The sequence below is a fragment of the Aquarana catesbeiana genome, linkage group LG01, assembly GCF_042186555.1.
Source record: "Aquarana catesbeiana isolate 2022-GZ linkage group LG01, ASM4218655v1, whole genome shotgun sequence".
Taxonomy (NCBI): domain Eukaryota; kingdom Metazoa; phylum Chordata; class Amphibia; order Anura; family Ranidae; genus Aquarana; species Aquarana catesbeiana.
The window spans coordinates 350,879,384-351,023,562 of NC_133324.1; the positions used below are offsets into that span (position 1 = coordinate 350,879,384).

Sequence of the window (144,179 nt, forward strand, 5' to 3'; positions counted from 1 at the left end):
AAATATACTTTATGTACATTTTAATTCTTTCAGTTAGTTCAGTGTCTTGGGTGTGGATATTCCAAGGGAGTATACAGTGGGGGTTTTTTCATATGTTTTTGATAAACTTGCACAAAAGATCAGATTTTTGTGCCGAATCAGAACATGCATATCAACTTATAAAAAAAAAAAAAAAAAAAAACATAAAAATGATAAAAGTCCTTTCTTAGAATTGTTATCCTTACTTCACAAATTCATCACCCCTAATAATTAGCTTTCCCTTTGGGATCTCTTTTATCAAGGCACATTATCTTGATACTGAGTAAACTCCCAAAGGTCTTCAGAATGTTGTCAGATCTATAATGTTTTCAACTGGCTATACACTGATCAGCCATAACATTATGATGACTCACCTAATATTGAGTAAGTCCCCCCTTTTGCCATCAAAACAGCCCCTTTTGCTACCAAAACAGTCCTGCCCCATTAGACCTCTGAAGGTTTGCTGTGGTATCTGGCACCGAGCTGTCAGTAGCAGATCCTTTACGTCCCGTAAGTTGCAAGGTGGGGCCTCCATGGATCGGACTTGTTTTTCCAGCACATCCCATAGATGGGTTGAGAGCTGGAGAATTTAGAGGCCATGTCAACACTTCAAACTCATTGTTGTGTTCCTCAAGCCATTCTTGAACCATTTTTTCATGGTGGCAGGACTCATTACCCTGCTAAAAGAGGCAACTACCATCAGGGAATAAGGTTTTCATAAAGGGGCGTAACAATGTTTAGGAAGGTGGTATATGTCAAAGTAACATTGGCAGGACCAAAGTTTCCCAGCAAAACATTGCCCAAAGCATTACATTGCCTCCACTGTCTTGCCTTCGTCCCATACTGCAGCCTGGTGCCATCTCTTCCCCAGGATAGCAATGCACATGCATTCGGCCATCCACATGATGTGAAAGAAAACATGATTCATTATACTAGACCACCTCCTTACAATGCTCCATAGTCCAGTTCTTATGCTCATGTGCCCATTGTAGGTGCTTTTGGCTTGGACATGAGTCAGCATAGACATTCTGACCAGTCTGCAGCTACGCAGCCCCATACACATCAAACTGTGATGCCCATTTTTTCTGCCTTCAACATATCAACTTCTTGGACAACGAGTTTACTTTCTGACTAATCTACCCCACCAATTTTCAGATGTCATTGTAATGAGATAATCAATGTTATTCACTTTATTTTTCAGTAAACTTAAAATATGTGTAAACCTTACCTTGTAAAACAACCCATTACGTTTAAACATAAATGAAAGGCAAAATATTTGTGTTTAGATATAAACAAATTATAAAAACTTTTGTTTCCTTTTGGATCTCAGTTCTCAGTTACATAAGGGGCTTAGAGAGCTGGGGGTGGAGAAACAGCAGCACACTGATATTCCCAGTAAATGGCTGTGTAGCGGGGGGGGGGTCAGAATAAGTTTTGGCCATTGGAGGACAGGCAGTCTGTGCTCCCAGCACAGCCAGAAAACTGACCATGCTGGGATGGATGTGCTCTCATGCCTAGGGTGGTCAGTATCAAATGGGAAAGCAGGATCACCAAGTATTTCACACACAGAAAGCAATACAAAGAGAGCAGGATACTTTTTTAACACAAGTAAATGATACAACTGACACATATCAGGAATATGAAACGTTGGGGTAACATATTCTTTATTGTTATGGCTGATAGGTGTATGTTCTACAATAATGGCAGATTAATGAAGTACAACTGTTCTTTCATCCATGCTCCAAAAATGATCCAGATTTTCAAATGTAAACAGGGCAAGAGAGACTCAATAACATATCAACACATGTATTATAACTTTTATTAAAAATAGTTAAAAATAAAAAGAACACTCACATACTTGCTGAAAAGCATTTTATAACAGCACTTGTACACATCTATACTGCCAGGATGCTATCTGGAACAGAGGTGTGCATGGCCAAGACACACGTTGGGAACTTCTTCCAGCACCCAGTGCTGGCACGCACTTTTGTGCAGAAATGCGCTCACGTCCTAATCCAGCACTGGGGCCAAATGCCCAATGTAAGGGAAAGAGTAATTGCCGGATGATCTTTAGCTAATCTGTGATTCTTGTTTCTGTGTATCCCAATCCTATGTTTACTCTGACTACCCCTGCTACTGACTTGGCCTTCCCCTGGACTTCCCTTTGCCTGACTCCTGAAGGACTTAGTTTTCTTTGTTTCCATTGATCTACAGTACCATATATGACCCTCCTGACCTCTCTGACTATACTACTCACTTGTGTATGACGCCAGTCTGGCTCCAGACAACGTTTCTCTCACCTGCATCCTATTGCTCATCAGTGCATGACCTTGGCTTGGTTTTTGATCAACACCGCTACCTTCCAGACCTTCCCTATGGGTCCTGTCCTGCATTATCCTACCGCGGGTGTCATCAATTTGGCAGCTGCAGACTCCTGTGTCTAGTGATGACATTACTATAGACTATCAACATTGCTGGACAGTGTTTTCTCACCCAAAGTATGAGATTAGTCATAGAGGTTGAGTGAAATACGTCAAAGGAAGAGCAGAGACTGGCAGTGATCTGCATTAATTTTAATAACTACTCTTGGGAAAAAAGCCACTGACGAGCAATGTGTGGCTTACCTTGAGGGGATGAAGTCTATAAGATGAAGTGCATAGGAGAAGGTAAAAGCAATGTAAAATATCTTATCAATATGCGTTAATGTGTTAGAAACCTTGTTTCTATGTATAAACTGTATTTAAATACATACATAGGGGCGGCCATACTTGCTCATTGCATACACAGACTCAAAGTTTTGCTGCCCATACAGTAGTTTTGCTATAGGAATACTTCCACTAATGAAGACTTGACATGCAGGCACAGAGAGACTCCTGAGAGACAAAGCTGAATTAGACAATAATTAAAACACTTTACGTAGCCTGCAGTATCACCAACTCCAGTGTGCAAAGTCACTAGTCCAAACACTTCCCTATATATTTCCACCAATAGGCCATCGTCAGGAGCTGAAACCCGTAAGGAGGGGTTTTGTACTAGTGATGTTGCATGCTGAAATAGGTGATACTGCTGGTTTATGTGAGCTGAGTCTTGTGTTTTAAAAGGTGATTTATTTTTGTATGAATTATTTTAATAAAATGAATAATTTGCACAATCTGGAGCTTTTCTTCCCTTCCTTTTATGCTGGTAATGATGAGGAAGAGGTTCTTTGAGTGCCAAAGCACTGGAAAAAAGTCAAATTGCTTTAGCATCATCATAGAGGGCAGTATTTTCAATATGAAGCTAAAGTCAGTATTTTCAATATTATTTTTTTTTTTTACATACATTTTTATTAGATTTATAGAAAGTAATACAAAGCCATGAAAGGCTACAGAGTAAACAGTGGCATTCAGAATGCAAATATGTATACAGAATATTGAGTATCAAGGATATTTGTATTAATCATTTCAAATGCATAACTAAATACTGCCTTAGTCATCATATTAAGAACTGTAAAGCTGTTAAAGTAAACAAGCGCTTCAAATCTTTAAAGATCTATGATTGTAGTAACCATTAATTTTAAATATTATTTTACCCAAAGTGTAGTTGAGGCTTGGAATAGACTTCCAACAGCGAGCCAATCAACAGTAAGTGGATTCAGACATGCTTGGGACAAATAGATTTATACTAAGACAAAAAAGTAAAAAAATATTAATGAAAAAAAATAAATTAAAAAAAAAAAAAACATGGGGCAGACTTGACAGACCACTTGGTCTTTTTTAGGTAATCACTCTTCTATGTTTCTATGGATACCAGCAAGCATTGCTGACAGATTGTGGGAGAGAAAGCAATTGGATGAGTTTGGAAAATCCTCGAGATAAGTAATAAGATAAGCAATAATATAACTGCCTCCCAGATACCCCTGTTGACATGCATAATCTGATGTTTAGGAGGAAAATTGGGAAAAACTATCAGCGGAGGGTTGAACCATGCCAACCCCTCTGACCATCCTCCTGATGTCCATGGTCATCTTTACAAAGCCCTTAAATGTATCTATATTTGTATCAACATAATGATATTACTAGATAATGGCATACAATTATTATTATTATACAGGATTTATATAGCGCCAACAGTTTGCGCAGCGCTTTACAAAATGAGGGCAGACAGTATACTTACAATACAAATCAATACAGGAGGGATCAGAGGGCCCTGCTCATTAGAGCTTACAATCTAGAAGGGAGGGTCAAGTGGAAACAAAAGGTAATAACTGTGGGGGATGAGCTGATGGAAAAAATGAAAATACAGTTGTTAGGTGTGGGTAGGGTAGGCTTCTCTGAAGAGAAGGGTTTTCAGGGATCGTCTAAAAGCTAATAGAGTAGGAGATAAGCGGACAGATTGGGGTAGGGCATTCCATAGGATTGGAGAGGCTTTGGAAAAGTCCTGGAGGCGAGCGTGGGAGGAGGTGATGAGGGAGCTAGAGAGCAGGAGGTCTTGAGAGGAACGAAGAGAACGAGTAGGTTGGTATTTAGAGACTAAGCTAGTGATGTAGCTGGGGGCGAAATTGTAGATGGCTTTGTACGTAGTTGTTAGAATTTTGAACTTAACTCTTTGGCCGAGCGGAAGCCAGTGGAGGGATTGACAGAGAGGAGTGGCAGACACAGAGCGATTGGTAAGGTGGATGAGTCTGGCAGCGGCATTCATGATGGATTGAAGAGGTGATAGACTATGTAGTGGTAAGCCAATGAGAAGGGAGTTGCAGTAGTCGAGGCGAGAGATGACCAGCGAGTGAATTAAGAGCTTTGTTGTGTCATTGGTTAGAAAGGGGTGTATTTTGGAGATGTTGCGGAGGTTGAGGTGGCAGGATTTGGACAGTGATTGGATGTGTTGCTTGAAGGAGAGTTCAGAGTCTAGGACTACACCTAGAACCTTGGTATGTGGGGATGGGCTTATAGTTGTGCCATCGATTTTGATAGAGAGATCAGGGGAAGGGGCATATGGGGGAGGAAAAATTATAAGTTCAGTTTTTGATAGATTGAGTTTGAGGAAGTGGTGTGACATCCAGACTGATATATCTGATAGTAAATTAGTGATACGTGAGGAGACAGAGGGAGTGAGCTGAGGGGTAGAGAAATAGATTTGGGTGTCGTCAGCGTAAAGGTGGTATTGGAAGCCATGTGAGGCTATCAGTTGACCCAGGAAGGCGGTGTAGATTGAAAATAGGAGAGGTCCAAGAACAGAACCCTGAGGGACCCCAACAGAGAAAGGAAGAGGAGAGGAGGAAGTAGAGTTGTAAGAAACGCTTAAGGTGCGGTTGGATAAGTAGGAAGAGAACCAGCGAAGTGTACAGTCATGGAGACCAAAGGCGTGTGGTTTTTTGAGGAGGAGGGGGTGGTCAACCGTATCAAAGGCAGCAGAGAGGTCCAGGAGTAGGAGTACAGAATAGTGTTGATTGGTTTTGGCCGTTAGTAGATCGTTTGTTAGTTTTAGGAGAGCAGTTTCTGTGGAGTGTTGAGGAAGAAATCCAGACTGAAGGGGATCAAGAAGGTTATTATCAGCGAGGTGGACGCTCAGTCGGTTGTAGACCAGAGGTTCAAGGAGTTTGGATAAGAAGGGGAGCAAGGAGATGGGGTGTAGGTTGTTAAGATTGGATGGGTCCAGTGAGGGCTTTTTAAGTATGGATCTGACAAGTGCATGTTTTAGAGAATTGGGGAAGATGCCAGAAGAGAGGGAGAGATTGAAGATGTGGGTTAGAGAGTGTAGCATAGGGCCAGAGGGTGAACGTAGCATTTGTGAGGGAACAGGATCCAGAGGGCAGGTGGTAAGGTGGACATTAGCAAGTAGTTTAGCAACTTCGTCTGTAGTGGTGGGGTTGAAAGAGGGAACTAATGATTGTGCCTGTGGGCATGAAGTGTAAAGCGTGGAGGGTATCGGAACAGTAGAGATCTCCACGCGAATTGTATCAATCTTCTGTTTGAAGTGATTGGCGATCTCCTGGGCAGTGAGTGAGTTGGCGGGTGGAGGCGGTGGAGGACGAAGTAGAGAGTTGAAGGTGGAGAAGAGTTGAGGGGGACGGGATGATAAGTTGCTAATGAGAGTGGTAAAATAGGTCTGCTTGGCAGAGAGGAGGCTGGAATTATATTTTTGGAGGGCAGATTTATATTGGTTGAAATCTCTCTGAGACTTAGTCTTACGCCAAAGGTGCTCAAGAGCACGACTACATTTTTTCAGACTTCTAGTATCATCTGTTTGCCAAGGTTGAAGGGGTTGGGGCTTGATTCTGTGTGTAGTGAGGGGGGCAAGTGAGTCCAGTGAGCTTAGAAGTGAAGCGTTGTAGACAGAAGTGGCTAGGTTGGTGCAGGATAGGGGTGAGATTTTGTCATAGAGGTTGTCAATAGCAGAATAGAGAAGAGAAGGGTTGAGATGACGTAGGTTTCTGCGAGTAACTTTTAAGGCAGTTGGAGGGAGAGGAGGTGAAGGAAAGGGAGAGAGTGAAAAAAAAAAAAACGCTCAAAAACGCTAACGCGGAAAAACGCTCAAAAACGCTCAAAAACACTCAAAAACGCTATTGCAAAAACGCTGAAAAAAGCTGAAAAAAGTTAAAAAAATTCACTGCAAAGATACTGGTGTTTTCATAACGTTTTTTTAACAGCCTGTGTGCATGAGGGCTAATAAGGTGGTGATCAGAGAGAGGCAATGGATAGTTAGAGAGGTTGCATGGAGTGCAAAGGTGAGAGAAAACAAGGTCAAGGATATTGCCTTCTGAGTGAGTAGGAGCATGTATCCACTGCTTCAGGTCAAAGGAGGATGTTAGGCTGAGAAGTTTGGAAGTGGCAGGAGTGTTATGCCGCGTACACACGGTCGGACTTTTCATCTACAAAAGTCCAACGGACGCCGACGGACTAAAGCTGGCTGGTAATCCGATCGTGTGTGGGCTTCTCCGGACTTTCAGCAGACTTTTTCAGCCTCAAATCCGACGGACTTTAGATTTGAAACATGCTTCAAATCTTTACGTCGTAACTACGACGGACCCCGAAATCCGCTCGTCTGTGTGCTAGTCCGACGGACAAAAACCCATGCTAGGGCAGCTATTGGCTACTGGCTATGAACTTCCTTATTTTAGTCCGGTGTACGTCATCACGTACGAATCCGTCGGACTTTTGTGTGGTCGTGTGTAGGCAAGTCCGTTCGTTAGAAAGTCTGCTGCAAGTCCGCCGAAAGTCCGCCGGAAGTCCGCCGGAAGTCTGTCGGACAGGCTGTCGGACTTTTGTAGACGAAAAGTCCGACCGTGTGTACGCGGCATAAGTATTAATAGGGATGTTGAAGTCCCAGTGAATGATTGCGGGGATTTCAGAAGAAAGAAAGTAGGGTAGCCAGGCAGAGAAGTCATCAAGAAAGGTTGATACTGGTCCAGGGGACCTGTAGATCATGGAGTATTAATCAGGTCAGTATAGGTCTGTATCTATAAGAATAGATAATTAAGTTATGAAAAAAGTTCAGCAACCAATATTAACCAGAATTTATTTTTCACAAAATCTTTCTATAAAAACATTAAATCTGATACATTTTCTCTCGTCTAGTGCATGTTTAACACCACTATTTCTTTTTGCACGGCTTTGCTGAACAAGCCCATATGTATTTTTAGCAAGCTAGCATTGTGTAAGTTTAAGAGACAGGCTGGCAGTTGCTGTGCACGTTATTTTATAGCAAAGAGGATTTAATTGGTGCATTTCAAGAATTCGGCAGAGTATGGGTTAATCAATTCTTCCTAGCCCTGGGGATCAGAAAGATACTTAATGGCATGTCACACTTGCTCTGTCTCACATGTCCCCCACATCTCCCCACCACAATTCCTACACAATGACGTGAGACCCTCAATTGTTCTCTTGATGTGTGGAGGGGTGTGGCTGGCAGACAATGGAGCCCAAATCTGGATGGGGGGGACAGGGAAAAGAACAGGTGAATATATATAAATCCATGCATGTGCACACTGAGACATGTAAACAGTGCTTTCTTCATTATCTGTTCCTGCTTGCTCACTGTTCCCAGGTGAGTACTGATAGGACTTGTTCTGTGTTACACTAATTATCTGTCATAGGTAAGGCATGCCATTGCACATGCAGTAGAATATATCACTGTTCCTGCATTTTTTTTTTTTTTATTGTTATTCAGAATTTATTCAGCATCACCAATTTGCACAGTGCTTTATAATATAAAGGGAGACAGTACAGTTACAATACATTTCAAAGCAGTAGGGTAGGAGGGCCCTGTGTATGCCCCACTTGTCTTCAATTGTATTGTAACTGTACTGTCTCCCTTTATTTTAACTTGTATTCTTGCAGGATGCCACTTTTCTAGATTACGGCATATTCATTCACTAGTCATGAGCACATTGAAGAAGACCTAGCTTATATTAAAAACAGAAACAGCATAACAACAAATTGTATCCTATGTTTCTTTTTTCGGGTCCAATTAAGAGGTTCTATGCTAGATTGTGATTTGTCGCTATGAGCAGGTGTATTGTTTTCATAAATTGGTACTACAGTAAAACCTTGGATTGCGAGCATAATTCGTTCCGGAAACATGCTTGTAATCCAAAGCACTTGTATATCAAAGCGAATTTCCCCATAGGAAATAATGGAAACTCAGATGATTCGTTCCACAACCATTTATTTTTAGGTCTTTCAATTTATAGTCCATATAAAACAATTCTAGCAATGTCTAGCAAAATCCAGCAGGATCTACAGAGTATAAAAGAGAAGAGAGGTGCCTCTAAGTGTAGCAATATGGTTACATTTAATGAAGGAGGATGGTCTATGTGGTCTATATTTACCTCAGATGCCTGCATACTTAGATGTGCCTGTTTATATGATCAACCATGTGCGTTGCTATAGTGTACCTTGATTAAATGAAACCATATTGCTACACTTAGAGGCGCCTCTCTTCTCTTTTATACTCAGTTGTGACATGACACTACTTGTATATCAAGGCATCACTTGTTTATCAAGTCAAAGTTTATTTAAAATTTGTGCTTGTCTTGCAAAACACTCTCAAGCCAAGTTACTCTCAAACCAAGGTTTTACTTTATAACATAAAATGTACTTTATGGAACCATATCACAATATGTGAAAGGTATTTAGGTATTTAAACAAATTATTAATTGGACATTGCCAATCAATCCAATACACACTAGCAAATCTAATGTTAATGTAGAAACATTTAAAATAGAACTTATTATAATAATATGATCTCATTGATGGTGTTTTTTGTTCGGACAAATCCATTTTTTTTTCAATGGCCAATGGTCTGTATTAGCATATTTTCTGTCGACACATATTTTGGTTTAATATGTTCAAGTTTACCTTTACAGTTACCCTGTCTAGATATAACACGCTGAGCATTGCTAACAAATTTGCAGTTTACATTTTGTTCATTTAGATATAGTAATTGGGGTGTGGATTGTATTCCTATAAAATGTGTTTTCTTGTCAACCACAAAAACTAAAAAAGTAGCCCTGTCAGTCCCGTACAAACACCTAAGTGAAAGTTTCTTGCTATAGCAGAAATGTTATACTTATCTTTCTGACAGCCTATGTCTCTCTAGCTTTCCTGCACTGCAGCTTCTGTTGGACTCTCCAATATTCAACAATTTTCGAGAGTGTCCAATGACGATGATCTCCCTTCTACATGCTGTGGTTCCATCCTACAACCCCTACATCACTATAGGACACATCAGTAATATATGGGTAGCAGGATAGAACCACGGCATGCTGTGGACAACACGGACATTGGACACTTCCAGAACTGTGGATAGTTAAAGAGTCAGACGAATTTTTGTATGTGACTGGGTTGCTTTAAAGTTGAACACCAGGCAGATATAAAAAAATATAATTATGTATGTATGAAATATGAAATTATTTGATGCGCTTTAAATACTGTCAGAGTAAAACTACAGTTTTTAAACCTTTTTAGCTTATTGATATTCCACTACACAGCAGGACACAGAGTGGTGGAGGGACAATCAGCAGCGTAGACCAATCAGAATACAGAATGATGCTCACTGTCCAATCAGCTAGCTGATAGTCGGGATGTGACAAAGTTCTACTGCTTACATCAGTCTTTTTTAACCAGGGTGCCCTGGCCTCCTGGGGTGCCTTTAAGTACCTTCAGGGGTGCCTTGGCAAAATGCCTAAAAAAATGCCCAAAAATTGCATATAAGCCGTTTAGTTACACAAAGCCACAGGTTTTCATTGTCCACCATTACAACCATTCAGTTGCCGGTGTCTTGCCGAGAAAGATTGTCAGCTCTACACGGCACCTGCGCACTACATTCTGCCCTAAGTCCACGTTTAAGCCCCACCATCCAAGTGAACATAGAGTTAGAATATTAATATGCCGAGTGAGGGGCCTGCTACAAACTGTTTTTCCTTCAATAGTCTTGGCACGCAGGCGCCGTGTACAGCTGACTCAGGTGTTCAGCTTCGGCTCTTTTCGTTGGCTCCCTTGTTGTTCCTACTTCGCAAGTGCTGCGCCTAGGCAGTAGAGGGGGGTCATTATCCACCGAGGGGAACTTTCTCGGCAGAACACCGGCATCCTAACAACCAATGATGTCATCGGTTGATAAGGAGGACATCAGGCGCCTAGACAGCATCCTTTGCACCTGTCAGCACTGGGGGCACATTGGCACATGAGTGGGGGAGAAAAACTTAGGGAAAATAGAAAAATTGGACTACTAGTCAGTACCAACGTGCAAAGGTGTATTTGCCTTGGAAAAATAAATTATTTGTAATGTTGGGTGTCTTATGTGCGTGGATGTTTCTTCTCTATGTAAAACTTTTAGTTTCATTTTTTTACACTTTAGAATGGGGTGCCTCGAAATTGTGCAGAATTTAAAAGGGTGCCCTGACTGAAAAAAGGTTGAGAAGCACTGGCTTATATGACAACTATAGCACAGAAAAAGACCACAATGTTCAACAAAATGACAATGTTAGAGAATGAGAGAGTCACCCGTCCTCAGGAAGGATGTACTGGAAATGGAGCCAGTACAAAGAAGGGCAACAAAGCTAATAAAGGGTCTGGAGGATCTTAGTTATGAGGAAAGGTTGCGAACACTGAACTTATTCTCTCTGGAGAAGAGACGCTTGAGAGGGGATATGATTTCAATTTACAAATACCGTACTGGTGACCCCACAATAGGGATAAAACTTTTTCGCAGAAGAGAGTTTAACAAGACTCGTGGCCACTCATTAAAATTAGAAGAAAAGAGGTTTAACCTACGTAGAGGGTTCTTTACTGTAAGAGCTGCAAGGATGTGGAATTCCCTTCCACAGGCGGTGGTCTCAGCGGGGAGCATTGATAGCTTCAAGAAACTATTAGATAAGCACCTGAATGACCGCAACATACAGGGATATACAATGTAATACTGACACATAATCACACACATAGGTTGGACTTGATGGACTTGTGTCTTTTTTCAACCTCACCTACTATGTAACTATGTAACTATGTAAGAGAATACAGCACTGCTTAAGGGGCTTAAATAGTCACCTTTTATTATTTAGTTTTCATTCTGCTCTCACTGTCTTATAAGACTGCAGGGCCCCTGACTCTCTGTCTGGACAGTGCTGATTGGCCCAGTGCTGATCACATGCACTCTCCCATGAAGAAAAAAAACTCTCTAGCAAAACACACCAAACTGAGCATGTGCAGCTTGTCCCCTAATATCCAGAGATGAGTTGGAGACACTGGAAGAAGGTGAGGACGGGATGAGACATGATCAAACACCCTTTTTTACACAATGCAGAGGATTAACCCCTTAGGTTCCAAAGTGAGTATAACAAGAATGCTTTACTGCATATACAGAGTGATTTTACTGTTGTGGGTTTAGTAACTCTTTAAGTTTTCCTGTAAAACCAACACCACACAAAACTGATATTTCAGTTTTCTGTGCATGATGATAAGTTGAATCACATGCTGGCTCCTTATATTTATGAAGGATACTACTGGTGAGATATCCCACATCCAAATTCAAAGTTCTGCCCAACGGTTGAAGCCAAAATAATGGGGATTAACTAAAGAATATTCTGTAAGGTAGGTTAAGCAACTGAGAAAGAGAGTGACATCTTTATTATATTATTATGGGAGGGGACAGAGATATGAACCATGGTACTTACATCTTACCTGTGGTGTCTCTAAGACATACTGTATAAGAAGTCGGCCAATAATTCTGCCAAGAAATGTTCACCTAAAATGAAATAATATTTTTTATTTTGTTAGCTCTTGATAAAGCAATACATTAATTAAATGTTGTCATTTTTGTATTATGCAAATTTTTGATTTCTTAATTTTTCTTTTGTTGTAGCACAACCATGGGTGATGCTGTAATGGCAGAGTTTGGGGCAGCTGCCTCCTATCTGAGAAAGTCAGACAAAGAGCGCCTGGAGGCCCAGACCCGTCCTTTTGATATGAAGAAGGATATATTTGTCCCTGATGATAAAGAGGAATATGTGAAAGCCAAACTCACCAGTCGTGAAGGGGACAAAATTACAGCAGAGACAGAACATGGCAAGGTGAGAACAATATTAGAGTTTTACCTGAATGAATTAAATGTTTTTGCCATATGAAACATTTTTCCAACATGTCTTTATTCTAGAATGTCACTGTGAAAGACAGCCTAGTGATGCAGCAGAACCCACCCAAGTTTGATAAAATTGAAGACATGGCCATGCTGACCTTTCTGAATGAACCAGCTGTGCTGTACAACCTCAAAGAGCGTTATGCATCCTGGATGATCTATGTGAGTGCCAACTGCTTGAGACTAGGCCCTACATTACAAATAGTAGACATTTTGGCTATATATTTCTCTTTTAGCTGTTACTGAACATCTGAGTTCCCTCTCTAGATCTTGAAAATATTTCTAACCTCTCATCCCCTGATATTTGTTGTATATAGGTCTATCCTCTGCTTTCATTACATTGTACGCTAATGTTATTTTATCATTATTGTGTATCCGGTGAAACTCACAATACGATCTACTAATGAGAATAGAATGCTGTACTTAGCCGTGTACCAAAAAAATATGTACACGGATTATTTTTTTTGTCCTTCCAGACTTACTCAGGACTGTTCTGTGTGACGGTGAACCCCTACAAGTGGCTCCCTGTGTACAATGCAGAGGTTGTGGGTGCTTACCGTGGGAAGAAGAGAAGTGAAGCTCCACCTCATATTTTCTCCATCTCTGACAACGCCTATCAATACATGCTGACAGGTCAGGTACCATAGTGCAGTGTGACTAGGGGCTGGCATACCTGAAAACTTTTGTAAATCAGTGTACCTACGAATAGGGGTGGGACTAGGGGCAGATTTGGGAGAGGGGTAATAGTGAGCCCCTAATAGCAGGCCCAAACAGTGCCAATGAGTATGGCACAGTGCAGCAGATGAATGAGTTGTGCACATACTGCCTCACAGTAAAATATGGGGCTAACATTGGAGGAGGAAGAAATGCACCAGCACCAATGTGGAGAAAAAAAATGCTCCTATGCCAGTGTTGTCAATGGAAGTGAGCACCCCCCCTCCTGGACCATACCAGGCCACATGTCCTCAACATGGGAGGGTGGGTGCTTTGGGGCAGAAGGGCTCTGCACCCCCTCCACCCCAAAGCACCTTGTGAGAAGAGCCTTTTCCCAACGACCCTGGGCCATGGTTGTGGGGGTCTGCGGGTGGGGGAAACATCGGAATCTGGAAGCCCTCTTTAACAAGGGGGCCCTTAGATCCCACCCCCATGTAAATGAGTATGGAGTACATTATACCCCTACCCATTCACGAAAAAAGGGGCAAAAATAAAAACAGTACATGGGTTTTTGACAAAGTCCTTCATTAAAAATAGCTCCAAGGTGCCTCATTCTCCAGTGGTCTTCTCCCTCCTCCAGTTCCTCTCCCTCCGCTGCTGATGTCTTCTCCCTCCTCTGGTTCTTCTCCCTCCACTGCCGATGTCTTCTTCCTCTGGTTCTTCTCCCTCTGCTGTTGATGTCTTCTTCCTCCAGTTCTTCTGCTGGTTCTTCTCCCATCGCTAGCTCTTGCAGTTGTGCCAGCCCCGCTCTCTGCTGGTTCTTTTTTAGACCCCCACAATCACCACCCAGGGTTGTCGGGAAGAAGCCCTTGTCCCCATCAACATCGAGACAAGGTGCTTTGGGGTGGAGGCGCAGAGCCCCCCTGCCCCAAAGCATCCCAAACCCATGTTGAGTGCATGTGGCCTGGTATGGTCCAGGAGGGGGGGCGCAAGATCGTACCCCCTCTTTCCTGACCTGCCGGGCTGCATGCTCGGATAAGGGTCTGGTATGGATTTTGGGGGGACCCCATTTTTTTTTTTAAATTTTTGGCGTGGGGTTTCCCTATAAGATCCTCAGAGCGCAAGTTGCATGCCACAAGTCTGATCAGTTAAGACGATGACCCGACTTGGATGCGACTTACATTGAAATCAATGGGCTAAAATTGTGCCCAAGCTAGACCAAAGTAGTGCAGGGAGCATTTTCAGTCGGACCAACACAAGTCGGACCAACACAAGTCGGACCAGTTAGAACGGCTCTCATAGGGAACCATTCATTTTGACATTTCATGCAACTTGTGCTCTGAGAGTCGGAGCGCATTTTGGACCAGTGTGAACCGACCCTGAGAGAGTGCTCCAAATCTCAGCTTGTTACCTGTATAGAAGTCACCTGGGAGCCAGAAATCTTGCTGATTGATAGGGGATCAAATACTAATTTCACTCATTAAAATGCAAATCAATTTACAACTTTTTTGAAATGCGTTTTTCTGGATATTTTTGTTGTTATTTTGTCTCACTGTTAAAATAAACCTACCATTAAAATTATAGACTGATCATTTCTTTGTCAGTGGCCAAACGTACAAAATCAGCAGGGGATCAAATACTTTTTTCCCTCACTGTATTTATAAGTGATCATATTCCATCTGTTCCCTCTGTTCTCAGCTGCATAAGAACTGGGGAGGGAGGAGGAGAAGCAACAGCACACTGAGCTTCCCAGTGAATGGCTGTGCAGCAGAGGCGTACCAGGACAAGTCTGATCATTGGAGAAGAGCGCACTGAGTTCCCAGCATAGCTAGAAAACTGACCACGATGTGTTCTCCTGCTAAGTGTGGTCGGTTTTTAATAGGAAAGCAGAGGGACTGGCAGGAACACCAGGGATTTCGCATAAAAGAAGCAAGTACATGGTACAGCAGGCAGTAGCCCAGTGGGGAGGTTTCCCTCATCCACCTGTGTGGAAGGAGAAATCGGTTACATTTTTTTCCTTCAGCCTGCTTTAGGCCAGCTTTAGGACCAATGTTTTGATCTAGCGATTGCTATGTTCTTTAAATTTCAGTGTAAGTGATACATACTAGACATGTGCAATTTGTTTCATTATTAATCAAAATTTGCACAACATTTTCATTATTCGGAGATTGGGATGTATCCGAATTTCCGAATCACACGAGTAATAAATAAAAATAAACAAAATAAAATATAATAAAATGTAATAACGTAACAAAATATTGAATTATCTGAATCTGAATGTGAAAATGAAAGTGAATTTGAAAATGAATTTGAAATGGAAACTTATTGCAATCAATACAGTAAGGTATAAAGGTGAAATAAGATGATGATTCCCGAATTTCTGAATCACACGAGTAATAAATAAAAATAAACAATATAAAATATAATAAAATGTAATAACGTAACAAAATATTGAATTATCTGAATCTGAATGTGAAAATGAAAGTGAATTTGAAAATGAATTTGAATTTGAAATGGAAACTTATTGCAATTAATACAGTAAGGTATAAAGGTGAAATAAGATGATGATTCCTACATAGGCTGCTTTGTAGAATAGAATAGAAAAAAGTAGAATAGAACAGAATAGAATGAAATAGAATTGAAAGGAATAGAATAGAAAATAAAATTGAATACAATAGAAAAAGATAGAATAAAATAGAAAAAAAAAATGAATAGAATAAAACAGAACAGAATAGAATAAAAATCAAATAATAAAATAGAATAGAAAATAATAGAAAAAGAATAGAATAGAATAAATAATAGAATTGAATAGAAAATAAAAGAATAGAATATAAAAGAATTGAAGAGACTAAAACAGAATAGGATAGAAAATAAAAGAATAGAAAAGAATAGAATAGAAAATAAAAGAATAGAATAGAATAAATAAATTCAAAAAATAGAATAGATCAGAATAGAATAGAAAAAAATAGAATGAATATAGCTGTCTTCCAAAATTCAGATTGATTAGAATAGATTATAAAATAAAAGAATAAGCAGAATAATATAGAATAGAATAAAAAAAATAGAATAGAATAAAATAGAACAAATATAGATTTGAAATTAAATAGATATGAATCGATTCGACTAAAATAGAATATAAAATAATAGAATAGAATAAAACAGAATAGAATAAAAAAAAGAATAGAACAGAATAGGATAGAAAATTAAAGAAAGGAAATGAAAAAAAATGAATATATTAGAATAGAAAAGAATAGAATAAAATAAAATGAATATAGCCGTCTTCTAAAATTTGAATAGGTTTGAAAACAAATATACTAACCGTATCTGCATATATGAAACAAATCCGAATATATGAAACAAATTCTGAAAACAAATCATTCTAACATAATTAGTATGACAAAATGAATTAATTAACTTAACAAACAAATCCAAAATGAAACAAACTAATTTTTCCGCACTAATACATGCTCCACACTTCCACACGCAGTATAAAACACTATTTTCTATGGTAAGGATTTATTTTTTCAAATCAATAGATCTGTCACCCGCATACAGTGGAGAGTTTGTGCTATAGGCTAAAGTAGTCTTTGATGGAATACATTTGGTTTAATAAAAAACAGCACCTTGTGTTACAAAGTTGTAAAATATATTGTATAGTATAAGGTTATTAAAGTCTTCTTTTTACCTTTGTTAAAAAAAAATATATATATATTATATTTTTCCCATTAGTAACACAATTTTTTTTTCTTTTACAGACAGGGAGAATCAATCTATCCTTATCACGTATGTACTCTACGAAAGTTTCCTTCTTTCAGTTTGTGGCTGCTATGTTTTATGTAACCCTAATTCCCCATTCTTCTCTTTCTGAGGTTAGTGGAGAATCTGGTGCTGGAAAGACTGTAAATACCAAACGTGTCATCCAGTATTTTGCTGTCATCGCTGCTATCGGTGACCGAAAAAAGGATACTGGTCCCTCAGGCAAGGTAAGCCTGAATTAACCACTTCAGCTCTGGAAGGTTTTACCCCCCGTCATGACCTGGCCATTTGTTGCTATTTGGCACTGCGCTACCTTAACTGACAATTGCGCAATACCGTATCCAAATGAAATTTATATAATTTTTTTTCACACAAATAGAGCTTTCTTTTAGTGGTATTTGATCACCACTGGGTTTTTTATTTTTTATTATATAAACAAAAAAAAGGCTGTTAAAAAGAATTTTTTTTTTACTTTCTGCTATAAAACATATCCCATAAAAAATACAAAATCAAATCTCTTTATACATTTTGGCTAAAATGTATTCGTATACATGTCTTTGGTAAAAAAAAATCCCAATAAGTGTATATTAATTGGTTCGTGGGAAAGTTAAAACATCTACAAACTATGATATACCGTATTTATCGGCGTATAACACGCACAGGCGTATAACACGCACATTCATTTTAAGAGGGAAGTTTCAGGAAAAAAACTTAAATTTTAAATAAGGAACTTTGAAGTAAAATAAGGGTCAGTGCCCATCTGCAGCCTCACCATTGCCATCAATGCAGCCTGATCAATGTCCATCTGCAGCCTCACAAGTGCCATCAATCCAGCCTCATCAGTCCACATCAATGCAGCCTCACCATTGCCATCAGTGCAGCCTGATCGATGCCCATCTGCAGCCTAGAGGGGACAGGGAGGGGGGCGGGACGAGCGCCGACAGATTACATACAGTGAGAATCTCCTATGATAGACAGAACAGTGGTCCAATGGCGGCCCAGGAGACAGGAGTTCCTATTACAGAGGCCGCCAAGTAAACAGGAGATTCTCACTGTATGTAATCTGATGGTGCTCGTCCTGCCCCCCCTCCCTGTCCCCTCCGAGGCAGCTAAAACTGAAGTATTGGCGTATAACACGCACGCACTATTTGCACCCAATTTTCATGGTGAAAAAGTGAATGTTATACGCCAATAAATACAGTATATATAGAGCTCTCTCTCTCTCTCTCTCTCCCCTCTCTCTCTCTCTCTCTCTCTCTATAGAGAGAGAGAGATCTCTATATATACTGGAAGTTTTTTTTCTATATATATACTAGTAATGGTGGTGATCAGCGAATTATAATGGGACTGCGATAGTGCGGCAGACAATCTGACACTAACTGTCGCTGGGGGGAACTGACTAGCTGCCACTGACATCAGCAGTGACATTATTACAGTGATCAGTGCTAATAATATGCACTGTCACTGTACTAATGACACTGGGCAGGAAGGGGTTAAATGTGTGCCTAGCAAGTGTTTATGTGTGTACTGTGTTCTGCTTTTACTGGGGATCTAGTTTGCATTCCCTGCTTATGAACAAACAACGAGATCCCCTGTCACTGAACACAGCTCTGTGTTGTTTACATTCATTGAGTGGCAGTAGTCAATCATTGACCGGAACCCAGTGATCAGCATGTGTTGTGACGAATCACAGCACAGGCGGGCCGGCATGAGCCCCCTGCCCGAGTGCGTGGATCATGTACTACAGGGGTCGCCAAACCTACGGTCTGCGGGCCGCACCCTTAATGTCCAGCCCGTCAGTGCACGTGATTAATTCACGTGCACCCGGCTTGTGGACATTTTAACCCCCCCGGTGTTTGGCTTTCCTGGGATAACAATCGATGCGAGTGAGAGGCCAATCACTTTCAGTTTACTGCAGACTTAAAGGTGTCACATTTTTAAAAAATTACAGTATTCAAAACAGCTAAACTTGGCATTTTCAATGCTTTTAAGAGCAGAGGAGGGGTTTGGGATCTTATAGACCCCAGATCTCTTCATAAAGAGTACCTGTCACTGCCTATTACTTTCACAAGGGATATTAAAAATTCCTTCTGACAGCAATAAAAGTGATCAGAATTTTTTTTTCAAAGGAACAGGGAAAAAAAAAAAAAAGTAAAGCGCCCAATCCCTCTGTGCTCACGCGCAGAAGTGAGCGTATACGTAAGTCGCGACTGCAAATGTAAACATTGTTCAAACCACACTTGTGAGGTATCATTGCGATCATTAGCATGAGTGATGTAAAGAGGTCCACAGGTAGGGGGGGGTAGGGGGGCTGTGTAATGTAAAGGGGTCCAGAGGTGTGGGGCTCTGTAATGTAAAGGGGTCCAGAGGTGCTGGGGCTGTGTAATATAAAGGGGGGCCAGAGGTGCAGGGGTTGTGTAATGTAAATGTTGCCAGAGGTGTCGGGGCTGTGTAATGTAAATGGGGCCAGAGGTGCAGGGGCTGTGTAATATAAAGGAGGCCGGGGGTACGGGGGTTGTGTAATGTAAAGGGGGCCAGAGGTGCAGGGGCTGTGTAATGTAAAGGGGGCCAGAGGTGCAGGGGCTGAGTAATGTAAAGGGGGCCAGAGGTGCCAGGGCTGTGTAATGTTATTTTCATTTATTAGAAGGTGAATGCGGCCCTCCATGCATTCACATATATTGAATCCAGCACTTAAGTGGGAAAAGGTTGCTGACATATTAGGTACGTGATCCAGTGCAGGGAGGCCACTTTGCCGCCATATATCCTAGTGATGCAGCCGGCAAGCGGTTAATAGATGATAATGGGTACGTAAGTCCCACAATGGACCTCTCTATACTGTACCACTTTGGTCTGCTAAATATACCATTGAAAGTGTTTTGTATATCTTTTTGATAAGTGCAGGAAAATTGATTGATTCTGACAGAAATCTTGTGAGCTGATAGCTTCCTGTTCAAAAGGAGAGATTATGGAAATAAGTGTGTGTGTGGGGTGGGGGATAAGGGGATGGCTGTATCCTTTGTAATTCAGGATTAGAATTTCAAAAGATGCTGAAGGTAGGAGCATACTATAATTCTGTTATATCAACAGTTATTATTTGTATTTGCAGCATGTTTAAAGGGTTAACCATGGACCCATAAAAATGAAATGTGATATTTATAAATGAGAATTTAATATCTCTATTCTCTCTGATGAACACTTCACACTGCACATATATTTTGTGAGCCATTCATAAAATGCAGGCTGTGGTGTAGATCCTACATAATGCTGCATTATGCTGAAGAAAAAGCTGGTCGCATGAATTTGACAGATTATGAAACCAAGCTCTCCCCTTCCTTTTTTTTCCTCCTTAACCTGGGGGTGAACTGAAGAGACTGTGGAATTAAAATAGTTTGTCAGTTTCCGTTGTCAGTGCCAGTGTGCATCTGCACAATGGTGGTTGGTGTGCCCCCTGTACAATGGTGATCAGTATGTCCTGACCTCTGTATATCAATAAAAAGTCAAAAAATGCAGCCCAACCCTACACTTCCTTTAAAAATTTCTACAAATGGACTTATAAGTGCAATGGCAAAGAAAACTATAAATGTATTGCATTATAGCAGCGATGGTGTCACTCTCTCTGCAAAAATATTTTGAGAAATTGCAGAGCTGCTATGTGCAAATAATGGTGAAACCCCCTACATACAATAATAATAGCATTTAACAAGTAAAAAGGCGCAATGCTCAGATACCTTAATATGACTATATAGAGTCCATAATAGTCCATAGAGCAGATGTCAGGGGAAATAGGGGAGTCTGTCAGGGCTGCCACCAAGGGGACCAGAAGCAAATTCCAGTAGAGCTAGGAGAGGGACAAGGAGAGGGGCGCCTCTGAGTATGTATCAAAAATATTTGAATATAAAACCATATCCACTCACATGGAAGATAGTAGAGTCTGCTTCTTGCTGGCAAAGTGCAGCACATCAGGTCCCAGGAAGGATAAGGGCTGTTTTCCCAGGCTCAGACGACTCACCGTCTTTATCCTTCCCGGGACCTGATGTGCTGCACTTTACCAGCAAGAAGCGGACTCTCTGTGACTTGTAGTCCCAACTGCTCAGCCCAGAGATGCACTCAACTCTACTATCTTCCATGTGAGTGTATATTGTTTTTATATTAAAATATTTTTGATACATACTCAGAGGCACTCCTCTCCTTGCCTTACAATAATATTAGCAGAGATGCAAATCAACCAGTGTATTAGAGCATAGTAGTGATGGTGTCAACCTCTCTGCAAAAGGTAAGAAATTTTGCAGAGCTGCAATGTGCAAATAGTGGTGAAACCCCCCATATATAATCATAATAAAATGTAAAATTGATGCTTCTCTGCTATTGTTATTGTACGTAGGGGTTTTCACCATTTGCATATTGCAGCTCTGCAATTTCTTAAAATAACACCTTCACTACTATATTACAATACATTGGTTGATTTGCACTGGATAGTCCTATATAGTTTTTACCATTGCACTTATAAGTCCATTTGTACAATTTTATAGATGAAGTGTAGGTCGGCGCTGCATTTTTTGCTTTTTTATTGATTCACATTGGATAAGGGAACCAGCTAACAAGTCTGTAACTATTGCATTTGAGATTTTTTTTAGTTGCATGGTGATTGTTTTATTTGATTTGGTATGCCTTCTGCATACTGGTAACCAGAGTGCGAGGTTCTGGAGGATACTATGGGCAGAGTGCAAGATTCAAGAGGATGCTACGTACAGAGTGCAGGGTTCAGGAGAATGCTACGTACAGAGTGCAGCTTTCAGGAGGATGCTACGTACAGAGTGCAGGGTTCAAAAGGATGCTACGTACAGAGTGCAGGGTTCAAAAGGATGCTACGTACAGAGTGCAGGGTTCAGGAGGATGCTACCTACAGAGTGCAGGGTTCAGGAGGATGCTACGTACAGAGTACAGGTTCAGGAGGATGCCACATACAGAGTGCAGGGTTCAGGAGTGTACTATGTACAGAGTGCACGGTTCAGGAGGATGCTACATACACGATGCATGGCTTTACGAGGATGCTACATACAGGGTGCAGGGTTCAGGAGGATGCTACATATAGAGTGCAGGGTTCAAGAGGATGTTATGTACAGAGTGCAGGCTTTATGTGTGTAATATGTACAGAGTGCAGAGTTCAGGAGGATGCTGCATACAGGGTGCAGCGTTCAGGATTGTTTGGCTAGAGGATAGAATTAGCTGATTCTCTTGAATAGATTGCATGGCATGAGGAGGGAGAAATAGTACAGAGGGAAAATTCACTTTATGGTACTTTTATTGAGATTCAGGGCTCTTGCACACAGGTGGCTGAGCCCATTCTGCGTAATTGCAGTTGAATTTCCTCTGTCCGAGCAGCCCAGTGTACAGCTTGTCATTGAAATGCAGGACTGTATGCTGCTGTACTCATGTTTAGGATTGCACCACTATATAAAAGAATACAGCAGCATACAATTATTCAAGTCAATGACAGGCTGTTCATTGCACCTGGGCTGCCCGGGCTGAGGAAATTCAGCTACAATTACACTAAATGGGCTCAGGCAGTTAGTGTGCAAAAGTTCTGGCTTGTTTCTAAAGAGTGGGAAACAGCGTTAGCAGAAAAACTTAAGACAAAATCATTTTTGTCAATCTATTCATCTTGTATTGTGAAACCAGCAATGTTTATGTCAAAGATAAGGCAAGCGGATGGATGGATGGATGGATGGATGGATGGATGGATGGACAGAACACACAGACATCCCGGCATTTTTTTCTCCCTGTCAGAGTCTCTGTAAGAGCCATAATTTGTGCTAGCAGAAAGGAATGCAGGATGTCTGTGTTCTGTCTGTCCCACAGAGGATCTTTACCAAAAGCCTTGCTGGTGTCAGAATACAGCCTGTATTCTTGTTCTCTGGAGCTGCTCTGCTAACCTCCATTATTCTACACTGTAAAAACGAGAATGTTCTTTTTCATGCTGGCAGAAGCTGTTGCTCTCTCTCTTTAGGCCAAGTGTAGGGAAACAAACTCACTGTGGATTACTGCAGCCAGGGGCTGAATAATCTCTTTGCCTCTTGTATTCCTTCCCCTGTAGCAGGCTGTTCTGTACTGTTCTCTGTTCTGTGTTCTCTCCTCTCCTGTTCTCCCCTTTCCTTTCCTCTCTCTTCCCCTCCCATCCAGCTGCCGACATGTCCTCTGTTGCATCTTAGAACTCAAATCAGGCGGGCAGGGGATGGGGTGGGTTCAGAGCTTTTCTATTAGCTGAGGAGGCAGCAGAGAGTCTGTATATCAATCCACCTCTAATACCAGCCTGCCAGGACTCACTAAATGTCATCGACTTTTGCGGCCAGAGCCACTGTCTCCCTCCACAGAAAAAAAAAGAGCCCCAGCTTCCTGGCATCAGTACTGGATTTGCAAGTACAATAAAATAAAAAAAAAACACTGTGACACATAAGAATGGGTATGTGAATTTTGAGGGTGCTTAAAGAATTTATGGGTGTGCTTCAGTCCCCCCCCCCAAGCTTCTATCTGCCACCGCCACTGTTTGAATCGGGTTTCAGATTTTCTGTCGGTAAATGCACACAGCCATGTTCAGTCATTTTCTATGCAAACTTGACTTCATTTACATACAAATGCTAATATTTAAAAACAGGGTATTCAATAAGATTCATTCATCTAAACAAGTCTATGCTGGCTGTCAAAATTTGAGAGTACATTGGAATCATTATGTAAATAAATATATAATGATCTTTTTTATTGTCCTAGTTGCTCTATATTGCTGCAGCATTTTAGTGGGAATGGAATTGTAGCACCTTCTTAGCCCTGGAACATTTGTGCATGGGAACCATTCAGCTTCTGTCTCGTGTTCAAAGCTTAAAGTAATTGTAAAGGCTCATTTTTTTTTTAAAATAACAAACATGTTATAGTTACCTTCTCTGTCCTTTGCATGCCCCTCAGCCAGCAGCTTGCTACAGGGGGCACCCAAGCCGAGTCAGAGCTCCGTGTATCCATTCAGACATGGAGCCCTGACCTGGCCCCACCCTGTCTCTCCCCTGATTGGCTGACTGGCTTTGATTGACAGCCGCTGGAGCCAATGACCCCACTGCTCTGTCTCAGCCAATCAGGGAGAGTGGACTGGATGGCCGAGGCGATCGTGGACATCACTGGAGAGAGAAGGAGCTCAGGTAGGAAATTGGGGGGTGCTGCTACACATAGAAGATTTTTTATCATAATGTATAGTATGCATTAATATAAAAAACCTTCTGCCTTTACAACTCCTTTAAGGGCCCTTTAACACCTAACGCTGTGGGATGCAGTTAGATGCATTTTGGACTGCACTCTAATTGCATAGATAAACAGTCCAAAATCAAGGTAATCCTATGGGCATTGTTCACATTATTGCAGTGCAGTGCAGTAAAAAAAAGTAGAGCATGCTGAATTTTACCACACCACAAATGTGCAAAAACACATGCAAATGCACTGCAACGCATCACAGTGCACAAAGAAGTCCAGGGAAAAAAAAAAGAAGGAAGAGTCCTCACAGGACAAATGCAGATAGAAAAATGGGTGTCAACTGCATGTAAATGCGCACCAACTGCATGTAAAATGCACATCAAATGCATGTATCTGTGCAAGGAAAAAGCATGCAGTTGATGTGCAGTTTCTAGTGTAAATAAGCCCTATCTGAACATGTTGATTGGTTCCCACACACAGCTGCTCCAGATTCTGTCTGCTCCAGTTTTGATAAATCCCCTCATGGTTTTATTTGGCTCAGTAAGCCCTAAGAGAGAGGGCTAGGGTACATGACCAGTGTAGATCAGATGTCCTACCTTCTTTGGTGTCTGTCCGACCATAAGTACTCACCCTACCCGTTGATATTACCTAAATTCCGACCACACATGAACTGGAGTACAAATGGCCATAGCAGCCTTTTTTATTAACAAAAACATCTGAAACACTAATGCCGCGTACACACGACCGGTTTTGCCGTCGGAATAAACTCTGAAGGTTTCTCAGACGGAACTCCGATGGAATTCCATTCAAGCGGTCTTGCCTACACACGATCAAACCAAAGTCCAACCAAAGTCCGACCATCTAGAACGCGGTGACGTACAGCACGTACGACAGGACTAGAAAAAGGAAGTTCAATAGCCAGTAGCCAATAGCTTCCGTCTCGTACTTGCTTCAGAGCATGCGTCGTTTTTGGTCCGTCGGAACAGCATACAGACGAGCAGTTTTCCTTATAGGAATTGGTTCCGTCGGAAATATTTAGAACATGTTCTATTTCTAGGTCCATCAGAGTTTTTGAACAAAAAGTCCAATGAGGCATACACACGATCGGAATATACGATGAAAAGCTTCCGTCTGACTTTTTCTGTCAAACATTCCACTCGTGTGTACGCGGCTTAACAGTCCTCAGCCTGTTGGTCTTTGACGGCACCCAGAATTCAAAATTGTTCCTCTTGTAACACTGTAGGACCTTTTACCATTATAAGCCTCCATCCGTGACACACCAGCTCGGAGACAACACCACTCCCGCAGTGCAACCATTACCATATTCCAGCTAACCTTAGTTAACTGGAATACACCAGAGGGGCACATATCACCAATGAGTCCCCCACACTTCCATCTCTACCGTATTTTCTTCCACCGCCAAAAGACCAACCACCAAAACCACCCACCAGAGTGACACCTTACCCTTGAGGGCCCCTCCACATCCCCAATGCACGTTGAATTCCATCCTGTAACCCCAAGGACCACAAATCAATACCCACCACAGATAAATGGACCCCATTCCCCCTTAGGTACAGCCTGGTATCCGATTCCAATTCTAAATGACCATGCCCCCATTTCGAATAAAAAATCGACCCACCACTTTATTGACTTTTATCCGAGTTTTGTTAATTCTAGCTACCGACTGTGCCATGCGCCAAGTCGTCCAACCCACCATGTCGGACCACAAGACCAGCATATCTGGGAAGGCTGTACGGAGCCGCAGGAAATTGAATTTAACCTCCCTAATAAGCTCCCTACTGGAACGAACCCCCAGATCGTTCCCACCATCATGGAGTACCAGAATGTCCGGTGGCCTGTCAAGGCATATAAAGTAACCCTTAACAGCCACTTCATCCAATCCATACCGAGCGGCCTCTGTGGCCGCCCCGATACGGAAGGAGTGTGCGGCAAACCCGCCGCCCATAGACCCTTCTGGAAAATGGCTATTAACTGAAACTTGGACAACGGAGACCCAACCCAATGCAACAGAAATGCACCCCCCCCCCACGACCGGGCGAACCTCTAAAAACTCCCTTACCACCCTCACCGGACACACCGGGGAACCTGGCAAGGGAAACAGTTGCACCCATGCGCCCTTGCTCTCCTGGTCCATCTTGGACCTGCGCAGCAATACGCGCAACCTGTCCCTACTACAAATCACATCCTGTACCCAAATACCCTCCTGAACCTTCCTAGACGGACTGACCAGCTCGCTAATCTGAAATGCCCCAAAAAAGGCCAGTGAAAAAGCAGAATAAGGCAACTTCGTAGCTAGATGAACATAATGATCCCAGCCGCACAAAAATGGCCTGTAAATTAGCAAAGGACACAGGCCACCTAGCATCTGTGCGTTTATGTGACTTCCGATATCCTTTTACTGCCTGTCGAACCCAAAAATCTTTTGTAAAATCCACCCAGCCCTGCAACTTAAAGAAAAACGCTATGCCCGCTAGCTTCTTCTCTATGGCGGACACCAACGCACCCTGCTCCATGTTCCTAGAGACGAAGTAAAGGACCATCAGCCTTATCTCTGAATCTCCCTGATCCACCCCAGCTAGCCGCAACATCTCCAACCAAATTTTTTATCATTTTTTTCACACAAATAGAGCTTTCTTTTGGTGGTATTTAATCACTGCTGGTTTTTTTATTTTTTACAAAAAAAAAAACAAAAGACCAAAAATTTTGAAAAAAAATGTTTTTTTACTTTTTTTCTGTCAGTAAATTTTGTAACTAAGTCATTTTTCGCCTTCATTGATGTGCGCTGATGAGGCGGCACTGATGGGCACTGATAGGCTGAACTGGTGGGCATTGATGAGGTGGCACTTATGGGCACTGATGAGGCGGCACTTATGGGGAGGCACTAATATGCCATCTTTATGGGCACTGATAGGTGGCACTGATATGTGGCACTGATGACCACTGATAGGCGGCAGTGATGGGCACTGTTAGGTGGCACTGGGCACTGATAGGCGGCACTGGCGGGCACTGATAGGCGGCACTGGTGGGCATTGATAGGCGGCACTGATGGGCATGGATAGGCGGCACGGATAGGCGGTACAGATGGGCACTGATGGGCATTGATGGGTGGCACTGATGGGCGACACTGATGGGCATTGATTGACAGCAGTGATGGGCAGCACTGATAGACGGCACTGATTGCCAGCACTGACTGGCATGGCTAATGGGCACTGATTGGTGGCACTTGTGGGCAGTGGGGGGCACTGATTGCTGCCACTGGTGGGCACTGTATGCTGGGATTGGTGGGCAATGGTGGTCACTTATTTGTGACACTTTCTTTTCTTTATTGTAATCAGGGCACTGATGATCGGTACCCTGATTACATTCCTAGATGTCCCCTTGTGAGGAGATGCCGCTGATCGGCTCTCCTCTCCTCACACTCTGTCAGTGTAAGGCGAGGAGAGCCGATTACCGGTATCTCCGTGTTTATATGTGACCCGCTGTGATTGGCCACAGCCAATCACATGGTTAAAGAGCCGCGGACGTGGCTCTTTACACACATCGAGGTCGCGCCGCAACACTGTGCGGCCGCAATTGCCGCGCTGCGCACCCCCACGGGCGCGCAAGGGTGGCCGTTCTGGGACGCCATCATATGACGTCGTCCCTGAACGAGAGCCGCAACACTCCGCCGTCATTTTACAGTGGGTGATGGCAAGCAGTTAAAGTGGAACTGCAGTCTACTCACATAATTTGTAATAAAAACATCTTTGCCATTCTGAAGCTTCCCTTCAACCACTTTGCATATTTTTTTTTTATATGTACTGTGTTTCTGTACTTGCCAAATATGCTGCAGAAATCTCCCTCCACTGAGTCTGGCTGCAACCATTTAAACTGTGGGCAGCTGAAGCTGCTGCCTGTTCACTTCCTGGATTTACACAGACACATAGAGGCACACCTCCAGCTCTGCAGCTCTGCAGCCCTGCAGCTCTCATTGGCCCTCTTATGACTCCTCCCCCACACTCTTCCTGGCAAACTCTCAGTTGAGAGTGAGAGAGAGAGCTGTGAATGATGTCATAAGCCTAGGCTTTTTACCAGACAAGAAACAGGAAGTGGGCTGTATAAGGTATTTACTGGCAAAAAAAAAAATGTTTTACTATCCAAAGTTAAAACAACAAGGGCAGAAGTTTTAATAGATGGAAGGTTTAAAAAATGACTTTAAGATCAGGCTAACTATAACATTGGTGCAACATTACATTTTTATTAGGGGCACTCCAGCTTAAACCCTTACATAAACCCACTGAAGTGACTAGCTTCAGGTGTTATACAGAGAAAAACATATCCTCCTACATGAGTTCTACCTTTTTTATCTGCAGCCCTCTCTTCTCTACAGCCTTCTGAAACACACAAATCATAGACTATTTCTTAGCTCTAAAAGGTGTGTGTGTGTGTGTGGGGGGGGGGGGGGGGTTGATGTCTGACACTGCACAGCAAACAGCAGGGAGCTGAGTGTAATCTGAGACCTGAGTAGAGAGAAAGAAAAGACACAGTCCCTACTCAGTCTCATAAGGAAACAGTTGAGGCTGTCAATCATCTGTGTGCTAAGGAGGTGGGCCTTCTCCTCAAATTCTGTGATGTCAGGATAACCTGTCATAAGTGACTAATGAAGATAGCAGAGGGAAACGAGAGGAGGCCAAAATCACATGTGGTGCTTTGAATTGAGGCTAGTGCACACTATAAAGGTGTTGTATATCCATTTTTCATTTCAGATGTTTAAAATTACTTTGAAATATAGTCTTAATACAATATATTATTGGGGCATAACACAAAACATAATTAAACATATATGGGTATACTGAACTTACAGTATATGTGGTCTTTTGTAATGGTAAAAGCCTAAACACTTTCAATTTTCCAAACACTTTAGATTTTTCAACGTGTTTGAAAATCTCTGTTATCTGTTACTGATGATTTCCTTTTCTCTATTGAAGAGGTTAAAACACTGGCCTTCACTGTGAAAAGCACAGTACAGAAACCTTGATGGGATAAACTGATCTATAACCGTCATGCTCGAAAAGAGATTTGGCAGTAAATTGGCAGTAAATTAGCCTTAGCCATTCTACATAATAAAGCTCTTCTAATGTGTTGTAATTACTTATTGTTTTCCTATTATTGCCAATGTTTGCCATATATTTTCAGAGAAAACCTTGTGTGAAAAATCTAATTTTTCTTCCACCTAATTTATAGGGGACTCTGGAGGATCAGATTATCCAGGCTAACCCTGCCCTGGAGGCATTTGGTAATGCTAAGACTTTGAGAAATGACAACTCCTCAAGATTTGTAAGTTATTAGCATAAATTACATTACTTACCATCATTGACTTTTAGCTTTCAGAACACAGATTAATCAATGGTCATAAGATTTAAATAAAAACTGTAATCTTTATATATATATATGTATATATATATATATATATATATATATAGTGAATGTGAATCAGTTTCAGTTAGATCATATATAAGTGCGGCCGGCTTTACACCTTTGTGTTGCAATGCAGCATGTGTGTGTTAGTATGTCATTCTGAATGACACTTCAATGCCAAGGCAACAGACCTGCAATGCATTATAATGTTATACTGAGCATTGTGTGCCGTGTTGCGAAAAAATAGCCAGATCCAGTTTTCGGTGCAAAAGGAAAGAGCTGCTTTAACCCAACACATGCTGTTTTTGTATATAGTTTAAAAAATATATGTACATTGGGGAAGCCTTTTTACATATAGTGGCTACTTATCAGTGATGTACTGTGTCACTGCTATTTTATCTCAGTGCAGGTATTTGGCCAAATGAAAAAGCGACACTCTGGCAAGGACTAGGCTAAACTTGCTGGGAAATCTCTGTGTAATGGGACCTATTCCTACATTTTGTCATTAAAGCAGAAATAGAATCTTCTGCCAGTGCCCAGGGTTTTTGCCATAGTCTTTAAATATGCACAGAAGGGAAGGTCATCTGCAGAAGGGATATAGAAAGTCTCCTCTGCAATAAAAAGTTGCCTGTTATCAATGTTTTTTTAAATAGGACTTTAGTTCCTCTTTAAAGTGGTAGTAAACCGCGGTTAAAGGGGGAAAAAAAATCCCCTGCGAGGCAATGTCATAATGTGCTAGTATACATCACATACTGGCACATTATGTAAGACTTACCTTAAAACAAAGCCCCCCCAGCGCTGCGATTTCACTGTTGAGAGGGCTTCCATCTTCACCTGGTCTTCCTTCCGGGTTCACGTCCTCCGGCTACATGCGTGCCCAGGGCATGAGTGACATCACTCCCGCACATGCGTGCAGGAGCCATCGTTTACGGCTCGGGCTCTGAAGGTCCGGCATGGTATGCCAGATGTCACCGGCTGCATGCACTTGAAATATCTCCTAAACAGTGCAAGTTATAGGCTTATTATAGGCTTACTTGTAGGTACAAGTGGTAAAACTGAGTTTACTACCACTTTAAGACCCCTTTCACGAGGGCGTTTTGCAGGCGCTATAGCGTTAAAAATAGCGCCTGCAATTTGCCCTCAAACAGCTGCTCCATTATTTCCAGTGTGAAAGCCCGAGGGCTTTCACACCGGAGCGGTGCGCTGACAGGACGCCAGGAAAAGTCCTGCCAGCAGCTTCTTTGGAGCGGTGAAGGAGCGGTGTGTTTACCGCTCCTCCACCGCTGCTCCCCATTGAAATCAATGGGGCAGCGCTGGGATACCGCCGGCAAAATGCTGCTATTGCGGCACATTGCGGGCGGTTTTAACCCTTTCTCGGCCCCTAGCGGGGGGTAAAAGCGCCCCGCTAGCGGCCGAAATGCGCCGCAAATCCGACGGTAAAACGCTGCTAAAAATAGCGGCGTTTTACCACCGATGCTATAGGCGGCTCGGTGTGAAAGGGGTCTAAGAATAGGCAAAAAAAGTAATTGACCTTGCATGTATGATTCCCCTCTGTCAAAAGACACACAGGGCCCCTATATACTTTAACCTTATAACGCAATAGTATGGCCTTATCGCAGTCATACCTCTGCTTAAAATAAAATACACAAAAATGTACATTTATACAGCACAGCAACATGGGCTCTACAGGTAAAACAACAGGACTAAAGTCCAGTCATGTGAGCTGTCACAGTCATGTGATTGCTCTTCTGCAGTCACAAATACTTTCTGCAGCTTTAAGTAGAAAGAACTTTGTGACACACCACAGGCTCCACACTACAGCCTGCATTTTATGAATAGCATGTAAAATGTGAGCAGCAGTGCAGAGCATATTGGTGGTGTCCAGCAGAGGGTGGTATCAAATATTAGCTAAAAATAACCTCCATAGCATGTTCTGTCATATGTACACTGAGCAAAATTATAAACGCAACACTTTTGTGTTTTCCCCTATTTATCATGAGCTGAACTCAAAGATCTACAACTTTTTCTATATGTACACAAAAGTCTAATTTCTCTCATTTAGACACAGGTCTGTCTAAATCTGTGTTAGTGAGCACTTCTCCTTTGCCGAGATAACCCATCCACCTCACAGGTGTGGCATATAAAGATGCTGATTAGACAGCATGATTATTGCACAGGTGTGTGGGAGGTGTATGGGAGCCGTCCTAACTGGTCCGACACAAGTCGGTTCGACTTTGAAAATGCTCCCTGTACTACTTTGGTCCGACTTTGATCCTACGTCAGCCCACTGACTATCATTGAAATTGGATCAAAGTCGGATCGTCTTCTCGCATGATCCGACTTTGGCATGCGACTTGTGCTCGAGCGCCCCCCCCCCTCCTGAACAGCACTAGGCCGCATGCCCTCAACATGGTGGGTGCTTTGGCACCCCAAAGCACCTTGTCCCCATGTTGATGAGGACAAGGGCCTCTTCCTGCCAACCCTGGCCGTTGGTTGTCGGGGTCTGCGGGGGGGGAGGCTTATCGGAATCTGGAAGCCCCCTTTAATAAGGGGGACCCCAGATCCCGGCGCCCCACCCTATGTGAATGAATATGGGGTACATCGTACCCCTACCCATTCACCCAGGAAATAAAAGTGTCCATAAAAAAACACACTAGACAGGTTTTTAAAGTAATTTATTAGACAGCTCCGGGGGTCTTCTTCCGTCTTCGGGGGTCTCTTTCTTCTTCTCCATGGTCTCTTCCTTCTTCTCAGCGCTCTCCGGCCTCTTATTCGCGTTCTCCGGTTCTTCTCCTGCTCTCCGGTATTTTCTGCTGGGCTCCTCCGCTATCTTTTGCTCTTTTGCCCGCTCTTTTGCTAGCGGTGGTCCGGTCTTCTCCGTCGTCTTCTTCCCTGTTCTCTTCTTCCCGATGTTGACATGACGCTCTCTCCCGCTGTAATGCCGTGTGCGCGTTCCGCAACGACTTATATAGGGATGGGGTGGGGTCATGACATTACAGTTCCATCATGCCTCGGGCGGTGACGTCATAAGGGGTGGAATCACCGGTTGACATCACCCAGTGGCTACGCCTCATGCCTATATAAGTCAAGGCACAGCGCGCACACCGCATAACAGCGGGAGAGAGCGTTGTGTCAACATCGGAAGAAGAGAAGAGGGAGAACACCGGGCCACCGCTAGCAAAAGAGCGGGCAAAAGAGCAGAAGATAGCAGAGGAGCCCTGTAGAAGAACCGGAGAGCAGGAGAAGAGCGCGGAGAAGAGGCGGGAGAGCGCATAGAAGGAGGAAGAGACCCCCAAAGTCGGAAGAAGCTGCCTAATAAATTACTTTAAAAACCTGTCTAGTGTGTTATTTTTTATTGACACTTTTTTCCTAGGTGAATGGGTAGGGGTACGATGTACCCCATACTCATTCACATAGGGTGGGGGGGCTAGGATCTGGGGGCCCCCTTATTAAAGGGGGCTCCCGGATTCCGATAACTAGACATGTGCACACTGAAATATTTCGTTTCGGAATTTCGTTTTCGTCCGAAAAATAAATTTATTTAGTTACTCCCGAAATTCGTTTTTATTTATTTAATTTTTCGTTAAAAATTGCATTCGTCCGAAAATCCAAATTAAGGTCGAATCTGTCATTAAAGGCTTATGGTGTCTGTCGAATGTTCAAAGAAGATTCGACGGAGCAGCTGAACTGTATGACGCCGTATAGTTTACCTGCTCCGTCGAATCTTCTTAGAACTTTCAACAGACACCATAAGCCAAAGTACGTGTGTACTTAGTTCTAGCTATTTTACTGCTCCTCCTCTTTGGTTACAATTAGCCAATAGCATTCATCATCATCATTATTTTTATTCATCTTTTCTCCCCTATGTCGAATCTTTCCTCCTCTACGTCGAATCTTTTCTGCCCTACGTCGAATCTTTTCTCCCCTACGTCGAATCTTTTCTCCCCTACGTTGAATCTTTTCTCCCCTACGTCGAATCTTTTCTCTTTATGTCGAATCTGTTCTCTCTGTGTAGAATAATCTTGGACTAATAGAGTTAAGGTTAGGCACATTCGACCACAGGTTTGATGGACACAGATTGTTATTGTCATCATCATGTCGAATCTCCTATCTATATCGAACTGTTGTAGCAACGAAAACGAAAATAAAGCATTTGTTTATGTCGGATCTTTCGTTTTTCGTATTCTGCACTTTCGTTATCGTTTGTTAAAACGATAACGAAAATACCTGAAATTCGGACGAAAATGCATTCGGACAAAAACGAATGCACATGTCTACCGATAACCCCCCTGCCCACAGACCCCCAACAACCAACGGCCAGGGTTGTCGGGAAGAGGCCTTTGTCCTCATCAACATGGGGACAAGGTGCTTTGGGGTGGGGGGTGCAGGGCGCCCCCCTGCCCCAAAGCACCCACCCCCCCATGTTGAGGGCATGCGGCCTGGTACGGTTCAGGAGAGGGGGCGCTCGCTCGTCCCCACCTCTTTTCCTGACCGGCTGGGCTGCATGCTCGGATAAGGGTCTGCTCTTGGAGGGGGAACCCATGAAGGTTTTTTATTTAAAATCTGGCGTGGAGTTCCTCCTCAAGATCCATACCAAGCACACCACCATTTGCCTCACGCAGTGCAGCACATCTCTTTTGCATAGAGTTGATTAGGTTGTTGATTGTGGCCTGTGGAATGTTGGTTCATTCCTCTTCAATGGCTGTGCGAAGTTGTTGGATATTGGCAAGAACTGGAATACGCTGTCGTATACGCCAATCCAGAGCATCCCAAACATGCTCAATGGGTGACATGTCCAGTGAGTATGCTGGCCATGCAAGAACTGGGATGATTTCAGCTTCCAGGAATTGTGTACAGATCCTAGCAACATGGGGCTGTGCATTATCATACTGCAACATGAGGTGATGGTCATGGATGAACAGCACAACAATGGGCCTCAGGATCTCGTGTCTCTGTGCATTCAAAATGCCATCAATAAAATGCACTTGTATTCGATGTCCATAGCTTACGCCTGCCCATACCATAACCCCACCGCCACCATGGGCCACTCAATTCCACAATGTTGACATCAGCAAACCGCTCACCCACACAACGCCATACACGCTGTCTGCCATCTGCCCTGTACAGTGAAAACCGGGATTCATCCGTGAAGAGAACAACTTTCCAGAGAGCCAGACGCCATCGAATGTGAGCATTTGCCCACTCAAGTAGGTTACAACGACAAACTGCAGTCAGGTCGAGACCCCAATGAGGATGATGAGCATGCAGATGAGTTTCCCTAAAACAGTTTCTGACAGTTTGTGCAGAAACTCTTTGGTTATGCAAACCGATTGTTGCAGCAGCTGTCCAGGTGGCTCGTCTCAGACGAACTTGGAGGTGAAGATGCTGGATGTGGAGGTCCTGGGCTGGTGTGGTTACACGTGGTCTGTGGTTGTGAGGCCAGTTGGATGTACTGCCAAGTTCTCTGAAACGCCTTTGGAGATGGCTTATGGTAGAGAAATGAACATTTAATTCAAGGGCAACAGTTCTGGACATTCCTGCAGTCAGCATGCCAATTGCATGCTCCCTCAAAACTTGTGACATCTGTGGCATTGTGCTGTGTGATAAAACTGCACATTTTAGACTGGCCTTTTATTGTGGCCTAAGGCACAACTGTGCAATAATCATGCTGTCTAATCAGCATCTTGATATGCCACGTCTATGAGGTGGATGGATTATCTCGGCAAAGGAGAAGTGCTAACTAACACAGATTTAGACAGGTTTGTGAACAATTTTTGAGAGAAATAGGCCTTTTGTGTACATATAGAAAACGTTGTAGATCTTTGAGTTCAGCTCATGATAAATAGGGGAAAACACAAAAGTGTTGCATTTATAATTTTGCTCAGTGTATTTTAGACCTTCCTTTTGTATCTTCCTTGGTTCTTGCCAATGAGAAATACTTCACAATGCCTTTTTAATGTACATTTTTTTCACTTTCCTATTCCTTTTTCTGCCTCTTTTTATTCTTTTCTACAACAGGGTAAATTCATTAGAATCCATTTTGGAGCCACCGGGAAGCTGGCATCTGCTGATATAGAGACCTGTGAGAATGACTATATATCTTTCTTTCTCTGTTTTGATCTTATAATAATGCCCCTTCCATTAGTATGTTTTAATGTTCTACTCCTTCAATTTCTAATATTGGCCATACATACTTTTTGCCAATAGAATTATTCAATGTAAAGATGGCTTTGCGTTAAGAATGATATCTTTCATAATGTGATTTTGCTGAATAAGTGTTAACAATCAAATGCAACCAAATCAATCTTCTATTTCTTGTGTTGATCATTTTGAAAGGTAAGATAGTTTACAATCATTGAATCTCACATAGCCAGCATAACCATCTAACTCTCAGTTTCCTATAGGTTGCATGCGTAAGAGCTTTCATCTCAGTATATTCGCTGATATCACAAAGTAATGTTAATTTAGCTAGGCGCTGTGCTCAAGCAGCACCTGTTTACAGTGCCACCCATTGAATTTTAATGGCAAGTAGCAAGCAGAATATCCTTTGTTTATGCCTTAAGCATGATCAAAACAGTGGTTTAAAGATCTCACTGTCCCATGATTGCACTGTAGAAAGATTAAACCATAAACGCGTATAATGAAACTGGCATATCATGAATAGTATATTTATGCCCTTGGTAGACACCCTGGGACTGGTCATTTTTGAGAATCTTAGCAATATCCATTGGAATATCCATTGATGAGTTCATAAATAACTTTTATCTCACTATTCTGTTTAGATCTCCTGGAGAAATCTCGTGTGACTTTCCAGCTGAAAGCAGAAAGGGACTATCACATTTTTTATCAAATCTTGTCCAATAAGAAGCCAGAGCTTCTGGGTAGGTGTCACTGATAAACCAGGACCACACTGAGATCCAAATCATGCTGTTTACATTTACACATTTCTTTATTTTTCTGATTTGCCAGTATCCATTCTGTTTTACAGACATGATGCTGGTCACCAGTAATCCATATGACTATGCATATATCTCTCAAGGGGAGACCACTGTGGCTTCAATTGATGATGAAGAAGAGCTGTTAGCCACTGATGTAAGTGCCAGGAACTCAAAAGTGTGCCTGACGGCCATAGTTGAGCTCTCTTAAGGAGCCCCTTAGTTTTAATAACCCTGGCCACGTCAGAAGATTATGGCATCTGCAGGGGCTTGGACAGAAAAGGATTTATACTAACAGAAAAAGAATTAGCACAAGGAACATATCCTACTGACTGTAAGTTTCGTCCCTTGTGCTGATTTTTTTAGTTTAGGTTTTTTTTAATCTTAGCTACACTTAGGCTTTAAAGTGATACTAAAGTCTTGTTTTTTTATTTAAAAATAACAAACATGTTTTACTTACCTGCTGTTGTGTAGTGGTTTTGCACAGAGCAGCGCACATCCTCCCTTTCTCGGGTTCCTCTTCGGCACTCCTGGCCCCTTCCTTCTGTTGAGTGCCCCCACAGCAAGCAGCTTGTTATGGGGGAACCCGAGCTGAGCCGCAGCTCTGTGTATCCATTCAGACATGGAGCCGTGGCCTCTCTCTCCTCATTGGCTCACTGACTTTGATTGACAGTAGTTGGAGCCAATAGCGCTTTGCTGCTGTCTCAGCCAATGAGGATGGAGAGTCCTGGACAGCCAAGTCTCTCATGCAGCATCACTGGATCGAGATGGGCTCAGATAAGTATTTAGGGAGCTGATAAACACAGAAGGTTTTTTAACTGTATGCAGAGAATGCAATAAGATAAAAAACTTTCTGCCTTTACAACCACTTTAATAATGCAAGGCCTTTTCTAATGCCTATATGCATTCTTCTTTAAATAAAACATGCCCTGGTACCCCATAGATCAAAGGTGCTTTATTACAGGAAAGAGGAACCACAGCTCTCATAGTCACACTGAGTCCCTTGCACTCTGTCTCCCTGATGATTAGGAAGGCCACACATTACATTTAGCATCCATTAGGGAAAAAAGAGGAGCCAGGAGTGGATCACAATGCAGCCATAAGAGCTGTAGTCCCTATTCCCTGTCATAAAACACCACTGATTGATGAGCTACTCAGCAACTATTTGAGTAAATGTAGGGTTCCCACAGTTAGTGGAAGGTCCCTGCCACCAAATTACTATGAATCAGGAAACCAAAGGTTTCCTTAGATAATATTGCCAGACTTTTAGTTGGCAGGTCTACTGTAATGGGCAACTTATTGTTGTGAAGCGCAAGTGGGTATATCAAGCACCACAACCCTGAATAACAAGGCACAAAATTGGGAAACAAGGAATGGGACTTTCACGGTGCTTCACATCTCAGAAATAAACACAAACAAATACGTTTAAAAAAACCTCACAATTTATTTTGTACTAAAAATTAAAATCAAGACCAAATTACAGTATCTGTGATCAGGTAGTTGAAAATGTGTATACCAGACACTAACAGAATGAAGCCCACTATAAATAACAACATATAATAGACAAAATGTGCAGACATGCACTAATCACAGCATCCACAAAATTTTTTTTTTTAAGAGAAGTTGGACTTCAGAAACTGTATAATGTCTATGTGTTTCTCTGGTATTGCTTCTTCAGGAGAATTGTATTGTGCTGGTAGTAAAGAAAATGACAAAGTAAAAAATACAAAAAGGTATAAATCAATACAAAAATACTTTATAAACAAGAAATGAAATGAAACATATTTTAAAGGTTACTCACAACTTGTATACATAAATGGGCAACACCTCTCATACTTATGAGAAGTGTCGCCCACATATGTATACCAGTTGTGAGTGACATTTACAATATGTTTGGTTTCATTTGTTGTTTATAAAGTATTTTTGAATTGATGTACCTTTTTGTATTTTTTCCTTTGTCATTTTCTTCACCACCAGCACAATACAAGATCTCCTGAAATAGCAATACCAGCAAAACACACAGAAATTATACAGTTTCTGAAGTCCGACTCCTCTCAATATTTAGTACATGTCTGCACATTTTGTCAATTATATATGGTTATTTACTGTATAGTGGACTTCAGTCTTGATTTAAATTTTAGGTACAAAATAAAATGTGAGGGATTTTTTCACTATATAGACCACTTGTGTACTTATACTGTATATATTGATCATATCCCCCTTAAGTTCCTCTTCTCAAGAGAGAATATATTCAGTTCAGCTAATCGTTCCTCATAGCTGAGCTCCTCCATGCCTCTCATCAGTTTGGTTGCCCTTCGCTGTGCTTTCTCCGGTTCCTCAATATTCTTTTTATGAACTGGTGCCCAAAACTGAACTGCATATTCCAGATGAGGTCTTACTAATGATTTCTACAGGGGCAAAATTATATCTTTCTCTCTACAGTTCATGCCTTTTTATTACAAGAAAGGATTTTACTAGCTTTGGAAAAACCTGGCTTTGCATGCTATTATTAAGCTTATGATCTACCAGAACACCCAGATCCTTCTCCCCCATTGACTCCCCCAGCTGTTTTCCTCCTAGTATGTAAGATGTGTGCATGTTTCTAGCCCCCAAGTGCATAACTTTACATTTGTCAACATTAAACCTGATTTGCCAGATAGTTGCCAAATTAAGTAGTGCATTCAGGTCATCTTGTAAATTGTAGACATCCTGTAAGGATGTTATTCCACTGCATAGCTTGGTGTCATCTGCAAACACTGAAATGGTACTTTTAATCCCAGAACCTATATCATTTATAAATATATTAAAAAGTAAGGGTCCCAACACTGAACCTTGAGGTACTCCACTGATAACCGTAGTTCATTCAGAGTAAAAATCATTAATCACTACTTTCTGAATTTGGTCTTTTAGCCAGTTTTCTATCCATTTACAAACTGATTTTTCCAAGCCTGTAGACTTTACCTTCACATTAGCCGTGTGTGGGGAACTGTGAAAAACACTGTGTCAAATTCTGAAACAACTTATTGTTTATTACTGTAATAACTAGAATGTTGAAGAGCCCAGGTTTCACCTACTGCTAATCACAATAAAAATGATTACTTTTAAAGCTGTAATATTTAGTACATCACCCACACAGTACCCATATGTCTTAACTCATTTCTTTTATTTATATATATATATATATATATATATATATATATATATATATATATATATATATATATATATAAACACACTGTGATCACATCCTACCATCTGTATAAAATTATATTTTATGGATCTGTTCTCTGATCTGTCTTCCTTAGAATGCTTTTGATGTGCTAGGATTCTCTCAGGATGAGAAGAACTCAATTTACAAACTCACGGGAGCTATAATGCACTTTGGGAACATGAGGTTCAAACAGAAGCAGCGAGAAGAGCAGGCAGAACCAGATGGCACTGAAGGTTTGATATGTATACTGATAACAAAGAATATGATCGCAGTGTACTGTCATTATGGTATACCTATTAAAATAGGAGAGGTGGGAGGCTTTGAAAATCATTATAGCTAGCTATCATTAGGGCTGAGTGGAATGATTTTGTTGAAATTGATTTTGCCAAAGAGGAAATACCTTTTCAGTCACTGAGCTGCTAAGGCAAAATTTGCTTAAAAAAAAAAAAAAAAAAGTATGTTTGGGGTGTATTTATGGTAGTTTAGTTTATTCCGATATGAATTGTATTTATAAATCTTTTCACACATCTTTCTTATTGAATTAAACTGGAAAAAAGTATGACTCTTGTGTAAAAGATCTGTAATCTTGTGTGGCCTTTTGTGAAAACATTTTTAAATACTGTAGATCCCCTAGTGGTTTTCATTAGCTATCATAAATCAAAATATTTGGGGCAAATCCCACCTAATTTTTGATATAAATGTAGGTATAGATTTGCTGCCTATGTTCTATATTCCTTTTGGAAACATGCAATTCAGGTAAACTAGATATAATCAAACAGCTCACTCTATAGCTCACAAGCGTAGAGCACCCTCTAAGGAGCCGCAAGTAGAAATGGGATCCCCCACTCTGCACAGCCAGGCACACCAAATTTTCACAGGCACACCTGAGTCAGAGAACAGTCCAGTGCTTTAGGGTTTTTTTTGTTATTTATTGAGGGATTAGAACTTGGATAGGGGTAGGGAAATTATGGGATGCCCACTTGACTTCGAACAACTTCAGGGACAAATTTCCTATATACAGTCTATATACACCCCTTCTCTTCCTCCAGCACTAGCTTGCTGGCAGAACTCCAGCTGGCACACTGTTTTGTGGATCTGACAATGGCACTTATTCAGATTTAGAAGCAATAGCCCTTTGCAGGCAGGAACCCGAGGCCCCCTTTAAGAGTGTAGCAAAAAAGTCAGTGTCCAGCTTACATCCCTGTGGCTACTGATTCCAGAACCACCTCTTCAGGCACAGCCAGCCTGCCTGGCTGCAGCTGCCCCTTTCTTTAACACTCCTGGCTACTTACCCACAGTCCTCCCAGACTGACACTCTCTCCACAGTCCTCCCAGACTGCACACTCACCAGCCCACCCAGCTGACTCCTCAGGAGATCTCCTGGACATGCTCACTCTCCTGATGTTCTCTCCTTGCTCCCGTGCCAGGAAGGATTCCTCAGTGTGTTGTAGAGGGTCCCTCCAGCACCTGAGCCCCAGGCTCGAGGTCACACCCCCCTAGACTAGGGGGCAGCCTCAAGGGCCACAGATAGCCTCCTCAGCACTCCATCTCCATCTTCCACCTGACTGGCCCTGCTGGCATGATCTATGAGCATTTTTGAGGCCCTGTCCCCTGCCAGCCCACTTTGCTGGGGATTGCCTGGAGCCCTCATGAATACTCCAAACAGCTCCTCCTAGACTCCACCCTACTGCATCTGGAAGCTTCTCCAAGGTTCCAGAAAGCAGGGGGAGTCACCAGAGATGCTGCTTGCTGAGTCATTCAGCCTCCCTGAGTCACTCAGCCCTGACCCAGAGTCAATCCAGGCCTGGTTCTCAGTTTAGCCAAATTTTCCTTCACTAACAACTAAGACAGATAACGTAGATCGGCGGCCGACTGTGAAGTTGTGCCACATCCAAATTTTAAAACTATACAGAGAAAAGGGGTTCCCCTATTGGTGGACTTTTTAGGCACATATAAAAAGGCGTACGCCTTTTTATATGTGCCTAAAAAGTCCACCAATAGGGGAACCCCTTTTCTCTGTATACACTAACAACTAAGTACATCCTATCTAGCACACTAGAGGGTGATACACAAGTTATTGTGATAATGCAATTGTACTTTCTGACAGCTTATTTAGAGCAATGCTGCTGTATTTAAAGCACTGCTGCCATATTTAGAGCAATATACAATTCGATGGTTTAGAATTCTCTTTCATTCAGTCACCTTGCTGAACATAAGGCTCACATCCACCAGGGACCCAAGATGGTGGGAGTGTTTGTACTCCTGAAACTATATCAATGATCTTTACTGTCTTTTCCAGAGGCTGACAAAGCTGCCTACCTCATGGGCCTAAATTCTGCTGACCTCCTGAAAGGACTGTGTCACCCCAGAGTCAAGGTCGGGAATGAGTATGTCACCAAGGGACAAAATGTCCAACAGGTCAGTGATCCTTTTTTTCATGTTACAAATTCCAAAAAATACAGTGAAATGCAAACCATCTAAGTTATAAAATTATTAACGTTTCCTTTAGGTGTACTATGCCTTGGGAGCCCTGGCCAAGTCAGTGTACGAGAAAATGTTCCTTTGGATGGTAGTAAAAATTAACACCACCCTGGAGACCAAGCAACCCAGACAATACTTCATCGGAGTGCTGGACATTGCAGGATTTGAGATCTTTGATGTAAGTTACTGAGCAGCAGATGCAGATATTCTATGTACTAAACAGGGATGATTCAGAAACAAATGAATAAGAGATAACAGATAGAGAATAGTGAAGAGGGAGTTTGAGATCAAAAGTTACATACAGATTAGTGCAAATCATGTTTATATTCGGAAATGCTGTAGGCTGGGTGGAGGTGGTGGCTGCTATGAAGGATGCCTATTAATAAAATAAAACTGCTTATGTAAAAATTAGTTAAATCCCAGCTCCATGGAATTTGAAAATTATCCCTTGCATTGGGACTGCACCTGTACTGCAAGGGTTAGCTGCTCGTTTAGTCTAGGGGAGAGGAGAAACACTTTATCTTACCTGATCCTCTATTCCAGTGGTCTCCAAACTGCATCCTGGGGGCCGGATATGGCCCTTTGCTTGCCTTTATCCTGCCCTTGGGGCACTATTCCTCCCACTGACTCCAACAACAGAGCATAATTCCTTTCACTGATACCAATGGGGCACTATTTCTCCTAGTGACAACAATGGCAGGACACTAGTCTTCCCACTGACACCAATGATGGGACACTACTCTTCCCACTGACACCAATGATGGGACACTATTCCTTCCCCTGATACCAACAATGGGGCAATATTCCTCCCATGCATACCAATGATGGGACATTGTTTACTCCCATTGACGCCAGGGCATTTTCTACTCTCACTAGCCACAGTCTGGCCCCCTCAAAGTCTGAAGGACAGTAAACTGGCCCTTTGTTTAAAAAGTTTGGAGACCTCTCCTCTATTCCTACAGCAGATGGCGCTCCCCTTGCTCCATTGGTGGACTGTTTCTCAGGATCATCATCTTCATAGCAGGGCCATGGACCCTGCATTGGTCTTGATTTTGTGAGGACCTTAGACCACTGGAGCACAGAGAAAAGATGTTTTGGATACTGGTCTAGCAGCACAGAGCGAATGTACAGTATAATTGTTATGGTGGTCTGTGGTGTTGACTTAATAAAAACATATAGGCTGTTCACTTGGCAAGGGGAGTTGCACTTTGCAATAGTATTTTACCCATAGTATAATGAATGTGATGAAATTTCACTTTGCAAAGAATATCCAATCACATGCAAGGAAAATAAAGAACAGTATTTTTGCTTGCACATGATTGGATGATGGAAGTCAACAGAGCTTCATCTCATTCATTAAGCTCTGGGGAAAATTCCCTTAAAAAGCAAACAGCCTACTTAGTGAATCAATCCCTGTGTTGCCAGTAAGAAGAACGCCCCCCTTCCCCAAATTATGTGTGGTCACCAAGACTGGAAGTAAGGGGGGTGGGGGGGAATCTAACAGGCTACTGACAACAACGTTAAAACCTTTTTTTACTTTTCATGTCTCTGTTTGGGAGGTTTGTCCTTGCCATCCCAGAGGCAGTGGTCATGGGATAGAAAAAGAGGAAAAATATTTTCCATGAGAGCACAGACAGCAAAAAATACTGACAGATTTGTAAAACTTTTTACTTTCTGACAAAAATGAAAAACAAACAGTTAGAGTTGGTCTTTAGGTGGTTTTCCAGGCCAACTTAGAACTTGACTCCTACTTCTAACCCCTCCATGTGATGTTTTTAATATTTTGGTAGACTTTGGCCTTATCAGTGCACAGGTTGCTACAAAGGTTTCAACTCACAGAGATCAAAAGGAATTGATCTTTAAAGTATATTTGCATTGTTTCCTTCTTTTCTCTTATTTTACATATGTCTTTCTCCAGTTCAACAGCTTTGAGCAGCTGTGCATTAACTTCACTAATGAGAAGTTGCAGCAGTTCTTCAACCACCACATGTTCGTGTTGGAGCAGGAGGAATACAAGAAAGAAGGAATTGAATGGGAGTTCATTGACTTTGGCATGGATTTACAGGCCTGTATTGATCTCATAGAGAAGGTAAGAGTGATTATTCAATCCAAAGTGCCCCAAACTAGATACATTCTTTTCTCAAATGTCTCAGAACTTTGCAAAACTTTGTCTGTAGTGAATGTCCCTTAATGTGCCCAGCATTTAGTATTCATGAATTAGTTTGAAGATGAAAGGCTTGGAGAAGACAGGCTCAAATGAATGTGGCTTCAACATCTGTTGGTGCTGCAGTCCTGTTCTTTGTTCAAAAATAATTGTTTAAAAATTGAATCCCTTCAAAGCATGCCAAAACAACATTTACCAATTTATTAATAAGTATACTTTCTTTAATTCCATTTCTGTGCATGATAAAAGTATCTTGTGTGATTCTTTTTCCACAGCCTATGGGAATCATGTCAATCCTTGAAGAGGAGTGTATGTTTCCAAAGGCAACTGATATAACTTTTAAAGCCAAGCTGTATGACAATCATCTGGGCAAATCGAACAACTTCCAAAAGCCACGCAATTTAAAGGGCAAGCCAGAGGCACATTTTGCCCTGGTGCACTATGCTGGTACTGTGGACTACAACATAAATGGCTGGCTGGAAAAGAACAAGGACCCCCTGAATGAAACTGTGGTGGGATTGTACCAGAAGTCAGCTCTCAAGCTTTTGGCACTCCTGTTTGCCAACTATGCCGCTACAGATTCAGGTACGCAGGAAGTGCTCTATGATTTCTAAGCTTTTGATTCACATATTTGTTTTTTTTTTATTGATCATTTCAGTTACAAATCGTTAGGCTGGGCACGCATGCAGACATCTAATCAATGGCCACTGTATTATAAATGTTTAGTGCAGGTCTAGTGAACTTGAATTACTGCCATATAAGCAGATATGGGTACCAGTTTTGGCTGGCTGGATCTTTTGTATCATTGGTTTCCATCCAGATATTTGCTGGGAAGCAGCCAAACCCAACAGCATGAGTTTCCAACTATTTATCCCTTTTGTTAACCAAAGTCTACTGGCCAATGTGTATCATATGTACACAATAACCATCAATAGTATTTATTCTAGCTACGTCCACCAATATGTATTCATCAGTGCCCATGTACACTTCCTTCAATTAGCGTTTAATATCCCTATAAATAAAGACAGCATAGCTTTGCTTGAGCTGCAATAAAGGGAGCTTTATGCTGTCAGGTAGAGGTAAACCTGGGCTTCCTCCAAACAAATTTCTATTCAAATTTTCACTTTGCACTCTGGCCAGGTCACTCCCCTCCCCGCAGCACACCTAAACAAAGAAACAGGATCATGGTGATGTCAGTACCCTTATATGGACACATGCCCATATTTATTCAATGTCAATGGCTAAACATAGGCACGTGTTCATATACTGTAAGTGTGCTGACATCACCAGAATCCTGCCCTTTTGTTTTATGTGTGCTGCAGGGCAGGGAATGTAGCCGATAGGACTTAAAGCAGTAGTAAACCGCAGTTGATGAAAAAAAAAATCCCCTGCAAGGCAATGTTATAATGTGCTAGTATGCATAGCATATTAGCACATCATGAGAGACTTACCTTAAAACTAAACCCTCCAGCACCATGCTGTCACAGCTGAGAGGTCTGACATCTTCCCCTGGTCTTCCTTCCAGGTTCGTGTCCTACATGAGTGACCGGGGGCGCAATGACATCACTCCCACGCATGTGTGTGGGAGCTGCCGTTTAAGGCACGGGCTCTGAAGGTCTGCCACTGTATGCTGGACCTTCAGAGCGCATGTTCCAGTAACTTCACCGGCTGCATGCACTCTGAAGATCTCCTAAACTGTGCAAGTTTAGGAGATATTCACAGTATCTACAGGTAAGCCTTACTATAGGCTTGACTGTGGGTACAAGTGGTAGAACAGAGTTTACTACTACGTTAAAGTGGAAGTTTGGCTAGAGATGACCTTGGAAGATGCCCAAGCTCATCTCTATTGTCAGGGTTTGTATGCTACCTTAACATTCATGTACACTAAATCTGCCGTGTGCTGACTGTTAAATCTGCACACAGTAGTGAAATATGTATTAAAACTGCTACAAAGCCAGCAACATGGCATTATATTGCAGAATATTTTCTGTTTATACTCTGCTACTGTTTTCTAATGGGCTTCTTTTATGTTTTCCCAATGTAGATCAAGCTACCAAGGGTAAGGGCAGTAAGAAGAAAGGCTCCTCATTCCAGACAGTGTCAGCTCTGCACAGGGTAAGGGCAGTTAGGATTTCCCAGGCTTTTCATATAGACTGTACTTATCATACAGGCTCCCCTGCATTCATATTGTCAAAACTGGTCATTTCGGTTACTATTTACAGCTAAATATTTATCAGCTCTAGAGGGTCATAAAATTGCTTTGGGGTTGAGTTACTAAAGGCAAATAGACTGTACACTTTGCAGAGTGCAGTTACACTCTGCAAGTGCTTATGCTCCAGAGCTTAGTAAATGAGGTCAAGCTTCACTTTGCAAAATAAAATAAAAAAAAAAACAGAATTTTTGCTTGCACATGATTGGATGATGGAAGTCAGCAGAGCTTTCCCTCATTTGCTAAGTTCTGGAGCAAAAGCACTTGCAGAGGGCAACCGTGTAAAGTGCACAGTTTATTTGCCATTAGTAAATCAACCCCTTTGACCCTTGAACAGCAACCACTTATGACTGGATTGTAACCAATTTTAACTATATTGTAGTCCTGTAGTGTTTATCTCTTCATGTTTTACTTTTTTTTTAAATAGGTCTCAGTCACATCATTGTCAGTTTAATAGGCTGAGAAAAATATGTGGCCTGTCATTGATGACCTCTTTCTGAAAATGATCATTGCTTGGCTGTCATGCTAATTGTAGCTTTAGCGAGTTCTTTTTGTCACTGATCAAGAACTTTACTTATTATATACTTGTTCAGCATCAGTAAATCAGAAATTATTGCAGGCAGCTTCATTTTCAGAAGGTCAGTAAAGGCAACTTTTCTTTCTGTGTTCCTGATGCTGGTTTCAGATCAGTGCTTTTTTAGCATGAACTTATGCAATTTCATATCTAAAAATGATGATAATGGTTATCCTCTTTAATTAAAACTGGGTTCATTTGTTTGTATTCCCCATGTTTTAGGTGGGTTTTCTTGGTTTCCTTCTACAACCTAAAAACATACAGATAGGTTATTTGACCTCTGACCAAAAAGTTGCTAAAGGGACCAGTGTAAATGTTTTTTTATGTATTATGTGCAGTACTGCATGATATGATGACAGAATACAAATGTAGAAAATAACGATAACTCCAGGAAAGGTTGCCAACCTCCCGCATCTTTTTTTACTGACAGAACATGGAAAATTTACCGATAGAGCATATTTTTTCAGTGAATGAGTTGGGATATCAAAATTACAGCCTCAAAAAACCTAATGAGAAAATAATATGCACCGTACAAAACTGAGAGGCATGTACACAAATTCCAGGAGCCTAGATAACAAAATGGAGGAAATGGACCTGCTGTTACACGAGAAGGATTTAGACTGGCTTGCAAAATATCCAAGGCAGTGTTGCCAATCACCTATTAATTTACAGGCAGCCCATAAATTTCAGCCTATTTTTGGACTGACCGTAAATGCCTGTAAAAAAGATGGCTGCAGGCCAACAGAGCAAATGCGCATGTGGCGTTCCGAAGCCTGCCGAGCTCAGGAAAACATGTACACGTTCGGCCGGGCAGGCACATGCGCAGTGACGTGATGGTGCCGCCTGGCGCCATTTTTGAATGGCAGGCGCTCGTTCTTGGCGGCCCCTTGCCACAGGTCGATCTCTGCCTGTGCCTAGAGTTGCCACCTCATCCCTTTAAACCCAAACACCTTTGAATTACACAGGTTCTGAAGCTAATTAAATGCAGATAAGGCACCAAGTGAGTTTAATTACCACCTTAATCAACCACAGAACCTGTGTAATTAATATGTGTTCAGGTTTAAAAAGGGATGAGGTGGCAACCATACCTGTGCCTGGATTCTGGAATGGAGCGCTGACTGTGACCATCCATCCAGATGAGTCACACGCGTATTGTGCTGATCAGCCCCCCATATACTGAGCCAAGTATGGAGGAGGAGGGAGGACAGATAGATAGAGCAGGAGCAGAACCATCCACAGAGACAGACCCCCTCCTGTACCATGTCTGTACAGCCTCTGACCCCCTGTACCATGTCCGCACAGCCCCTGACCCCCTGTACATGTCCACACAGCCCCTGACCCCCTGTACCATGCCCCCACAGCCCCTGACCCCCTGTTCCATGTCCGCACAGTCCCTGACCCCTTGTACCATATCTGTACAGCCTCTGACCCCCTGTACCATGTCCGCACAGCCTCTGACCCCCTGTACCATGTCCGCACAGCCTTTGACGCCCTGTACCATGTCCACACAGCCTGTGACCCCCTGTACCCCCTGTACCATGTCCGCACAGCCTCTGACCCCCTGTACCATGTAAATGGAGAAATATGTTTTTTTACATTTGTTTCACTTAAACATATTGCTAATAGCACTAGCTACATGTTCATAGTTTAAATATAGATATTTGCATTGTTTAGCACTGAAAATGGGCATTTTAGGTACAGTGGCAGTAAAAAATGTGGCTCTATCAGTAAATTTCATGAATTTTGCCAGTAAAAAAAAAATTGGTGGCGTTTGTAAATGTTGGTGTCCTGCCAGTAAATTTCAGTAAATTGGGAGGGGGGGTTGGCAACACTGATCTAAGGGTATTTCTTGTATCAAAAGGACAGGTAGGGTAAGAGAGGGGGAGGTGTGTGCCTATATATCAAGAGTGATTGAACGGGTGGAAGAGCGGAATGACATTGCAAATGGGGCAAGGGGGATGTGGAATCCGTGTGGGTGGAACTCCAAAGTGAAGAAGAAGCAAGTGGGAAATTAATAGTGGGGGTATGTTACAAGCCCCCCAACCTGAAGGAAGAAGAGGTGTTGGATGTCCTATCACAGTTAAAAATGGCAGCGAGGCAGGACAAGGTCATCATAATGGGGGACTTCAACTATACAAATATCCAGATACTGACTGGACAGAAGGGACAGCTCACTCATTAAAGGCCCGTCACTTGTACTCTTCAAGCCAATGCAAATCTGTACACACTGACAATACACATAACAGGTAATTGGCCTGGTCTACCTTTAAGAAGTCAACATAGCATGACAAATTATCAGCCACCCTATTGGGAGACAGTTGAAAAATAAGTTCTGTTATGCATGCCAAAGAGAGCAATGGGCATTACCAAGTTGCATCTAATAGTGGGAGTTGCCTAAAAGAGGATGATTAAACAGAACCACTTCTGGCCACCTACCTCTAAATGAACATAGCAGCTGCTTGTGTGAGTACATATTGCCATGGCCTTGATGCTTTAGCTTCATAGTCAACAATTTTAACTCGACATGTCAAATTTCACAGACAGCATCGCCTGTCAAACTTGTTCATTTAGCTCAATGGGGCTGCGCAGCAGCCACAAGCCAAATGCTTGGCTTGCAGTTGTGACACAGTATTCAACTCCCCATTCAACTGGGAAAAAAAACACATTCAGGAGGCAGCAGTATAGTAGCTTACTGTTATTTTAATGTCTAACTTCTAAAAATAAACACAAATCCAGCAGGTGGATCTCAACTGTGCTGATCTGAATTGATCAGAGCTAAAATACATCAATATTTTAAGTAGATAATATTTTATTCTAATAGGGCCCTGTTTAAATACAACATTTGAGGGTAGTTGACCTATAAAGCCTGGTCTGTTGTTGGAAACTAAGGATCATTGGAAAGATAGGACTGATTCAAAAAAACTTTTTTGTGGGAAGGCTTATGACACAAACACAGAAATTTGGTTACTTTGGACAATGACTTTGTAATTTTTATCTCCAAATGTCTTCTTTATTATATTTCCTTTTAAACAAGTGGGCTCACCTTACTGTTAAAATGGTCTCAGGCCCTTACAAAAGCCTGTAGATATTCACAGATTATTTCTAGGGTGTCCCAGGATCCTCTCAATCGATCAATTGGAGATGGTATGGTCATGCTCTAATCAAACAAAACCAAAGAAAATTCTCAGCTCAACTTACCGACCAGCCTGCAACCAACTGAATTATCCTGTCTAACGGTATGCGTTAAAAACAGGGGTTTATTTTGCACACATTTGCATACATGCGTAAGCTGCAGAGCTAATTCACGGCACCCCAGTATTATCTGCAGTCCTAACTCTATCAATTTGTAGAGGCTCTATAGTAGAAGCACATGCATAATATTGGATGGGTAGAGGGTAGGTGAGCCTGGACAGAGACCAGCCCTCCCTAAAAGCACAGGGACGCACTGGACACCAAGCATATAGCACAAGGGCAGCAAAAGTGTCCAGTGCATCCCCTCACCAGTATTCCAACAGTACAAACAAATGGCCTCTGTCCCAACCTTTAACTGGCCTTTGCAGCAAGGGGCACATAGAAGGGTGACGCATGTCAAACAAAACCAAAGAAAATCTACAGCTCGACTTACCGACCAGCCTGCAACCAACCGAATTATACTGTCTAACAGTATGCGTTAAAAACAGGGTAAGCGAAACCCCTGTTTTGAACGCGTACTGTTAGACATGATAATTTAGTTAGTTGCAGGCTGGTCGGTAAGTGGAGCTGAAAATTTTCATTGGTTTTGTTTGCTATGCACCCCCTCATGTGCTCCTTGCTGCAAAGGCCAGTTATAGGTGGGGGCAGTGGCCATTTGCTTGTATGTATAGATAGGAAGGAAGAGGCTATGTTGGACTTTAATGGTACCTTATATCAACTTATGCTAAACAGTCAGAAGTAAAATATTTAAAGAAATTTGATACAAAAGTACATATGATGACAGATTTACAGATTAAAACAAATAGTGATAATCAAGACAAAATTCTATAGTTGCACCAAATCGTGACAACTAGAACATAGATACCATCTATATATTGGTTGCTCTACATGTTTCGTGGATTTACATTAGTCGCTTCTTCAGGAGCTTTCTACAGTTAGATGGTGATTAAAAGATGATTATCACTAGCTATGAAAGTAGAAAAAATACATATTAGTCACAAAATACAGTGAACAGATATGAGTACTTTATATATACATATAATAGCATTTTTTGTAAATAAAGCAACTGTTGTGAATCCCCTAATGTTCAATTGTCTTACCAAAAGGCATCGGATTGCCAGGGGCCCAAGGAAGGATGACCCACCCCGGAGGGCACGGAAGCTCGCTGTGAGGCACAGGATACAAGTGATAATAGTCTATTTAGGAAAAAGGATTGTAATCAGATATACTCAAAAACCATCCATCCAGAGTATAAGGTAAAATAGAATAGAGTTTCTTTATATAGGTGTGAAACATTAATAGAGTTACATACCTAGGGGGGTACTTTCAGTTATACTGGCTGAATGAGTGACAAAATGGTCCCTATAGAGAGGGGTATATCTATAGGATGAGGGCAAATATATTAGCTTCATGAGTGTTATATATAGCAAATACACAAACAAATTATGAATGTACATGCATACACGTGCATAGCCGTGCATGCACATACCTAGATAACCTAAAGTTATGCGGTGATAATCAGAGCACCCCAAACTCAGCACCTATAGGAAAGATAATGATGTAGAAATATCAGTGCATGCAGCCACAAAGTGCATATATATCTCTGTATATATACAGGTAATGTGACGCATATATTACTATTGATAAAGTTTGTTGCAGGTGGCTCTCTCACCTTCACAGTTAGGCTCCATGTACAGGGGTTGCTGAGGCAAAGTCCTCTGAACGTTTTTTTTGAAAGCTTGAAACCGTCATTTAGAAGCGCCTGTTTAGCCGCGTTTGCATGCCGCGTTTAGCCGCGTTTGCGTCTAGAAGCATTTAGTAAGGATAATATCATAAGACCCTCCCCAAGCTCAAAAAAAGGTTTTATTTAACTATTTCAGCCATTTTGCGAGACCAGAGTGAGTAGCAGCAGCAGAGAGAGCATGACTATGGTATAGCCTATGCAAACCTCTCTTTACCCATTACATACATCACCCCCCCAACTTAACCTATTAAGTAACCAGACCACACCTGCTTTGAAGTAAATTGGCCGCATCGGCCATTTTATTAAACATTTCAACCAGAACCTTTATTAACAAAACACAATAATCCTTCAACCCTTGGAGGCACTAACCAAATGTATCACCGTATCAGCGTGTCCACACCAGGTCGCCAGTCGTGGCCGCTCTGACTCAGATGACACCACTCAACCTTACACGCTGATATCCATCTCCCAATGCCAGTTAAACCTCGGTTAACTGGCATCAACCAAGGATACCATACCAAGATGGTTCCCCACTTCAGCCACGTTGTTCTTAATTCCTAATGCCTCCAAAGATCCCCAACCACCAACACATCCATATTCAACCTTCACATAATCAAAACCAACAAATAGGGCGAGAGGGCGGGAGCTGTTCCTTCTTCCAGTGGCAAGGGACTGAGCCACCACGGACCTTGGCTCCTCCTACCCACCCAGGAATAACTAACAATCCACCCCCTACACTGGCTTGTACACTCCCCCCTCTCTTAACTCCTGCATTGCTGGTTTTCTCAGCTACCTGTCATGTCAGCCCTCCCTTAGCCTGCGTCCCACTCCGTGCTTCTCTGCAGTGTCCTTGTATTTGTCCCCATTTCTGTGCTTTTTTTTACAAAGGATCCCATAATGAGCATATGTGAGGAAATGCTCCTGACGTTGCTCTTGATGAGGCTAGAACGACACCGAAAATTGCGTGCGAGGACCAGAGTTCGTCGCAGCACATGTCAGTAAGATATTTTAGAAATATGTAGGTACAGCTGTGTACCTACCCCGATACATTTTTTAAGCTTACACGCATGTCCATTGCCTCATTTGACATTCTACTAGAAAAAGTTCAGCCCAGTCTGACACGCTTGGACACAAACATGAGGAAGAGTGTGCCACCAGAAGAACGTCTGTTGGTGACTATCAAATTTCATGAAACTATGTTTGATCACGTCGGTGGTCAGGCTCAATGGGGGGGTCATCTTTTTTATATCTAACAACATATGGGTCAAATTACAATTATACTTTGTAAAACAACATTGCTAGTGGTGTATTGGATTGGATCAAGGGCTATATATGGTCTATGATTCATTGCAAGTAATTACCAGTTTTTCAACTTTTTATATGTTTTCTTATCCTTTTCCATCATTTTTTAGTGTTTTAATGTCCAAAAAATTGGGTACCTTTAAAAATGCTTATAAGCGAAAACGCGGCTAAACGCCGGTACCGCATTTAGCCGCATTTGGCATCTAAAACATGGAAATCTTCGGCGTCTGAACTCATTTTTTTGCCTTCAAAGAAAGGCTGTTAAACGCAACTGCCTAAAAATGACTGTAAACGAAACTGTGTACATGGTCACATAAGATAACATTGAATGAGTTCAGGGGCAGTTGAAAAAAGCGTGTTTTTAGGCAGTTGCCTTTAGAGGCTTTTGATTGAAGGCAAAAAAATGAGTTCAGATGCCGAAGTTTCTGACGTTTCAGACATCAAACATGGCTAAACGCAGCTAAATGCTGTGCCGGCGTTTAGCCGCGTTTCGTTTATAGGCATTTTTCATTTTTGGCTATGTTGAAAAAAAAAATTTTTTTTTCAAATGCTTCTAAATGCAAACGCGGCAAAACGCTGCTAAACATGGCATGTAAACACGGCAAAACTGACCTTTTAAACATGGGTTTTTATCTGTCAAGTTAAATTGTTCAGGAGAGGCTGTAAAAACGTCCCGTGTGTGATTGTTGTTAACACCTGTATGGAGTATAGGGATCAATGCTAGAGAGAGAGAGAGAGAGAGAGAGAGAGAGAGAGAGAGAGAGAGAGAGAGAGAGAGAGAGAGAGAGAGAGAGAGAGAGAGAGAGAGAGAGAGAGAGAGAGAGAGAGAGAGAGAGAGAGAGATCCACCCAAAAAAACAGAGATGGACAAGACACCCTGGAGGTAAAGCAGAGCGCATAGTAAATCGCAATCACAAAGCTAGAACTTTAGAGCATAGTAAGAGTAAGGATCAATCATGAGTATTTGAAAGGGAACCTACCAGATAGCCTGTGCCGTCCGCACATCCCCAAGAGGCACAGAGGTGATAGTACTATCACCATCTCTATTTATATGTTTGTGTGCACAAAAGGGCTCCTGCCTCGAATTGTGGCTGTCAAATGATGTTTCTCTTTCCCTTTCTCTTTTGTGTTCTCTTTCCCCCTTTTTTCGTTTTTTTTTTTTTTCATTGTTGTATATTTTTTTCCCCTTTTGTTCCTCTTTCCATGTTGTTTGGTTGGTTAGGGATCCCTGGCGATGTTCTGTATCAGACAGTTTTCAAGTAAGTATGTTTATTAAAAGCTGTTCTAAAATGTAATGGTTAAATGCTATTTCATTGTCACACATATGATAGGCCTCTGTTGTGATACCATCACTCCCTCTCTGGGTCTTATTGATGTGTTGAGAGCATCATAATAATATGTCCCACTAGAGGGCCGTCTATGTTCTTTTCTGTCTAGGTCATGGGCATGCCCTTTCCCAACATGGCGGCCCTTGACTCATTGCCTGGAGGCACAGCTTTTGTACGGTGGCTCGACACTAGGACTCTCCCAGTGGGTATGCGGCACTGTAGGGGGAACCGAGCAGTCCTTTTTGTTCTGCTCGCTCCCCGTTGTCTTGATGGCAAAGCACTCACTGTTGTGGTGTGTATTTGCAGTTTTATGGATAATGCGCATGTGCCGATTTGCACTGTGGGTTCGGGTCCGGTGACATCAGACGCAACAAGTGTCCTGGGCGTTGCCGGGCAGGAGCCCTTGTGTGCACACAAACATATAAATAGAGATGATGATAGTACTATCACTTCTTTGCCTCTTGGGGAAGTGTGGATGGCACAGGCTATCTGGTAGGTTCCCTTTCAAATACTCATGATTAATCCTTACTCTTACTATGCTCTAAAGTTCTAGCTTGGCGATTGCGATTTAGTATGCATATGCGCTCTGCTTTACCTCCAGGGTGTCTTGTCCATCTCTGTTTTTTTGGGTGGATCTCTATATATATCTCCAGCATTGATCCCTATACTCCATGCAGGTATTACCAACAACCACTAACTGTGAAGGTGCGAGAGCCACGTGCAACAAACTTTGTCAATAGTAATCTATGCGTCACATTACCTGTATATATGCAGAGATATATATGCACTTTGTGGCCGCATGCACTGATATTTGTACATCATTATCTTTCCTATAGGTGCTGAGTTTGGGGTGCTCTGATTATCACCCCCAACATAGCATTATCTGCACTTCCAAGCTAGTTACATATGCTGACACCGCATAACTTTAGGTATAGTGTATCTAGGTATGTGCATGCACGGCTATGCACATGTATGCATGTACATTCATAATTTGTTTGTGTATTTGCTATATATAACACTCATGAAGCTAATATATTTGCCCTCATCCTATAGATATACCCCTCTCTATAGGGACCATTTTGTCACTCATTCAGCCAGTATAACTGAAAGTACCCCCCTAGGTATGTAAGTATGTCCAAAGTATGTCCATTAATGTTTCACACCTATATAAAGAAACTCTATTCTATTTTACCTTATACTCACTACTCTGTATGGATGCTTTTTGAGTATATCTGATTAAAATCCTTTTTCCTAAATAGACTATTATCACTTGTAACCTGTGCCTCTCAGCGAGCTTCCGTGCCCTCTGGGGTGGGTCATCTTTCCTTGGGCCCCTGGCAATCTGATGGCTTTTGGTAAAACAATTGAACATTGGGGGATTCACAACAGACGCTTTATTTACAAAAAATGCTATTATATGTACTGTATATATAAAGTACTCATATCTGTTCACTGTATTTTGTGACTAATATGTATTTTTCTACTTTCATAGTTATGTGATAATCCTCTTTTAATCACCCTCTAACTGTAGAAAGCCCCTGAAGAAGCGGCTAATGTAAACCCGCGAAACATGTAGAGCAACCAATATATAGATGGTATCTATGTTCTAGTTGTCATGATTTGGCGCAGCTATAGAATTCTGTCTTGATTATCACTATTTGTTTTAATCTGTAAATCTGTCATCATATGTACTTTTGTAGTATATTTCTTTAAATATTTTACTTCTGACTGTTTAGAATCAGTTGATATAAGGTACAATTAAAGTCTATAGCCTCTTCCTTCCTATCTATACATATCGACGGGATGAAGGTACCATAAATAATATTCTTATTGTCATGGCACTTCTTTACATTTGTTTGTATGGTCGTGTTCTAGTCTGTGTCCTCCCTATCCTGGTACTTGCTAATTGGCCAGCAAGGCATGAGTTAGGATTGGTGGCTAATGGGCAGACAGGAAGTAATAGCAGGAAGCGGGTTAAGTTCTGAGGATCCCAGGAAACTGAAATAAAACTGGAGATGCCTGCTCTAAGGATCTGGAGCCACTTTAGGAGGTAAGGTGAGTCCAAAAGTTTACTCTGTCCTTGTTTCCTTGCTCTTCTATTACATCTTTCTATACATCTGACACCTCTCTCTACTCCAGGAAAATCTGAACAAGCTAATGACCAATCTTCGATCTACGCATCCTCATTTTGTTCGTTGCATCATCCCCAACGAAACCAAGGCTCCAGGTAATATTGAGAAAATATAAAAACCTCCTAAGAGAATCTTAAGGCTTCCTACTTGATATTTTCTGTGTAAATACAAGTGTACAAATATTACATAAAAGAGAAAACACAACATTGTGTTTATATAAGTATATGTGTATATGTGCTTTAAATGCATAATACATTAGTTGGGGCTTTTTATTGCAACTAAACCCCACCATTGTGACAAGTTTGATACTGTAACACAGGCCTTAAATATATATTTTTTTAATTATGTATAATCTATTTCATTCTAACAACATATACAGACATTTGAACATTAATTGGCTATTCCTAGGAAAGTTCATATTTTTCATAATGCCATGGTTTACAGTCTACATCTGTGTACAGTTAACTATGGAACATTCACTAAAACAAATCATTGCATTGTTTCTACAGTTCCAAAAATTTAGCTTTTTTATAACGGGACTCAATGGAAACTTAACTCTGTTTAAGCATAATAGTTGTAATAAGTATTTTTTTTAATTAATCAACTTTTTTTTTTTTTTTTTTGCCAAGACTGAAGCAAGCCAAAAGAGCACCTCCAAATAAAATGAAAGGCTACCCATGGCAGGCAATTACTACTCCCTATGGCTTTTTAGCAATGCTATTGGTGTCACTGGCCTGATTGACTACTTTATAAAGGGATTCACTAAAACGTAAAAAGAAACTGCATATGTACTGGGTTCTTCATAAGAACACACAGTATGCACAACTCAAAGTGTGAGCTCAGGATGTAATGGCCATCTGGAATAGAGATGAAATCTGTCAGTCAGGGTCCCAGACAGCAATATACAACTTACAATGGATAAAATCCTTCCTAGTATTCTCAAAATGGATCCAAACAGTTGGGTCGAGTGGAGAGAACCATGACATGTTAATCTTACCCGAAGCTAATGACTATTTAAAGTCAGATTTATTTCTTCCCAACTCAAGATCTTGAAGCACACATTTCTGTGATACCCAAACCAGGCAAAGACCCCACCGTATGCGGGAGCTATCGTCCTATTTCTCTCACTAATGTTGATTTCCACATCTATTCCAAACTTATAGCTAATCTTCTCACACCTTTGATTCCAGATCTGACCCACCTCAACCAAGTTGAATATGCCCAGGAGGGAGGCCCAGGATAACACCCTTAAAACACGCCTGCTGATGGAATACGCTCAAAAATCCCATACCAGCCTACATGATCTCTGTTGATGCTGGAACGGCTTTTGACCCTGTTCATTGGGATTTTATTAAACTCTCACTTTAACAAGTGGGACGTGGACCCAACCTCCTACATAAAATATTAGCGTTCTAATGACTTTCTTTTGGACCCAATTCAGATACACAATGGCACGCATCAGGGGTGCCCCCTCTTTCTATCATTATATTTACTCACTATAGAACATCTCGCTATACCTTTATGCCAAAACCTGGACATACGGGGCATCTCAAATTGTCACCTTACGCTGATGATCTTTTACTGTACGTCACAAATCCCCACATTTCCCTCCCTTCTATTATTAAGGAATTTGCAAATTTGGTATAGTGAGCAATTTTAAAGTAAACTATAAAACCAAACTTTTGAAAATCTCTTTACTCCCATCAGTTTTGGCCTGTGTGAAAACAAATTTTGCGTTTAAATGGCAGGGAAAGGCCAATAAATACCTGGGTATACAGATCCCGCAATCTACCCATGCTGGCTGATCTCAATTATAAACCACTACTGTGAACGGTCCAAACTTGCCTTAACTCATATGACAAACCACATATCTCCTGGTTTGGTCATATAAATGTCATCAAAATGGATAGCTTACCTAAATTACTTTATACTTTTCAGGCCATCCCTGTGGCACCTTCACCAGGGTCTTGTTCTTCCATAAATAAGGCCATACGTGCTTTTATCTGGCAACGTAAGAAACCCAGGATTAGTCTTATCCTTACCCAAAAACAAGGGCGGAGTAGCCCTACCTCAAATTTCCTTATACTTCTATGCTGCCTATTTGATCGGGATACTAGATTGGTACCACAACAGATCCTAGAAATTTTGGACCTCCATAGAAAATTACCTTATTCCTGTAAGGACCTCCTACCCACCTCCTACCCACCTTTACCATAGCCCGTTTACAGCTATGGGAAACTAACCTGTGCAAAAGTCTTCTCTCTTCTAGACAGAGCCCTATGACCCCACTATTCGGATGTGCACCCTTCCCGCCAAGGCTTAATCGCAAGCGATTCCTTTCCTGGAAAAGATGTGACAACCCTCCTCTAGGTCTTACCTTAGAAGGAGGAATACTGATTCCTCTTTTCCATATACTCGCCTGGCTTGAACATACTCAACTTATGCATTATCTTGGAACCTTGCATCCCATGGACTCCTTGACTAGATCATACACAGATTTTGAGTCATTGTTTTTCAAGTCCACTAGACCAGAACACCTGCTCTCTCTGGTCTACCTAATTCTGCTGAAAAAAACCTACCTGAATCCTCCTCCCTTTGTATCAAAATAGGAATAGGAACTGGGTGTGATGGCTGATGAAATGGATTAGGACAAGATACTAGCTCTTATTTATAAGACTTCTATATCATCACATGCCCAGGAACAAAGTTATAGGATATTGTCCAGATGGTACCGCTGCTTGGTTAACCTGCACAAAATTGATTCATCTATTCCTGATACCTGTTGGAGGTGTTTATGTGCCCCCAGTTACAGGGTTTACATCTGGGGTACTTGTCCACGTATCATCCCCTTTTGGGAGAAGATACTACAACTGTACGGAACTAGTGGGCGTCAAATTTCCAAATGTGCCACAAATCACAGTGTTATCTATGTTACCAGGGTCCTATAAACAAATAAAAAAAAAGTCTATTTAGGCACTTTCTTACAGCCGTACACTCAGTGATTGCCAGACATTAGCGAAACCCGGAACATCCCTCTCTTGCTGAGTGGGCTTCTGAAGTGGGTAACATTGATCATATGGAACACATGATCGCCTGGGATGGGGATAAAACTGAATCCTATAATCTCATGTGTACTGTGTGGTCCTATTTCCGCTACTCTTCGGATTTTGACCCTTTCATCTCCCAAAGGGCTTAATGTGATGACTACCAGGGGATTACTCATGCTGTAAACCTCATTCCCACCATCAGCCCTTCTTTTTTTTCTTCTTCTTCTTCTCTCTCTCTATTTCCCTCCCTTTTTCTTTCTTTCTTATTTCTCCTTCTGTTAACATTCTACAATGGTTATTACTAGGGATTCACCGGTATCGGTGCTGATATCGGGTATTTTCACGAGTATTTATAAAAATGCTCCCGATACCCGAAACCGATACTTTGTGGTGCGATTTGTGCCCATACATATGCGAATCGCATGTGGTTTCCCACACCGCTCCTGTGTGATTCCAGGCTGAAATCACTATGACAAGACTGGTTTCATACAGGAGCGGTGGGGAAACTGCATTCCCGTTCAAATCGCATGTGATTCTTTACAGTGCGATTTGAGCCCATTCATTTTGTATAGAGGCAAATCGCACCTCCAAGCATCCATACTTGGTATCAGCGAGTACTTGACCGAACGTACCAGTACTCGTACTCGCCGATAAACAAAAAAGGGTATCGCTGCATCCCTAGTACCTTTATTGGTTTGTTTTTGCTAGAATCGTGATTTGTTCACTGAAACTTTCAGCCCTATTCATGGGGTTATATTCTACCCCTTGCTAAGTGGCTGTTAGTCAGGTTTTTCTACCGTGGATATATTTGCTATTGTTATGACCAAGTTTTGGATTAGACAATGCGTTCATCTCTGTTGTATGTTCTAGTATGTATACTTTATGTATACTTTATCAGTGAGTATGTGACCTTGTATTTTTTATTGTTAGAGACTTGAAGGATATTAGCTCTGACATACCTCTATTTTGTTACTGTATGACTTGGATGCTGTCCTCCTTTTTATGATTTTGTATTCTTTTGTAATCCTTGAAAAGAAAAACGTAATAAAAAGAGATTAAACATAAAGTCAAATTTATGTTGTTGCATTTGGGTAATGTAGCTTCTACCATTCATCAATTCAATTTTATACATTTGTCCGTTTTTGCTGAAGTTTGGCAAAGCTATGCCTCAGCTGTTAATGATCATATATTAAAAATTGTCTTTCTAATATAAATTAATTTCTATTCTAAGTTATGAATGAATATATATATATATATATATATATATATATATATATATATATATATATATATATATATATATATATACCTAATAAGTTATAAATGTAACTATCCTCTACAGGGGTGATGGATAACCGTTTAGTAATGCATCAGCTACGTTGTAATGGTGTGCTGGAAGGCATCAGAATTTGCAGAAAGGGTTTCCCCAATCGTATCCTGTATGGAGACTTCAGGCAGCGGTAGGCATGAGATAAAGATGTATGCCATGTGTTGGATGCAGCAATAAAATAGTAATACAGAGTGATTTCATTGTTATATATTGTTTTTGCTCCCTTGTTTGCCAGCTACCGAATCCTAAACCCTGCAGCTATACCAGAGGGACAATTTATAGACAGCAGGAAAGGGGCAGAGAAGCTTCTGGGCTCATTGGAGGTTGATTATACTCAGTATAAATTTGGACACACCAAGGTAATGCATGTACTCTTATGAACTTATGATAAGTCAGAAAAATGCACAACAGGCAGGAAACCTTTGACAAAGTTTTATAGCAATAAGCTTAAAATGCACCTGTAGCCAGACTATGGACATCAAAGTATTTACATATCAAGCAAGCAGTAAAAGAGTTTTAAAACAAGCCCCGATCAGACTCTCTAACTGCTTGTACTATGAAGTTTTAATTTTTTTAAAGATCACAGCAAAGACTCTAAGGCTGGGTTCACACTATTGCGGGGTTTCTCCGCATCCAATTCGCATGTCAGGAGATTGTGACCGTCTCTCTATGGAGCCGGCTCACACATCTCCGCAGTGGCTCTGGTGCGAATTGCATCGAAGCCATGTGCGTCTTTTGGTCTGTTTCAGGTCCGATTTCAGCCCAAAATTCGGGCTGAAATCGGACCTGAAACGGTGAATGGAGACGTACCGGACCCATGCTGTGAGCCGCTGTGTGTTAATAGTGTGCTAAACCCAAAATAATACAATATATAGTATAAGCTGAGTTTTTCAGCACATTTTTTTGTGCTGAAAATGCCCCCCTCGGCTTATACTCGAGTCAAGCACTTTTCTGCAGCAGAGATTGACATTTTCTGAACCGAATTTGGGGCCCCGTATCTCAGAACCACTTAGTGCTAGGAACCCCAAATTTGGTGTGCAAACCCAGTGGAACTAGCACTATAACATATCCATATCTGGGGTGCCTAGCTCAAAGTGACCCTGAGATACGGGGCCTCAAAATCTGTTTGGAAAATGTCATTCTCTGCTGCAGAAAAAGTGCTTGACATTTTCCGAACCGATTTGGGGCCCCGTATCTCTGGGCCACTTGGTGCTAAGAACACCAGATTTGGATATGTTGTAGTGCTAGTTCCACTGGGTTTGCACACCAAATTTGGGGTTCCTAGCTCTAAGTGGCCCCAAGATACGGGGCCCCAAATTCGGTCACCTGTGTCCATCTACAGCAATGTCATTTCGGGACCCTTTGGGTCCAGAGACCCCAAATTTTGGCTGCAGCTAGGGGGCATCTAGGAACCCTTAACTATCGAGTTTGAAGTTCAGGGGACCTATGACTGCAAATAGGCACAGTGAGGCTGCAAATGGGCACAGAGAGGCTGCAAATGGGCATTGTTGACCCTCTTTTCCTACTTACAGTAGCTGCGCATTTCTCACCCTAGGCTTATACTCGAGTCAATAAGTTTTCCCAGTTTTTTGTGGTAAAATTAGGTGCCTCAGCTTATATTCGGGTCGGCTTATACTCGAGTATATACGGTATGCAATATATGAAAATAAAAATATAAATTGTTGTGCAAAATTCAATGCGCAAAACAAATAAAAAACTTCAGTGATAAAACGTGAATTCCACTGTCTCCAGGTGATAAAGAGGATAATAGTGAAGACCCTCTTGGGTCTAATCACACTTTTTATGTAATAATCCAGAGAATCAGCCAAAACAAAGAGCGACAGACATCAGCTGTTTGATTCAGGTTCCAGCCAACTTCTCCCCATATAATGGAATCAAAATCTCCAAGTATAAATTCTCAAAGCAAATGAAAAGATCATCATTGTATATAGTACTTGATTTATTAAAAATATTCTATAAAGATGCACTCACATTTTAGTAGTTGTAAAACAGCCTTATAAGATCATTTTAAAACAGGACGACTCTCCTCATCACTGCACTTCCTAGGATACCAGCCACCGGAAGTATCGTTACCGGCTACTTCCGTCGCGTTGCGTCACAGTTCATGTGACTTTCTCAAGGGAAAAAAAGTTTAAAATAAAAAGTTTTATTCTCTTGTACTATATACAATTTTGCATGATGATGATCTTTTCGTTTGCTTTGAGAATTTATACTTGGAGATTTTGATTCCATTATATGGGGAGAAGTTGGCTGGAACCTGACTCAAACAGCTGATGTCTGTCGCTCCTTGTTTTGACTGATTCTCTGGATTATTCCAAAAAAAGCGTGATTAGACCTAAGAGGGTCTTCATTTGAGGTGAGCAGGCATTGCACACAGAGGTGGTGGTCACTATTATCCTCTTTATCACCTGGAATTCATGTTTTATCACTGAAGTTTTTTATTTGTTTTGCCCAGGGACTTTTGCACAATAATTTATATTTTTATTATCATATATTGCATATATATTGTATTGTATATTGTATTATTTTGGGTTTAGCTCACTATTAATCTTATATATAATTCTTTTTTGGTGTCAGATCACTAGCGAATAGTTGCAGCTGCCCCCTCTTATTCATTTATTATCACCATCCCATATCAGCGCTTAAGTAAATGTGTCTTATAAGTGTTCTAGTGTGCTATTGTACTCTGACAGGGGACTATTGTGCTATTGTACTCCCCCCCCCCCCGACAGAATACACTGATCAGCACTTGCAGCCATTGGCTGCAAGCACTGATCGAATGTTTTCCAGCAAGACTGTTCGACAGAAGTCAGTCATTAGACCGACTTCTGTTAAACAGATAGAGGTACACATGTACCAAAATCATCCAGTTCTGCTGAACCAGCCCCCTTTCGGTATGTGTGTACCAAGCTCAATAGCTTAGAAACTCCTGCTGTTTGTTTTACATTAGAAGGCTGGCAGGCTGTCAAAATAGCTTAGATTTCAATGTTCCTATTGTGAAATTCAAAGATTAATTTTGTACATTGCATATTGCTACAGAGCTGATTGAGGGATTGTTTTAAAATACTTTATCTTATTCGAAATATGTACTGTACACACTTTATTGTGCATGGTCTGGGCATAAGTTCACTTTAAAGCATGCTTTTTCAGGTTTTCTTCAAGGCTGGATTGTTGGGTCAACTTGAAGAGATGAGAGATGAAAGACTTTCTAGAATTATCACCCGTATCCAGGCCCAGTCCAGAGGTGTTCTCTCCAGAATAGAATTTAAGAAGATTTTGGAGCGCAGGTATGCTATCTATTCATATAGGTTCAGTATTATGTATTGTATACGTTATATATCATGTGCCCAATCCATGTTTTTTGTGCACTACTCTACCTCACAAGAGACACTAAGAAATGTATGAATAACAATTATGGCTAGCTTTGGTGCTCCATATCATAAGGTTTTACTACAGAATTAAGGAATCACAAAGTTTTAAACAAAATATTTGTGAATTACTACTTTATTTTTTGGCCAGAGATGCCCTCTTAGTGATCCAGTGGAACATTCGAGCATTCATGGGAGTCAAAAACTGGCCATGGATGAAACTTTACTTCAAGATCAAGCCCCTGCTTAAGAGTGCAGAGACAGAGAAAGAGATGCAGACCATGAAAGAAGAGTTCCAGAAGCTGAAAGAAGCTCTGGAGAAGTCAGAGGCACGTCGCAAAGAACTTGAAGAAAAGATGGTCTCTTTACTGCAGGAAAAGAATGATCTTCAGCTTCAAGTGCAAGCTGTGAGTATTACAGTTTAGCTCCCTGCCATACAGTGTCAAATTTAGTCGACAAAAATATTTTTGTCAATGAAATTAACACTATTTTAGGCGACTAAAACCAAAACAGTTCAGATGACTAAAATATGACTAAAACTAAAATGGCAAAACTAAAATGGCATTTTAGTCAAAAGACTATGACTAAAACTGAATCGAAAATTTGACGTCAAAATTAACACTGGTTATATATCACAACAGCTAAATCTCTGTCTGTAGTGCATGTTCAAACCTTAATACCATAAATAATAACATGTTATTAGATTATTAATCTGGGAGTATATAATGAGTTTGGCAATTCTAGAGAAATGCTTAAATAATGCATTACAATTTACCTACACCCATTGGATTTTAGTTGACTAAAATGTAGGCGATTTCAACGAAATTAACACTATTTTAGTCGACTAAAATACGACTAAAACAATTCAGATGACTAAAATACAACTAAAACTAAAATGGCATTTTAGTCAAAAGACTTTGACTAAAACTAAATCGAAATTTGACCTCAAAATTAACACTGCTCTGCTGGCCTTTTCTAAATCAGCAACACAATTCCATCCCCGGCCTATAATAACAGCACATTAAAGTTTAAACATGCATTGCACTATTGTACTACCACATAAGAATATGTTAGGAGCATCTACTAAGCTGCTGAAAGAAAGAAAAAATTAAGAAAAAATCTTCTCTTAATTTTTTTTCCTTAATATTTAATATTACTAATATATTCAGGTAATATGTGCAATGGCATTACAGCCAATAGAGTTTTCAGGGTTTTTTTTTTTGTTTTTTTTTATATATATTTTAAAATTGTACTTCTGTTTGTCAAAAAGCCATATTTTTGTTTGTTTATGAAACTTGGCTTTATTTATAAATACTTTCTGTATCACAACGGCTAAATATGTGTGTGTAGTGCATGTTTAAACCTTAAAACCATAAATAATAACATGTTATTCGATTTTTGACTCCAGGAGTATATAATGAGTTTGGAAATTCTAGAGAAATTATTAAATAATGCATCACAATTTGACTAATCCCATTCGATTTTAGTCGACTAAAATGTACTGGAGATTTCACAATTCAGCTGGCTAAAATATAACTAAAATGTTTAGTTAAAAGACTATGACTAAAACGAAATCGAAATTTAATGTCAAAATTCACACTGTTGCCATACCAAAGCAGGTGAATCTATTTTAAGTAAGTGTACATTTGTTTATCTCCTATGAAATACCATATGTTGACGTTTAATAAAGCAATAATAAAGGTCATCACAAAAAAAAAAAAAAAAAAAAAGGATCTTGTCATCAGCGTTGGAACCCCAGGAAGGAATGATTTTATAAAGTTTTTCATTTTCAAAAACCTCAGGAACAAGATAACCTAGCAGATGCTGATGAGAGGTGTGAACAACTGATCAAAAACAAAATCCAACTAGAAGCAAAGCTGAAGGAGCAGACAGAGCGGCTAGAAGATGAAGAGGAAATGAATGCAGAGTTGACAGCTAAAAAGCGGAAACTAGAAGATGAATGTTCTGAGCTGAAGAAGGATATCGATGATTTGGAGCTGACACTAGCAAAAGTGGAAAAGGAGAAGCATGCCACAGAGAACAAGGTGAACTCACTTTTATTATCTGGCCATGTTTTTTCATCTAGTAAGCTTTAACATGTTTTTATGTATATATTGTTATTTTCACAGGTCAAAAATCTGACTGAGGAGATGGTTGGCTTGGATGAGATTATTGCAAAATTAACAAAAGAGAAAAAAGCTCTTCAGGAGGCTCACCAGCAAACACTAGATGACCTCCAGTCTGAAGAAGACAAAGTCAACGTGTTGACTAAAGCCAAAGCAAAACTAGAGCAACAGGTTGATGATGTAAGTAACACAAGCAGAATGGTATTAAGGAACAGATTTATCTGGGAATGTTCTAAAACTTTTTGTGGCCAATACAGCTGGAAGGATCACTGGAGCAGGAGAAGAAAATACGAATGGACCTGGAAAGGGTAAAAAGGAAACTAGAAGGAGATCTAAAATTGAATCAGGAAAGTCTGATGGATCTTGAAAATGACAAGGTGCAACTGGAGGAAAAACTGAACAAGTAAGTGGTTAAATATGGTGTAAAATAAGGTTGGGCAAATGGTTCGGCCCGAGCATGAGTTCAGGCTAAACATTGGCTGTTCACCCCGTTCGGGAAACACCCAAATTTGCGGGTGTTCTCCCCACCAAATGCCCTGCAATGTACTTCGCTCTGCACAGTGCATTCTGTGCCCTGATTGGGCAAAGCTTTGCCCAATCGGGCCGCAATAAAAGCTGGTTGTTAAGGAGCGGGGTCGGGAATCCGGAAGCGGCATCCTTAACAACCGATGAGTCATCGGCTGTCAATAGGCTTCCCCACTGACAGCTAAATTAAAAAAAAAAAACTTTTGCCATCAAAGACATAGTAAAAAATGTCCCCCTGAGTCCATAACAGGCCATTGGGTCTGGTATGGATTTTAAGGGGAACCCCACGCCAAAATTAAAAATGGCATGGGGTCCCCCCAAAATCCATACCAGACCCTTATCCAAGCATGCAGCCTGGCAGGTCAACCATACCAGGCCACATGCCCTCAACATGGGGGGTGCTTTGGGGCGGGGGCTTCTCCACAGCCCTGGGCTGTGGTTGTGGGGATCTGCAGGCGGGGGCTTGTCAGAATCTGGAACCCCCCTTTAACAGACATTTGGCAGTCAGCCATCAATGAGCATGGAGCGATTTCTTTTTCAATAGCCTGGTTCCGGCAATTACAATCGTGAGCCAATTTAAATGTGATTTGACTTGTTTTTTTTTTCTTTAGAAATGTCATTTTTGCTGCAGTATGTTCTATATATGCTACAGATGCGCCACTTTACAGGCAGACTAAGGGGACCCCCAGGCACTATATTAAATGGTTTTTATTGTTGCACTTTAAGCATCATTAAAATCACTGCAAAAACGATAGTTTTTTTTTTTAAATTAGCATTGATACATGTCCCCCAGGGCAGTACCCGGATCCCTATACCCCTTTTATGGTCAATTACTTACATATAAGCCTTCACATTTTGAACTTTTGTTTGGCACTTTTGTTCTCCAATGTTCGGCTCCCTTAGACTTCAGTGGAGTTCGCTGTTACGGGCAGAACTTTTCCCCGTTCGGGAGTTCTGCTACAAATCGAACAGGGGTGTGTTGGGCCCATCTCTAGTGTAAAATAATAAAAATGATTCACTGTAATGTTTTGGAGCAAGAATTGTTTGCCGCCCCCCCCCCCCCCCCAACAAAAAAAAATATACCACCAGCCGCCACTGATGTGCATTTATTTTAAACTATAACTGCACTCTTGTGTTCTGAATGGGACTTGCAAGTTTTTTTTTTACATATTGCAGAAAGGATTTTGAAATCAGCCAACTTAATACAAGAGTTGAAGATGAACAGAATGTATGTATTCAGCTCCAGAAGAAGATGAAAGAGCTTCAGGTAGGTATAGTTATTCTGATAGTAGCATTGGATTAGGGGGAACAAATTGGACAATGAAACATTTTCCTTTGTTTTGTAACTATCCTGTTTTAGTCTGGTAATACTGTGTAAGAATAATAAATCGATTTGTATGTATCTGATCATCAACATGTTGAGGTAAAATATTTAATATTTGAATTCATTTAATTTAGGCCCGTATTGAAGAGTTAGAGGAGGAATTGGAAGCAGAAAGAACAGCTCGAGCAAAGATAGAAAAGCTTCGCTCTGATCTATCAAGAGAGCTGGAAGAGATCAGTGAGCGTTTAGAAGAAGCTGGGGGAGCCACTACAGTACAACTGGAGCTCAACAAGAAGAGGGAGGCTGAGTTCCTTAAACTGCGGAGGGATCTGGAAGAGTCCACTCTGCAATCAGAGGCTATTGCTGCTACCCTACGGAAGAAACATGCCGATTCTGTGGCAGAACTCAGTGAGCAGATAGACAATCTACAGAGAGTCAAACAGAAACTGGAAAAGGAGAAGAGTGAATTTAAATTGGAACTGGATGATGTATCATCCAACATGGAGCACATGGTGAAAGCCAAGGTCAGAAATCAACTGAGAAGCACACCTATGTGGTTCAGTCATAGTAATCTAAATTTAAGCTGTCATTTTATTCACTAGGATATCCAACAATGATATAAGAAAGGGTTGATTTAATAAAGGCAAATAGACTGCACAATTTGCAAGGAAATATAAATTTTTCAAGGGAATTTTTCCTTAGTTTAGCGGATAAGGTGAAGCTCTGATGATTTCTAGTAAAGTGCAGGCAAAAAAATAAAGTTTTTTTTTTCTTTGATTTTTTTTTTTTGCATGTGATTAAAGTGCAGGCAAAAAAATAAAGTTTTTTTTTTTTTCTTTGATTTTTTTTTTGCTTGTGATTAGGCAATTTTCAACACAATCACTAGGCTGAGCGAACACTCCCTTGCAAATTAAAAATTCCCTTGCAAGCTGAACTGCCATCTACCTTTGGTAAATCAACCCCAATTTACACTCAATCAAAGTCAAATAAGTCAATACTAGTCCATGTATGACGATGTAGATACTGGACTAGGTGCAGTTGCACATTATGGAAATATTTCACTGTTGTTAGCCCTTTAATGAGAGTGTATTGAGGCTGCTATTACTAACATCTCTTTCTGAAGAATGGTAGTTGACTGCCTGTTTTTTAAATCTCTTGAATTGATATGCTGTAGCATAGATGTCAATGTGATGTTGCAGCTGTCTCATGGTGGCTCCAATCCCAAGCACTGAGCGATCACATGACTTCTGATCGCTCAATTTTCAGTCTGCCCCTCAAGTGCCAACTGGACCACCAGGCTAGGAACGGGGGTAGGTGCAGCTGGCTCTTAGCCACGCACTGAGAGGCAGAGGCAGAGCCAGCTGTCAATCAGGCAGCTGGGTGGATTCCGACTGATCCCGATCTGGGGGTGGCTCTGCCATGTCAGCTAAAAGTGAGCAGCAGGTGATTCTGGGTCACAGGAGCAAAAGTAAGTGAACCTCTGTCATCCACAGGGAAAGTATAGCCAAAGAAGATTTGGCCATATTTCTCTATTAAGTCATAGAACAAGTATGAAAATATTTTTTCCTGCCTTTCCTGGTCTGCATATTTAGGGAGCCCAGATTTGGGCTAAATTGTCAAGAAAAGGGGTTTGGCTGAATTTCTTTTTTTACAGCATGCCAACATGTAGTTATTTTTCTTTTGACAGAGAGATGCTATAAGGTTCTGTAACACTTTATAGTTATAAACATGTTCACTGCAGCAGATGCCCTTAGTTCAACAAGTAATGGCTTTGAAGCTATTATATATATGATCATTTTATTTCTCTATGTAGCTCTACCTTCAATTTTTATGTTTTGAAATAAACTTTCTCTTGGCAGGCTAACTTAGAGAAGTTATGCCGTACCTTAGAGGATCATGTCAGTGAGCATCGGACTAAGGCTGAAGAATCCCAGAGAACTGTTAATGAGCTGTCCACCCTGCGTGCCAAACTGCAGACCGAAAACGGTATTATCTTTGTTTCTTAACTAGAAATGCTATTACTTCTTAATAATTTACCACTTTAGAATGAATAGGGAGATTTTCACTATTCTTATTATTACAAGTTCAAATATTAGTAAAGAAACACAGTGATAGCATTACATACACCGTTTACAGCTAGTAGGAGAATAGGAGTTAGAAAACGATACCACTCGGTGTTTGTGTGTGTTGAAGCAAACCTGTGCCCAGGAAAAGAAGGTAAACTCTGACTCACAGCAGGCACTTTTGAGAACATAGATGAAAAGAGATATATGTGACACAGAGAACAGCAGAAAGTTCATAAAGTCCAAATGGAACTTACAGGGTGACTTCCTTCTTCAAAACACTTGATGCAGCACCTCTGGAGAGACTGAAGTTTCTCTAAGTGAACAGATAAAGAGAACAGGAGGGCGTGATCTAAGTATACTATGTTACATATTTATTATGGCAAAAGACAATTGGCAATTCACATTTAACAGTTAAAAACTGGCTCATCAACAAAGAGGTAAGGCCTCTTTGTTGATGAGCCTCTTTGTTGATGAGGTAGAGGTAAGACCTCTAATGGACAGAACAGCAGGGTACCCCGCTGACATCACATCCAGGCCCCTCTACATTCCATGGAGCCCTCCGCCATCTTCCCGCTTCCTCCATCCAAGCTGGCACCCGGCCCGATATCTGAACTGCTCAGGCTGCAAGTTTTTGGATGTGGCTCCCTACCCCATACGCATGAGCCAACCACCAACTGAGAATACACCTAAAGTGCCATTTTTATTCTACATAAATGAGTTATTTATGTACCAGTCCTACATAATCCAGCACTTAGTCTGGTGCCCCCTGGTGTGCTTTCTGGGCCCTTCAGGTTGATAACACCTACCTACCCAATGTGTCTTCCCAGGATTAAGGTACCCTGCTGATGAGCCAATTTTTAACTGCTAAATGTGATTTGCCAATTGTCTTTTTGCCATAATAAATAAGTAAGATACTGCACTTAGCTCACGCCCTCCTTCTAGATTATACTGTGATGTACAAAAAGTACAAACCATTCACCTGCTCTGACCACCCAGCCTTTCCTCTTACACCTTGCTAAATGGCGTCTTCTTTAATCAATAGTACATTGCATATTTGAGAGTTTTATTATATTATTTATTATATGGGCAATATAGGGTCAAATTGCTTGCAAAATGTTATACAGTATATTTCTGAGACTCCAACAGTAAGCATAATAATTCTTAAAATCAATATTATCTTTTTCTATAGGTGAGCTATCACGTAGGCTGGATGAAAAAGAGTCACTTGTGTCTCAGATGACTCGTGGCAAGCAGACTTACACCCAGCAGTTGGAAGATCTCAAGAGGCAGCTGGAAGAGGAGGCCAAGGTACATGTGATATAAATCAAAACAAACAATAGCAACAGCTATAAGAGTCACAATACTAACTTTTCACTAAATTGTGAAATATTCATAAGTTTAACCCAATCTGTCTAAATTTCCATCAGGCCAAAAATGCCCTAGCACATGCCCTACAGTCTGCCCGTCATGATAGTGATCTCCTGCGAGAACAGTTTGAAGAAGAACAAGAGGCTAAGGCAGAACTTCAAAGAGCTCTTTCTAAAGCCAACTCAGAGGTAGCTCAGTGGAGAACCAAGTATGAGACCGATGCCATCCAAAGGACAGAAGAACTGGAGGAAGCAAAGTAAGACTGACATAATTAAATGTGTCTACAGAAATTGATATTCCGGAAGAAACATTTGTGTTACATATAAACCTTTCCTTTATAATTTATTATATCGCTCCTGACATTTTTTAAGGAAGAAACTGGCACAGAGATTGCAGGAAGCAGAAGAAGGTGTAGAAGCTGCTAATGCCAAGTGTTCCTCTCTGGAAAAAACTAAACACCGTTTGCAAAATGAAATTGAGGATCTGATGGTTGATTTGGAAAGGTCAAATGCTGCAGCTGCTGCAATGGACAAGAAGCAAAGGAATTTTGACAAGGTAATCATAGGAGGAATATTGTAGCAAATTCTCTTTAACAACCACGCAGATTGAATTAATACTCACTATAATTTTGTACTCAGGTTCTAGCTGAGTGGAAGCAGAAATTTGAGGAATCACAGACAGAGCTGGAGACATCCCAGAAAGAAGCTCGGTCTCTGAGCACTGAACTATTTAAGCTAAAGAATGCCTATGAGGAATCTTTGGAACATTTAGAGACTTTCAAAAGAGAGAATAAAAATCTTCAGGGTGAGAAAATATGAATAGTACACATTTTATAATGCAAACAGCAGAGTTTCCAGCTTACGGTATATTAGACATTAATTAGTATTTAGTCAAAACTAAGAAAGAAATCCATAGATGTTCCACATTAAGAGAGCATTCTTACATTGTGCTGGACATTTGGGCTATCTAGACATTGATTTGAAATGTTTCATTTTGTAACACAGAGGAAATCTCAGACCTCACAGAACAGCTGGGAGAGAGTGGGAAGAGCATTCATGAGCTGGAGAAGATACGGAAGCAACTGGAACAGGAGAAGATGGAGATACATGCTGCACTAGAGGAAGCTGAGGTGAGCTGACACAACTGGACCCTCTTTACTAAAGATGGCTGCAGACATTAGCAAATGTTAGTCTTTACAGTTGGGTCAGAGAATGTTTATATTTGTGTGGGCCCCTCTTCGCCAGTGAGCTTTACCTGGACCTACTTGGGGTAAAACCCATTAACTGAAATGGATTTTTCCAGTTGGGTCAGAAAATGTTTGTTTGTGTGGGCCCCTCTCTGGCCAGTGTGCTTTACTTGGACCTACATGGGCTAAAACTCATTGACTAGGATAGATTTTTCCAGGTGATCACTATAGTTTCCAGGTGCTTGCAGTTCCTTTGCCTTTTCTTTCTAGTTTACAACACTTCACTAAATGATAGCGGTAAAATGTAATAATTAATAATTTCTTAAATCTCCATGCTTACTTACAAAATTGCTGAAAGATTAAAATGGGTACAAAGCAATCAGCTCTTCAATTGCAAGCAACATTTAAATCTAGCTTCAGTGGATATATAGTATATCACTTACATGCTAATGTTTTTGCAGCTCTGCTTTGTTTGATTAGTCATTATCTCTTGAAATCCTTCACAGGCTTCCCTTGAACATGAGGAAGGTAAGATTCTCCGTGCCCAGTTGGAGCTGCACCAAGTCAAGGCAGACTTAGAACGCAAGTTGGCTGAAAAAGATGAAGAAATAGAGCAGGTCAAAAGAAACCATCAAAGAGTGGTGGACTCACTGCAGACATCACTAGAGGCTGAAACCAGGAGCCGTAATGAGGCCTTAAGGATCAAGAAGAAGATGGAAGGAGATTTAAATGAGATGGAGGTCCAGCTAAGCCAGGCTAATCGTCAGGCAGTTGAAGCACAAAAACAAGTAAAGAGTCTCCAAAGCTACCTAAAGGTAATAACAAAAGTTGTATCAGGTGGATACCTAAACTTTTCACCTTCACTAATGAAAATCTAGAGAAATACTATCAATGATTGTCAAATATGTCTTTTTTTACAATGAGTATGGAAATTACATATTGATTGCATATATAATTATATTGATTTCTGGATATGCACCTTATCTGCCAGTTTTTAAAACTACCCTAAGATTTTGATATTAAGTAATATTTGAAACCAATTATCAGTAGCAGAAAGATGAAATAATGTTCTGGTATAAAATATATGCTTAAAATATTATGAAAACCATCCTGTTAGTACAATAGAATGTAAAAGGCTACAATCTGAAAGTAAACCAGGCAATTAGTGCTTGCCTCAGGACACCAAAAACCTGTGATGAGCTGATATGTAAATACCATTTTGAAGCAGGAATGTTGATGGCTAGCCAGCTCTTTTCGCCGCTCCTTCCTCGGGCCTGGTTCACACCTATGCGTTTTTCAGTGCTTTTTCTGTTTTGCAGAAACGCACTACAGTCTATTTAACATGGTTTCCTGTGGGCAATGTTCACATATTTGCGTTTTCCACTGGTGAGTTTTTTGGAAAGGGTCAGTCAGTAACTTTTTTCCCGCATTAGGTTGTGTTTTTAGTTCCATAGACTTCAATAGAAACGCAGAGGAAACGCTTCAAAAATGTGCCATGTGAGAAAAACGCAAAACACAACAGGAATACGCATCAACCGCAAGCTGCATAGATGTGAACCAGGCCTCACTATTAGAGTAATAAATGAATGTGATAAATAGTATACAACAGAGATATAAAGAAAAATGTCTACTGCTTAACAGCGCTTAGTGGGTTTTGTGGGTGCTCTAGAGGACATTGAAAGATACATGCAAGATTCTGAAGGTTCCTGCTTTACATTCCCGTGAAGCTTTAAATACGTTTTTGCATGGAAAGTGTGGCTTTAAACTATTGCTTTTTTGTGTTTGTAATATTACAGGACTCTCAAATCCAACTGGATGACGCATTAAGAGCCAATGAAGACTTGAAGGAGAACATTGCAATTGTAGAGAGGAGAAACACATTACTCCAGGCAGAGCTGGAGGAACTGCGTTCTCTGGTGGAACAGACTGAAAGAGCACGAAAGCTTGCAGAACAGGAACTCTTAGAAACCAGTGAAAGAGTACAGCTCCTCCACTCACAGGTCAGCTGGCTATACTAGTTCCTTTGCTCAAAGTAAGGGTAATTTCTTTGAATAGAGTGACCTATAAATTACTCTTTGTTCCATATTTAGATGCACAGTTGTTTCTATCAATGGATTGTTCCTGCCTTTTGTCCTCCTAACAATAGTCTAACCAAAGGCTCAACTGATATTTAGAAAATGCGGCTTCTCATTTCTTTGTAGCCATCTATGTGACTTTGAGTGTCTAATTATATCTTTACTGCTTGACACAGAACACCAGTCTGATCAATCAGAAGAAGAAGATGGAATCTGACTTGTCTCAGCTACAAACAGAAGTGGAGGAAGCAGTGCAGGAGTGCCGTAATGCAGAAGAGAAGGCGAAGAAAGCTATTACAGATGTGTGTACTTTGGAATAATGTAGTTGAGTGCACATGTGTGTATGTGCATGTACATATACTTGTAGAGACAATAGGACTACTGTAAAATTATATAGGTGTAAGCATGATCACGCTTTAACATAAACTTGCATTAACCTGTATATTATATTGTACATAAAATAATTTCATTACAGGCTGCCATGATGGCAGAAGAGCTGAAGAAAGAGCAGGACACAAGTGCCCACCTGGAAAGAATGAAGAAGAACATGGAGCAAACAATCAAAGATCTCCAGCAACGTCTAGATGAGGCTGAGCAGATTGCAATGAAAGGTGGGAAGAAGCAGTTGCAGAAGCTGGAGGCTCGAGTTCGGGAACTGGACAGTGAGCTGGAGACTGAGCAAAAACGCCATGCCGAGTCTGTGAAGGGCATGAGGAAGTATGAGAGGAGAAATAAAGAACTCACCTACCAGGTGCAGAACACATGAACTAAATGTAGTATAATAATGTTCAATGTTAAAGCCGTTTTAAACCCAAAAGCAAACATTTATTGTATTGCAACTTACCAATTCTTGGATGTGACAGCTGTATTCGTTTTTTTTAGGTATTCTTTCTTCCATTTTCATCTGGCGATCCAGCCAGTAAGTCTGTTGTTTTCAAAAAAACAAGCTCTCTTGCGGTTACAGGGATGAGACAAACCATTTAACACAGACAGGGCTGCTTACAATGATCAGATTGTATTTTTTTCATGTGAAACCTTTATCCCAAAAGGAAAAAAAAACTGTTTACTGCTTGTAAAGCGTTAGCTGGAGTTTGGCTTCAATTTGTTAGTGTATTTAAATCTGCTAGTACATCCAACGCCCCCCCCTCCAGACTGACAATGCTGCTGTCTAAATCTGCCCCTTGTGCTCACTCCTTCAGAGTGGAGGCACTCTAATACAGAATGTGTTACTGGCCAGATCACCAGGTGAAAAAAGAGTGAAAAAAAGACTAGAAAAAAGAAAATGCTGCCACCACATCTAATGATTGGCAAGCTGCAATATATTACATTTTTGGCTTTGGGTTTAATATCGCTTTAAAACCAAACAAATAATGACCTGAATATAATGCTCCAGTCAACACTGAAGGCTAGATATTACTAACTACTCCCGTTATAAGATCCTTGCTATCTGTCACATAGAAAATAGATAAAATATAGCATCTTATGCCGTGTACACACGGGCGGACTTTTCAACGGACTAGGTCTGGCGGACTTTTCGACGGACTTTCCGAATGAACGGACTTGCCTACACACGATCAACCAAAGTCCGACGGATTCGTAGGTGATGACTTACACCGGACTAAAACAAGGAAGTTCATAGCCAGTAGCCAATAGCTGCCCTAGCGTTGTTTTTTGTCCGTCGGACTAGCATACAGACAAGCGGACTTTTCGACTGGACTCAAGTCCGTCGGAAAGATTTGAAACATGTTTCATTTCTAGGTCCGTCGAACTTTTGGGAAAAAAAGTCTGCTGGAGCCCACACACGATCGAATTATCCGACGGACTCCGGTCATGTGTACGCGGCATTAGAATCATTTAAAATCAAATTGAAGCTTTTTTCTTTTTGAGCCAAGAATATGGCCCGTGTGTGCTTACAACTCTTATGCCGCGTACACACGATCGGAATTCTCGTCGGAAAAAGATATGATGGCTTTTCTGACGGGATTCCGCTCAAGCTTGCCTTGCATACACACGGTCACACAAAAGTTCGCTGAACTTCCGACTGTCAAGGACGCGGTGACGTACAACACTACGACGAGCCGAGAAAATGGAGTTCAATGCTTCAGAGCATGCGTCGAATTGTTTCCGAGCATGCGCAGGAATTTTGCGCGTCAGAATTGCTACAGACAATCGCATTTTTTGGATAGAATCTTTTTCTGACCCAAAAATTGAGAGCATGCTCTCAATCTTTTGCTGGCTGGAATTCGGCCAGCAAAAGTCCGATGGAGCATACACACGGTCGAATTTTCCGACAAAAAGCTCTCATCGGTCTTTTGCTGGCCGAAATTCCGATCGTGTGTACGCGGCATTAAAGCTGCCCTGGGTTAACAGCACACCAGAGAGCTGGACTGCTGCTCTCATATGGAGTGTACTAGTCTGACATTCCTCCTGCGTAATGATCTAATTAACAATGCTTATGATCACTGAATAATTCCTAGATAGCAAAGCAGTTCACTAATTGAACTGAGTCTTTATTTGTGGTTAACACGTTCAAGTTTTTTTTAAAAGACTGTATCTATGTGCATTGTGCATTGGTGAGCCGTAAATATGATAGTGACTTTAACACTGGACCAATTTTACAAACCGTAATCCATACTGCCCTTACATTTTTCCCTACATCTTCCTTCATTCATACCTTGTGTATGTAAACCTTTGTTGATAAGATACAGACTTACTGTATGTATAGTGCAGAAAAAGCGCAGGCTACCTACCTGGTTCAACCATATGACAGGCAACCATTTCTTCGACAGGCTGATGTATTAGATGAGGACTGAAGAAAGAAGGACTTTCCTGTGGGGACAGAAGTATGAGTTTCCAATCATGAAAAGCTCTCATGCTTGTACAAAGAAGTTTAATTAATAACAAAGTATTATAGAGTCAAATAATTTACATTTGGTAAATGGTGGAGAGCTCTTGTGGGCTACTATGTACTATGATTGGTAATATCTATTTGCTTAAGCTCTTGACTTTGCACACTGTGACTACATAGAGGTTCACTCTCCCTGCAGAAAGTTTATTTTATGGGGAATGCAAACAAAGTTCTGGGACATGCAAAGGTGGGTAAGATGGGTTCAAGTTCTCAGCGAGACGAGTTAAAATTGCAGTGAGACCCTTCTATTGTAGTATAGAGATATATAAGAATCCAGGGGGTAGATTAAGCCCACCATATTTGCATGTAAGTAAAATATCACCTTTGGGTTGACTGGTCCATTAACCATGTTTTCTGCTTGTTAGCCATATTTTCACCTAGTGTAGTGGGTGGAAGAAAAATTCTGAGATCGGAAGATATCTCTTCCACCCATCAGTCATCTGCCTATCTACAGCCAACCTTAGGTACAAAACGTACATAGCCTGGTAGTGCTTATACTGTACTATTTTAACTACAGTTTTTAATACAACAGTGACAGTACTTGTGCTTCTTCTTGCCACTCCTACAGTATATTATTTACCACCATTCTCTTTGAAATGTTCATTCTTTGCCAGACTGAAGAGGACAGAAAGAACTTAGCTCGTCTTCAGGACCTGGTTGACAAGTTACAGCTCAAAGTGAAGGCGTATAAGAGACAGGCAGAGGAGGCTGTAAGTATCTTGGCTTGGTTGGCTTTTCTTTCACAAATTATTATGAAGGAATATATGCATGGAATCCCCAAAAGATACAGTTATTTTTTTTAAATACACTTTTGTATGTTTTCGGAAAATGTTTTACCGCATATGATAACTAGGTGATACAACATTCTACATATTTATTGCTCAGTAAAGTAGTATTTACTGCATTATGACCTGGGATATTTTAGAACTTTTGACTACATGTATGATATGCTTGAGTAGAGCTTTCTGTAATTCTGCTATAACATCAAATCATCTTCTCCCTCATGCTGCTGGGGCATGGTAGAACTTATATAGGAGAAGACTGGTTTTGCGGGATATAAACATGGGCATTTCTTCAGTCAGACACTTCATATTCATACATGGTTATTTTCGTGAGCAGTGAACTTCTGTTACATATGTCTTTTTAAGGTGATATAAAATGTTAACATTGCATATAAGCCATTTAAACGCTGTATTTTTTTGTTAAGTCTGTCCTTAAAAATTGCTACATTTTCCCTTGTAACTTCTTTTTTATCATGTTTGCTTTTTTTTTTTAATCTGTAGGAGGAGCAAGCCAACTCGAACCTTTCAAAGTTTCGTAAGGTTCAGCATGAGCTGGATGAGGCTGAAGAGCGAGCAGATATTGCAGAGTCTCAAGTGAACAAAATAAGGGCCAAGAGCAGAGATGTCAGCACCAAGGTTAGTGCTCTTTAGGGACAATGTGGGCTGAGAGTAATAATGGGCAGGAGGAGAAAGGTGTAATGCCGCGTACACACGGTCAGACTTTTCGACCGGACTTGTCCGACGGATGCCGACGGACCAAATCCGGCGGACAATCCGATCGTGTGTGGGCTTCACCGGACCTTCAGCGGACTTTTCCAGACGCAAATCTGACGGACTTTAGATTTGGAACATGCTTCAAATCTTTACGTCGTAACTCCGCCGGAGCCAGAAATCCGGTCGTCTGTATGCTAGTCCGACGGACAAAAACCCACGCTAGGGCAGCTATTGGCTACTGGCTATCAAGTTCCTTATTTTAGTCCGGTGTACGTCATCACGTACGAATCCGTCTGACTTTGGTGTGATCGTGTGTAGGCAAGTCCGGTCGTTAGAAAGTCTGTTGAAAGTCCGCCAAAAGTCCGTCGAAAGTCTGTCGAAAGTCTGTCGGACGAGCTGTCGGACTTTTGTAGCTGAAAAGTCCGACCGTGTGTACGCGGCATAAGAATCATGCAAAAACTGTTAATCAGAAGACAATATTTGTGCTTTATTATATTACATAGAAGAAGCCCAAATAAAGCTTCCTTGGTATCACTGTAATGAAGTCAGGCTGCAGAACTAATAATCATGGACTACTTTTTTAAGTTTTACATGTGCTATTTTCTGCAGCAAGGGTTAAAATATCCTGTGTTATCAGCATGCTAGAGAGCCAGACTTCTGCTCAGAGGGTATCAGTCTGGGTCTTTATGAGCTAGTTTTGCGTCAAAACAAGGCTTCGGACAGGCTTTGCTCTCTAAACGCCAGTCAAAGCTCCTGTCACTAAATAAAATGGTTAGCTTACAGTCTTATGCCCTGTACACACGATCGGACATTGATCGGACATTCCGACAATAAAATCCATGGATTTTTTCCGACGGATGTTGGCTCAAACTTGTCTTGCACACACACGGTCACACAAAGTTGTCGGAAAATCCGATCGTTCTGAACACGGTGACGTAAAACACGTACGTCGGGACTATAAACGGGGCAGTAGCCAATAGCTTTCGTCTCTTAATTTATTCTGAGCATGCGTGGCACTTTGTGCGCCGGATTTGTGTACACACGATCGGAATTTCCGACAACGGATTTTGTTGTCGGAAAATTTTATAGCAAGCTCTCAAACTTTGTGTGTCGTAAATTCCTATGGAAAATGTGTGATGGAGCCTACACATGGTCGGAATTTCCGACAACAAGGTCCTATCACACATTTTCCATCGGAAAAATCCTATCATGTGTACAGGGCATTACAGTTCTGTTTACACCTTGCTTTTGCTTTACTTTGCTTTGGCTTTGCTTCAAAAATTATACCCTATGTAGCTTTAATGGTGCTTCAAAGCGTCTTCAAAGCCTCCATAGAAGTCTATGGCAAAGCTCGATTGAAGCCCCACTGAAGCCTCATTGAAGCCCCACGAAGCCTCACCGAAGTCCAACCAAAGGCTCATCAAAGCCCCATGGAAGCCTCATTGAAGCCCCACTGAAGCCTCATCAAAGCCCCCCAAAGCCTCATCGAAGCACCAAGCAAATGCAAAGTGGAAACAGGACTGTAAGCTAACCATTTTATTTAGTGACAGGTGCTTTGACTGGCGTTCAGAGGGCTTTAACAAAATGTGTCCGAAGACATGTTTTGAAGCAAGTGTAAATTAGCCCTAACAGTCCTGTTTACACCTTGCGTTTGCTGTGCTTTGCTTCGGCTTCACTACAAAAATTTACCCCATGTAGATTTAGTGGTGCTTCAAAGCGTCTTCAAAGCCCCCATAGTCTATAGCAAAGCTTGCTTGAAGCACCTGCAGCTTTGGAGAGGCTTTAATTCAGCTTTAGCTTTGCTCTGTTTTGGAGAAATTGCAGGTATGAGATATCAGCACACACACACAGGGCACCTGCTAAGCTTCATTAAAGCTTCAAAAAAGCATTACTAAAGCTTCACCGAAGTATCGTTGAAGCTTCACGGAAGCATCACTGAAGCTTCACCACCGTAGCATCAAAAACACATCATTAAAGCATGTTGAAGCGGTAGGCGCTTTAATGTGTGTTGAAGCCAAAGCAAGTGTAAATGAGGCCTAACATTCCAACACGCCCTTTCTGTCCAGTGTTCCAATAAGCAGTGCTTACACACCCTGAGCAGCACTGTTCATTGGAGGGATGGGAGAAGGTTGTGTTAGAGCATTGTGTTTTGTGTTGAGCAGCAATCCGACTCTCTAGCATGCTGCAGGGCTAGGAATGTGCCGAGCACCCCCGGTTCGGTTAGCACCAGAACATACCGAACAGGCAAAAAATTTGGCAGAACACACGAACACCATTAAAGTTTATGGGACACGAGCATCAATAATCAAAAGTGTTCATTTTAAAGGCTTATATTCAAGTTATTGTCATAAAAAGTGTTTGGGGACCTGGGTCCTGCCCCAGGGGACATGTATCAATGCAAATTAAAAAAAAAAAACTGACGTTTTTTCGGGAGCAGTGATTTCTTTAATGCTTAAACAATGCTTAAACAATGCTAAAACAGTGAAACAATAAAAATGAACTATTCCTTTAAATATCGCGCCTGGGGGGTGTCTATTGTATGCGTAAAGTGGCGATTTTTTCCCGTGTTTAGAACAGTACCACAGCAAAATGACATTTCTAAAGGAAAAATTGTCATGTAAAACTACTCGCGGCTGTAATGAATTGTCGGGTCTTGGCAATATAGATAAAAACCATTGAAAAAAAGAGCATGGGATTCCCCCTCAGTCCATTACCAGGCCCTTTGGGTCTGATATGAATATTAAGGGGAACCCCGAACCAAAATTAAAAAAAAAATTGCGTGGGGGTCCATCTAAAATCCATACCAGGCCCTTCGGGTCTGATATGGAAATGAAGGGGAACCCTGCGCCAAATTTAAAAAAAAATGGCGTAGGAGTCCCCCCTTCAGGTCTGGTATGGCTTTTAAGGGGAACCCTGCGCCAAAATTTAAAAAATATGGCATAGGGGTCCCCCTCAAAATCCATACCAGATCCTTATCCGAGCATGCAACCTGGCAGGCCGCAGGAAAAGAGGGGGGATGAGAGACCGCCCCCCTCCTGAACGTACCAGGCCACATGCCCTCAACATGGGGAGGGTGCTTTGAGGTGGGGACAAGGCCTCATCCCCACAACCCTTGCCCCTTGTCAGAGGAGTAAATAGGTGACCCCGTCCCCCTCTGACACCAACGGGAAAGCCATAAGGAAGTCCCCGTGGCGTCAGAGTGGGCGGGGTCACCGGGTGGCCCCCTCAGTTATATAAGAACTGTCACAAGCACAGAAGCGTCACATGGGCGGGAGCCTCCCATTGAGGCGGATCGTCCGGAGGACGAAGCGGGGGAGAAGAAGCCGGAGGAAGATGGAGGAGACCGGAGGAAGAAGCAGAGGAAGATGGAGGAAGAAGTGGGGCAAGAAGAAGATGGAGGAAGAAGGAGAAAACTGAAGGAAGACCAGAAGACGATGGAGGAAGAAGCGGGGGAAAGAAGAAGACGTTATTAAAAAAGGAATTGTCAAAAACCAGCTATTGTCTTTTTTACCATTTTGACACTTTTTTTGTGAAATGGTAGGGGTACATCGTACCCCATTACCAATTCACACGGTGGGAAGGCCAGGATCTGGGGGTCCCCTTGTTGAAGGGGGCTTCCAGATTCTGATAAGCCCCCCGCCCGCACAATCACCGGGCAAGCGTTGTGGGGATGAGGCCCTTGTCCCCATCAACATGGGGACAAGATGCTTTGGGGGGCTACCCCAAAGCACCCTCCCAATGTTGAGGGCATGTGGCCTGGTACGGTTCAGGAGGGGGGTGCTCTCTCGTCCCCCCCTCTTTTCCTGCGGCCTGCCAGGTTGCTTGCTCGGATAAGATTTTGAGGGGGACCCCTACGCCATTTTTTTTTCATTTTGGCGTAGGGTTCCCCTTAAAATCCATACCAGACCTGAAGTGTCTGGTATGGATTTTGAGGAGGACCCATACGCCATTTTCTTTTATTTGGCACAGGGTTCCCCTTAATTTCCATATCAGACCCGAAGGGTCTGGTATGGATTTTAGGGGGACCCCCACGCAATTTTTTAAAAACTTTTGGTTCGGGGTTCCCCTTTATATTTATACCAGACCCAAAGGGCCTGGTAATGAACTGGTGGGGATCCCATGCTCTTTTTTTCAATGATTTTTATCTATATTGCTGAGACCCGACAATTTATTACACTCAGTTTTAAATGACAATTTTTCCTTTAGAAATGTCTTTTTGCTGTGGTACTGTTCTAAACACGGGAAAAATGCGCTACTTTACAGGCATACTATAGACACCCCCCAGGCACGATATTTAAAGGAATATTTCATTTTTATTGTTTCACTTTAAGCATTAAAAAAATCACTGCTCCTGAAAAAATGGCCGTTTAAAAAAAATAAAATTTCATTGATATATGTCCCCTGGGGCAGGACCTAGGTCCCCAAACACTTTTTATGACAATAACTTGCATATAAGCCTTTAAAATGAACACTTTTGATTTTTCATGTTAATGTCCCATAGACTTTAACGGTGTTCCGACGGCTTTCGAATTTGCCCCAAACACCGCATATTGTTCGGTGTTCGCAGAACATCCGAACAACCAAAGTTCGACCCGAGACCACAATTTTTAAGATTTATGCAGGCTGTATACCAGTACTAGTATAGGAAAATTAATTTGAGTGCAAGTATTAATTAGAAAGACACGTTTAAAAAAAGGCAACAAAGCCAACATAGAAAAATTAAAGTGAAACTAAAGTCTGCAATAACTTTAATAGAATGAGTGAAAATTCAGTGATGGCGCCAAAGAATAATTAATATAACCATGAGTGCAGCTGCCCCTTTTAAAAGTGGAATGAACCACCTTATATTTTATTTTATTTTATTTATTTATTTCAGGTACTTATATAGCGCTGTCAATTTACACAGCGCTTTACATATACATTGTACGTTCACATCAGTCCCTACCCTCAAGGAGCTTACAATCTAAAGTCCCTAACTCACATTCATACATACTAGGGACAATTTAGAGAGGATCCAATTAACCTACCAGCATGTCTTTGGAGTGTGGGAGGAAACCGGAGTAAACCCACGCAGGCACAGGGAGAACATGCAAACTCCAGGCAGGTAGTTTGCACCACTGTGCTTATATGTGACCAAATAGCAATGAAAAGGTATGGTGCTAACTCAAACACAAATAATAGTGATCATCAACATAAATAAAAAAAAAAAACAGTGATCATCAGCATAAATTATACAGTACACAACGTAAAAATTCCATAATTTGATAGTTCCATAAAAAATAGCAAAGAATCTTCACAGAATGAACCAATCGCCGTGATTGAAAGAAAGCTGCAGAAACAGGTTATTCCTTTAAACTGTGCTCCACCGCAAACCGTGTGAGAAATGCAAACTCACCAAAAATGTACAGTAAATGTGCCTTGCAACAATAACAATCTCTTAAACAGCAGCGTATATGGAGGTGATGATCCTTAGCCCCAGATATATCTCCTTACATTAATCCACCCTTACATCTGAGGAGAAACATTTTGAAAATCATTGTGCGATATGTTTATTAAAAGTTAAATTCAAACAGGTCAATACAAAAATGTGCACTTACATTTGTGGGTGCTGCTAGTCAAGCTTCCTGATGAAGTGTTGATCACGAAATGCATTGAGGCTGCGCGTCTGCCTGTATTGACGTCACTTCCGGCTTCCTGGTTCCTACCTCCGGTGCTTTGGAGCGCATGCCGCATCCTGGAGAGACAGCTAGCTCACCTACTAAGCTGTACATGTTGGTACTGACTTACAGCACCCACAAATGTAAGTGCGCATTTTTGTATTGACCTGTTTGAATTTAAGCTTTAATAAACATTTGCGCAATGATTTTCAATATGTTTCTCCCAAGCTTTAATGGGGGATTAATGTAAGGAGATATCTCTGGGGCTAAGGATCATCACCTCCATATACGCTGCTGTTCAAGAGATTGTTAATGTTGCAAGGCACATTTACTGTAAATTTTTGGTGAGTTTGCATTTCTCACACACAGTTTGAGGTGGAGCACGGTTTAAAGAAATAACCTGTTTCTGTACCTTTCTTTCAATCACGGCAATTGGATCATTCTGTGAAGATTCTTTACTATTTTTTATGGAACTGTCACATTATGGAGTTTTTTGATTGTGGACTGTATAATATATGTTGATGATCACTGTTTTTTTTATTTATGTTGATAATCACTATTATTTGTGTTTGAGTTAGCGCCATACCTTTTCATTGCAATTTGGTCACCTTCTTTAATAGCCCAACACTTGCCAGGTCCCTCTGGCATCTTCTCCCCAGGTTCTTCCAGGTGCCAGTCTTTGGCGATCTTAATTGGCTGACACGGGATGATGTCACTTCCAGCAGGGGCGGACTGACCATTCGGGCTCTCGGGCACTGCCCGAGGGCCCCATGCCCTAAGGGGCCCCATCAGGGTTGCCAGCCTCAATAAAACCAGGGACAGTATGTAAAAATCTGTGTTTTTTTAAAAATCCCAAGATTATAGCTGGCCTGCCTCTCCAGTACCTTTTCAGTGTGTGTATGTGTATTCTGTGTGTCTATACTGTATGTGTGTGTGTGTGTGTATACTGTGTGGCCCCATAATCTATTGCCTGGGGGCCCCATAATCTCCTATTGCCCAGGGGCCCCATAATCTTCTCCTATTGCCCGGGGGCCGCATGAGTTGTCAGTCCGCCCCTGACTTCCACACATGCGCAGGAGTTCAGTCATCCCGACACACAGGCATTCACAGCTCAGGCACATAGGTTTGTTTTATTGCAGAAGAAACATTGCATGTCTCCTCTGCAATAAAAAGCCTGCATGCTTGGATTCTTTTAAATGTTACACTTTAGTTCAGCTTTAAATATATTAAGATAGTTGGCATTTAGGGAAATCACTGATCAATCTTATCTTGCTTTTTTTTTCTTTGCAGAAAACTTTGAATGAGTAAGACCGATGCACTAATCCACTTCTACATGATACAGAGTCCAAGACAATGTATTCTGTGACCTGTCCTTATGTACAATAAAAAATTCAACCTGCCTTTTGCTGTACTTTTTTTTTTTAATTCACAATACCTGTTGCTTCGCTCTTTTTGATTATTGTTTCACCCTGGGGAAAAAGATGTGCGAGGAAGATGTAAAAAAATACGAAATATGGAAACTTCTGGACTTAAAGAAACAGACCTGTAAAGAAGATTGGGCTACAATTACTTCAGACCAAATTTATAGCATACTTGTTATCACCTTTGACCTCCTCTCCTTTATTAATTCTTTGACTATTTTTGTTAAGGGGCACAATGTTGGATCAGATCAGCCAATTTGAAATTTTGCTTAGAAAGTCAAGGACTGACCTCCCTCCCCACCAACCTTGCTTCTTATAAATAAATATAAATTCTTCACATGAAGAGTGGTCTAAATATCTCTACCTCTTTTAAAGAAAACACACCCCATGTCTGTGAAGGCTCTTATTTATCCAAGTCATGGTATAGCTAGTTGTAGTTAGTCACATTTAATTAGTCTTGTTTAAGTGTGCCTTCTTTTGATTTATGAGATCAGTTTAGCTGCTTTGGAATAAGAACCACAGGAATAGGATCACTTTATTCATATACCTTAGGCCAGCTATGCTCAAAAGAGTTATGCAGATGCCATCCTTGTGAGGTCAATGGTGAATCCATAATTTGCTGTTATACTCTATGTTACATACAGGAAGGAGTGTCCTTCTCCAGAGGGTGCTCCAGCATCTTCTTGTCTGCTAAACAATAGAATTACTTGCTCTAAAGTCAGGTATATACAGTATCTCACAAATCACATTTTTGTAAATATTTTATTCTATCTTTTCTTGTGACAACACTGAAGAACTCACACTCTGCCACAATGTAAAGCACAATGGTCTCTAACATCCACCAGCTCTGTGATGTCGTCATGGAGGAGTGGAAGAGGACTCCAGTGGCAACCTGTGAAGCTCTGGTGAACTCCATGCCCAAGAGGGTTAAGGCAGTGCTGGAAAATAATGGTGGCCACTCAAAATATTGACACTTTGGGCCTAATTTGGACATTTACACTTAGGGGTGTACTCCTGTTGCCAGCAGTTTAGACATAATGGCTGTGTGTTGAGTTATTTTGAGGGGACGGCAAATTTACACTGTTATACAAGCTGTACACTCACTACTTTACATTGTAGCAATGTGTCATTTCTTCAGTGTTATAATAATAATAAAATATTTACAAAAATGTGTGGGCCTGGGGTGTACTCACTTTTGTGAGATACTGTAAGTGCTGAACACTGGAATACAAGAAATGTTAAAGCCACATCTGACTTAATTGCTTTTCTTGTCAGTTAGTACTTTCTGATGTTATTTTCCTCCACAAAAGTTGTAATAGATTTTGTTACCTGGAATAGAAGGATAAAAAGTCACATCATCCTAATAACGTTTCCATCAAAGTTTTATAAACACGATCAATGCCTCCCCTTCACAATGTTATATCTGTCTGTATATTGAAATCCATGCCAATATCTTATTATAGTGAGGCATAAAGAGTGAATTGGCTTCTAGAAAGTGTGAATTGGCTTTTCGAAATTCTATATTGTGAATAAGAGCACAGTAGGTAGTGATAAAAAAATATACACTATATTACCAAAAGTATTGGGACACCTGCCTTTACACGCACATGAACTTTAATGGCATCCCAGTCTTATGCCCCGTACACACGGTCGGACATTGATCGGACATTCCGACAACAAAATCCTAGGATTTTTTTCCGACGGATGTTGGCTCAAACTTGTCTTGCATACGCACGGTCACACAAAGTTGTCGGAAAATCCGATCATTCTGAACGCGGTGACGTAAAACACGTACGTTGGGACTATAAACGGGGCAGTAGCCAATAGCTTTCATCTATTTATTTATTCTGAGCATGCGTGGCACTTTGTGCGTTGGATTTGTGTACACACGATCGGAAATTCCGACAACGGACTTTGTTGTCGGAAAATTTTATAGCCTGCTCTCAAACTTTGTGTGTCGGAAAATCCGATGGAAAATGTGTGATGGAGCCCACACACGGTCGGAATTTCCGACAACAAGGTCCTATCACACATTTTCCATCGGAAAATCCGATCGTGTGTACGGGGCACTAGTGGGTAGGGTTCAATATTCAGTTGGCCCACCCTTTGCAGCTATAAAAGCTTCAACTCTTCTGGGAAGACTGTCCACAAGGTTTAGGAGTGTGTCCATGGGAATGTTGGACCATTCTTCCAGAAGCGCATTTGTGGGGTCAGGCACTGCTGTGGATGAGAAGGCCTGGCTCGCAGTCTCTGCTCTAATTCATCCCAAAAGTGTTTTATCAGGTTGAGGTCAGGACTCTGTGCAGGCCAGTCAATTTCCTACGCCCCAAAGTCGCTCATCCATGTCTTTATAAACCTTGCTTTGTGCGCTGGTCCAAATCATTTGGTGGAGGGGGGATTATGGTGTGGAGTTGTTTTTCAGGGGTTGGGCTTGGCCCCTTAGTTCCAGTGAAGGGAACTTTTTTTTTTTTTTTTATAAACTTTGTTTATTGAATTCAGTCACAGCTTAACAAACATGGCATGATATGTGCGTAATAGTGACAAACATTTTCTCTGTTCAACAATAATAACAGAAGAGGAAGCATGTGGAAACAGAATATATTATGGCATTGTAAGGGTTATGCATACTTTTAAAATTCCGTGCCTTAATGCTCTTGTCATCTAGCTGTGGTTGACATAAGGTCTTAGCTACCATCGGTGCAGTGGCCTGCTGGGCACACTGCCTCTCTGCTTAATCCGTCACCACGCTGTGTCAATCCTTTCCACTGGGGGGGAGTAGTCTAGGGCAGCCCGGGAGCACCCCCGCCCAGGTTCCACACTGGAAGAGGGGGCAACCACGGCCTCCTACTAACCTCCAGCACTTCACCCAGCCTCAAGCTGCGCCCAGGCTCCCCGGTGCCCCCAGTGGGGGGGCACAGCTCTATCTTTGTCCACCATGTGACGGATATGTTGGGCAATGACCTTTGCCATTTCAAGTTATCCTAATCATCATAGGGTGCCTGCTGCCAGGTCTTTTAACATCTGAACCTTCCAGTGGCAACAACTATTGAGAAGAGAAAAGGAAGGAAGAGAGAGAGGGGGAGAGAGAGTGGTCAAAGGAAAAGGGGGAAGAAGAGATGGGGTAGTAGAATGGGGGGGGGGCAGGATCTCACCTTGAGCTTATGAGGATCTCACATGGCCTGCTCCGGACAGTCAGCCGCCAGAACCCCCCCCTTCCTGTAAAGAGTGAATGTGCAATGTGCGCGGGCTATGTTCTGGTCCAGGGGAGTATACTGGTGGTTATCACCTAGGTTGGTCTCGTTAATCCAATGTTGGGTCTGCTAGCTTTAATAAGGACATATCTAGGCTAGAAGGCATGTGGGTGAGATCAGAAAGGTGTTCCGTCCATAGTAACCATATGGCGGTATGTTTGTCTTTAGTACCTTTACATGTCGCAACCCAATTCTCTGCTTCTCTTATCTCATTTACCTTGCATATCCACTCCTCCTTGCTCGGCACCTGCGCTTTCTTCCAGTAAATAGGAAGTAGCCATTTGGCAGCGTTTAGTAAGTGGGGCAGCACGCTCTTTTTGTAGCGACTGATTGGCATGGGAGGAATATACAAGAAGAAATGGTCAGGGGAGAGGGGGACATCTAACCCAAGAACTTCTTTGATCTGGTCCCTAACATCTTGCCAGTAGGCTTCTATCCGAGGGCATTCCCAGCACACATCGGAGCCGGCTGGGTATATCCGTGCTAGGTATGAGGGGACCCTATACCAGTGTGTCAATAGCTTATAGTTTGTCTCCTGCATCTTAGAGTCTGCTGAGCTGGAGTGGGTAAGCTGGTAAAGGTGTGTTAGCTGAGACCCAGTGAATTCCTTCCCTAGGTCTCTCTCCCAGGTACATATACATGTGGGTTTGGAGGCTGAGGCCGAGGACCCTAGCAGCAGGTAATGCTCCGAAATCATGCGTGGGATCGCTTCCTCCACTACGAACAGTCCCTCAAAAGGTGAAAGCAATGTAATATCTCTTATGGAGCTACCGTGTACTTCAAAAAAAGTGGTGTAACTGTCTATATCTCCAGAAATTCAACTGAGGTCTCCCAGGCCTATCCTCAAGAGATTCAAAGGGTATCCTTTTGCCGTCTCTCAGCAATTTACCACAGCTGGCATTCTTATCTTCCACCCAAGCTCCAAAGAAGCTTGCATGTTGTAGTGAGTGAGCATGTCCGACATTTGTGCAAAAAAAGTCTTGGGTAGGGAGCATTTGCATATAGAACAATATTCTAGGGAGGACATTCATTTTTATTATGTTCACTCTTCCCAGCCATATGAAGGCGGTTTTCGTCCAGTGAAGTAAGTCTTGCTGGACTGCAGTTAGTAACCAGGGGTAGTTTGTTGTGTATATCGTGTCAAAACTATCTGTTAGTTGTATACCTAAGTAGTGTAGGGAAGTTTTAGTCCATGTGAAAGGGAATGCGTTATTTAAGCTGTCTGTCATGGATGTAGATAGGTGTATGGGCAGGATTTCGGATTTATTATAGTTAATCTTAAAATTTGAGAGCGTCCCGAAGTGTTGAAGTTCTCGCATCAGGACCGGCAACGAGATCTGGGGGTTGGACAAGTGGAACAGTACGTCGTCCACGTAGGCCAAAAGTTTACGTTCTATGGTGCCTACTGTCAGGCCCTTGATATCAGTATTCGCTCTCACTCTGCGCAGTAGTGGTTCAAGAGCCAGTGCGAAGAGGAGGGGTGAGAGGGGGCACCCCTGTCTTATGCCTGAAGGGAACTTTTAAGGCATCAGCATACCAAGACTTTTTGGCCAATTTCATACTCCCAACTTTGTGGGAACTTTGTTTGGGGATGGCCCCTTCCTGTTCCAACATGACTGCGCACCAGTGCACAAAGCAAGGTCCATAAAGACATGAATGAGTGAGTTTGGAGTGGAGGAACTTGACTGGCCTGCACCGAGTCCTGACCTTAACCCCATAGAACACCTTTGGGATGAATCAGAGCGGATCCAGGCCTTCTTGCCTGACCTCACAAATGTGTTTCTGGAAGAATGGTCAAATCCCATAGACACACTCCTAAACCTTGTGGACAGCCTTCCCAGAAGAGCTGAAGCTGTTTATAGCTGCAAAGGGTGAGCCAACTCAATATTAAACTCTACAGACTATGACTAGGATACCGATAAAGTGCATGTGCATGTAAAGGCAGATGTCCCAATATTTTTGGTAATATAGTGTGTGTGTGTGTGTGTGTGTGTGTGTGTGTGTGTGTGTGTGTGTGTGTGTGTGTGTGTGTGTATATATATATATGATTTTTTTTTTAAATCATTATGGAAATGCAGCACAGAAGTAATCACAGGGAGAGCAACCTCTTTTAGGCTGCAGCTAATAAGCCCTACTCCATTGATAAAGCAATAGGTTTTGAGGGTGATTATGAGTGTACATTTCCTGGGTGGGTGGGAACAGTTAAAGCCTTGTACACATGATCGGATTTTCCGACAGGAATTGTGTGATGACAGGCTGTTGGCGAAAAATCCGACCATTTGTATGCTCCATCAGACAATTGTTGTCGGATTTTCCACGGACAAATGTTGGATAGCAGTTGTCGGATTTTCTGGGCGTGTGTTCACAAGTCCGTCGGACAAAAGTCCAAAGTACAAACACGCATGCTCGGAAGCAAGAACGAGCCAGAAGTGGTTGGTCTTGTAAACTAGCGGTCGTAATGGAGAATTAACATTCGTGACGTGGCAGATTATGAAATCTCGAAATGCAGCGCACATTATCTTCTTCTTTAATGGGATAATAATGAAGCTGCTTTGCTGGTGATACTGACGGAGTTATTGCAAACGAATTTTCAAAGGCTTTTTTTTCTAGTGATATCAACAATAATATTATTATGCTTTTTTTGGGCACGTTACCACAACACCATTTTCCCGTAGTTTTTAAGATCAAAGATACAACTATGTTGGTGCCCCTTGTTAATTTTACATTGTATTTTTTAAAATGTAACTGCCTACTCCCAAACTGTCATTTGAAGTAAAACACATAGCCAAGTATTATTCAACACAATTTTTTTTATTGTGCATTAAAAAAAGAAAACAAATTAAATTAGACATGCTATCTGCCAATAGAACTTAACCAAAAAGTGCATTCTATGCATCCAAAAATATAGAAAATATACCAAATCAAATCATTATTATTCAATCAAAAAATAAAATAAAAGCCTCATGCATGTGTCCTGCTTCTTAATATAGGGGGCCAACAATGCCAAGAGTTGGTGAAAGCAGGGGTTCGTCATCCGGAGATAATTCAGAAAATCATCCAGATTATTCTCCTGGAGCTCCCGCAGAAAAGGCATATGACATAATTGGTCCCGAATAATAAAGCAACCAATTTTTGGTCCAAGAAATCCTCCTCCTCCTGTTCCTGGACTGGACTTTGGTCAAAGCAAAAATTCCAAGGCTAATAATAAAAACACGTTATCTCCTCAGATTCCGCAACATGTCTGGTTGATGAACGGCCGTTCAGAAACTAACTGAAAAGCACGAACTGAAAAGCGCGAACTGAAAAATGCTAAATAAGAAGCGCTAAATGAAAAGAGCGAATCAACACTCACCAAACTTCTACTAACACGAAATTAGCAGAAGGAGCCCAAAGGGTGGTGCTAAAGAGCTGAAAAACCACGTAGTAAGTCACTACGTTCATGTTTGTTGGCCGTCAATTCCTTGCCGTTTGTATGCAAGACAAAATCCAGGCACATGCCTTCAGACAAAAGTCAGAGGTTTTGTCTGCGGAAAATCCGATCGTGTGTATGAGGCTTAAGGGTTGTGAAGCAGCCAGAGTAAACCTAAAGTTCAAGAACTTGTATATGTCCCTTTGCAGCTCTTGTTTGTGTATAGGTTAAAGCCTCGTACACACGATCGGATTTTTCAGCAGGGAATTGTGTGATGACAGACTGTTTGCCTAAAATCCAACCGTTAGTACACTCCATCAGACAATTGTTGGCCAACTTTGCGCCAACAAATGTTTGATGGCAGGCTAGTAAATTTTCCGCAGACAACGGTCTGTTGTCAGATTTTCCTATCGTCTGTACACAAGTCCGTCACACAAAAGTTGAAAGTGCAAACACGCATGCTCGGAATCGATGCTCACCATAGGCAACGCCAGGGGGTGGCTATCCGCGAGGCTGGAGCCCCGAATCTGGAGCCCATAGCCCTGAGTCTCTTGCGTCCCTGCCTAACCAGCTGGTTGCGGCTGCGGCTGTGGCTGCGGCGGGCGGGTGGCATTAGAGGTGGAGGAGAGATGACATCATCTCTCTCCGCCCGCACGTCACCACTCTTCCGCCCTCACAGCCGGGCCACTTCAATGTGGAAGCGATGTGCGGCGGGGAGCAGAGAGATGACATCATCTCTCACTGCCCATCACACATCAGCGCTCTTCCACCCTCACAGCGTGGGCCTCTTAAATGTCGGAGGTGCAGCGGGGAGCAGAGAGATTAAATCTGCAATGGGCGGCACAGTGGTGTAGTGGGTAGCACTCTCGCCTAGCAGTAAGAAGGGTTGCTGGTTCGAATCCCAACCACGACACTACCTGCCTGGAGTTTGCATGTTCTCCCTGTGTCTGCGTGGGTTTCCTCCAGGTACTCCGGTTTCCTCCCACACTCCAAAGACATGCTGGTAGATTAATTGGATCCTGTCTAAATTGGCCCTAGTATGTATGAATGTGAGTTAGGGACCTTAGATTGTAAGCTCCTTGAGGGTGTAGGGACTGATGTGAATGTATAATGTATATGTAAAGCGCTGCGTAAACTGACGGCGCTATATAAGTACCTGAAATAAATAAATAAATAAGTCATGTGGCAAGTGACAATCTGCAAATGGTGGTAAGTGACAATCTTCAAATGATGGCAGGTGACATGACAAGTGACGTGGCAAGTGACAATCTGCAAATGGTGGCAGGTGACGTGGCAAGTGACAATCTGCAAATGGTGCCAGGTGATGTGGCAATAGGCAAATGGTGGCAGGTGACGTGGCAATCTGCAAATGGTGGCAGGTGATGTGGCAAGGGACAATCCACATCTAGTGGCAGGTGACGGTGGCAAGTTAAAAAGCTGCATCTGGTGACAGGCGACGGTGGCAAGTGACATGGTGCATCTGGTGGCAGGAGATGTGGCAAGTGACACACCCAGGGCTCCCACTGATTCTGCATTATGGTGAGTTGAACCACTTCATTATATATTAGAATGCAACAATATCAACCATGGTGCCATGATGAATGAAACGCCAACACCAGCCTTTTCCCGCGAAAAATTGCTTACCACTAGCGTGCCCCCCCCCCCCCCCCCCGGGCTTGTAAAAAGGTTGGTGACATCTACAAATGGGCTCTAGCCCCAGATCTTTTGCAGACCTAGCAACGCCGCTGATGCTCACCAAACACGACATTAGCAGAAGGTGCCCAAAGGGTGGCGCTCAAAAGCTCAAATTCCGTGTAGTACGTCACTACGTTGGTGGGTGTTTGTTGGTCGTCAATTGTGTACCGTTTGTATGCAAGACCATTTCCTGGCACACGCCCTTCGGACAAAAGTCTGACGCTTTGTCTGCCAAAAATCTGATCGTGTGTACAAGGCCTAAGACGATGCTGGGTTTTCACCACAGCATGCAAATACATAATACAATTTTTACTTACTAAAATCACAGCATCATAAGAGCTTACTGACTCTAGACTCTAATGGGCAGTCAACCATGCCAGCATGACCTAAAGATCATTAGAAATCTGTACTGGCTAGTACATTCTGTAGACTATTTTTGTTTAGGCTTATAGAAAGAAATGTGGGGTGTTCTGTAGACACCTCCAACACCAGCTTATCGCTGGGCAAAACACCCCAAGACATTAGATGATCATGAGTGACAGTTACCTATTGTGAATGGGCACCTTTACATTTGGCCAAATCTTCCACAGTTCTAGCTGCATAGATGTGCCCGACAATAAATTATTGCAGCACAAAATTTTTTGTTTGGCTCTGTTTTGACTAACTTTCCATGTGACGTTGTAATAAAGTGTATATTTTTTGTCAGGTAAGTGTGTTATTCAGTTTCCATGTTGTTTTTTTTTCTATAAATTTAGCATTAATCTTTTTTTTTTAATTCTCAACTATTGTAAATGACCAGTCATATGTTTCTTTGGCATCCTGTTCTTATGTTTCTCTGTGCAGCTGTTCTTTTAAATTTAATTTCACTCACTGCAGGGTAATGTGGCTTAATGAAATTTCTTTTTCATGTGGATCTAGGGGATTAATTCCATGTGACCAGTACAATTAACTTAATTAGCATCACAATGTGACCGTGACCAAACATCACATTACAGCGCAACCTGACCCACAACATAACCCTTTTCACCCAACGTATTGCACTGTGTTCTCTTGTCTTTTTAAATTGGTACTTCTGGCTAAATTAAAAAGCTCCAGTCTAAATCAAAACCTTTCTATATTTTCTAAGAGGGCTGTTTAGACCTTTAAATATACAGTAATCAGTTTCTGCAAATTGGCTGATTTCCTTAATTTGGTACCAGTAATTATTGGGTGTCTATGCCCACCCTACTTTAGGAGTCAATGGGGGCCATAATGTTTCTGCCCCAACCTCAACACTGCCAGCTGTGAAATATCTTGTAGTAGAGGATGTGTTATATTTTTTTTCTTTTTAATTCCTTCATAAATGTTTTTTCAAAACCCTAACTCAAATCAAAGCTTTTTCTATTTGTTTGGAGTGTGAAAAGCCTCTATCAACCTTGAGGCTCCATGCACACTGTGCTTAAAAAACACCAGTTCCTTTGGCAGAAAAAAACGCTCATATAGCGTTTCTAGCATGCAGAAACAAAGTACACTTAACATAGTGCAATTAGCATCATAATATGCTACAGTTCCAATCAGTGTGCTATGGATTGATCTTACCCGAGTCCTGGGTGTGAACACTAATGTGTGTCCAGGATGTACAGACAGTGGGGTTGCTGTAAATATAGAGTCCAGCAAATATCTTTCAATATTCAAGTGTGCACAGATAAGGGCATGCCACAGGGTCTGCACACAAAATCAGGGCGTCCTTCTCGCACTCCCTGTGTATTTTACCAATGTTAGAGAGAACAGAAAATTTGAGAAAATCCCTCGATTTCCTGTGTATTTTGAGAGGTAGAAGATAGAACAGGTCTACTGGGGGGGGGGGGCACAATTTCTAGTAGAGTGTCAGGATTTTATTGGTGTGAGGGAGAATTACACACCGCGTACACACAATCGGACTTCTCGTCGGAAAAAAGATATGACGGCTTTTCCGACAGGATTCCGCTCAAGTTTGCCTTGCATACACACGGTCACGCAAAAGTTCGCTGAACTTATGACCGTCAAGAACGCGGTGAAGTACAAAACTACGACGAGCTGAGAAAATGAAGTTCAATGCTTCCGAGCATGCGTCGAATTGTTTCCGAGCATGCGTAGGAATTTTGCTCGTCGGAATTGCCACAGACGATCGCATTTTCGGATAGGAACTTTTCCCAACCGAAAAATTGAGAACATCCTCTCAATCTTTTGCTGACTGGAATTCGGCCAGCAAAAGTCCGATGGAGCATACACACGGTCGCATTTTCCTATGAAAAACTCTCATCGGTCTTTTGCGGGCCGAAATTCCAATCGTGTGTACACAGCATTATTCCTTGTCCGGGTTATGAGTGTCAGACTAAACTTAGAAGAAACATTTCCCCCTTTGCCCTACCTTTTTATTTCCTTCCTCCAACCCAGGACACTGATCTTAGCTTCCTATGGTTTCTTATGCCGGGTACACACGAGCGGACTTTCCGGCAGACTTTCCGGCGGACTACCTGAACAGACGGACCTGCCTACACACGACCGGACTTTAAGGCAGGCTAGGTCCGACGGACTTTCACCGGAGTAATAGCGGACTTTCAGAATGAACGGACTTGCCCACACACGGACAAGTCCGTTCATTTTGAACGTGACTCGGGTACGACGGGACTAGAAAAGGAAGTGAATCTCGTCACTTTTATCGGCGAGATTGACACCTTGCGAGCCCCGTCATGGGGCATACCAGGCCCTTAGGTCTGGTATGGATTTTAAGGGGAACCCCCTACGCCAAAAAAAGGCGTGGGGTCCCCCCTAAAATCCATACCAGACCCCGATCCGAGCACGCAGCCGGCCGGTCAGGAAAGGGGGTGGGGACGAGCGAGTGCCCCCCCTCTTGAACCGTACCAGGCCGCATGCCCTCAACATGGGGGGGTGGGTGCTTTGGGGGAGGGGGCGCCCTGAGGGCCCCCCCACCACAAAGCACTTTGTCCCCATATTGATGAGGACAAGGGCCTCTTCCCGACAACCCTAGCCGTTGGTTGTCGGGGTCTGTGGGCGTGGTCACCGGGTGATGTTGACCACACCCCCCTAAACCGTCACAGTCCCAGCATGCCCAGGGACTGTGACGGCATAAGGGGGCGGGGTCTCCGCCTATATAAGTCACATCGGAGCGCTCAGAGACCATTTCAGCCGGAGAGACCGTCGTGTTAACATCGAAAGAAGAGAAGAAGCCAAGAAGCCAAGAAGCCCAGAAGCCAGAAGTCCGGGCCCTGCTAACAAAAGAGCGGCATGAATATGGCGGAGGACCCGGCAGAAGAACTGGAACACCGGGAGAAGAGGAACCGGAGGGACCCCCAAAGCCGGAAGAAGACCCCCCGGAGCTGTCTAATAAATTACTTTAAAAACCTGTGTAGTGTGTTTTATTATTGACACTTTTTCCCTAGGTACCCCATACTCATTCACATAGGGTGGGGGGCCGGGATCTGGGGGCCCTCTTATTATAAGGGGCTCCCAGATTCCGATAAGCCCCATGCCCGCAGACCCCGACAAACAACGGCCAGGGTTGTCGGGAAGAGGCCCTTGTCCTCATCAACATGGGGACAAGGTGCTTTGTGGTGGGGGGGCCCCGCAGGGCGCCCCCTCCCCCAAAGCACCCACCCCCCCCATGTTGAGGGCATGCGACCTGGTATGGTTCGGGGGGGGCGCTCGCTCGTCCCCACCCCATTTCCTGACCGGCCAGGCTACGTGCTCGGATCGGGGTCTGGTATGGATTTTAGGGGGGACCCCACGCCGTTTTTTGGCGTAGGGGGTTCCCCTTAAAATCCATACCAGACCTAAGGGCTGGATTGTGTGGTGGACTCTGGTCCGCCGGACCAAGTATGCCGGAAAGTCCGCTCGTGTGTACTTGGCATTAGCTTTTCTTTTTCATCCTATGTTATGTTATTCATCACTGCAATTTCTTTCCTCCTTTTCTCGACTCTTTCTCTTTTTCTAGTCTTTCAGGGAAGCCCCCATCAGCACCAATATTTTAACCTGACTTGCATATAGCCAACTGCATATACAGGTATATCTTCAAGACGTTTATATATCTTACTTATATGGCACCGTCTTTTTCTATCCATCCTTCTACCCTGTTCAACTATAACTTCATATTTGTATTCACCATGACTTTTGCATTTATTCGGGTAGCTTGATATTCTCTAATAAAAATGTATTAAAAGTGAACAATCTCTCCTTTGGGAACACAGACAGAATCTAAAAAGTTCACAGAAAATATCCCCACAACAAAGACACACTGCATTTATAATCTAACGGTAGCTCTATTTAGCCAGATTCACCCAATCCTAACCTAAAAATAATTACTTAACTGTAAGCAGATCTATAGCCCTATAGAAATCATTCATACATCATTAAATGTGCTTTTTTTAAAACAACTTTTTCAATTCTGTATACAGAACCAATCAAATCAGTCAAATTGGGTGAAGGGTGAAGGAGGGGCAGCACAGGGAAGCTCTCATAGGAGCTATATGCAAATATGCTGACAGGCAACTTGCCAATAGGAGGAGAGCGCAGAATGAGATAAGGGATTGCTATATCAGTCTGCAGCTGTCCCCTTACCTTCCAAGTAGTGGGCTGAGGGTGGAGACACTCTGGATACCACTTAATGAGACGCTGTCACCTTGCAGATCGAAGTGACAATTTGCAAAGGGCACAATATTGGATACCTCTGGGTATGTTAGAACATGTGGTCTGCTTCCCTGTGTTCAGGCCTAGAAGCCAATTGCTTGCATGAACACTGTAACATGGCCAAGGAGGTGTCACTGCTCCCCCAAATCGCTGACACAGCCATTTTTAATGTCCACTTCATAGGATAAAGGAGCACTGAAGGATTGCAAGGTCAGTGAGTATAAGGTGGTTGAGAAATGCCCTTTGCAGGGACACTGTCATCGTTTCTGCATGGGCAAAGTGACAATGTCTCTTTAACTTTAAATTGGGTCATCCACCAGGGTCTGCTGTGTAATTCTGAGAACTGGATGAAAGGATATTTCCTCTTTGTATTTAACTATTTGCCCAGAGCACGCTTTTAAGTAAAGGATGATGACAAACATTATGTCTCTTTGACAAATTATTATGGTAATGCATAATGTATTGGTCACTGCTTTGGTATAGTAAATATGATTACAGGATTACATCATTTTGTTTCAGATGCTGAGCCAATAGCACAGTTCAGTTTGAGTACTTGTGGCAAGTTAAATTATACATCAGATTCTCACATCTACCAGCTTCTTACTTCTCCAGGCAAGATCTCTCCCTGTTGGATTTTGGTTCTTCATAACAAAAGCCAAAACAGAAGTGTCATACATATTAAGAACCCAAGAGATCTAAAAATCTACTGGGAGACTTAAATCACAAGCGTATGTAGCGGTCTCCTCGACTTCCAAGGGTCTGATGGTGACCCTCAGAGCCAGGCTGAACTGAGGGTGCAGGTTCTAGGCATAGTGGGTGTAGTGCAAGGTGAAAAGATTGGGCGCCAGTCACTTTTTGTAAAATGAACAAAGAGAGTTTTATTTCTCCTAACAGGAACTGTGGGGAGAAAGGGCTTATGGCACAGGACACCCTTAGGGGAATGCAATAGCATTTAAGGCAAACTCCGCAGACAAAAATAGAACTAGGCAGACAGCAATACAGAAAGAGGGCCTTTAAGCTGAATGCAGCAATCTGTATCTTGTAGCAACTGCTGTCTCCTATAGCAACAACTTCTCACACAGTATCCTACTGTAGATCTTCCAGTTTAACTCACAGTAACCCACTGTAGATCTTAGACCCCTTTCACACGGAGGCGTTTTTCAGGCGATACAGCGCTAAAAATAGCGCCTGTAAAGCGCCTGAAAAAAGCCTCAGCTGCAAACCCAGTGTAAAAGCCTCAGTGCTTTCACACTGGGGCGCTGCGTTGGCAGGGCGTCACAAAAAGTCCTGCCAGCAGCTTCTTTGCAGCGGTGTAGATGCGGTGAATACAACGCTCCTACACCACTCCTCCACCGCTTCTGCCCATTGAAAACAATGGGGCAGCACCATAATACCGCCGTCAAAGCGCCGCTAAAACGCCGGTAAAGATAAAGCTAAAAATACCGCCGCTTTACCGCTGACGCCCAGGGCGGCTCTGTGTGAAAGGGGTCTAAATCTCAGCTTGTCATCTCTCTCACTAGACTTTTTGGACTCTCAGCCACCGGCTGGATTCCCCGAGCTTCACCCACAGCAAACCACTGTACTTTATCTTCAAACTCTACTTACAGCTACCCACCGTACTCCTTCAAGCTCTACTCACAGCTACCCGTTGCATTCCCCGATGAGTCTCCACTGAAGCTATCCCATTAACTTCACTGTCCCCGGCTAGTTAAGCGTCTGCTCTGGTACGCCTTCAGAACTTCATCCCTTCCAAACTTCCCTCCGGTAACAGAAGTAGTCGCCCCTTTGTGGCAACTGCTTCTACTTTACCTCCGGCAATGGTCAGGCTCCTCTCGGGCTGAGCCTCTAACACACATGGTTTCGCCCCAAGCTTTAGGCTTAACTTTGGCTGCTCCTCCTTTGCGGAACCCTGAACTGCTGAATAGGCCTTAAGCTTACCTAGCAGCCAGCATGCCCCCTGGATAGGCCTCAGGCTTCAGGCCTAGCAACCAGGAGCTTCTCAACACACACCCACCCAGGCCACAGCCTCGGGCAGGAAGAACCCCAATCACCTGACTCCTCCCAAATAAATAGCCTATCCCAGTATACACAGAGGTTAAAGAAACGCCTGCTGACTGGCTGAGACAACCTATTTAACCACTACCCGACCAGCCGCCATCATTCTACTGCGGCAGGTCGGGTCTCCTGCGCAAATCGCCATAGCTGTACGTCAGCCCTTTAAACAGCAATAACAGTTGCACGTGCGCCGCCGGAGGCCCGTGCACGCCCGCTGCATGGCGGGGGACCTGATGCACGTGGCCGGTGGGCGTGATGTCCACCGGCAATGCGCGATTGTGGGCACGAGAGCCAGAACGGGGATGTGTGTGTGTAAACACACACATCCCCATTCTGTCAGGAGAGTTTCTACTAGCTGTTTCTACTAGCTAGAAACAGCGATCTGCCTCCTGCTCTAGTCAGTCACATCCCCCCACAATTAGAAACACACACGAGGAAACACATTTAACTCCTTGATCGCCCCCTAGAGTTAACCCCTTTCCTGCCAGTGACATTTACACAGTAATCAGTGCATTTTTATAGCACTGATCACTGTATAAATTTCATTGGTCCCAAAAATGTGTCAAAAGTGTTCAATCTGTCCGCCGCAATGTTGCAGTCCCACTAAAAATCACAGCTCACCACCATTACTAGTAAAAAAAAAAAAAATAACAAAAATGCCTTAAATATAGCCCCTATATCAACATGCGCTTATTGCGATTTTTTTTACCAAAAATATGTAAAAGAATATATATTGGCCTAAACTGAGGAAGAAATTCGTTTTTTTATATATTTTGGGGAGATATTTATTATAGCAAAAAAGTTAAAAACATTGCTTTTTTTTTCAAAATTGTCGCTTTTTTTTGTTTATAGAGCAAAAAAAAAACAAAAAAACACGTAGTTAATCAAATACCACCAAAAGAAAGTTTTATTTGTGGAAAAAAAAGGATGTAAATTTTGTTTGGGTACAGCGTCGCACTACCACACAATTGTCAGTTAAAGCCAACGAAGTGCCGCATCGCAAAAAATGGCCTGGTCATTAAGGGGGCAAATCCTTCCGGGGCTGAAGTGGTTACCTATCACCTAAACTTATTGTAAGCCATCATTCTAATGCCAAAGGAAACAGTGCCACCTATTGACAGAAGAGAGCAACCACACTCAGACTTCAAAACTCAGACTTAGGACAGAAATCAGTGGATCAACCTACCAATTAGCCAGGCTAATTACCACCCAGCACATCTTTATTTATTAGCAGCCCTGTTTATGACCAGGGTGCTACAGATATATACCCAGGACTGAAATATCAATATTTGGAGGACTGACAGCTACAGACCTTTAGCCTGTGTAATCGGCTGAAGACACAGGATAGCAAATTTGAAGTGGTTGTAAACCCTTACATATACCCAGTGAAGTGACTGACCTCAGGTGGTACACCGAGATGAAACAAATCCTCCTACATAAGTTGTACCTGTTTATCAATAGCCCTCTCTTATCCAGAGCTTTTCAAAGTGCAGAATTGTATTAGCTTGTCTGAGCTTTCAGCTGAAATTACACTCTGCAGAGCTCAGTGAGGAGATCTTTGAGAGCTAATTGGAGGTAAAGGACACACCCCCTTCACACAACACACAAGAACAGATGATAGCTGTGCTGTTGTACGTCTGAATTGTCTACGTGTTTGTTTGTTAAGAAGATAAAAACGCTTTTCAAAAAAAAATTGTGAGTTAGCTGCTGCCCTGCAGTGCTGAACTGGTTAACAGCTATATCAGCAAGAGAAGGAAGCAGCCTCCTGTCATGAAGCATGTGCCTGGGGCAGGTAGAATAGCCCGTAAGTGGTCTGTCTCCCAAAGTAACGGGAGTGGACTTACGAACAGAGGTCCCCAGCCTTTACACAGGTACAGAAGAGTTAAAGGAAGACAAGTGCATGCATGGAGTCCACATTAGGTGCATGATGGGACCCCATACCATTACTGAGAATGAAGTAGCGATGATACACTGGAGGGTGGATGTGGACGCAGGGATCCCCAGCCTGTAAACAGGTACGGAAGAGTTAAAGGAAGTCAAGTGCATGCATGGAGTCTGTGCTAGGTGCACAGTGGGACCCCATACCATTACTGAGAATGAGGTAGCGATGATACACTGGAGGGTGGATGTGGACAAGGCTCAGAATATCCTTCCTCAATGCAAGTTACAGAGAAGGTGTACATTGTCACGGGGACCCGAGAGTTAACCAGAGAGCAGTTACAGTGCAAGTGTACACAGTGTACGTTCATCTATAAAAGTAGAGGCCTGACTTAAGGTTAGACCTCAGCTTTGTCCCAGGGCATTGATGGAAATGGCACAACGCAAAGGTACCCCATGTGTAATGCAGTGACTCTATCACTAGTGCCTAGCATAGCCCAGAAGAACCCACCCTGGGGGTAGTCCACTCATGTGACCCAAATTTGGCACCCAGCGAATTGTTGGGAAAACATGGATGAAAGGTCCATCTTCAACCCTACCTCGCCTACATGCTTGGCTCAGTGTTTTCAGTGTATTTGGGGTGCAGTGTACAGAACTGGGTGTAGCAGGGTGCATGGTGTGATGAGTGAACTTCAGTCAATATTCCAAGTGTATTTGGGTTGGGCAGGGGGTAGTGGGTTTGGGGCAACTGTTGCTAATTGGTGTAGCCCCTGTTTGTTCTAAACAGGGGCTACTGGTAAATTTAGCTGTGGTAGGTGGTAACTAACCTGGCTGATTTGAAGTCTTTGTGATCATTTGGGTTTTCTCCTAAGCCTCTTTCAGCCAATCAGTAGGAGTTTCAGGCCACTGAGCATGCTGGGAGAGAGTATATATTTGGGAAGTCAGGTGATTGAGGTCCTCCCACCCAGACCTTGGTCTGGAGTAGATGTGTGAGGAACAGCTGCGTTGGGGGAGGCCTGGAGTCTAAGGCCTGGCCATGTGCTCGAGGCTCTGCCAGAGAGAGCGCCTTTTGTTGCCAGGAGGCATGATGAAAAGGATGGAGTTCTGATATGAAGTACCAGAGGTTACATTTCATAACCCGGGGACTGTGGAGAGGTTGGGAAAGCATCAAGAGAGACTCATCCACGGAAACCCTGCACAGTGTTATGAATTTTTGGTTGCTATGGTTGCTGTTATTACGTAGGTACAGAACATTGGGTACAGGCCTAAGGCCCTTGTTCTGTATTGCTGTCTACCTGGCTGTTTTGTTTTCAGAGTCTGCTGATCATCTGTTTGCCTACTGTCCTAGGGTGTCCTGTACCCTAATCCTCTCTTCCTACATTTTATTGTTGTGAGCAATAAACTCACTTTTGTTCATCCTAAAAGTGACTGGTGCCCATCTTTTCTGCAACTGTCCACACCAACCATGCCTAAGAACCAACACCCTGAGATGAAATGTCAACCCTCCCTGATGCTGGGGGTCAGGGGGGTTCTACATTGGTTATTCCTACTGTCTGTAAACCACCTACATTTTTTTTCACCCAGTATCCAGAGTATTCTTTCAAGCTGACTTATCTGTGGTAAACCTGCTGCTTTTGGCTGGTTGTTATGCTGAGAGCATGCTGAGGTTGAAACCTACCCAATAAAGTTTATTGCATCTGCACAGCTTTCCCCCAATTACATTTGATAAAAAACTGGAGCTGAAGCCTTAGAACCAGGCTTCCACAGTTGTACAAGTTCCTTTCCTTTACTGAAATAGCTTAATCTGCATTCACTGCACACTGTGAGCTTCTCATAATGTGCTTCAGAAGCTGCAGCAAGTCATATGGAGCCTGCTTCATTTTCTGGCTGGAGGAGCCTGACTTTCCATGGTTCTTTCCTCCCCAGCCTGACTGTCTTTCAATCATGGAGGCTTAGTGTTACTTATGGTTGTTACATATGGAAGTTTACATGCAAATGCAGCCATCATAGGTATGCCTACTTATCCAGACTGATTTCCACACATCAAGGCATAACTCCTCCCAAGAGCCAGGCCACTTGCACTGAGGCTGAGGGCTCTCAAGAGGAGTACTAAGGCAGGATACTGTGATGTCTTCAGCACTCTGCTGTCCCCTCCCACCAGCCATGATCTACCCACATTGCATAGAGGATATGACTGGGTTTAAAATAAGATATGCATTGAAATATGAAAGGTGTTATTTAAAAATTTGTATTTAATGTTAATGGGGGAGGGGGTGATGATGAACAAGAGAAGGCAACATATAAGCTTACTAAACTTTAACCTTCAGCCATAACTAAAATCCCCTAGCGTTACATGGACATGGTCCCTTCTTTCTTCTTGACAGCAAAGTGGGGGGATCCTTCTTCGCTTGTCCATACCTGGATGTTTCCCATTGGCTGTCTATCAGCGTGGTTCACAGGTCTACAGGACTCAATTTTCACCAAATTCCACCCACCACCCGTTCTGATAAGACCCCCCCTTAAACCCAGTACATGTACATAATTTTTTAGCAAGAATACAAACAGTCCATACACCTAGCATATACTGTATATCCAACCTATATACGGTATGTACCAATGTGTCTTCAATGAGTGTGCAAGGATCCACATACTCTATGCCTCATCCCAATACTGTATATCTCAGGTAGCCTCTCCATATACACATTACTGCTGGTTACACCAGAGGAATTTCTGGTTGGCTGATCTGATGATCCATTTGATTTTTTATAAAGGGATATAACATCAAAGGGATCAAGCAACCTGAGCACCACATGCTGTTGATTTTTTTTAGTGGGTTTCCCCTTTAAATCCATACCTGACCCTTCTCTAGAATAAGGGGCTGGTATGGATTTTGGGGGAACTCCATGTCATTTTTTCAGCGTAATTGGTTGTTATGGTGCACCATAACAACCAATGACTGAGCAGCTGCCAATGTTCTTGCAACCAATGATGTCATTGGTAGCTAGGACAAAGGCAGCTGTCACCGTCCTGGCAACCAATGGGGGGAGGGGTGGTGCACAGCCGTGAGCGGGAAGCTGTCACATTTAATGAGGTTTGCTTTGGCAGGTCAGCAGGCTATTTAGCTTGCCCGTTCAGTGAACAACCAGAGTTCGCAGTGAGCCCTGTGTCAATGCAATATTGAACCCCAATCCTACTACCCACATTTATTTTATTATATATTGCATATATAGCCTTGTTTCTTTATAATTTGAAATAAATGTAATGCCAGATGTATTTATTTATTGTGATTAGTTTAGGTCACCTTGTAATTTTACAGAGGCTGCTACAAGAAAAGTTCATATTCTACAACACACCGCAATAAACAGACTGTATAATGTAGACACAAATTGTTCAAGGGTTTCTGGCACTGAGCTCCATGGTAATACCAGATATTAACTAGCAGTTTTAAAACACTATCCCAGCATGACCTATACAAGAGAAAAAACACAACAGGATATCTTGGTAAAGTGAATAAGGGAGACAGAAGTGTTTAATCACTTCGATATGCCATTCTATAAACCTAGGGGTGTATTTATACAAATGTCACTGGCCCAGTGAAGGTGCATGTACATTTGTTCATTGTAAATGAGGCAAAAAAATAATAATGTTTTTAGGCTATTTTATGTGCTAGTCATTTGCTTTTCATCAATTTAAAATGGGAACTACCACACTTGGCCAATAGATGACACTAACTAGCATAGACATTTCAATTTTAAATTAAGGAAATAACATTCAACCAGTAAAGGAAATGGCCTAATAACATTTGTTATAATGGCCTAATAACATATGTTTTATTTATATTGTCCTATAGGCACAGAACAAATGTACGTGCACTTTCATTGAGCAAAATGCATTTTTTTCAAAACTACACCCCCCAAGTGTGTCCATATACATTCCTCCTTTATTTGGTTTAAATCCAGGGGCAATCGCGTGGATATCAGGATGGTTGGGACATTGGTCAGTTCATCAATGGATCTTACTTATTGGATGGAACTGCTTGTTAAGAAACAAACTATGAATTACATGTTTCATTTTTTTTGATGGAATATTAAAGCCATATTGGCACATTTCCAGGCAGGTTTACTATTCACCAGACTTATGCCCTGTAAACACTGTTGAATTTTCCGACGGAAAAAGTGCGATCGGATTGTGTTGTCGGAAATTCCGATCGTGTGTGGGCTCCATCGGACTTTTTCCGTCGGAATTTCCGACACACAAAGATCAGAGCAGGATATAAAATTTTCCGGCAACAAAATCCGATCGTTTAAATTCAGATCGTGTGTATACAAATCCGACGCACAAAGTGCCACGCATGCTCAGAATAATTGAAGAGACTAAAGCTATTGGCTACTGCCCCGTTTATAGTCCCGACGTACGTGTTTTACGGCACCGTGTTCAGAACGATCGGATTTTCCGCCAACTTTGTGCGACCGTGTGTATACAAGACAAGTTTGGCCCAAAATCCGTCGGATTTGTCGTCGGAATGTCCGATGAATGTCCGATCGTGTGTACAGGGCATAAGAAGATGTGATTTTGCTACTATGGCCCACACATCATGGCCACTCAAAAGAACAATACAATACTTTTTTACCAGCAGATGGTGATATAGCATTGTCTCAGATTTCTCCTGCTAATTTAGGACCCTGTGATTGTACTGAGATATGTTTGAAACATATGTACAATGTTGTATTTGGTTCAGATCATCTGAAAAATAAAATACTATGAGAACTCTGCTATCTTATATCTTGACAGATTTATCATTTTACACTTTTAGAAGTGCAAAGGCTGGAATGAACAACACCAAGAAACCTGAAATTATGTCAATTAGCTTTGTAATATCTCTAGAGATGGATAGAAAGAAATGTTTTTTTCCTGTCCATCACAGGAAATTGTTATATTTTCCCATTTTAAAAGTGGAGCTGATCTTCAAGTGAATATTCGCTATGTTGCAAGGTACATTTAGAAATGTTAATTGTGCCTAAGCTGTAGCCTGTACATTATTACCTTTTGTTTAAATTTCTCCTGAAAATTGCAATGCACTTCAGTTATGTGAGTGTACCTAGACCTAGGGTTGATTTACTAAAACTGAAGAGTGCAAAATCGGGTGCAGCTGTGTTTGGTAGCCAATCAGCTTCTAACCTCAGCTTGTTCAATTAAAGTGGTACTAAAGGCAGAAGGTTTTTTACCTTCATACATTCTATGCATGAAAGTAAAAAAACCTTCTGGGTGCAGCTCCCCCTCAATGGTGTGGGGTCCCCCCCAAAGTCCATACCAGACCCTTATCCGAGCATGCAGCCCGGGTGGTCAGTAAAGGGAGGGGACGAGCCAGTGCCCCCTTCCCCTCCTGAACCATACCAGACCAGAGGGGGGTGGGTGCTTTGTACGATGTACCTGACACCCATTCACGTGGGGGGGCGGGATCTGGTACCCCCTTCTTAAAGGGGGGCTTCCAGATTCCGATAAGCCCCTCGCCCGCAGACTGCGACAACCACTGGCCAGGGTTGTCGGGAAGAGTAGCAAAAGAAAACTCACCCAAGCTCTGTCGCTGTATAATGTAGTTAGTGTGCAGAGTGGTCAGTGCTCTTGCTAATTGAGCTCACAGAGAATCCATAAAAAGTACAAGCCGTCAACTCGACAGCTTCTCCATAGAAAATTTTATAGTAGCATTATAGCAGTAACGTCATCCAAAATGCTGACACGTTTCAGCCTAAGCCTTCATCAAAAGCTTGCTTTTGATGAAGGCTTAGGCTGAAACGCGTCAGCATTTTGGATGATGTTATTACTATAATGCTACAATAAAATTTTCTATGGAGAAGCTGTCGAGTTGATGGCTTGTACTTTTTATGGATTGTCGGGAAGAGGCCCTTGTCCCCATCAACGTAGGGGCAAGGTGCTTTCTGGGTCCTCCCTCCCCCATGTTGAGGGCATGCGGCCTGGTATGGTTTAGGAGGGGAGGGCACTTGCTCGCCCCCTCCCTTTCTAAATTTTTAAATCTGGCGGGTGGGGGGGTCCACTCCAAATCCATGCTAGACCCAAAGGGCCTGTTATAGACCTGGGGGGGGACCCCACGCCATTTTCTGCACAATTTTTTTTTGCTGGTAATTTTTTTTTACATTCAGCTGTCAGCGGGAAATTTTACTGACAGCTGATGACTCATTGGTTGTTAAGAACACAGAGGCCTTCTTCCTGGCCCCTTCCTTAGCAACTAGCTATATACATGTTCATATACATATGTTCACAGTATGTTTAAAGAGAAAATAAAAAACATAAAACGCAAAATGCATGGAAACTGCATGCAAAAATGCATAAAAAACAAGGATTTAAAAACACAAAATGCACTGCAAAACGTCCCTGAAAAGCGCAGCCGCATAGCCCTTGGTTCTTCTCTTATTGCCATGCCACGAGACTTGCAGTTTACCAAAAACAATACATTCCCTATGTGGATGGTATTTTGCTAAACAGAGTCATTGTAGTAGCTAATATATTCTGCCCCTAGTATTTAATCTACTAATCTCAACATTTAATGAAAATAAAAGAAGAGAATGAAAAATGTGAAAGCCACATTAAAAACGAATTTATACTAAACAATACAATAATAACCTAAATAGGTGTTCACTGAAACATGTTAGTCTTTCCCTTTATTAGCATGAGTACATTTTTTACTTAGCTAAGTAAATCTGTGTTCCCTTTAAACACTTAAAAGCATGCAGACTTAGGAGAATTAAAAATATATAAATAAAGGATTCTACAAAATCAGCATTTCCATTGTACATGATTGCATAATAGAAGCAAATACAGGTTTCACTGAGCTAACTAACAATTACTTCTTTAACAAATTAACCCCAATATCTATATGAGTATACATTTATATAACTGTAGCTATTACAGGGTAAGCGACTATAGAGAGTGATAAATACATAGTTTATGAATAGTGACAGATAAAAACACAGGCATGTATATGAATACACATGAATTGCAGTCATTTTCATGTCATGTTGCATTTTGGTATTGGTCAATCTTAATAAGTGTTCATGCATTTTCTAAAGGACATGCAACACAAATTTATGTGTGCAGAAGCTCTAATTAATCTGAAAGCGTTTCTATTACATAAAAAGGCATAAAAACATTACTGTAATATAAGGTAGAGAAACATAATATACATATAACACGTTGAATTAAAAATGAATGAAAAGTTTAATTTAAATGTAAATTTAAAATAAACATATAATACGTAAAGCACATTTAAAGAAGAAATAATTCAACAGTAAATGTTTATTTTGATTGAAATTGAAGTTAAATATATTTAAAGTTATTTTCACATATTACTGTCATAGATTGCATCTCATATATAAATTGAATCTAGATTGTAAGCTCTAACGAGCAGGGCCCTCTGTTTCCTCCTGTATTGAATTGTATTGTACTTGTATGTTCTGCCCTAATGTTGTAAACTGCGTAAACTGTCGGCGCTATATAAATCCTGTATAATAATATAATAATAATTGCATCTCAAATATTTGTGATGTTTAAATTGTCATTATCAAACAATAAACTGAAATTTACCATTGGATATAGAAGATATAATGCACTACTTTATGATTCAGCAAAATTTGCAACAACCAGCAGCAACACTTGGGGAGATTGGTGCACCCAGAATCTCGTGCAGCTGTAGATAGTAACCAATCAGCTTCTAACTTCAGCTTGTTCAATTAGGCTTTGACAATAAAACCTGGAAGCTGATTGGTTACTATGCACAGCTGCACCAGATTCTGTGTACACCAGTTTTAGAAAAATCCCCTCCACTGTACAAAGTGCAGTACCCCAAAGAACCAGATTTCTGTCTCTAAAAGTCATATTGCTTGCTTGCTATGGGTGCACTTGCACTTTTTTCAATGCCACTGCTTTTTGCGATTCTTTACTGAGTCAGCATGATGTACAGCGCTTTTCCTTACTGAGTAAGACAAATGATGTATAATGCTATTAGCACAGGCTGAATAGAATGAAAAAAAAAAACAGGCATACCCACCTACCTCTTAAATGACATGCAAAATGTGCACACCAAAGCGAAAGGTAAAGACGGATGAAGCACAATTAGAAAAGGTTGAAGTTCTGACAGCGTTTATGGAGGAGTGCTGGTTTGAAGAATAAAGTGGAATGAACGCATTGATCAGTATAGTAATGTAAAGGAGGGGGGAGGCCATACATGGGATCCTATTACACTTGTGCTCTATACATGATGCTGTGTGCTCAGAGACATCATGTTTCTAGACATTACTCTAGGTAATACATAGCTACAGCTGTTTATGAACAAGTCATGTCTGCTCTGCCATATGGATGAAGAATCAGGAGCTGGTGGTGTATCCCAATCTTTGTTAATAGCATGGCACATTATGGCTCTCTCCTCTATAGAACAATGTTGTACTAAATATATAGACAGCTACATTATATCATTTCTTTGTCTGAATTAGAAAAAAAGGAATATAGATGTCTACCCTTACAATATATGTTTGATCTCTGGGATCTGACTCAAATAGAAATATAGGAAATACATTAATTATATTTTTCATAGACGTGCTCACAGGGTCTTCCGGGTGTGCCTGGGCACACCCTAATCACCTTGTGCTGCACAGATTCCCCCTGCTGCTTGTCTGCAGAGAAAGGGTCTGGGCAATCCCTGTCCCCAGTCCCTCTCTCTGTCTCAAAAGTGAGACATCAGGGGTCTGTTTAGACCCCTGATATTTCACCAAAGACCCCCAATGGTGCTCCTAAAAAAACAACAAAAAAAAAAAATTATTGTAAAAAAATTCTAAGAAATCATAAAACAATTAAATTGTAAAAAAGTAATAATAAAAAAATATTAAAAATAAACTACTGACACCAACCTCTGCCCTACTGACATTGTCCACTGCTCTACCGACACTGTCCACTACCCTAGTGCCCTATACACATATATATATGTATATACACACACACACGCACATGTGTGTTTGAGCTTTATGCAATAGGCTACGCACACTTATGATATTTTTATTATTATACAGGATTTATATAGCGCCAAGGGTTTGCACAGCGCTTTACAAACAGAAACGTAAAGAGAACTCACATAGCATAAAAATAATGCATGTATTTGCCCATTTACTAGCTTAAAACTAGGCTCAATTCACAAAGCTAACACACCAGCAGAGGTGTTCTTAAAAAAAAAAAAATCGTCAGTCATGGCTGAAAATAAAATGCCTTAGGCTGGTGTTAAAGCGGATGGTCGCTGCCTCTAAACACAAACCAAAAACACTGTTTAATTTATTTTTAATATTTAAAGCAAACACCCCCATTCACCCACGTCCCTATGTTTTATTTTGTTGAAAAATCACTTTGAAAAACAACCCCTTAGCATTTCTGGCTGTGGTCATCTGGAGTAAGGTCAAATGATTTAGCATTTACTTCCTAGAATCCATGTGGCCTTAGCTCAGGCATACAGGCAGGAGGGTGTGCTTAGCTGAGAAAACCCTTCCTGAAGACTCCTGGGATATATGACATAATTTTCCTAGGCAAGAAACCAGGAAGTAACTGAAGAAATGTAAAAAAAAAATTAAAAAAAAGTTTAAAACAAAAAAATATGATATACTTTCCTATCTACGTACTAATGCTAGCAGCATAAGGATTAAAAATAAACAATGTTGATTGGGAGAGTGAAGTTCTACTTTAAAGCTCTGTGAATTTAGATGATGTGTTGCCCTGTGCAAGAATTTGAAACATTACCAAGGATTCGAGCATAACTTGCTACGTTTGTATTCTGTATCTGTTGTGACCAATAATGGATAAAAAAAACGTAAGCTCTCAAACTGTCACAAACCCATGTGTTGAGAGGAATAGCCACAGCAGGACACATCACTCAGGAACTTTCCCAAGAACAGGCTGAACTTGCGGTCATCTAATCTTTTTGTCATAATAATATAACATCTTATCTATATTCTAGATAGGATTGTGTCATTCATTTTAGAAAGGATGGTGTCAGAAAGTCAACCGATTGCCATTTATAAAGATCCCATTAGTTTCAGATCTACCAAGGATGCTCATTATTTTCTTCTTTAACCACTTAAACCCCGGACCATTTGGCTGCCCAAAGACCAGAGCACTTTTTGCGATTCAGCACTCCGTCACTTTAACTGACAATTGCGCGGTCGTGCGACGTGGCTCCCCAAAAAAAAATTGACGTCCTTTTTCCCCCACAAATAGAGCTTTCTTTTGGTGGTATTTGATCACCTCTGAAGTTTTTATATTTTGCGCTACAAACAATAAAATAGTGACAATTTTGAAAAAAACACATTTTTTTTTTTACTTTTTGCTATAATAAATATCCCCAAAAAATATATAAAAAAACATTTTTGTCCTCAGTTTAGGCCGATACATATTCTTTTACATATTTTTGGTAAAAAAAAATCGCAATAAGCGTTTATTGATTGGTTTGCGCAATAGTTATAGCGTCTACAAAATAGGGGATAGCTTTATGGCATTTTTATTAATCTTTTTTTTTTTTACTAGTAATGGTGGCGATCAGCGATTTTTATCGTGACTGCGACATTATGGCAGACAGATCAGTCACTTTTGGTGCGATTTTGGGACCATTCACATTTATACAGCGATCAGTGCAATTAAAAATGCATTAATTACTGTGTAAATGTGACTGGCAGCAAAGAGGTTAACCACTAGGTGGCGCTGTAGGGGTTAAGTGTGTCCTAGGGAGTGATTCTAACTGTGGGGGGGAGGGGCTATGTGTGACACATCGGTGTGACCCGATTACAGGGAGCTGTGATCAGTGTCAGTGTCACTAGGCAGTTCTTCCTCTCCGTGAGACGATCGCGGGTATCCCCGCGGACATCGAGTCTGCGGGACCCGCAATCACACTCATGGAGGTCGCGGCAGGGTCACGCGCCTGCAAACCGATTCTTAAAGGGCAACGTACAAGTACGTTAATCTGCCTGCATGCAGAGGCGGCTCTAGACTTTGTGAGGCCTTAGGCAAAACTTAGACATGAGGCCCCACTCACTCCCATAATGGGAAAAATAATTCAAAAGATAAAAAATAACGGTGTGCCCCCCCACAGCACTGCCAACTTCCCTCCTTTGCCCTCACGCTGACTGCTGTGTGTGTGTGTGGGGGGGCTCTTTAGGATGGAGGCCGGGAAAAGCCCCCTACCTTTTCTAAACGAACACAGCCAGTGATTGGAACTGATTTGTGTTTACTATGCTTTAGTTTATGAATTAACAGGAGCCTCTGTCTCCTGTTGATTCATATGCAGTGCAGCTGAGGCTACAGAGAAAGGAAATTGGGAATGTGTTTCCTCATTTCCTTTCTCTGTCTCAAAAGTGAGACTTCAGGGGTCTGTGTAGACCCCTAATATCTCACCAAAGAAACCAAAAAACTCCCACCAAAAAACGTAAAAAATAAATAAAAAGATTGTAAAAAATAAAATAAAAATAACACTGTAAGAAATAAAAAAAAAAAAAAAAATGACTAAAATTTCTAATCAAACTAAAAAGCCATGCCCAATAGGTAGCATAATTTAGCCACACATACAAATGTTTCTGTATGGCAAGGGTCATCCTCTCCGTAGTAGGGGCCCCTACTGTACAATGGCGGTAAACTTGAGTAGGAGAGGAAAGTGGAGGGTATGCGGGTGGGTAGTATGTACATGAGAGGGGCTTGGAGTGTATGTTGGGGGGTAGTATTTTGCATGAGAGGGGTGCAGAGTGTATATAGGTGGGTAATATGTACATGAGAGGAGTGTATGGTGGAGGGTAGTATGTACATGAGAGGGGTGCGGAGTGTATGGCGGTGGGTATTATGTACCTGAGAGGGGTGCAGAGTGTATGGCGGTGGGTAGTATGTACATGAGAGGGGTGCGGAGTGTATGGCGGTGGGTAGTATGTACATGAGAGGGGTGCGGAGTGTATGTGGGGGGTAGTATGTACATGAGAGGGGTGCGGAGTGTATGTGGGGGGTAGTATGTACATGAGAGGGGTGCGGAGTGTATGGCGGTGGGTAGTATGTACATGAGAGGGGTGCGGAGTGTATGGCGGTGGGTAGTATGTACATGAGAGGGGTGCGGAGTGTATGTGGGGGGTAGTATGTACATGAGAGGGGTGCGGAGTGTATGGCGGTGGGTAGTATGTACATGAGAGGGGTGCGGAGTGTTTGTGGGGGGTAGTATGTACATGAGAGGGGTGCGGAGTGTATGTGGGGGGTAGTATGTGCATGAGAGGGGTGCGGAGTGTATGGCGGTGGGTATTATGTACATGAGAGGGGTGCGGAGTGTATGTGGGGGGTAGTATGTACATGGGAGGGGTGCGGAGTGTATGTGGGGGGTAGTATGTACATGAGAGGGGTGCAGAGTGTATGTGGGGGGTAGTATGTACATGAGAGGGGTGCGGAGTGTATGGCGGTGGGTAGTATGTACATGAGAGGGGTGTGGAGTGTATGTGGGGGGTAGTATCAAATACACACTGATGCATTAGTGACTAGTGGCAGTTAATTAACCCCTTTGTGCTGCATTAGTGGCACCGGTATCAGAGTTTGTGAGCCCTTTCATGCTGCACCATATAGGGGTTAATTAACTCTGATACGGGTACCACTAATGCAGCACAAAGGGGTTAATTAACGGCCACTAGTCACTAATGTAGTAATGCAATAACCCCCTCCATGCTGCATATTACAAATACCAATGTAAATTACCCCCCTCCCCCCCTAAAGAGTTAAACACTTCAGGCAGTTGACACATCTAAGCCACTATGACAATAGTGCCTTGGGAAAGGTTTTAAGTCTCTGCAAACTTACTTGCACTGTTGCACGGCGCTTCACTGGCTCCTTGCAGGTCTGTGCAGCAATCTCCTCTGCTCTTTCATCCCGGCCTGTGAATGACATAGCGCCGGGCGGGACTAGGAAACCCCTGTCAGGCGGAGATCACTCCGCCTGACAGGGAAGTGAATGCGTTGGTCGGTTGGACACACAGCAGCATACTCGCACCGCACCGCTGCACATAGACAGTGTACCGGCGGCCAGCGGGTGTCACGGCTGTCTGCAGTGGTGCGGACTCCGGAGCAAGCAGCATTTTCACAAGGCCTCTCTGCCCCCCAGTACAGTCCCCCCTACGTCCTGGTGGGTTCAGCAGTGGCCGGCTCAGCAGCTCCGCCTCCACCTCCTGTACAATTTGTCTGCAGCAGGCAGCGCGCTCACCCTGCCAGCTTGGGGACACTGACCGGGGATATTCCCTCTCTCCCACACACAGCAGGCAAATTAGGCGGCCACGAGGCCCCTGGGAGCGCGAGGCCCTTAGGTGGCCGCCTTTTTTGCCTAATTAGAGAGCCGCCTCTGCCTGCATGTGCCCTTCTGCCGACGTATATCGGCGTAAGCCGGTCGGCAAGCGGTTAATAATTGCTTGATGATTCTTCTTATATATGCTGTAGGTTATTGTGTGTAAAATACATGTTTTTCAAAAAGTATTCTATTGATGCTTAAGAGCTGATTTGCAAAGGAAGTTGCACTACTCTAGAACTATAGTTCATGAGACCTTACTTACAAAAAAGCTACTGATAAGACAGAAAACAAGTCCAGAGGCTGACAACAAAATAAGTCAAATTTGTGGGGGATAACAAATATCAAGAGATGCTTCAGGAACTTAAATTGTACAGGCTTGAGCAAAGAAGGGAAAGGAGAGACATGGGGGTTGATTTTCTAAAGGCAAATAGACTCTGCAAGAGCAGTTGTTCCAGAGCTTAGCAAATGAGCAGAAGCTCTGCTGACTTCCAACATCCAATCATGTGCAAGCAAAAATGCTGTTTTTTAACCACTTCAGCCCCGGAAGGATTTACCCCCTTCCTGACCAGAGCACTTTTTACAAATTGGCACTGCGTCGCTTTAACTGCTAATTGCGCGGTCATGCAATGCTGTAACCAAACGAAATTTGCGTCCTTTTCTTCCCACAAATAGAGCTTTCTTTTGATGGTATTTGATCACCTCTGCCGTTTTTATTTTTTGCGCTATACACGGAAAAAGACCGAAAATTTTGAAAAAAAATGATATTTTCTACTTTTTGTTCTAAAAAAAATCCAATAAACTCAATTTTAGTCATACATTTAGGCCAAAATGTATTTGGCCACATGTCTTTGGTAAAAAAAATGTCAATAAGTGTATATTTATTGGTTTGCGCAAAAGTTATAGCGCCTACAATCTAGGGTACATTTTCTGGAATTTACACAGCCTTTAATTTATGACTGCCTATGTCGTTTCTTGAGGTGCTAAAATGGCAGGGCAGTACAAAACCCCCACAAATGACCCCATTTTGGAAAGTAGACACCCCAAGGAAATTGCTGAGAGGCATGTTGAGCCCATTGAATATTCATTTTTTTTGTCCCAAGTGATTGAATAATGACAAAAAAAAAAAAAAAAAAAAAAATTACAAAAAGTTGTCACTAAATGATATATTGCTCACACAGGCCATGGGCATATGTGGAATTGCACCCCAAAATACATTTAGCTGCTTCTCCTGAGTATGGGGATACCACATGTGTGGGACTTTTTGGGAGCCTAGCCGCATACGGGGCCCCGAAAACCAATCACTGCCTTCAGGATTTCTAAGGGCGTACATTTTTGATTTTACTCCTCACTACCTATCACAGTTTTGAAGGCCATAAAATGCCCAGATGGCACAAACCCCCCCCAAATGACCCCATTTTGGAAAGTAGACACCCCAAGCTATTTGCTGAGAGGCATGTTGAGTCCATGGAATATTTTATATTTTGACACAAGTTGCGGGAATGTGACAATTTATTTATTTATTTTTTTTTTTTTTGCACAAAGTTGTCACTAAATGATATATTGCTCACACAGGTCATGGGCATATGTGGAATTGCACCCCAAAATACATTCTGCTGCTTCTCCTGAGTATGGGGATACCACATGTGTGGGACTTTTTAGGAGCCTAGCCGCGTACGGGACCCCGAAAACCAATCACCGCCTTCAGGATTTCTAAGGGTGTACATTTTTGATTTCACTCTTCACTGCCTATCACAGTTTCGGAGGTCATGGAATGCCCAGGTGGCACAAACCCCCCCCAAATGACCCCATTTTGGAAAGTAGACACCCCAAGCTATTTGCTGAGAGGCATGGTGAGTATTTTGCAGCTCTCATTTGTTTTTGAAAATGAAGAAAGACAAAAAAAAAAATTTTTTTTTTCTTTTTTTAATTTTCAAAACTTTGTGACAAAAAGTGAGGTCTGCAAAATACTCACTATACCTCTCATCAAATAGCTTGGGGTGTCTACTTTCCAAAATGGGGTCATTTGGGGGGGGTTTGTGCCACCTGGGCATTCCATGGCCTCCGAGACTGTGATAGGCAGTGAAGAGTGAAATCAAAAATTTACGCCCTTAGAAAGCCTGAAGGCGGTGCTTGGTTTTCGGGGTCCCATACGCGGCTAGGCTCCCAAAAAGTCTCACACATGTGGTATCCCCGTACTCAGGAGAAGCAACAGAATGTATTTTGGGGTGTAATTTCACATATTCCCATGGCATGTTTGAGCAATATATCATTTAGTGACAACTTTGTGCAAAAAAAAAAAAAAAAAAAAAAAATTTGTCTCTTTCCCGCAACTTGTGTCACAATATAAAATATTCCATGGACTCGACATGCCTCTCAGCAAATAGCTTGGGGTGTCTACTTTCCAAAATGGGGTCATTTGGGGGGGGGTTTGAACTGTCCTGGCATTTTATGCACAACATTTAGAAGCTTATGTCACACATCACCCACTCTTCTAACCACTTGAAGACAAAGCCCTTTCTGACACTTTTTGATTACATGAAAAAATTATTTTTTTTTGCAAGAAAATTACTTTGAACCCCCACACATTATATATTTTTTTAAAGCAAATGCCCTACAGATTAAAATGGTGGGTGTTTAATTTTTTTTTTTCACACAGTATTTGCGCAGCGATTTTTCAAACGCATTTTTTGGGGAAAAAACACACTTTTTTACATTTTAATGCACTAAAACACACTATATTGCCCAAATGTTTGATGAAATAAAAAAGATGATCTTAGGCCGAGTACATGGATACCAAACATGACATGCTTTACAATTGCGCACAAACGTGCAGTGGCAACAAAATAAATACATTTTTAAAAGCCTTTAAAAGCCTTTACAGGTTACCACTTTAGATTTACAGAGGAGGTCTACTGCTAAAATTACTGCCCTCGATCTGACCGTCGCGGTGATACCTCACATGCATGGTGCAATTGCTGTTTACATTTGACGCCAGACCGACGCTTGCGTTCGCCTTAGCGCGAGAGCAGGGGGGACAGGGGTGCTTTTTTTTTTTTTTTATTTTTTTTTTTTTATTATTTTTTTGCTTTTTTATCTTATTTTAAAACTGTTCCTTTCATTTTTTTTTTTTTTTAATCATTTTTACTGTTATCTCAGGGAATGTAAATATCCCCTATGATAGCAATAGGTAGTGACAGGTACTCTTTTTTGAAAAAATTGGGGTCTATTAGACCCTAGATTTCTCCTCTGCCCTCAAAGCATCTGACCACACCAAGATCGGTGTGATAAAATGCTTCCCCAATTTCCCAATGGCGCTATTTACATCCGGCGAAATCTAAGTCATAAAATGCTCGTAGCTTCCGGTTTCTTAGGCCATAGAGATGTTTGGAGCCACTCTCGTCTCTGATCAGCTCTATGGTCAGCTGGCTGAATCACCGGCTGCATTCTCAGGTTCCCTGTTGAGACAGGAGAGCCAGAGAAAAACACGGAAGACGATGGGGGGGGGGGGGGGGGCATTCTCTCTGCTTGTAAAAGCAGTCTAGAGGCTAATTAGCCGCTAGGATTGCTTTTACATGAAAGCCGACCGCTGGCTGAAAAGAATGATACCAAGATGATACCTAAACCTGCAAGCATCATTCTGGTATAACCACTCAAAGTCGTGAATGCTGTACCTGAAGACAAAAATATGGCTAACAATAAAGCACAGTAAACGGTAAAGTATAAAAAACTGCATACCTGAAAAGCAAACATGATAAAACATAATAACAATAAAACATTGCAGAATAGAATACAGTAAAAAAGAGCAGAACAATAGAGAGAATAGAGAGAGAGAGAATAGAGAGAGAACAATAAAACGACAACTATTATTTTTTATTTTATATTTTTGTTTGTGTTTTTTTTTTTTACACTTTTTTTGTAACTGTACCTTTTGTAACTGTAACCGGTTCCAGGTTCGGGTCTCTCAAAATGCGATGGCATCTTGGGAGACCCTGTGAAAGTGTGTCCTAGTCTGTGCAATGCTGTACCCTACGCTAATACTCAGCTAGTGAATGGTAGCGTTCAAAACATTCACCAATGCAAAGACCAGGATTGTCAGGACAGGAGGGACAATAATAGCGGGTGTCACGCCTATATCCGCGCTTACTGCAGACACGACATCTTTTTTGGGGGGTTCGCTGGGTAGGGGTACTCGGGAGGACATAAAAATGCCTCTCATGCAGCCGACTGCATTTGGTTGGGGATGTGAATGGGGGAAGTATGGGCGCTGCAGAAGTGGTGGGTTCCCAATTAGGATTGGCGAATGCAGCAGGAAGGGCACTATGGGCACGACGGGCCTGTGTTTGTCTTCTTGGTGGCAGCGGGACACTATTTGTGCTTGCCACCTCACCAGCTTGAACTGCACTTATGGGACTCGCCACGTCACCAAGTGTTACTGCAGTGCTGGTTTGACTACGACCGGGGTGTACTAGGCCGCTGGCGCTTGCCAGTTCACCAAAACGCTACCAAAAAAACTGTTAACGATCGCAGGGATCAGGCCTGACTCTGCGAACGCTGCAGTTATGCGTTTAGTGTTTTGTAAGTGACAGTGATCGATCGATACTGCACTTGGGTGGGCTGGGCGGAGGGACAAAACGCAGGTGCTAGCAGGTATCTGGGCTGATCCCACTAACACTGCGTTTTTGGGAACCCTAAACTGCTGGGGATGCCAGTATAGATCTGATCGGATCAGATATTGATCAGTTCAGATACTATACCACTAAGGGAGGTGTACGGTGCGTGCGTGGGTGTTAGCGCTACTGGCACTAACCTGACGCTGCCTGGGGCTGGTGCTTGCCAGTTCACCAAAACGCTACCAAAAAAACTGTTAGCGATCACAGGGATCAGGCCTGACTCTGCGAACGCTGCAGTTATGCGTTTAGTGTTTTTTTAAGTGACAGTGATCGATCGATACTGCACTTGGGTGGGCTGGGCTGGGCCAGGCGGAGGGGCAAAACGCAGGTGCTAGCAGGTATCTGGGCTGATCCCGCTAACACTGCGTTTTTGGGAATCCTAAACTGCTGGGGACGCTAGTATAGATCTGATCGGATCAGATATTGATGCGTTCAGATACTATACCACTAAGGGAGGTGTACGGTGCGTGGGTGTTAGCGCTACTGGCACTAACCTGACGCTGCCTGGGGCTGGTGCTTGCCATTTCACCAAAACGCTACCAAAAAAACTGTTAGCGATCGCAGGGATCAGGCCTGACTCTGCGAACGCTGCAGTTATGCGTTTAGTGTTTTGTAAGTGACCGTGATCGATCGATACTGCACTTGGGTGGGCTGGGCCGAGCCGGGCGGAGGGGCAAAACGCAGGTGCTAGCAGGTATCTGGGCTGATCCCGCTAACACTGTGTTTTTGGGAACCCTAAACTGCTGGGGACGCTAGTATAGATCTGATCGGATCAGATATTGATCCGTACAGATACTATACCACTAAGGGAGGCGTATGCTGCGTGCGTGGGTGTTAGCAGTACTGGCGCTAATCTGACGCTGCCTGGGACGACGCATATCACCGCCGGGCGATCAGGGGGCTAAATCTTTATTCGGTAATAAACGGCGGGTGCCCTGACACTATAAAAAATAAACAAACTAACCAGCGTCACCCGTAACGGTTATACAGTGATCAGTGGTGAAAGGGTTAACTAGGGGGCAATCAAGGGGTTAAAACATTTATTAGGTAGTATATGGGGGTCCCTGTCGCTATAAAACGCTGACGGCGAACCTAAATATTTACGTCCCTAACTAGCATCACCAGCGACACTAATACAGCGATCAGAAAAATGATCGCTTAGCGACACTGGTGACGGGGGGTGATCAAGGGGTTAAAACTTTATTAGGGGGGGTTAGGGGGGTACCCTAGACCTACAGGGGGCCTAACACTCACTGCCCTGACACTAACTGTCACAAACTGACACCAATACAGTAATCAGAAAAAAAAAAAAAAAAAAAAAAAAAAACCTGCTGGTGTCAGTTTGTGACAGGGGGGGGGGGTGATTGGGGGGGGGATCGGGGGGCGATCGGGGGGGGGATCGGGGTGTTTTGTGTGCCTGGCATGTTCTACTGTGTGTGTGTGTGTTGTGCACTCACATTTCAGTCTTCTCTCCTCGGCCCGGAACGGAAAATACCGAGCCGAGGAGAGATGACATCATTTCCTCTGCCTCTGTGTACAATACAGAGGCAGGGAAATGATCCCATTGGCTGGGAGCGATCGCGAGGGGGGGGCCACGAATGGATGGCCTCCCCCTCACCTCCGATCGCCGGGGGACATTTGCCGACCGCCGCAGGCACCGGGGGGGGGTCCGATCGGACCCCCCACCCGCGGGCAGGCAAGGACGTACATGTAAGTCCTTTTGCCTGCCCGTGCCATTCTGCCGACGTATATAGTCGTGCGGCGGTCGGCAAGTGGTTAAATTATCCTTGCATGTGATTTGGTTATTCTTTGCAAAGTGAAGCTTTACTTCATTTACAAACTCTTGGAGCAACTGCACTTGCAGAGGGCAACGGCACTTTGCAAAGTGCACAGTCTATTTGCCTTTAGTAAATCAACCCCATGACTGAAACCTTTAACCACCTCCTGCCCGCTCTATAAAAAATGACAGGGCACAAGGTGTCTCTCTCATTCTAGGATGACGTTGTCACACTCGCGGCGCGCATTGTGACAATTGGCGGTGCACCGTGTACTTGGGACACGGCGCATTACCGATCCCTGTAGAGAGCCAAGACTCTATACCCATGTGATCAGCTGTGTCCAATCACAACTGATCACATGTAAACAAGCAAATGCCGGTTATTGGCTCTCCTCTCCTTACACTGACAGCGTGTGAGGAGAGGAGAGCCGATCAGTGGCATTTCCTCACAGGGGAGATCTGCACAGATAATCAGTGCAGCCACAACAGTGCTCAGCAGTGATGCCAGTCAGTGCCCAGCAGTGATGCCAGTCAGTGCCCATCAGTGATGCCAGTTAGTGCTGCCTTTCATTCCCCATTAGTGCCTGCTCATCAGTCCCACCCATCAGTGCCACCCATCAGTGTCCATCAGTGCCGCCTATCTGTGCCGCCTATCAGTGCCCATCAGTGCTGCCTATCAGTGCTCATCAGTGCTGCATATCAATGCCACCTCTCATGCCCATCAGTGCTGCATATTAGTGCTCGTCAGTGCTGCATATCAGTGCAAACCAATCAGTGCCCATCAGTGCTGCCTATCAGTGCCACCTATCAGTGCCCATCAGTGCTGCCTATCAGTGCCACCTATCAGTGCCCATCAGTGCTGCCTATCAGTGCCACCTATCAGTGCCCATCAGTGCTGCATATTAGTGCTTCCTCATCAGTGGAACTTCATCAGTGCGCATCAGTGTGGCCTCATCAGTGCCCATGAGTGCAGCCTCATGAGCGCACATCAGTGAAGGAGAAAAATTACTTATGTACAAAATTTTATAGCAGAAACTAAGGCTGGCCATACATTATACAGTTCTCTTGTACAACTTTCCTTTAGATTTACCAAAACCATATAATATGAGGTCAAACCTAAACACTTTCAATTTGTATGCAATCAGACAGGCCCTTATACTACATAATTGAAGGTAAATCTAAAGAAAATTGAATAAGAAAATTGTATGGTGTATGACCAGCTTAAAAAAAAAAAAAAATCAAAATTTTTTGTCTTTTTTCGTTTTTTAGCAAAAAAATAAAAAAAACAGTGGTGATTAAATATCACCAAAAGAAAGCTCTATCTGTCTCAAAAAAATAATAAACTAATGTGTTTGGGTACAACGTTGCATGACCGTGCAATTGTCATTCAAAGTCCAACAGCGCTGAAAGCTGAAAATTGGCCCGGGCAGGAAGGGGGTGAAAGTGACCAGTTTTGAAGTGGTTAAATACATTAAATCAGTATTAAACTCAAAAGCAAACATTTATTATATTGCAGCTTACTATTTCTAAGATGTGATGGCTGCATTAGTTGTTTTTTTTTAAGCTTTATATCTTTTATTCTCACCTTGTGATGTGGCCAGTAAGTCTGTTGTCGATCAAAAGAACAAGCTGTTTTGCAGTTGTAGCTGTTAGAGATTTGAGACAAACCATTTACTACTGACAGGGTGTGTACAATAATCAGCTTTTATTTATTTATGTAAAACCTTTATCCCAAAAGGAAAAAACTGTAACTGCTTATAAATTTTGCTAGCTGGAGTTCGGCTTCATTTTGTTAGTGTATTTAAATCTACTCCTCCATCTAACACCTCCTTTCCCCCATACTGACAATGCTGCTGTCCAAAGGTGCCCCTGTGCACATTCATCTAGAGCAGGGATGGCGAACCTTGGCACCCCAGATGTTTTGGAACTACATTTTTTCCATGATGCTCAACTATACTGCAGCATACTGTGAGCATCATGGGAAATGTAGTTCCAAAACATCTAGGGTGCCAAGGTTCGTCATCCCTGATCAGGAGTATAGGCACTCTAATATAGGAGGTGTGTTTACTGGCCAGATCACCAGGTGAAAACAGAGGGGGAAAAAGCCTAAAACAAGAAAACAAATGCAGTCACCACATCTAATGATTGGTAAGCTGCAATATGTTATATTTTTGGTTTTGGGGTATAATACAGTTTTAAAAGTGTGAGGAGGGCAGTACTTTTAATATGAAGCTAAAATCAAGAATGTAGGGACATGACCTCAAACCAGCAGGAGGAAAATTTGAAATGAATACTAGAAAGTGTTAATTTACCTAAAGAGTAGTTGATGCTTGGAATAGACTTCCAGCAGAGGTAGTGGGGTTGATTTACTAAAGGCAAATTGACTGTGCACTTTGCAAAGTGCAGTTGCACTCTGCAAGAGCGATTGCTCCAGAGCTTAGTAAATGAGCAGAAGCTTTGCTGACTTCCATCATCCAATCACGTGCAAGCAAAAATACAGTTTTTTTTCTATTTTCCTTGCATGTGATTGGGTATTCTTTGCAAAATTAACTTTTACCTCATTTACTAAGCTCTGGAGCAATTGCACTTGGAGAGCAACTGCACTTTTCAAAGTGCACAATCGAGTTGCCTTTAGTAAATCAACCCCAGTGAGTCAGTCAACAGTGAATGGATTCAGACATGCTTGGGGCAAATATAGATCTATACTGAGACAAAAAAAGTAAAACCAAAAAAATAAAAAACAAAAATAAAATGAAAAAAGGGTCAGACTCAATGGACCACTTGGACTTTTTTCTGCCATCACACTTCTATGTTTCACTTTGTAGTACTAGCAAAACACAATTCCGATGCTTTGCTAGAGAACAATCTGCTGGTATACAGCCAGCTGAATGTTAACGCTCTTTTTTTTTCTTGTCTTTTAACACGCATGCCCTGCTCTTTTATCTGTAGGAACTGTCCCTTTTAAAATTTCTTTGATGTAAGTCACAGCTGGAAGTGTCAACAGCCTGCTATGCTGTCCTCTGTCCAGTAACATCTGCTCTGTCAAAGCAACAGACAATAGTGCAGTGCACCCAATACATCTCTAGTGCTGTCAGATTACCTTCAAACACCCCCCTGATTTCTGCTTCTTGTTCATCGGTCACTTCATCTCTTTGTCTGTACCTCAAATGGATCAGCTGCCATACTTACCTTTTTGTATGAATAATCCAGCTTCTCCCTTCGTCCCCTACTATGCCCTTCTGGGCTCTGTAGAGGTCTTCAGTCCTTGTTGTAAAGGATGATATGACCCCTTCCACATTATTTAGTCCTCCCATGGGAGGCAGATTAGTGGCTGCATGTGGCATGGTGAAGGGGAAACATAGGCCCCCTGGCATGCTAGAAATCTAAAGAATTAAATGGCAAGGGAGTGCTAATCCTGCCGAGCACCATGGATGAGGAGTGTGTGTTTATGACATGTGTCTCACTTTGTAAGCTTGTGTTAATGAATGCCGCTCACTACTATTTAATTCATCATGGGGTTTTTATTATCATCATCGACTAGCCTTGAAAATGTGTATATATATATATATATATATATATATATATATATATATATATATATATATATGTATGTATATATATATATATATATTATTGCCAAAAGTATTGCGACACCTGCCTTTACACGCACATGAACTTTAATGGCATCCCAGTCTTCGTCCGTAGGGTTCAATATTGAGTTGGCCCACCCTTTTGCAGCTATAACAGCTTCAACTCTTCTGGGAAGGCTGTCCACAAGGTTTAGGAGTGTGTCTATGGGAATGTTTGACCATTTCTCTAGAAGTGCATTTGTGAGGTCAGGCACTGATGTTGGATGAGAAGGCCCGACTAGCAGTCTCTGCTCTAGTTCATCCCAAAGGTGTTCTATCAGGTTTAGGTCAGGACACTGTGAAGGCTAGTCAAGTTCCTCCACCCCAAACTCGCAAATCCATGTCTTTATGGACCTTGCTTTGTGCACTGGTGCACAGTCATGTTGTAACAGGAAGGGGCCATCCCCAAACTGTTCCCACAAAGTTGGGAGCGTGAAATTGTTCAAAATGTCTTGGTATGCTGACGGCTTAAGAGTTGCCTTTACTGGGCTAAGCCCAGCCTCTGAAAAACAACCACATAACATAATCCCCCCTCCACCAAACCTTGTGGACAGCCTTCCTAGCCTTCCTAGAAGCTGTTCTAGCTGCAAGGGGTGGGCCAAATGAATTTTCAACCCTACAGACTAAAGCCTCGTACACATGATCAGATTGTTGGCCAACAAAGCCTAAGACTTTTGTCTAAATTGCGTGTACCAGGAACTTGTCTTGCATACAAGGAATGAAGAATTACAAGGAATTTCAACTCTTGAGTGCCACCCTTTGGGCACCTTCTGCTATGTTTGGTGAGCATTGATTCCGAGCATGCGTGTTTACACTTTCAACTTTTGTGTGATGGACTTGTGTACAGACATTAGGAAAATCTGACAACAGACCGTTGTCCACCAAAAATTTACTAGCCTGCCATCCAACATTTGTTGGCAGAAAGTTGGACAACAATTGTCTGATGGAGTGTACTAACAGTCGGATTTTAGGCCAACAGTCTGTCATCACACAATTCCCTGCCGAAAATCCGATCGTGTGTAAGAGGCTTTAGACTGGGCTGCCATTAAAGTTCATGTGTGTGTAAAGGCAGGTGTCCCAATACTTTTGGCTAGATAGTGTATCTGGCAATATTCACAATGGTGGTGGAACCCTCCTACATTTAGACATAGTTTTAGGACCTGAGTCAGTGTGTGAGTTATGTTTAACATCATATGGAAATGAGACAACTTCTCTACATGAAGCAGCATTTTTTGGATTCAAACCCAGACCCTCAGAGATGCTAAGCAGAAGTTCTAACCTCTAAGCCACGAAGCTGCCACATGTGAAAACCTCCTACACATAAATACACATAAATACTGCATTTCTCTGGACATACAGGTGATGGAATTACATTACTCAATAGTTATTCTTCTCAATCTATTCTGTGATATTTGGTGGGTCAGTGTAGAATAGTGATGTTACCCTCAAATTTTTGGGAATTACATTTTGATTTCTGATGTTGGTACACATATCACATTTTTTGGGCTCAAATTATGATTATTTGGAAATAATAAAAAGCACAAAAAATTGTGCAAATTTGCATCAGCAATGGTATTGTTTGTGGTTTGTAAAGACACCTGTTGTCAGTTTGGGTAAAGATTGTTGTGAGATGGAGAGTAACAAGTGAAAGTGACAGAGAAAAATATATTTTACCAAAACACCAAAACATCCCACATTCTAGTATTCTTAACCACTTGACAACTGGGCACTTAAACCCCCCCTCCTGCCCAGACCAATTTTCAGCTTTCAGTGCTCTCACACTTTGAATGACAATTACGCAGTCATGTAATACTGTACCCAAATTAATTTTTTATCCTTTTTTTCATACAAATAGAGCTTTCTTTTGGTGGTATTTGATCACCTCTGGGTTTTTTATTTTTTGCGCTATAAATAAAAAAAGCCAGAAAATTTTGAAAAAAAAACACATTTTTCTTAGTGTCTGTGATAAAATTTTGCAAATTATTAATTTTTCTTCATAAATTTTGGCCACAATTTATATTGCTACCTATCTTTGGTACAAAATAACCCAAATTAGTGGATACTATTTGGTCTGTGTGAAAGTTGGAGAGTCTACAAGCTGTGGTGTAAATCATAAAAAATTGATCACACCTGAAGTACTGACGGCCTCTCATTTCTTGAGACCCTAACATGCCAGGAAAGTACAAATACCCCCCAAATGACCCCTTTTTTGAAAGTAGACATTCCAAGGTTGATGACAGATGGCACTAATATGTGGCACTGATGACACGTGGCACTGATGACAGATGGCACTAATACGTGGCACTGATGACAGATGCACTAATATGTGGCACTGATGACAGATGGTACTAATACGTGGCACTGATGACAAATGACACTAATATGTGGCACTGATGACAGATGGCACTAATATGTGGCACTGATGACACCTGACACTGATAACAGATGGCACGTGACACTGACAGGTGGCACTGATGACAGATGGCACTGATATGTGCACTGATGACAGATGGCACTAATATGTGGCACTAATGACAGATGGCACTTATACGTGGCACTGGGGACAGATGGCACTGACAGGTGGCACTGGGGACAGATGGCAGTGGGGACAGAAGGCAGTGGGAACAGATGGCAGTGGAAACAGATGGCAGTGGGGACAGATGGCACTGACAGATGGCAGTGAGGACAGATGGCAGTGGGGACAGATGGCACTGACAGATGGCAGTGGGAACAGATGGCAGTGGGGACAGATGGCACTGACAGATGGCAGTGGGGACAGATGGCAGTGGGGACAGATAGTGGGGACAGATGGCAGTGGGGACAGATGGCACTGACAGGTACTGTGGTCACTTTATTTTCCTTTTTTTTTTCCTGACACTCACCGCTGCAGCCATTCGCTCTCCCTCCTCACACGCTGTCTCTGTGTGAGGAGGGAGAGCCGGCAATGAGAGATGATTTCATATGTTTACATATGAGATCATCTCTCATCGGAAGCTCCGATCGCGCTGTAAATGGCCGCTATCTGTCATTGGCCATTTACAGCGATCTGTGACTGGCTGTGTCCAAGGGATACGGCCAGCACAGAATTTTCCCGAGCATGCATCGCGGAAATAAACAGGAGGACGTCCGCGCTGTAGCCATCTTTCGGCTATAGCGTGGGCGCAAAGAGGTTAAAAACAAAATAGATTAAGTAGAAGCAACAATGTTGCAAAGGAAACATTTTTTCAGAGAAAGATACATTTCATCTCACATTAAAAGGATTTATTTGGGAAAGTTACAATTGTACCATTAGAATCAATGGCTAAAACTTGCATTGGACTATAATAGCGCCGATTTTCATTCCCAAAAAATGGACCTTGCTTTGTGCACTGGTGTGCAGTCATGTTGGAACAGGAAGGGCCATCCCCAAACTGTTCCCACAAAGTTGGGAACATGAAATTGCCTAAAATGTCTTGGTATGCTGATGCCTTAAGAGTTCCCTTCACTGGAACTAAGAGGCCAAGCCCAACCCCTGAAAAACAACCCCACATCATAATCCCCCTCCACCAAATGATTTGGACCAGTGCACAAAGCAAGGTCCATAAAGCTATGGATGAGTAAGTTTGGGGTGGAGGAACTTGACTGGCCTGCACGGAGTCCTGACCTCAACACAACAGAACACCTTGGGAATGAATTAGAGCGGAGACTGTAAGCCAGGCCTTCTTGTCCAACATCAGTGCCTGACCTCACAAATGCACTTATGGAAGAATGGTCAAACATTCCCAAGGACACACTCCTAAACCTTGTGGACAGCCTTCCCAGAAGAGTTGAAGCTGTTATAGCTGCAAAGGGTGGGCCAGATGAATTTTGAAACCTATGGACTAAGACTGGGATGCCATTACAGTTCATGTGGGTATAAAGGCAGGCGTCCCAATACTTCAGACAATATATTGTATATTGCTTGCGACACTGAGCATGGCTATGGACTTAGGGCTAGTTCACACCACAGAGATGCAGGCAACACGTGTGAGGCTGCCCGCTGGCTACATGGGTAGCAATTCCATCTAGCAGTACTGGGGTTACTGGTTCAATTCCCCAACATCCCAATGCTTGTGTTGAAGTTTATATGTTCTCCCTGTGTGGGTTTCTCACCACAATCCAAAGACATGCTGGTATTTTATTTGTCTCCTGTCAAAATAGTCTCTAATGTAAGAAAGTTAGTTTTGTACTTTAGATTGGAAGCTCATTGCAGCCAGGGACTGATGTTAATGTTTGTTAGCACTAACCATGCCCAGGGACTTGGACATTTTAATTTGTAGGGTAGAAAACTGTTGCTTTGTTTATGTGCATGCAAATGCACTTTGATATTTGGCCTGTAGTTGGAGATTTGATGCACATAGCCAAGGGCTAACACAGTTGCAAATAGTATTATGTTTACCTGCTCATCAGGTGCAACCACTTTAGATATACATGAAGAAACAAATTGAAAGATACTGGTGGGCGTGTACTTCTATTGGGCATGTGTCAGTGTGCTAACAATACAACCTATCTTATATAAAGGGCTGCAGTAGGGGGGGTTTGTTTGGCCTGAGAAGGCCAGGTTTTTTTGCTTTGATTTGTGGGGGAGAAGGAATGATATTGTGCATATTGACAAACGCCCAACTAGGGCTGTTTGTTTGCTGAAATTCTTGTGCATTTTTTCCATCAAAAGTGGGTTTATGTGGCCATGCTGTCAATGTTTTGTGTGTATTGTTCCTGTCTGACCATGCAAACATGGTGTGGGAGCATGTGCTGACCTTCTACTCTTTGATCTCATTGCTTAATCATGTACACAGAAATGCAGCTTCCAGCAGAACATGGTCACCAATGTATGGGTGTGGATTGTGGACTGGTGGTGGGTGTTATATTTTGAATATGTGCCTTTTTAAATATTATGTTGGAATGCTAGGCTGGAGTGGTGAGTTGTACTATGAAATGTTACCTGTTATACACTGAAAGTAAAGCTGTGTCCACTCTAAGGTTTAGATACATTTTGGATTGTAAGCTCCTATGAGCAGGGCCCTTAAAACCCAATTGCTAACTGTTTTGCTAATGTAGCACCAAATATCTTGTAGAATATTTTTTGAAGCTAGTAAATTAATGTACATAATTTTGTTTCTGCTGGCAAAATAAAAGTACATTATTGAGCTTGTTTATTGTGTTTTTTTTCTCTTCTTTCTTCTTTTTAATTAGTTTTGGGGGTGGTGGTTTTGGGGTAGTGCAATATCTTTCTTTTATACATTATTTCTATATGTATTTGTGCACCAAAAAACTAATATCTTCAGCAAATTGGGGCGATCGGCGCTGTTCTACTGAGTCCAGTCTGATGTGCAAAAACTTGTATGGTGTAAAGAGTAAATAAATAAATAAAATGTTGTATATATAGGAATGGTAAAATTTCAAACGTGTGAGAAAAGCATTAATTGTGTATATGTAAAAAAATGCCCACGGTTATATAAAGTGCAATGTGTGTTATCACGTATATTCCAGCACTAAAATAGAAGTGATCCAGACAGAGTAAGGTGAATAAATGAATATGAGAAAAATAGTGATAAAAATACCAAAATTCTTAAAAAATTCCTAGGTGAAAAAAAAAAACTTGTGTTAATGTGTACATCAAAAGTGCTAAAACATATAAATAAAAAGCATATGTCCATACGTGCAAGTAATAGTGTTAAAAAGTAAATCATCAGTCCATAAAAAATGTCCCCAAAAGAAAGAATCCATAGAACATTCTTCTTAAAGTACAGTATTAAGTCTCTTCAATCACATAACAATACTCTTGATGGGATAAACACTTCCAGCCATCCAAAGGACCCCCCTATGTGCCCTCACCCACCGGAAGAATTCACCCCTGCAGGGGTATCAAGCCTGTAAACCGTGTCCCGCAGCAGTGGTCCGTGGTAACAGTCCTCCGTTCAGATCTCCTCTCCTGGTATCCCGATCATCTCCAGTCACTCCCCGACAGGTACTCCATTTTATTTGGAATTTCACTTAGGTGTTGTTCTGTGCTAGGGGGGCTGCAGTTCCTTTATTGCCTAAGCGCGGAGCTATTTGTTTCTAATATCTTCAGCACACCTGCAAGTAAATGATAAAGGTAGATTCTTTATATATAACAGCTGTGGAGAATTTCAGGTAATGAATTCAGCTGGTGGATAGGCAGTGTTGTATTTGTCAGCCCTGGTTTACATTGGTGCGATTTGACATGGCAATTGCACTGTTCTAATTGGTGCGGCACCACAATTTCCAAAAGTAGTTTCGGTACTACTTTTTAGCGACTTCAGGGTGCAATTTTTATTGACATCAGTGCAGAAACCTGCACAAATGTCTCTGAAATTCACCCCGCACTAGGGACTGACATGCAGGAATGAAATTGTGTGAAGTCAGCTGAACTCGCATGATTTCCTCCAGCTGTCAGTGTGAACCAGGGCTCAAACTGGGCCTTTGTCTTTGTAATTCACCTGCTGCTATCCCAGGGACACCATTTCTTATCGAACTCCCTTAAGTTTACCTTCAAATATCATTATATGTCAAAATACAGATTTGCACATCTGCAAATAAACGAAAATAAAAAAATTCTAATCGTGGTTGCGATCAAATATTCGCAGCTGCGATCAAAAGAGCGTGGTTTCACCTTCTGACCCGGAAATTAGTCATTGTAATCACCCGGAAGTTCCTGTGCTGCTCAGGATCTCCATCTAGGTGGACGTGGGGAGGTCCCTCTTTAGCAAAGAGGAGGTGCTGCTCATTTGCCGGGTAAGTGTAGGATATGTACTTGTGCTTACTCAATGTGGGGGTGGATGTGGTTGTTAAATTTGGTGTGGGTGGGGTTCATTGATTTGTTTGGCATCACCACACATTTGCTTCTGGCCCATGTGCACACATCACTTCCTACATTTGTTCTGCTTATGTAAATCAGTAAGGACTATGCAAATATAAATGAGAGCTCCTTTCTATTAAAATATATATGACTTGTTTCACAGTTCCAGCAAATCTGGACCTCCGAGTTGCATGACAAGTTGTACCCCATGATTCTCAATGATAACCATTCATATCTGCGCTACTTCAAGTTGCAACAACTTCAAAGTAGTCCCTGTACTACTTTGGTGTGACTTTCATGTGACTTGAGGTATATATAGGGCACAATATTACACAGGCATTCCCAGAAGTTGGGGCCAAGTTGCAGCAGCAAAGTGGCAGCAAAATAATGTGACTTTCAGGTCACAGCAGTGTGAATGAGATTCATGGATAATACCTTTGAATTAGGCACTATTTTCACTTGCATCCTGCAAGTGGGTCATATTCGTCCCTGCACTACTTTGGTTTGACTTTGAGGCGACTTGAGGTCCATATACCGCAAGATTACACAGGCATTGGTTGCACAAGTGCAAATGGGGCCTAATTCAAAGGTGTTATCAATAAATCTCATTAGGTTCCTTTCACACTTTTGCTGACTTTTCATACAACTTGAGGTCCAGAAGGCCTCTTTCACATTTGTGCGACCTGAAAGTCCTGCGATTTTGCAGCGCTTTTTGCCGCAAATTTGATGTGATTTGAAGCAATGCCAGTGTAATCTTGAGGTCTATGGATGCAGGAGTCGCAGGACAAGTCGCACAAGTGTGAAAGGCGCCTTAGGACTGGTTCACACTGCTGTGCACATCGGATGTCATTTGCCCTGCACTTCAATTCACATGTGATGTCTGTGTGATGCAAACTCAGCCATACAAATTGTATGGTTGAATTTGTATCGCATTCGGACCAAATTCGCACAGCACCCTTTTTTTAGTCCACAGCAGAATCGGATCCCAAAATCCATAACAAACCTATATCCGAGCACACAACCTGGCAGGCCACAGGAAAAGAGGGTGGGGCGAGAGAGCGCCCCCCCTTCCTGAACCGTACCAGGCCACATGCCCTCAACATTGGGAGGGTGCTTTGGGGTCCCCCCAAAACACCTTGTCCCCATGTTGATAGGGACAAGGGCCTCATCCCCATAACCCTTGCCCGGTGGTTGTGGGAGTCTGCGGGCGGGGGGCTTATTGGAATCTGGAAGCCCCCTTTAACAAGGGGAGGGGGCCCCCAGATCCAGACCCCCCTATGTGAATAGGTATCAGGTGCATTGTACCCCTACTCATTCACCAAAAAAAAGCAGTGAAATGTGACAAAAAACAATAGCTGTTTTTTGACAATTCCTTTATAGTAAAATAGCTCTGAGTGGTCTTCTCCCCCGAGCCGCGTCTCCCGCCGTCATCTTCTCCTGGTGCTGCCTCTCTTGCCGCCATCTTTTGTCGCCGCCTCTCCCTCCACCACCTACTTCTCCCACTGCTGTGTTCTTCCTCGCCATCGTGTTCTACCTCGCCACTGTCTTCCTCCGCTGTGTTGTCACCCGCTGTCTGGCATCTCTTACACAGCTATGGGGTGTGACCATCCCTTGACATCACACAGAGAGCCCGCCCCCACAACCCTTGCCCACCCACAGACCCCCACAACCACCGGGCAAGGGTTGTGGGGATGAGGCCCTTGTCCCCATCAACATGGGGACAAGGTGTTTTGGGGGGACCCCAAAGCACCCTCCCAATGTTGAGGGCATGTGGCCTGGTATGGTTCAGGAGAGGGGGTGCTCTCTTCTCCCTCTGCTGTCGATGTCTTCTTCCTCCAGTTCTTCTGCTGGTTCTTCTCCCGTCGCTAGCTCTTGCAGTTGTGCCAGCTCCGTTCTCTTCTACTTCTTTTTTAGACCCCCACAAAAACCGCCCAGGGTTGTTGGGAAGAAGCCCTTGTCCCCATCAACATGGGGAAAAGCTGCTTTGGGGTGGGGGCGCAGAGCCCCCCCTGCCCCAAAGCATCCACCCCCCCATGTTGAGTGCATGTGGCCTGGTATGGTCCAGGAGGGGGGCGCTCGCTCGTCCCCCCTCTTTCCTGATGTGCCAGGCTGCATGCTCGGATAAGGGTCTGGTATGGATTTTGGGGGACCCCCACGTAATTTTTTTTTATTTTGATGCGGGGTTCCCCTTAATGTTCATACCAGACCCAGAGGACCTGGTAATAGACTGGGGGGAACTCCCGCCATTTTTTTCAATGATTTTTTATCTATATTGCCGGGATCAGACAATAAATTACAGCCGCGAGCAGTTTTAAAAGATTTTTTTTTCCTTTAGAAATTTAATTTTGCTGCGATACTGTTCTAAACGTGGGAAAGATGAGCTACTTTACAGGCATACTAAGGACACCCCCCAGGCACGATATTTAAAGGAATATTTCATTTTTACTGTTTCACTTTAAGCATTATTAAAATCACAGCTCCTGAAAAAACGGCAGTTTTTAAAACTCTTTTTTGCATTGATACATGTCCCTTGGGGCAGGGCCCGGGTCCCCATACACTTTTTATGGCAATAACTTGCATATAAGCCATTAAATTCATTACCCAATAGCCAATGGCACATGAGCATGGTTGGTACCATAATATTAATGCCTCAAATGCAAAACATTATTGTATAGAATTAAAAGAATCAAACATTAATAATAGTATATTCTATGTATGATCATGCTCAGCTCCATAGTATAGTGGTATTCCCTGCTATCTTCAAAGGGTCAAGCCATGGGTTTGAATCCCACCATCAGATGTCAAATTTCGGTCCCAGACTTCAACATCACATACACATGATACCATTCAGATGAATAGAGATAAATTACCAGCAGATGGAACAGATAATTCATCTATCACCTCTTATCCCTCATTACCATCTACCAGTTCATCTCAAGACTTACCAGTTTCTACACCTCTGGAGGTCCAAAATCCTGTACTTACGTTATCCATCACTAAGGTGGCCACTCCTCCTCCCCTTTCTATTGATAATAATACCCATACATCCTCAGCCTCCAAATCACACACCACTCACTCCACTAGATCGAGCCTCCTGTTAGGAGATTTTCAGAGTGGTGAAATAGCCCCACACTCGGAAGCCCTTACTTTTTCTTTTTTAGAGAAGGGCCCACATCACAAACAGCGACAAAAAAGAAAGCACATAGACGAGGATGCAGAGGAGGACGTAATAAATCTAAAATCCAACACAAAACTACCAAAACGATAAAGCTATTTAACCTATCTTCACATACATTGTCCTCAGATGAAATCTCTTTACTTAGTAAAGGACTTACTTTCTCACCCACCACATATCCTAATTCCTTCCTTCTGTTTAAAGATCTTAACAAATTTATCAGGAAACTCACCCTCCAAAGATTTTTCAATATTCAATCTACCAAGAATAAATCTGTTGAGAATACTCCCCACACAACCTCACTCGGAGCTACTCCTGGCGAGAATACTAGTGAGATATCCGATAGTTCTATCAGTGTCTATGAATTGGACCCAGAATTAGATCCCCCAGACATTGATATAGATTTAGAGTTACTTACCCAACACCCTGATTTTTCACCTCCAGTGAAACATACTAATTTTAAACCTAAATCAGTATTCTACCCTACCAGAACCAAAGGACCCTATGTTGAGACATTCTATAGGGTCGTATATTCTGAACTCCAGAAATTGTGTGAACACACAGATAATACATATAAATATCAGTCCCACAATCTCACCCCTGGAGAAAAAGCTGCACTCCATTCTAACAATTCCGAGATTATCATCAAACCAGTGGACAAGGGTGGTGGAATTGTTATCATAGACCGAATATCCTACATCACAGAAGCATCTCGACTATTGTCGGATTGCCTAACATACAGGAAACTCTCCTCAGATCCCTTGCCCCACTTTAAATTGGAAGCAGAAACCTTGATCAACTCTGCTTTATTAGATGGTGTTATTACCAAAAATGAGGCTTCCTTTTTTACAGAAAGAATTTTACACCTTATTTTTATTATCTGCCCAAAATACATAAAAACTCTTCCCACCCCCCTGGTAGACCCATTGTAGCTTCTATGAACAGCATATCAAGTGGTTTTTCCTAATACGTAGATTCCTTTTTACAGCCTCTCGCGCAGGATCTTCCATCCTATGTTCGAGATTCGATACACCTAATGGAACTTCTGGCACCCTATAGATGGCAAGACAGTTATTCCTGGCTTTCCTTGGACGTAAATTCCCTGTATACGTCCATCCCCCACCAGATAGGCCTAATGGCAGTCCAACATTTTCTGTCTCTTGACCCTTCTATTAACACCAAACAGGCTATATTCATTTCTGAAGCTACCTCATTTTGTTTAAACCATAATTATTTCCATTTTGACGATGACTTCTACCTACAGACCCATGGTACAGCTATGGGCACTAATTTTGCCCCCTCCTATGCCAATCTGACCATGGGTCTGTGGGAAGAGAAGTACATATGGAATAATAACCCCTTTGCTCGACATATCATTTTCTTCGGCAGATATATAGATGACATTATTGTCATCTGGGACGGCCCACCATCCTCAGTTGATAAATTCGTTTCTCATTGCAATGCCAATGATCTTGGCTTATCCTTTACATTTGAACATAATGAGGAGAGTCTTCCCTTTCTAGACCTAGAACTCAATAAATGTAGTGGTGGCTAGATGGTACCGTAGGGTACAGCACCTCATCCCCAAAATAATCAAATAGCTAATGGATGTAGGGACAGGGGATTATAACGGTGCTAAGGTCAAAGAATGCAACAAGGAAAAAGAAGGTTTTAAAAGATAGAAAATTACAAAGTTTATTAGTAATAATACATACATAGGAAAACACACTTAAATCGATTAACACTTAAAATGAATATGTATACTGCATGTGACCCAAGGTATGGTGGAGTAGGCCAGATGGAGGTGGCCGTCGAAATGGGGGCTCGATTTCCTACATGTTTCGCCAAGACATTGGCTTCCTCAGGGAACAAGAGCTCAAAAATGAATATGTAAAAAGGTCTGTATATGGGGATACAGAAAACATCATGTGAGCAAAATTATTTAACAATGCAGTATTTAGTACAAACTCAAAAAGATCAATATTGTGGCTGGACAATCATGCAACAAGGTGGCCCCACTGGTTCCGGTGGCGCAAACGTACCTGAAACGCCGACACCCAAGGGGGGGCGCGGAAGGCGTCACCACAGGGGAATATTGGGCAGGCCGCGCCGTATAATGTGCCTGCAGGGGGCACACAGTAAACCTGGCAAAGGAATGTATTGAAAATATGTGAGTAGATGTCGAACTTTGCATGTGAGGGACTAGAAATGATGCAGTTATGCATCGATTGCATAAAGCGAAAAAATATATATATCTGTATCTATTTAAAAAAGTATAAAAAACTCACACTTTTCTTTAAAAAATAGTAGATTGCAATGGGCACAAGGTGCCTGTGGATGGATGCACACACACAGCAGAGCAATTAACGGAATCAGCAATCTATTGGAAAAGGACCTAAATGGGAGAATGAGTTGCTTTAAAGGTAGAACTAATGATCGTTATAAATTTAGCAAAGAAAAGAATCATCAAAAGGGAACTTACTTAGTAAGGTGCACTGCCAGATAGAAGTCTCATATTGGTGCAATCAAATGCATGAGATGGAATATTTTATTGAAAAGGCAGCAATTGCAATAAATGCTAGGGAAAGATGGGAACAAGGGGAAAAGTTAGGACAGCACAAGCTATATTAAAAGGAATAGTGGGACTGCTGAGGAGACAGGGAGCGCATTACCTGATCAGCCATATAGCAGAGAATGTGACTCATAGGAAATCGATGTTGAGGATTACAGAGAGAATGGATGGTAAGTCCAAAGTAACTCCTATAAGAAATGGTTAGGGGCTCAGTAAGTAGTGAAATGGGGACAAAATAGTGCTAAATGTCATGAGGAAAAAGGATTACCTTGTTGCTGTGTGTGGAGCATGTACAGGCACGTCCCTCGTCCAGCATATGGGCTGAGGGACTGGCCGGTTACTAATGTACCCCCCACACCTGATCAAATGATGATCAGGTGTGCGGACGCGGGTGAGGGGCGCCCGCGCCTGCGCACAATGCGGTGCCACGGAACTACAAGTTCCGACATGCACCGCGTGCGCATGCTCAGAGCAGGCGGGCCGCGTGGCGAATGAGAGGGTGAGACGCCACGGAATGGGAGGTACCCGGGCGTCACCACCTCCCATCAGCCGATGGAAAGAAGGGGACCAGAGAGTCTGAGTACGAGGCGGACACCCAGGGCAGACATGGAATGATCTGCCCCGGGCGTCCGTACAGGCTCGAACAGCGCTGACAATGCACCTCCCGAGGGGGGAGCCAACGCCACGCCTCCCCACCGAGGCGCCGGGGGGTCAGGAAAACGATGCGATCCGGTGGTGGGACACACCAAGTGCAAGATTGAAAGTGGGCGGAGACACAGGGTGGGGGGGCATGGCCTCCACTAACCCGACATTCCACAAGGGTCCGTGGGGACAGCGGGAAGTACCTGTGTGTCGGCACACAATGTCCAGCCACAAAGTGTATAGCATACATAGAGAACCACAGGGTCCTAGTTGCACAAAAGAACATATAATAAAAGCAATACTTATATGGCACGGACTGAAATCAAGAAAACATATGGGTCAAAAGAGTATGTTGATACAGATATCAAAAACTTCGCATATCTATGAGTACAGATGGAAATTAAAAGTACAAGTATCAAATAAAAGTTATTAATATGAAGGGAAATACAATAGTGACAAATAACAAAGGTCATGGTGGTATAAAATTCCATAAGGGAACTGTAAAAAAAAGACCTAGAACTATTTCATGATCAGTACTCCATTCTGTCACGTAATTACACCAAACCTACGGCAGGGAACTCTTATCTACATTACAATAGTTGTCACCACCCATTGTGGATAAATAACATTCCTAAGGGGCAATATTGTAGATTAAGACAAAACTGCACTAGGGATTCCGATTACATCACCCAGAGTATCCATCTCAAAAATAAATTCCTAGAAAAAGGGTTCCCTGAAAAGCTGGTTGATCAAGAACATGCTACTTACCTTTCAGGCAAAATGCCCAAAACATCTAAACAGACTGACTATGGCACTGTTCGCTTTATCACCAGATACCATAACAAGCACAAAAGAATGGAATCCATATTCCAAAAACATTGGAATATCCTTAAACAGGATCCCTTTCTTAACTATAATCTTGGTGATAAACCAAAGGTCACCTACAGAAGGGCCCCAACACTAAAAAATAAACTAGCACCTAGCAGATTCAAAACTACCAAACCAGAAAACACTCTTTGTCTTATTCCACTTACTGGCATGTATAGGTGTAATAAAGCTTTATGTAAGACCTGCGCCTTCGTTACACATGGCCAACGCAGCTTCCAACATAAAGACAAAACATACCAGCTGGAAGGCTTTTATAATTGTTCGACTGACTACGTTGTGTATTGTCTCACATGTCCCTGCAAACTATTGTACGTTGGACGCACCATCTGTCCCCTGCGACAACGGTTCGGCAAACATCGCCGCTTCATAGAAAAAGGCTGTGACGAACACAGCGTACCCCGACATTTTCTCGAACACCATCACCAATCTACTGCTGGCCTACAGGTGTGGGTAATTGAATCCATACCACGTAAACTATCTGAGGCTGAACGTTTCTCTAAATTATGTGAGCGCGAAACTTTTTGGATTTTTATTTTGGACACCTTGGCACCTAATGGGTTAAATGAGGAATTAGAGGTTAATACTATTATATAAAAAAAAGTCCATATTATTTATAAGTTATTATACTATAACAATAACCGAATGTTTAATTGTCTGTTTTATTTTATTTTTTCCTATATTGACTCTGTACCATCATAACAATACATTTTGCACATATGTGCTTTTAGTCTATGTATATGTTATATGCCCCCCCTTCCCTACTTTTATCATTATTATTTTTAATTTTTTATAATATCCGGTATCAGTTTTTTTATGATAGTTTTTCCCCCTCCCCCCCCCCCCCCTCCTTCCCCCCGGTTCACCTTCTTTTAACTGAGGGCCCTCCGATATATGATACTTTAGTATACTGTTTTATAAATTTTTTTTATATATATGTTTCTATCATTAAACATATATATATATATATATATATATATATATATATATATAATTTTCATATCCTTAGTTTTTAACTTAATTTTTTGAGATAAATTATTGTTATAAACAAATAATAGCATTCATTTATACTAGTGACAGATATAATAGAATATTGAATTTCCTGTTTACCATTCATCATTACGCCGCTTCTTTTTGCATTTTATTTTTATTATTAATTTTATTTTTGTCAGATACAATTCTTTCATTCACCCATTATTACTATTAATTTTTTCATCCATCTATTATTATTATTTTTATTATTATTATTCTTATTTTCATGAGTTTCATTATATCTTTAGAAGTATTTCACTATGTTATCCACCAAGAATTCATCCTTCTTATCGTTATCCAGTGTTTACATACACGCCCCATTCCTTCAATTGGCCCAAGTCATCATCTGTCCCTCACACAGAGCTATTTAGCTTCCTTGTTTCCCGACCTATGTACACTTGAGAAAAGAGAGCGCATGCCCGTTGTGAGCTTCGCGCATGCTCAGAAACGCGTAGTGGATCCCGGCCACTAGAACTACCTGAGTGACGTCACCACCCACGTGACCCTGCTGGAACGCGGAAGTGTCTCCTCTGCCTACCGCACAACAGCCGGCGTCTCCGAGCGGAGGTCCGCGGCCATCCGCCCGGCTCTTATCCATCCACATATATACCTGGATGTTTGACGATACTAGGATCAGTTCTTCTTGGAAGTTTTCATTTACCAGCTCATATGTAAGTGCTTTTATGTGATTTTATACCATAATAAACACTGATACTGAAGAGGCGCTTCCTCTTTGATTTTTCTTGAATCCTACCAATGGCATCACCTCCTGAAAACGTACATCATACTCAGCAGCATAGTTAGCGAATGCAGATCAGTTTGGTTTATTCCATCATTTTAACTCTTCAAATGCATGCAATGGTATGTAATTATTCAATAATATTATGGTGTGGAATTCCAAAAATCCAGCTATAATAAAATCAGTGCATACCAGGCCTTTTAGATCTGGTATGGAATTTATGGGGAACCCCACACCAAAAAAATGGACATGGCGTCCCCCCTCAAAATCCATACCAGGCCCTTCAGGTCTGGTATGGATTTTAAGGGGAACCCTGCGCCAAAATTTAAAAAAAATGGCGCAGGGTTCCCCCTAAAATCCATACCAGACCCTTATCCGAGCATGCAACCTGGCAGGTCAGGTAAAGGGGGTACGAGCGAGTGCCCCCCTCCTGAACCATACCAGGCCACATGCCCTCAACAAGAGGAGAAGACATTTTTAATAAAGGAATTGTCAAAAAACGGCTACTGTCTTTTGTCACATTTCACTGCTTTTTTAGGTGAATGGGTAGGGGTATAATGTACGTTTTTTTTTTCTTTGATCTTTCCTCTATATTGCCGGGAACCGGCAATTCATTACAGCCGCGAGCAATTTTAAATTACATTTTTTCTTTTAGAAATGTCATTTTGCTGCGGTACAGTAATAAACATGGGAAAGATGCGCTACCTTACAGGCATACTAAGGACACCCCCCAGGCACGAAATTTAAAGGAACTTTTCATTTTTATTGTTTGACTTTAAAATCACTGCTCCTGAAAAAACATTTAAAAAACATTTTTTCAAACTGATACATGTCCCCTGGGGCAAGACCTAGGTCCCCATACACTTTTTATGGCAAAGAACTTGCATATAAGCCTTTAGTGAAAACTTCACTATTCCCGCATATGTGATCTGGCAGGCATGTTCGCCGCAATAGTGCTGCTTTCCATTTGCATTAGCGCCCAGTTTCTGAAAGTTGAAGTCTTACTTGGCCTTAATTTGGCGCTATTTTACGGGACTGCAGGA

The 144,179-nt window shown here is 42.1% G+C and overlaps 1 protein-coding gene across 1 annotated transcript; it reads left to right on the forward strand.

The window, feature by feature from the left end:
- The first annotated feature begins 7,893 nt into the window (after nt 1-7,893).
- On the forward strand, nt 7,894-86,856 carry LOC141145766 (myosin-7). Its single transcript, XM_073632647.1, has 39 exons — nt 7,894-8,043; nt 12,355-12,562; nt 12,646-12,789; nt 13,104-13,260; nt 17,037-17,064; nt 17,156-17,264; nt 29,515-29,607; nt 35,707-35,770; nt 36,471-36,569; nt 36,677-36,780; nt 39,929-40,067; nt 42,134-42,252; nt 42,344-42,493; nt 44,234-44,404; nt 44,755-45,064; nt 46,524-46,594; nt 56,967-57,054; nt 61,349-61,466; nt 61,572-61,695; nt 64,508-64,644; nt 64,877-65,132; nt 66,528-66,770; nt 66,855-67,031; nt 67,109-67,254; nt 68,553-68,643; nt 68,835-69,224; nt 70,560-70,686; nt 71,956-72,074; nt 72,194-72,390; nt 72,506-72,689; nt 72,773-72,938; nt 73,139-73,263; nt 73,827-74,135; nt 75,117-75,320; nt 75,572-75,697; nt 75,871-76,146; nt 78,918-79,013; nt 79,587-79,721; nt 86,747-86,856. The coding sequence occupies exons 1-39, from the start codon at nt 7,976-7,978 to the stop codon at nt 86,762-86,764; spliced, it is 5,886 nt and encodes a 1,961-aa protein (XP_073488748.1). The 5' UTR covers nt 7,894-7,975; the 3' UTR covers nt 86,765-86,856.
- Nucleotides 86,857-144,179: the final 57,323 nt, after the last annotated feature.

Coding starts and splice junctions, on each gene's coding strand:
- LOC141145766 (XM_073632647.1), top strand. CDS start 7,976: ATGTGCACACTGAGACATGTAAACAGTGCTTTCTTCATTATCTGTTCC. Junction 65,133..66,527: donor TTCAGCTTCAAGTGCAAGCT/GTGAGTATTACA, acceptor CAAAAACCTCAG/GAACAAGATAACCTAGCAGA. Junction 66,771..66,854: donor AGCATGCCACAGAGAACAAG/GTGAACTCACTT, acceptor TTATTTTCACAG/GTCAAAAATCTGACTGAGGA.